Source organism: Pteronotus mesoamericanus, unplaced genomic scaffold (assembly GCF_021234165.1).
Source record: "Pteronotus mesoamericanus isolate MK-2021 breed Mesoamerican mustached bat unplaced genomic scaffold, CSHL_Meso_final contig_20, whole genome shotgun sequence".
In the NCBI taxonomy this organism is placed as follows: domain Eukaryota; kingdom Metazoa; phylum Chordata; class Mammalia; order Chiroptera; family Mormoopidae; genus Pteronotus; species Pteronotus mesoamericanus.
In genome coordinates, this window is record NW_026555085.1 from 22,669,887 (window position 1) to 22,814,065 (window position 144,179).

General features: G+C 36.2%; 1 protein-coding gene across 1 annotated transcript; it reads left to right on the forward strand.

Moving 5' to 3' along the window:
* The first annotated feature begins 16,452 nt into the window (after window positions 1–16,452).
* Window positions 16,453–99,201, forward strand: FAM83B (family with sequence similarity 83 member B). Its single transcript, XM_054568829.1, has 5 exons — window positions 16,453–16,493; window positions 37,375–37,878; window positions 89,235–89,399; window positions 90,146–90,270; window positions 96,918–99,201. Exons 2-5 carry the CDS (start codon window positions 37,435–37,437, stop codon window positions 99,199–99,201), a joined length of 3,018 nt encoding a protein of 1,005 aa, XP_054424804.1. The 5' UTR covers window positions 16,453–16,493; window positions 37,375–37,434.
* Window positions 99,202–144,179: the final 44,978 nt, after the last annotated feature.

The window sequence follows — 144,179 nt, forward strand, 5'->3', positions numbered from 1 at the left end:
TAAATTCTAAAGAAATATAAGGTGGGATTCATCTCAGCAGTTTGGTGTTTGCCTTCTGACTTCTGACTCTGTCTCTGGCTTTTAATCAGCACAAGGTCCAGGGGTGGGTCATTAGGCTTCTATCAGCACTGCCTGTACCACCTTCACTTGCCTCTAGAGGTAGCGTCTATTGTGATCAGGAGGGTGGGAACCCTGGGACTCCCTTGGGAGGTGATGTTCAGTCTTCTGGGAAAATTGTGTTTGTATTCCCCTGACCCTACATCCCCCTTCTTGTTTTGTCCCAGCTTATTTCCCATAATGTACAGTTTCTGGTGAACTAGCTATCCATTTGAAGGGAGGGGCCCATCTGTGTAAGATGGCCAGCTCTTTCCTGCTTGGTGCTGTTGGCAGCTCTGTGTGAGAGGCAAGGCTGGGTGGGGCCCTGATTACCTCCTGTCGCACTGATTTCTGATTTCCCTGCCTTGCTGGCCTCAGTGGAATAGGGCCTTGGGAAAAGAGTGTATTTTGTCTCCCTGAGAGAAGTTCAAAATAGGTTGTTTGGGAGATTCTCTTCATACCTTTCTCCTGTGGCTATGCACCCTGCAGGGGGTTCTTGAGCCTGTCCCGCCTGTTCTACCAATACTACAGGAGGTGGGGGCTGGGTAGTCCTTCCCTTCACAGAGGTTTGAATTCTGCTGGGGAAGGGGGTTCTGTCTGGCTGTAAGAAATCTCAGGCACTCATCTCTTGCCCATCTGATTCCCAGGCCACTGCTCTTGTAGTAGACACAGTCTCAAATTCTCCATTTTGCACAGCCCCCAGCTGGCTAGCCATGCTGGGCTGGGGCCAGAAATGACTGCTGTGCGATTTTCTGATCTCCCTGCCCACCTGTATTCAGTGTTAGCAAACTGCATTTTCAGTCTTGTCCCCTTGTTGGCAAGGCACACGGGGTCCCTGTCCAGCATGCTTCAAGCCCCCTTTTAAAAAGTCTTTCTGTAGTACACCTACTGCAGCACCAAGTCCCAGCCTAGCGTTCCGCCCTCACCACCTCTCCAAAAAGCCAGATGTCTCTCATGGGCCCAGCTGGTTGCAGCCTGCCTCCGCCCAACCCAGGTGCAGATAGAGTCCCTCTCTCTCTCTCCGGCACTTTCCCAGTTGGTGGTTGGTGCTGCAGCTATCGTTGATGAGTTGCTTGCTGTGTGCAACGTTGCACAATCTTCCAAGTCACTTCTGGCCTGGGCCTGTGGGCTCCCCACTTGGGACTGTCGCCCTCTGCCTTGAGAGGGGAGGGAGCCACAAAGCTGCAATTTCTGATCAATCTCTCTGCATCTGCAGACACCCAGCATGGGATATATTCCCTTCAACTTAAAAAATCTCCTTACTGCCCATTGTAAAGTGTCTTCTGTACTCCTTGGTGCAAAACTTCATATCAGCTAAGATTCCATTGATTTTTCAGTTTGTTGTTGTTGTTGTTGTTGTTGGAAGATCAGCAGAGAATCAAATTTGGGGGCTAGAACAAGTGGACTCAGTTTCCACCTACTTCGCCACCATCTTCACCCCAGTATTTACTTATTAATAACTGTCATACTGTGCTAGTGACTAAACAACACCGGAAAAAAGAATTTGCTTTCTTCCTGGTATTATTACACACCTTTTCTGTTGAAAGTTTAATATAATATCATAGTTTATTTAAAGGAACTCAATATTTATTGATTCTAATTTATAGTAATATTTTGCTTGAATAATTTTTCCACTAAACATGTAACAATGTTAACATTTATTTCATCATATTTAAATCAGAAATAATAATTATCTATCTCATAAAGTTACAGTGAAGCTAAATGATATAGGTAAAGCTATGAAAAATGTTCAATAAATGTTAGCTAACATTATTACCATTGTCATCAAATTATTATTATAAGTACACAGATATTTTATTTTAAAACAATACCCAACTAGTAGCAGGACAAGCACATATTGAAGCTCCATTGAATTAGTAGAGATAGAGTGACATAAAGGGCTGTAATACTGCTGAGCTTCAGAAGATAATGGGATTAAGTCCAGGAGAACCCCCATATTCTCTTCCATCTTTCTTCTTAATCTCTTCCCGTATGCATCAGTTTTTCCATCTTGGCATAATGGCATTCTCTGCTTCCCATCTTCAGGGTAGAATTGCATTACCACAGCCAGCAAGTTTACATGCTGTAATTCCAGCCACAATGCTATGGCTGGCTAGCTGACTCTCAAGATCTTTTCCAAACAGGTTATAAAATGCAAGCAGTCCAACCTGGTTCAATAATCTCCTCTTGAGTGTGTTGGGATCAACGGGTTGATACATTTTAAAAATGGTTCCATCTCACTCTCATGATGCTTAAGACAGTTTGCAGAGGAAAGAGGATTAGTGTGAGCACTGCAAACAAGACATATTTTGTCCTGTTCTTGTTTCTCATCACATATTTGTTTTTCTTTCCACATATCTAAGCACATATTCATGATTCAACTAACTGATGCATAACAACAAATACACTCAACTATTCCATAAATGGAGTAATCCTAACATAAAATTCATTACTTCACCCACAGGCATGCCATAGGGCATATATTGGGACATTTTTAGGAACGAAACTCAAACATTTAATACTAAAATCGACATATGAAAAGATGATCCATGTCACTAATCATCAGAGAAAAGCAAATTAAAACCTCAGTGAGATATCACTTCATAGTAGTCAGAATAGCTGTCACCAGTAAGTCCACAAATAACAAGTGGTGGTTAGAATGTGGAGAAAAGGGAACACTTTTTGCACTCTTGGTGGGAATGCAGATTGGTGCAGCCACTGTGGAAAGCAGTGTGGACATGCCTCAAAAAATTAAAAATGGGACAGCATCATGACCCAATAATTCCACTCCTGGGAATTTATCTGAAGAAACCTGAAACACTAATTCAAAAGAACATAAGCAGCCCTACATGCATTGCAGCATTATTTACAATTGGCAAGATATGGAAACAGCCCAAGTGTCCATCAGTAGATGAATGGATAAAACAACTATGGGATATTTACACATGGATTACTACTTGGCCATAAAAAAATGAAATCAACAGAGACAAGAGGGAAGGGGGGGCAGGGAAAGGGAAGGGAAGGGGAAAGTCAAGGAACATATAGCAAGGACTCATGGACAAAACCAAAGGGGAAGAGCTGAGGGAGGGAAGGTGGGAGGGGGCAAGGGAAAGAGGTGGGGGGAGGCAGAGACAAATGTATTTAAAAAGTAAATAAATTAATTAAAAAAAAAAAAAAGAAAATTTTACCCTTTACAACAGCATGGATGGACCTGGAGAACATTATGCCAAGGGAAGTAAACGAGTCAGGGAAGGACAAATACCAAATACCATATGATTTCCCTCTTATGTAGAATCTAATGAACAACTGAACTAACAAGCAAAATAGAGACAGACTCATAGAAAGAGAGCCAGCTGACAGCTCTTCTTGGGTGGGATATGGTGTGGAGAAATTAAGCAAAGGAAAAAGGACTCATGGACATGGACAACAGTGTAGTAATTTCAGGGGGTGGGAGTGCAAGGGGGATAAATGGTAATGGAAAAAATACAATAGAAAAAATGTTTTAAATATAATACAAAATAAAACTAAAAGAAAAATTTAATAAATCATTAATTGGATAGCCAAAGTTATTTCTAGATTCATGTTCGTCTAGATTCCAGAATTCAAACAATTTTCCTGTATGTGTATCTCCATTTCCACTGCTTTCCTCTGTATGAGGTGATGAAGCCACCTCATTCTATGCTTCAGAGGGACTTTCTCACTGTGTGTGGGGGAGATGGATCACTATTAGATTCACGGTGTTTGTTACCAGTTTTCTCTCCACTATCCAAAGAGACAATCCAGAGGGAGACTCTTATAATTGATCTTGTTTTAGTTATAGGAGCAATTATTCTATTTAAGAAAAATGGAGGTCTATCTATGGTCAGGCCTGTGTCATGCATTTATGTCTGAGGTCTGGCGTACACATGGAGGATAGGAACATGTTTTATGATCAGCAGCCCCATTGGAACCTCATCAGTGGAAAAAGAATGATTCCACAAAGGCAGAAGTTCTGATAAAATGTTGTCCCCTCCATTCCTATATTCCAACCATGGCTGCCCTTTATCCACGTTGTAACCAGTTATTAAATGTCTTCACCTAATGCACTATAATAATTCCAAGTGTCTCCAAATATATACTCAGTTCTTCTCTATAGGCAACAAATCGATGTCATCTCCAGATGATGTACCTAGTGACTGATGTATACTCTCCTGTGCTCAGCCTTGGATATGTGGGTTTCCATGATGTAGTTTACCACCCTAACACATTCTACAGTGAGGGGGTAGGCAGGAAAAAAAGATAACTGCAATAATCTACTATTTGTGAAAAGTAGAGAGAAGAAGAAATAATAGCTGATACTGAACATTAACAAAATCATGTTCCATAGGGAGGAATAATAAGGAACCCCTCCTTGGCCATGGAGTAAGTACTCAGTCACAGATCTACCACCTTTTGCTCGGAAGGCTAGGAGGATTGCCAGTGCCCATTTTCCTTAGGGGCCATGCCTGAGGTAGCATCAAGAAAGATTCCTTCTGTAGGACTGTAATTGCTTAATCCACCCAATTTCTATAAATATGGTTATAATGACCTGGGTGCTGAGTTGATGGGTGAGCAGTGAAAGATTTCTTCTGTTTTCCAGGCTGGAGGCTTCTCTGACAAACATCCTAAACTCCCCACTCTTCTACTTGTTAATTTATTTCTGAAATCTTGTCAGGATAATAAGCAACAGTAGCAATCTTGGATCAGGAGCACTCAATCTTAAATTCACTGGTATTTCTCCCACCGGTGAATTATATACCCTGCTGATTTCTTGAAGTCACTGCTGAAAGGCTTCCACTGAGCCCTAGGCCGGTGGTGGTGAGGATAAGCCCATCTCTGCCCTGTCCTGCTGTTTTCCAATAGATAGTGCTTTACATTGTCTACTACCTGAAGAGAGTATTTCCTCTGTCAGTCAGGGTACAAGCAAGCGAAGATATTTGGGAAATGAGTCTATGACTTAACCCACTCCTAAGTGCCAATTTTATGTTTCACCTCCCTGCTTTTGCTTGTTCTAATTTTTTTATCGAGCAAATACATTTTTTGTTTTATAATTAACGAAGCTGTGGTTTCATGGCTCTCAGCCACCTCAGGTTCCTGTGTTGTATTTCATTAACAAATCTAAATGTTCCCTTTCTGCTTGCAGATCACTGGATTGAGAATCAAAGCTTATCCCCATTCTTGCAGGATCTTACTAGAAGATGTTTAAAATGACCACTATTTACTAACACTCTCATCTTTTCCCTAGGTCCCCAAAAGTTTCATTTCAGAAGGATACGAGGTATACATTTCTGGATATATCAAACACTTCCAACTTTCCATCCAGAGACAGAGATCATTGCTGCTCACAGTGACTTCAGGACTCAGACAGTTTCCCATGTCAGGGCTCTGTTACCTATGGTATTCCTTTTCAAGACATATATATAAATATAGATATAGATATAGATATAGATATAGATATCTATATATGAGGACTCTGCGTTACAGGGCCCAAAAACCTAACTTAAATCAGATTAAGTTTAAAATGGGACCTGGGCTGATGATTTTATACTCGGTTGTATCCAGAATTCAATCATTTTAGGACTCTCCCCGAACACACACTGGTGACGGTTATTTTCCCTGACCAGTGGGCTTGATTTCCTCCTTCTTCAGGATCCCTCCATGCACTTAGTAAAGAAGGAGGCCAATATTCCCTCATTTCAGATGAACTGCCTCTGAGGAAAGATGACTTGTAAATTCTCAAATTGCTTTATGATATATCGATAGAGTTTTAAACTTTATAAAATAAGTTTATGTATCATTTAGAAATGCTACATATGTAAAAGAAAAAGTATCAGGATGGACAAAAGATTGGGAGAACTGATTATCTCTGTGAGCTTACAGGAGAATGAGCTGTGGTGGGGCCCACGGAAACTTCAGCAGTATTGGTGATATTATTTATTGTTATTTTTTTCTTATACATTTTAGTGTGGCCAAGATATTTTATAATTTAAAAAAACAATAATGTTATTTATGTTGAGATTTTGATTCCAGAGACAATCTCTAACAGGCCCTATTTGGATAACTTGAGCAGTCTCTTTCCTCTCTCCCTCCTTCTTCTTCCTCCTTCTCCTTCTTCTCCTCCTCGCCCCCCTCCCCCTTATCCTCCTCCTCCTTCTCCTTCTTCTTTTTTTGTAAATGTCTAAGTTATATGCTGACCACTTTGTGGCTGTGAGTAGAATGAGGAGATAATGTTGTTCTCCCCACCATCAAATGCAAAAGGAACATGGAAAATACAGTTAAAAAAATAAAAAAGAAAGTTAGCTGGGCAAAAACCACTGAGGGACATCTTAATAGGTTAATTTTCTCTAAGTAAAACTCATTCCTTCTCTAGTTCATTTTCAATCTGTTCAGGTATGGATTCCTACCAGTTTATACACTGCCAACTGAAATTATAACATTACCCATGCCCAATATACCTGGTAAACAATGGTGGGGGAAAACAAGAAGAATCTTCGATAAAATAAATCTCAGTTTTTTTCTTGTGCAATGTCATTCAAGGCCACTCCCAGGCCAGCGTGAGAAAGGCTGCTCGGTGTGTGGGTGGGTTTGTGTACCTAGTGGTGCTCAAATGTGGATAGGAGGGTGACCGAAGTGGAGAGCTCTCCCCACATTCCTTTTTCTTATGCTCATTGTGCCTAAGAATTTCACGCTGCCCTGAAACCTCCCAGACTATCATCTTCAGACTTCATTTTGGGGGTCTCAATTTGTCAAAAACAAACAAAACAAAACAAAAAAAATACATCCACAAGATACTGCCTGCTTGGTCATTCTCCAAACCTTATTTTACCATGAAAACTCTCATTGGTGATTATAAACTGTCACCCAGGCTTAAACATCCCCATTTTTCTCTGCTGATTGACCTCAGCCACAGACCACAAGTGCGTAACAATGGGATGAGGAAGGAGACTTTCTTACCGTGACCACCTCCTGCTCCTTCCTCCTGAAAATGTAGTGATGGGATGAGATTTGCAATGAAATGTGGAGATTCTGTTGTTCGGAACAAACATTTGAAGACTGCTTTAAAGACATGTGAGGGAGTGGGGGCCAGGTTTGATATACACCCAATATTTGGATTCAGTGGTTTTTAAATCAGTGTACCTATCTTAACCCACAGTACCTGGTACATATACTTACTGCAATTCCGATAATTTATGATTATTTTTTGTCTAGACCTCAAATATTTAAGTCATTGACCCAATTTTTCTTTATATGCTTGAAGATGAATGCAGAGCTGAAAAATATCGTGGGCTGAAACTAAAATTTTCAAGGTGCAAACCACACCCTCCCACATAGCTGTTATTTGCTAACATTTCCACTACTATTTCATTGTTAATATGAAATTTGTCATTAGGTAAGCAGTCAGCCTAAGTCTCAAGAGTTAACAGATAATAGCTGAATCATACATCACTGTGGCATGATGTAGACTATCACCTTCCTCCTCTGGAGTGGGAAAATCTTCCCTAGATCTCATCCTTTCCCGACTTGTCCCGTTCAGCATTCTCTGGGGGTCTGTTATTCTTAGCCTTTCACCTGATTCTAAACTAGGTCATTAGTTAAAATTCTTTAGAATGCTAACAAGTGACAGAAACCAGCGTATATTTATAAATGTGGGCATGGGAAATAATTTATGATGATGGATGCTCATTTCCAAGAGATCAAGGAAGGACAGAACTGGATTTAAGCCCACAGCAGAATCTGCATATAGGAATTGGAAAGCAATTAGGACTTGGTTTCATCTTTTCCCTCTACTTCACGCTGTCCCTCCATGTCCTTGTTCTCTTTGCAGACCAGTTTGCTTTACTCTCTGCATGACTACATATGGCTACTCCACAGGCTCCAGATACAAGCTAAAGTTGTCACTAAATTCCAAGAGAAAATCTGACTGGCTTAATTTAAGACAAATGCTTTCCCCTAGTCCATAGGTTATGTAAGGTGCAAACTTAATTTGGGTGGTTATTTTGAAATAGCAGATAATCTCTTTAGATCATGATCATTCAAAGTGAACCATGAACATGGAATTCTGCCACTTAGAGAGTAATACTGTGTTTTCTGTCTTAATTCATCTTAGAGCTTGTCTTGGCTTTGATGTTTGAAATAGGTATAGAATGTCTGCAGTAATGATAACCATAGTAATATTAGAGTTTTATACAATAATTGCAAGTTTTCTAAGCTCCCCAACATCTCTTTGAGGTTTGTCAGCATTACTATGATTATGCGAGATTTAAGGATATGGATATGGAGACAGAAGAATTTAAGATGCCGTGCTAAGGGGTCATGACAAATCCCGGAGTTGAATGCAAATCAACTGACTCAACAGCTGGGCTCAGTAAATTTAGGCAATGGTATTGGATTCCAATCTCTGCTCCACCTGGATTTCTATTTTCTTCTCTTCATTTCTCATTCCAGATACCCTAATGTCCCAATGGCTTTTCATAGTAGAATTATTAATTTAAAAACTTGTGTTCTCTATATAATAACAAATAACAACGTAATCTTTCTGCAGCAGTATCATATATGTTTTTTACATTTTTTGTTTTTTAAACATTCTCCCTTAATTCCTATTTTTCCATCTAATAATCATATTGATGGGATTTTACTTCGCCCATGTTTGTAAGCAGAGTTGGAGCCTTAGGAAACATCTGCCTAAATGAAGTTCAGTGTATTTAAGTCAAATTCTTATTTAACCCCCACTGGGGAAATATAGTTTAGGTTGGAATATGGAAGGCACCAAAAAGCAGAAAAGGATACTGTTCAAAAGTGTCTGCTTGTTTTTAAATATGAATTTCACTCAATAATTAAAGCAGTAGTTAAGAGATAAATTTTAATATTATAAGTTTGATGTTGAGGAATATAGAAGTCAGATCTTTGAAGCTCATAGTATCTTCCATTTATCCTTTTTAGCACTGTATCAACTCTCAGTTCTCAAAAGGAAAAAAGCTAATGTCAGCTACAGGAGTTGTTAAGAGACAAAAGAGAGACTATACAAGAATTATGTACAAGAGTTAAATAGAAGATGCTCTAAGTTATAATACTTTATGAATTCATTCATTTTGTTCATTCCCTCTTTCATTCTTAATATATTTATTGAGTTCCTATTATACATTAGAGATATAGGGGTGGACAGAAAGAAACAAATGCTTTCTCTCTGAGAACTAGTGAGTTCTCTTGGAACTACAGGGGTTGGGCTTGTGCATAAATAAACCTAAAATTATAATTATGGCAATTTTTAGGAAGAAAAAGTACGTGGAAGTTAGTAAACCTAGAACATATCTGATCTGAGAAGCCAGGAAGGCTTTCCTATGGAAGGAAGAGTAGTATTTAACTCTGAAGTAGGAGTTCCTAGTAGCTTTTTTTTCTTAAATGCACAAAGATGTTTATTGCAACATTGTGACTAGTAGAATAACATAATATGGATATAAAATTCTAATCAACAGAAGAATGATGCATATATAATAGAGTGTGTCCTCAGAAAGGGATATTATGCCCGCTTTAAAAGAATCCATTAGAGGTTTGTCTTTTGACTCCAAGTTATATTGAGCAAGGAAATGAACAAATATCAAAAAAAAAAAAAAAAAAAAGAAAGAAAAAAAGCACAGGGATAATTCTAGAGACTGGTTTCTTAAGGGAAAAAGAGGGAAAGCAGAGTGAGAGACCAATTTTCCAGGCAAAAGGACCAGCATTTGCGAATGCCCTGGGGAAGAGGAGAGCCACTTGAAACAGATGAACTAATGAGGCTGACAGAGCTAGAGTTCAGAAAATATGGGCAGAGGTGCAGGACAAGGGCAGGAGAAAAGGCCAGGTGAAGTAGAGAATTAGGCCAGACCATGCAAGAATAGGCCATGCTAAAGACATTGTTATTATCACTCAGGAAGTGATTTTTACCTTTGAACTATTGGGTTGGCCATAAAGCTCATTTTTTTTTCCATAAATGACTCTAGTAGCGCTTAGTTTTCTTTAATTTCATTCAAAACAATTTTGTTAGATTGTATTGTGACAACTGTTATATTGGCATGCATTTAAAAAAACAATCAAAATTGATGAATTTTTGAGTAGCTATTTTACTATTGATGCTGGAAGAAAATACATAACATTTTCAGCATTATTCTTTGTTATTTCAAGAAAAGTAATGTGCAACTGAAACACAGTAAAAGATTTGTGCACTGTATTGAGAAGGTGCTGTGACTGACCAAATGTGTCCAAAGTTGTTTGCGAAGTTCCTTGCTGAATGATGTTCCACAGTTGGGTAGAACAGTTGAAGTTGATGGCAATCAAATTGAGACATTAATTGGAACAATCAACATTATACCACATGGGATATAGCCAACATAGTCAAAATATCCAAATCAATAAATTTCTTGGTGAAAATGAAAAATGTGTCTTTTATTTTACAGACAAATCTAAACAGACTTTTTGGCCAACCCACTATTTGTTCATTTATCACTTAGCCATTGCATATCATCACTGAGCTGGTCCTACAGAGTACTGAGTATACAGTAGAAGCTAAGGCACTATGTCTGGTACAAAGGAATTACTCAATAAATCCTAGCTTTCTACTTTGCTATCCTGCTTCTCCCATGAAAGATATAATCTGGTTCTGTAGTTCTCAACTCTCAGACTCCTGTCCCTCTATGTTTCTGAACAAATAAGTTTAAGAAGGATAAAGTCCCAGCACTGGACTGGTGGCTCAGTTGGTCGGAGCACCATCCTGTCGGGATCCATTCCCGTGAGGGCACGTACCCAGGTTGCAGGTTTGATTCCCAGTTGGGGTACATATGGGAGACAACTGATCTCCCTCTCTCTCTCTCCACCCCCTCCACGTTCCCACTCTCTAACATATCCTTGGGTGAGGATTATTTAAAAAAAGGTTAATATCCCCTTATCAGAGCAAAACAAAATAAAATTTATTGATAACCCACAGACATTTTTTAAAAAGTAATGCCATGCCTAATTGTAATATAAATTTATAAAAATACTATTTGTTTTAGTATGTAAAAACATTCACAGACAACCTGACGAGAAAATGTTAAGTGGTCAGATGTTTAACTTGCAGTTGCCCAGGGAGACTGATGAGTTTTATTGTTAACTCTGATGTACTTCTGTTAGTGCCATGAGTTACAAAATAAAGAATAATCCCTAGAAAATGTCTAAATTAAGCAGAATACATTGCAATCAGATTCTTGGAATTTGGTTTATGTTAAAACTGTCCTCAAAATTTTGTATTTGTGTATAAAACAGAGAGAAATTCAAGTCTTAGGCAATTATAATGGATTTTTCACCCTCATTATATCTGGCAGGACCTGCTATTATTTGCATAAGACATGGGTAATTTTCCATTATGCAGGACACATTACAGGACATATGTCATTCCTCCAGGTCCTTCCCTACCAAATGCCAGTAGAGTTTGAGAAATGCCTCAATCATTTGTAGCATTTTCCAAATGTCTCCTATGGGCTGGGCTGGTATCCCTTCCACTGATAAGCACTGATCTGATTGGAAGACAAGGCACTGAGGAGGTTAAATTATGCCAGCAAACTTTAATAACAGCCCAGAAATATAATAAAAGGGATGTTACAAGGTCATGTATTTTTGGCAGAGAAGTAGTAAAGGGATCAAGGCTTATGCATTTTAAGGAGCTCACACTAGCCAAAGCTAGAATTAGACGATGCAGGAATAGAGATGAGTCTCGAGCGATGGCTATCCTGCAGAGAGGCAGAAGGGAGCAAGGAAGGCACCACAGGCTGGAGATCCACTGAGCGGAGGTGGGCAAAGGCATGAAATGCAAATAGACATCATGTGTCTGGGAGACAGCGATACAGAACTGCTGACACCTGTGAATTAGACCTTCCAGAAAAGGCAGTTAAGTTGGCAGTTTACTGTTACTTGCTTCTCTCTCTCTTTTTCTCTCATTCTCTCTCTTTTTCTCTTAATTACAAAATTAAGTGTTATGTCCCAGACCTCAGCTAACTTCTGTGAAACCCAGTCCAGATAATGACTGATTCTGAGAACACTTAGAATGATCACTATTAATATATTTTATCTAATTCATACAACATGAAATAGCAATGGATGTCTGTAATCGTGTTAATAATATTGGTGATAATGACTGTTACATACTGCCATGATAAAATATCTCTGAAGATGGCTATTCATGTTCATCCATAAGATGAAAATAATTTCTCAGAAATTAGGTAAAGTATTTTAAAAGATATTTAAACTAACACATGTTTCAGTAAATACTGGTAATAAAAACTAATGGATATATTTAAAATTGAATAATTACAATAATCAGTACTTTATATCAAATAGCTTTTTATTCGCATTACTTCACATTCCGTCTAGCCACCATTTGCATGACTATGCATTTTACCAATTACTACTGGCAAGATTTTTAGTTATTTATTTGTGTTACTAAAAATGTAAGCAACCTAATATTTTCAGGGATTTAATCTGCAGAAAAGGAAGAGAAGACGAAATGCACCCATGAGGGAGTAGAATATGAGTTTAGTTACTTAAAAATAAAGGACTGTGGTGTTCTGCCCTTTTACCATTGTATTTCTTTCATTTATCCCCTAAAATAGTTTATTACAATTTTCTAATCTTTTATAGATACTTATAAATTAAAAAAATAATTACACAGTACTACATCATAATTTTGAAAGAATGGAGGAAGCTCAAAGTAGTTTCCTATACTTCTAAAGAGATTTAGTGATAAAAAACAGAAAAACCACTATTAATCTGCATATATATGTAATTTGATTTCATTACATTTATTTCCACACTTTTTTTCTCAAATACTCATATATCTTTTTGAAGTTTCAGCTGTATTTAAGTTTTTCCATCTTCATGTACACATGAACACACACAGGCTAGTTAAAGACTCAGATAAATGAATCCTGGTTATATCTACTGTGCTTTATTAATCTTCCCATCCTCTGCCCCAACCAGTGCCTGACACAATACCTTTTCTACAGAATATTCTCAACAAATGTATGTTGAATTAATGATGCTTACATAATACTTTACATAACAATTTAAATATGGCAGATGCATGAAATGATTATAAAGTTCATTTCAATAATTTTCACAGTAGTCTTACATAAAATGTCATAAGACTATTAAGCTAACGTTATGATTCACCCAGTAGGTTCTGCCAACACTAACAGGAATTTTGCTTCTTAACTTCACCGAAGGACTTGGGGGAAATGTTAGACATGACATTCTTTCTGTATCAATGGCTTTATCTTCCTGGGAGCCATTGCCTTGAAGGGCTTAAAATACAAATATTTCAAAGCTCTTGAAGGGACTAGGAGCTTAGACTACAAATAGTGACTTTTATCTACAAATAATGACAGAGACCTTGTAACTAAAAGAAATAGCTTCTTATCACATTTCTAAGAATTTCTGAAGGAACATGTTTGTTAAAAGCAATATAAACAATGAGAAAAAAAACTGTTACCAAGAAGAGAATGTCTTTTTTTCCAAATGAACTGAAGTCACTTCCTTTCTTCTGCAATTTATATCCCTTTTATTTTTTATGCCTATTTTTGTGCTTACCTATATTAATCTCTATATTATTTTATTTCATATATATTTTTCTTCGCAATTAAATTACTTTGAAGGCAGGAAAAAAAATACCTTGTATTGCTTTTGAATCACCTTGTGTACTTGAACTCAATAGGGGAGCTAAATTGAGATTTATTGAATGTAATTTAACAAATCTACTATTTTGTTCTTGAACTGCAGACAATTTTGTAGTGTGGGCTAAAGATACAATGAAGATTGACTTGCTATTTTATCAATACATATTGCCTTGGGAACCTCTTAATCATGAGTACAATCTTCTCACCTAGTTACATTTTAAGTATTCATTTTAGTTCCTGTTTATAATATAAGCTATCTGTTGTGGGAAAAAAAAAAGTCAGATTGAGAATTCATTAGGCTCAGTTTCCATATAGAAAAACTGAGGTTTCTCTCTCCCTGCCCACACCATCTAGACCTTGTTCCTTATCCACTGTTCTTTCTATCCTCTATTATTTCTTCACCATCTTTGCCTGGGTTCCTATATTGAGGCCCCCGAAATCTTAAAAGTAACCTTTCACATGACCCTGTTCCTGCCTTTTTCTACTTTTCACACATATGACTATTGTACCCTTTCCTTCCTTCCACTGATAACTTCTAGCAGTTTATTTCTTATTTCTTTCCCTTTAACTTCCACATCCAATCTGACCCCAAATGATATTGATTTTCACTCTCATTGGCTCTCAGATTGGTCTCCCCCTTTCCATTTTCATTACTTCCATCCTTGTCACCCTTCTCGTCTCACAGCTGGGCCGAACAGCTCTGCCTGACTTCCGAGAATTTGAACTAAAGATCACCAACTGTTAAATGGGTCATGATATCACAACACCGATAGACCCAAGTCTACATTCTTCACTTTGTAGTCAGGGCTTTTCACAATCTGACCCCCAGTATAATTATAGTGGCCACTCATTGTGGTCTTACCATATAGCAAGTGGTATGATAAAGGTTTTACATAAACTATTTCAAATTCATATAACTGTCGTAACAATCCTAAGTGGTAAATAATACTGACCTCATTCTGTAGGTGAGAAAATGACTCAAAACTTTATTCCTAAACTTACCTTCCAACACAGCCATGCCACGCCCATGGCCAAATCTGTCAATTGATTCATATGGTCCTGGAACTTTCTTACAGCCCAGCCTTTACTCTGCATGTTGAACATATTGTCATATGTCAGTTTCAGACTCCTGTCAAGTCTGCTCATCTGTCAGGACCCAATTCAAATTCTAACAGTTCTTGAAGTTCTGTCACCGTACTCCAATGATCTAAGCAGTTAATCATTTCTTCCCCTTACCTTCCAAAGCACTTGAGTCCTTTCCACTTAAAGTTCCTCACACTGGCTTGTACTAATCAACTCCCTTTTTTGGTGCACATGTTCTCTCTCCTTCCCTTGCTTGTAGGTTCCTTACAGAGTCATGTCAATTTTATATATTTTCCTATCCCACTAGTGAATGAATTCTCCCTCTTCATTTGCATTTTCTTCTCTTTTACTTGCTTTGAATAGTTAAGACTGTAGTAGATATCCGTCTTTGTGATTTCCCTTATTTATGTATAAATGCATATTAATAAAATTAGATTTCCCATGGGCCCATTTTAATTTGTTGAGTCTAAATATTCTTGCTGTTTTTATAGGTGTATATTTATGAATGTAGTCTCAAAATGCTCATAAATATTGCTCCTTTAAGAAACATTCAGAATTATTTTTGAACACTGAAAAAGCATACCAACAAATAAAGTACCACAAAGAGAACTTGCATTGAGTGAGTCAGACAACAGCATGTCAAAAGTAAGATCAGAATTGCAAAAATATTAAAAGGCAAAGCATGGAAATTAGCAGGAACATAAAAATTTTTTAAAATATGTACAAAACAATTCCCTATATGCTGTTGAAGGAAAAAACAAAAACAAAAACAAAAAACAATAGGTCACAGATGCCCACAATCTGGAAGCTTAGTTTTGTATTGTTCTGGAAGTTGCTTTTACTGTCAGCCTTTGGCCTTTGCTCTGTTTCAAGAATATGCAATTTTCACTATCCCATCAACGTTTCCTCATTAGTCAAGACTTAATTCAAATCCCAATAGTTTAGCATTTCCCCAAGTGTTTCATTCAGAGCAAAATAGAAAAGTCATTTTTAAGGTCGGTTTCACTTTATGATAATTTACATATTATTCTGGAACCTTAAAATATGCTTTTTATTACCCTTTCATTACTTCAGTTGGAGGCTGCATTTTTACCATTTGCTGCTAATGGCTACATCTTAAAGACTATATGGGTATGCAATCACTAGAAACAATTAACTGATCTACTGAGATGTAGACAAATAAAAATAAATTTTATAACTTTTATTTATTCAAACCAAATCCTCACCTAGAGTGACCTGCTTATCACTCAGGCGTTTGTACTTAAAACAGCATTTTTTCATTCCAAGTCAGTTACCAGGGCGGTCCTAAGTCGGAACCGAATCTTTAATGATACTTGAAATTCTTTCAGATAAAAAAGTAAAATGCACAAGCACTTTTTCTTCCATATTTCCACTTCTAAGCCTGGAAACACTCAGGTGGTTGGGTAGGGGTCTGCATTGCTGGCTGCTGACTGGAATTGTCAACTGTGGGCTGGATCTGCCCCACTCTCTCAAGGGTGGTGCAACTCGGGCTCTCACCCTGCAGCCCCCAGGGCCTCCCGTCGGAGCATTCTGGAGCCAAGGAAGGGCGGGGAATGGGAACGTATCCCTACTCCGCGAGGTCTACCCCCTTCCCAGGTGAGCTCCATTATCCTCCTAGGTCTCTGCGGCCCTGGCCGAGATGTGGGGACTTGTAATTGTTGGGTAGATTCGAGGCCCGACAGCAAAAAAAGCTTATACTTTGCTTGTAGAGGGTTGGGATTTTGAGTTCAGACAGGTTCCGAGGCACTTTCTTGGCTGCACGGAGTTTGGTGTGACACGACTTCGGACTTGTTGTAACTGGTCCTCACACCCGCCCTCGCTCAGCTCTGCACCTAGCCCCGGGGGCGCGGGGCGCGGTGCGGGCCGGACTGAGCTTCGCTCCGCCGACCTGACGCTCGGCAGGTACCTCCTCTCCCCTCCCTCGCGCTCGCTGCTTCCTGGGCCGCAAACCGTCGGCGGCGGGCGCGGCTGCGCGCGGCTCCCGGCGCTCCTGGCGGTAAGTGGAGCTCCTGGCTTCCCTCCAGGCGTCGGCGTTGGGAGGCTGGGGGGCGAAAGGGGGCGGACGGCAGGGGCCCACGGAAGAGGGTCGGGACTGTTCCCATCTTGGGTCGGTGCCGCAGAGGGGAAGGGAAGGGACCCTTTCCCCTAGCGCGCGCGGGAACGAAGGTCGTGGGAGTGCAGCGTGTCCTGTTTCCCCTGCCTTGTCTACTTTTCTTTCCTTGTTGCGGACGTGAGAGGGAGTTGGGATGTTTGGGAAGAAGTTAGGTCTCAGCGAGCGTCGGTTTGGTTTCCCCTGGGACAGGCGCCGGCCACCGTAGACGCTGGATTCGTTTCCCCCGTCTTTTTAAGGGACTGCTGAGGATCTGGGAGAAGAATTGGTGGAGGAGGGCTGGGAAGCGCCTTGTGGAAGGAAGTGAAGGGTGGAAATGGAGAAGCTTGAGTATAGGGGGTGGAGGGTAGGAAGTACAGATAAAGGTAGGAGGCTTAGGCTGCAGAGCTGTGGGGTGTTCTTTAGATCTCGTGTGAGGGGCACGACTGGAAAAGGAAAAGTTTTTCTTGAGAAAAATCTCTTTTTTATTTGTATCCAGTCCCGCTTCTGCCTCCAGAAATGTGGAGGACCGTGCTTTCCAAACTTGAATTGGCCTAAGCAAGCCTGGGTCAGTGTCCTTCATTAGCTCGCCAGGTGGTTCTGGTATATACGGTATCTGATTTTGAGAACCGCTGTTCTAGGTTGTAGTGACCTTAGACATACATGTGACTAGAGGAGAGCGCTCCTGGAAAAGTACCTGGAAACTTTAGTCTTATTCTTTGTGACATGTTGGGAGAATTATTACCTATATAAAGTGAGTGAGGAGGCAGACCATGTGCATGTGTTAGTTGTTGAAATCATGGATCTGTAAAGAGACAATAATGCTTTAGGGTGTCCAAACTTTTGGCGTCTCTGGGTCACTGGAAGAAGGGTTGTCTTGGGCCATACATTAAATACACAAACACTAAAGAAAAGTGATGAGCCAAGAAAAAAAAAACAAAACAAAAAATGATTTTAAGTAAATTTACAATTTTGTGTTGGGCCTCATGTGGCTGGCGGGTTGGACACCTCTGTCGGCTATGGCAACGCAGGATAGCATGTTGACTATGCGTGGAGCGGTGAGGTTATAGGGTCTCTGACTTGAACGTGGGTATGAGAACCACGGAGGCCAGAACACTAAGAAAAAGCCATGCTGGTGGCAGGCAGTCTTGGCTAGGCTCTGATGTTCAACAGCTCATTTCCAGATTCCTACTTAATAGACATTTTGCCAGGTTACTTACTGACAGGCACCTCCCTTTTTTCTTTCTCATACCCAACAAATGGAAGGGCCCCAGGGAAATCCATGACTGAGGCTGAATCAGTCCTGACAAGCAATAGGATAATGATGGAAGAAACTTGTGAGGGAAAGCTGATCTTTTTGTTTTTTCAAACTAAAGAATGGCAATGGTGTGAAACAGGATGAAAGAGGAGTTTGGGGAGTGTCCTTTGTTTTGTTTGTTTTCTCCCAGTTTTCCTACAGTTCCCAGAGTGATAGAAGCCCCCACACATTCCAGTTCCAAATTCCACCCCCCTCTTTGCTTTTGGGCTCAGGTCACACGTGGTGTACACACCTATTAGGGGTGCTGACTGCACCCTGCAGAGCCTGCCTGAGGGGCTGGGTGGATCCTGCTTTACAGCTGGCACATTCTAGACCGCAGATGTTCAGAGTGTATTGTGGGAAGCATCACCAGTTGAACAGTTGCTGGAAGGGATTGGGCAGATGCAAACCGCACCTTGGGAGCTGACTCAGTGATGTCTCCTGTGATTACTCTCTGGAGATGATTACTTTAACTAAAACTGAATAAACTCTTTGGGATGGGTTAATATTATTGCTTTTATATCCCTTCCAGGTACCATTGCCCCTTATAGTTTATGGTGGAGGTTCTTACATTAAGTATTTTCTTGACCATCACTTACCCTCCAACAACTCAAATACCTGTTTCCCATTCAATTACATTATTCAATAATGAGTTTCCAGGGTGTTATATTGTACTTTAAATGCATAAAATCTTGTGATGAAAATTTGACCCCAGTAAAGCAGGTCTCTTCCATAACATAAATCTGGTTGGTGGAGACCTTTTGAAAAGACTCTACTTAGGCTAATTTAATAAATTATTTGTAAAATTACAAGTTGGACTTGTTTAGCAAGTTAGGCAAGTTTGCATGTCTGTCCCTCTGTAACTTACAAGATATCAGTGCTCCAGAGATGCTTCACAATTCCCAGAGTTTATTAAACACAAAGTTACTGTTAACTTTGAAATATACTTTTGTTCATTTAATTATTCCTAATCTGGAAATAGAATGTATTTTAGAATTTAGTTGGTTTAGAATTTATCATTTGAAAATCAGAACACATTCCCTCCTAGTCAACCCCCCATGGAAATATACTGTATTTTGCTATGTATAATGTGCATATTTTTGGCCAATATTTTGAGGGTAAAAATGAGGATGTGCATTATACATGGGGATAATGATAACATACCATGGGCATAATAATGGGTATAATAGTCTTGTGTATAATGTGCACAAAAACATGGGTGCGCATTATACATGGCAAAATACAGTAGTTCTAAATATTGGTTATTGATTTTAAGGATACTATTTTATACAGATAAGTTAAATTTTGTATAGATAACACCTAAGGTTCATCAAAAAGTAATTCCATCAACGCTTCTCTGAGAAAATGTGCTGGAGCCTTCAGGTGGACCCTCCTTCCTACGGAGGTGGTCCAGTGGGCATTGACACTGTTTTGAGGTATCTATCACAGCTCACAAGGGTGAGTAGCGTTCCCACAGCGATAGGCACTGCTAGTCCTTGGAGGCTGAGCACTGTGAGGTAGTGATACAGGAGCTGGGAAAGTGGGCAACTCCAGTGGAAAGGCTATATATGGGAGCACGTTGGCATGAGGCTTGGGGAGGAGGGTTTATTAAGGAGTTAGGAGGCTATACACAGAAGATAGGAGTATGGGATCAGGGAGGCAAAAGGTGTTTTCAGCAGTTATGATGCTGTGAGGAAGATAAGCCTGCGTTGGAGAGATGATCTAAATATAAGGAATTTTCTGCCCCGTTGGGCACATTTATGTTGGGAAGTTCTTCAATAGCATGATCATGAATGATAGGAGGAGCATTTTCCTCTGGGGATATCTAATTACTACCCAGTTTATATTTTGTTTTATTTTCACAAAGTCCTTAGAAGTGAGGCCAGATGTCCCCTAAAGGCACAATGACAGTTATCTTTTGAGCTATCTATCAAGTGATTCGTAGATTGTGCCCATCCCTTGGGAAGGTAAAATAGTAAAGGTAGTACTGGTCAGCCTCTTGAGTATGGCAGAGGGTCAGGTGTAGTCTCCATGTTACTGTCAGTGGCCCATTTGAAAGAATTTTTACAAAAGCTGTGCAGTCATGATAGCTAAAGGTTATAGCTGTGTTTGCAATCTATCCATCCATTCATTACATAGACATATTGGCAGTTGTGCATGAAGCAATGTGTTATACTCTCAGGATATGAAGATAACAAGATACTGTTTCTGAACCTCAGGAAGTTCACTGTTGGGTTCCCAGTTATCATTAAGTACAAACAGAAAGTAATGGATCAGGTTCATTCACTTTGTATTTTCTTCATATTCTCTGAAGAAAATCATCAGATATTGTATATGTTCATTAATTATTTGAAAAATTGAATATTAACATATCTGAGTTAGTTGTGATTTTGGACAAGTGCTCACATTCCATTGGCCTCTCAGGTTTTTAACTGCATGGGGAAGTGTTTGGACTACATGATTGCTAGCTTGTCACATTCTACTCTGAAATTCTCTGTGATCACTTCTCATTGAGGGTACCATGAAATAATGTTAACTAAGATCTCCCCAGAGTATCACTGGGAAACTAATTGTTTCCACTTCTGTTGTCAAATTTTTATTTCAAAGGGTTTTAGTTCTCTATTTGTCATCAGGTTGCTTCTTTGGTTTTATAAGAATTACTCACTTGGGTAAGAAAAGGCAGTTTTCAAAGCACTAAAAAGTGGCATCTTCCACCTCATTGACTATAATAGAATCACTCAACATGGAATGTATAAGTAATAATGGCTTTAATTCTTAATAGCACATATCTCCAAATAGTCTCATCTGACTCATTCAACAGCTGTTTCTTGCTTTTTTAAAAAATGTGTTTTTCTCAAATAAATTTAACTTTGCATTCTTTGTTAGTAAAGAATGAAATAAAGTGAGGTTGTTTTAGAGTAAGGAACTAGTGACAGTGTTCCCCAGTAGTTCATTTTTTCATCTCAATCCTTTCTTTCTTTTCTCATCTTGTCTTGTCCCTATATTCCTTTTGCCTGATCTTATCTTTTCAGAACCCTTTTTGTTCCTTCTTGTTCCTTGTCTTCCCTGTCCTTCCTTTCTGCTCAGTGCTTTTCTTCTCTCTTTCTTTGCCTTCGTCTCCCCTTCCCTTCTTAACTCATCTCTTCTGATTGTGTCTCTTGTGTTTTTTCTACCCCACCATTCATCTTTCTTTTTTCTTCTGTCCCGTTTTCTACTTCTATTTATTTGTCTTTTTTCCTCAGTTTACCTATTTACTTATGTTTTTTAAAAAAATTTCTATCTGTCATTTCTTTTATCAGTCTAGTTCTCTATTTTGGTACATTGTATGTGTCTAAATTATAAAAGTCAAATTATGTTATCAGATAGCAAACATATTACAAGGGGAATTGTATTCTCTAATAGTTAAGATATATAAGTAAAATCTCCAGTTATACTTTGAATGCTAAGTACAATGTATTTCTAGTATTTTATACATTTAAAGGAATGTGTTACTTGCCTTAATGATGGAGCATGTGTACGGAGATCATTGTATTAACACTAATGATTTACCTTTTTTGGAACAGCCAATGATTTCCATTTTCTATTATATTCAGTTCATTAGATAAATATTTTATAAACAACATCAAGATTTTTATTTTTCCATTTTCCAAAAACGTGTAAGTTTAACTCGCAATAAAATACTCAAATAAGAGTGCAAATAAGACTCTAAAAAGAAGGTTAATGATACTGTTAAAGCTGCTGAAAGTCCATATTGACATGTTGTTAGTCTCACAATGCAGTTCATTGAAACATTTGTTAATTGATGGATTAAAGCCTAAAGTTATCACAGGAAAGTTGCTTAGAGTATCAGTGTCTAACGCAGAACAATTCAAATGTCAAGAGAACTAAGTAGGGATCAGTCATAAAAATAATTGGACCTTTCTTTAAAAAATTAATCTCAGTAAGAATATAATACCAAAGAAAATTTAAATTATAGCAAAAGTCTCTTTTTCCTATGTGTAATGTCAAGCAAAAAGAAGATCCATTCAGTTTATCTACATTCAAAGTAATATAGAAAGTGCTTTACTGCAAAAGCACTTATTTGTGCAACACTAGACCAATTCTAGCACACTCATATCCAAAAGTATGATTTCACAGAGCAGTCACAGTGGAGCACACTCAAAGCCTTGACTCAGAGCCCTGCTATTGAGATGGGGTCCTCATACTTACCTGGCAGGGGAGACACCATGATCACGAGATGGGGTCCTCAAGCTGTTTTAAAGTCTGTTTGTTTGTTTTGTTTGTTTGTTTGTGCGTGTATTTTTATTTGAGAGAGAGAGACATCAATTTTTTTGCTCCACTTATTTATGCACTCATTGGGTGATTCTTGTCTGTGCCCTGGCCAGGGATAGAACCTGCAGCCCTGGTGTATCGTGACAGTGCTCTAACCAACCAAGGCCACGCTCTGTATTTGTTTATAGAGAAGATATACTCCCTTTTACTGGGTTAAATCTTATCTGTAGAAAAGTTAGCTCAAGAAATCTTAAAAGACCATAACATCTCTTCAAGGGTATTGGATCCAAAATACGATTCTCCTGAAAGCTGGGACAGGAGCCCTTGAGCATCCTAAGTAGGTGTGTTTATGTATCGCTCATAGTGTGAAGGACTTGATAAAATCTTTAGTATTTGAGTTGGGGAAACTAATTGTCTTTGATTTTAATATCACAACATAGTGATACCATTATTTGGGGAAGGTTATAAGTAGTTCAGTTTGTTTTGTATACACTTCATTTGAGTAATTTTCTTGATATGTATAAAAGATGGTTAAAACTGAAGCAAAGAGAAGATAGTTTTAGATAACATAATTAATGATAACACCTTCAAAAGTATGCCGAGGTCTTCCCACTTAAAAATGTATTTTGTAGGAATTGCTAAATACTAGCCACATTTTTGGGGGGCGGGAGCTAAGTTTAGAGACTACGAGATGAGTCCTGCTTTTGTCATCAGAACTCTGAACAGCAAAGGGGTGGGAAGAGCAAGATTCACACACCTGTACGCATGTACACACATGAGTAAATTGTGCAGAACAGAGAGTCACCAGTGATAATAATGATACCACGTGGCCATCCATCCCCTTCTCCTTCACACAGGCCTTAAGGACAAATGAAAGTGAAACAAAGGAGCTGACAGGTGTATTTTCTGGTTCAGGTGCAGTTTAGGCAACTGTAACTAGAGTGTTATAAACATCAGCTTTGTTTCAGTCACTATAGTCTCCCGTGTTTGAACCACCACTGTCAGAGAAATTAAGCACAATTGTGAAGAGAGATTACAGGTATCCGAGGTTTACATGTAATCTACAAAACCTAGAAGTCCATGTACACAAATCCAGCAGCTTTTTACACATTTAAAGATGTATTCATTTATAGCTTATTGGTTCATTTCAATGTGTGCTAGCGTTCTCTAAACAAGTGAGAGGAGCCAGTGAAGATTCTTTGAAGACAACAAAAGGCCTGAACTAGTGTGGGGTAGTTTTCCAATCAGATTTTTGGGGAGAATTTCTGGGGGAAAATAAAAGTGTATCACTTTATTTCAACTGTGATATAGCTATATAAGCAGGCTTGATTAAAAGTGAATCCTAGGGGAAAAGACTAATAAAGGATTGCTAGACAATGAGATTGTTTTGGATATTGGGATTATGTATGTGGCTCTTTACACAAATTAAAATTAAATCTTTTCTGGCTAAATATATTATTCACATTTAATTTTTTTGGCATTTTAATCAAGTAAATTTCTGCCCACTTGTACAATTTTCACATTATTACTGTTTTTAAATCTCTACTTTTAACAGTCCAAGATTGCTTTTTTGCCATTAAATATTTATAACATTTGACTTTTGATATCTGTTCCTAACATACCTAAGCAAAACACATTTTCTTAGGACATTTAATTTGCAAACTTTCACTTTTTCATAGATGAAGTACAGTTTTGTTAAATGTATTCAGAAAGCCACTTTAATAGTTCATATTTATTATGTTTTTTGTACATAAGCTGTCCCTCTGTAAAAGTGAATGTTTACCAAGATTGATTTTATTGTCTTTTCTTATGATAAGTATTTTATTTTATTTTTTAAATATATTTTATTGATTATGTTATTGCAGTTGTCCCAATTTTTCCCCCTTTATCCCCCTTTGGCTGGTACACCCTTCCCTCCAGCGATACCCCCTTAGTTTATGTCCATGGTTCGTGCATATGTTTTTTGGCTTTTCCAATCCTATACTTTTCTTAACATCCCCCTGTCTGTTTTGTACCTACCAATTATTCTTATTCTGTGTACCATCTCCCCCATTCTTAACCTTCCAAATGATCTCTATATCTATGATTCTGTCCCTGTTCTGGTTATTTGCTTATTTTCCTTTTTTAGATTCAGTTGGTAATAGTTATTAATTTGTTGCCCTTTTAATGTTCATAGTTTTGATCTTTTTCTTAAATAAGTTCCTTTAACATTTCATGTATTAACAGCTTGGTGGTGATGAACTCCTTTAGCTTTACCTCATCTGGGAAGATCTTTATCTGCCCTTCCATTCTAAATGATAGCTATGCTGGATAGAATAATCTAGGTTGTAGGTCCTTGGTTTTCATTCCTTTGAATACTTCTTGCTAGTCCCTTCTTGCCTGCAAAGTTTCTTTTGAGAAATCAGCTGACAGTCTTATGGGAACTCCTTTGAGGTAACTCTGCTTTTTCTTGTTGCTTTTAAGATACTTTCTTTATCTTTAACCTTTGGCATTTTAATTATGATGTGTCTTGGTGTAGTCCTCTTTGGGTCCAACTTGTTTGGGACTTTGTGCTTCCTGGACTTGTATGTCTATTTCCTTTCCAAATTAGGGAAGTTTCCTTTCATTATTTTTAAAATAAGCTTTCAATTTCTTGCTCTTCCTCATCTCTTTCTGGCATCCTCGTGTTGGTACATTTAAAGTTGTCCCAGAGGTTCCTAAGCCTATCCTCATTTTTTTTAATTCTTTTTCCTTTCTGCTGTTCTGATTGAATACCTTTTCCTTTCTTATGTTCCAAATCGTCAGCTTCATCCTCTCCATTGTTGGTTTCTTTTAGATTTTTCTTTATTTCATTTAGTGTAACCTTCATTTCTTCTCTTATGTTTTTGCTGTACTCAATGAGTTATTTGAGCATCCTGATCACCAGTGCTTTTAATTCTGCACCTTATGAGTTAGTTATCTCCATTTTGTTTAGTTCTTTTCCTGGGGTTTTGTTCTGTTCTTTCATTTGGTCCGTATTTCTTTGTCTCCTCAATTTGGCAGCCTCTCTGTATTTGTTTCTGTGTATTATGTAGAGCTGCTTTGACTCCCAGTCTTAGAAAAGGCACCTGTCTGGATGAATGTGGTCTCTTTAAATCCTTTGTTGTCGGACTTCCATACAGCTCGATCTTCTGACAGTTCTGATTGTTATCAGTTTTGAGATACAGTTGTAATTCTCTCTGTTGTTGTGTGAGGAGGCAAAGCATGTCTACCTATTCTTCCATCTTGACTGAAGTCCCTGACTTTGTTGTCTTAAATATATGAGTGCATATGACACATGTTCAACGGTTCATTTCATGGGCCTCCATTGCCTAAGTTGCTCTCATTTAAATATGTAAGTTCTTTGTTATAAATTATACTAAGGTTCAGAAGCAGGTTGAATGATCCTGAACCCCACTTCCTGTGGCAGAGAACTGTGGATAGTTTTTGTGAAGTGGGGAGGAGAGGCAGGCAAACAAGTGAGGGGGTGGAGGGATGGATGGATAGGTAGGTACAGGGCAGATAGGTAGACAGATAAATTGATTGACTGATTGGTAGATCCCTAGTTATTTCTCCTTTATGATTACCCAATGAAGAAAGAATGAAACATAGATCCAGATATACCTAAAATGCAAGACAATAGTCCTTATCTAAGACAGCTATGATACTCAAAATATGCAGTAACCAATATGACAGGGGCATTGATAGATTAAGAGTGTAACAGCATGGTTGCCTTTGAAGAGCTTCCATTCTAGTGAGGGGGATACAGGCAGTGGCAAGTAAACAAATACCTTTATTATTTTACATAATGATAAGTGCTATAAGTTAAATAAAGCCAGATGATAGAATTAAGCATGGCAAAGAGGGTAGGTTCTTTTAAAAATGAGTAGTCCAAAAGACCTCTGTAAGGAGGTGACATGGGAGTAAGTTGGGAATGAAAATAAGGAGTATTCCAGGCAGAGGTCCACTAATGCAAAGATCCTTTTATAGGAATTAACGTGGATATGTTAAATGTAAAGAAAGAAAACCTGTCAGATACCCAGGGAGGGTGTCCAGAAACCATGTGAATATATGAGTCTGGAACGTAGGGGAGCAGTCAAATCTGGAGGTTGACGATTCATCTGTGCATATATGTTATTTCCTGAAATAAGACTTGATGAGATTATCCTGGGGAGAGCATTGGCAGAGGATTATTCTTAAACAAATAGCCAAATATTTTTCCAGCAAAATAGGTTTATTCAGGTTCAACAGAGAATTGCAATTCAGGACATGCACTCTAATGGCAAACCAAGTGCAAGCCCAGAGGGGAGGAATCTCTTTAATAGACTTGGGAAGAACTGTTGTAAACAAAAAGTCCATTGGAGGAAACTGAAAATTAAAAGTATAGTGATATTTCATTGACTGAGCTGTTACTGGGCAAATAGTAAAATAGTATCACTTCCTATTGGAGATGCAAGAAAGGTACATGTCTTCATGTTGTGTCTTACAAGACACATGCATGGGAGTTCTCTCTTCTAGCCTCTGGAATCCTTTTTTTTTTTTTTTTAATCCTCACCCAAGGACATTTCTGTTATTGCTTTTAGAGACAAGGGAAGGAAGAGGGAGAGACATACACATCAATGTGAGAAAGAAACATTGATTTGTTGCCTTCTTGTATGCACCCCTACTGGGAAGAGGTCACCACTGTGGATTGTGGATCAAACCCACAACCTGTATGTGCCCTAACAGGGAATTGAACATGTGACCTTTTAATGGGAGGCTACTACAACCAACTGAGCCACACTGGCCAGGGCTCAAATCCATTTTTAAAAGAAATTTCTGTTTATTAATTTTCATAATAGAAATGAGTAAAGCTCCCAAGTCCAAGCCTGGACAACGGGAAAATAAGTAACTTTTAAGGCATTTGAAGGAACTTCATTCATATATGGAATCTAATGAACAAAACTGAGCTAACAAAGAAAATGGGGACAGACTTATAGACAGAGAACAGGATGACAGCTAGTGGGGAGGGAAGGTTAGGAAGTGGAGGGATTGATCAAAAAAGAAAAAGGACTCATGGACATGGACAACAGTGTGGTGATTCCTGGGGGAAAGGGGAATAAGGAACCTAAAAGGTAATGCAAAAAAAATAAAATAAAATGAAGATTAAAAAACAGTAAAAATCATTTCCCTTAGCACTCTAGCATTCTAAAAAAAAAAAAAAAAAAAAAATTACCCCGATCATGTTGCAAGTTTTACCTACTTTTTGAGTAGATACACATTTTTCTTTTTCTTAAAGATTTTATTTATTTATTTTTAGAGAGAGGGGAAGGGAGGAAGAAAGAGAGGGTGAGAACCATTGATGTGAGAAGAAACATTGATCAGTTGCTTCTTGCACAAGCCCCAGCAGGGGAGCTAACCCGCAGCTGAGGCATGTGCCCTGACCAGGAATTGAACCTGCGACCCTTTGCTTTGCAGAATGACACCCAATCAGCTGAGCCACTCCAGTCAAGGTGGTATACACATTTCTTGAAACCAAAATTTCAATTTGGATCTGGATGATTTATTTTAAAAATTTAAGTCTCGCGCAGCTCTGTTTTATCAGGCTGTGAAATACACACTTCTAAACTTCTCAGGGCTGCTCTGGAACACTTAGTTTACTCCAATTTCATCTTAATATTTAATATCTTTACTCATAATTCATTTAAACACCCACTTAAATTTTTCTGCTGAAATAAGTTCATATAATAATAGAACTGAAACCCAAAAACAAGAGACATGAGTCATGCTTTACAGCTTTTATCACCATTTTTGTTGAAAAAACACAAGAATTAGAACTTTATTAAAATTAATTCCAATGCACTCTTTTTAGAATAACTTTAACATGATTAAACATTTCAAATACAAGTTTTTGGGAGAATCCCCAAATGGCAATTAATAACATATCTATTCTTCTAACAAAGTGCTCATTTGAAATTAGTATTTTTATTTTTTGACAGAGATCTATGGATTTATCTAGTTACTTTTACTGTACTGAGTGGGTTTGTACTTACATATGGGTAGTATTTTGTATTATCAAAATTGTAACCTCCACTTTTGTAAACAAATATGCACTTCAATCTTGTAAAGTTCTGTATGGGTAGTCTCGTATTTTGAAAGCTGACACTTCAGCAGCTGGGTCTATAGTACTTTAATCAATTCTCATGTTGTTACATTGTTATTAAGACAGATAGTATTTACTTTTTCAATTTTATTTTATTTTTCCTTTTTATTGAACTTCTTGCAGTACCCTGGTTAATAAAATTATACAAATTTCAGGTGCACAGTTCTACAATACATCACCTGTACACTGCATTGTGTGTTCACTACCCCAAGTCAAGTCTCCTCCCATCACCATTTATCCTTGCATTTGCCCTCTTCTACCACCCTCTCCTCCCCTTTCCCTCAGGTAATCACCTTACTGTTTTCTGTGTCCATGAGTTTTTTCTTTCTTTTTGCTCGATCCCTCCACCCCTTCCATCCTGTGCCCCAAACCCCCTGACAACTGTTTTTTAACAATTGTGTTTGTGCATTAATAATTGTGCTAACAGTCGTTTTCCACCATCACAGTGAAGAAGGTAAAGCATGATGCATTAAATAATGCACAGGAAGTGGTAACCTGCAGGAATTGTTTTGGGAGGAATCAGCTGTCTCCTTATAACGACACCAGTCATATTGGATTGGGTCCCACTCTAATTGAATGTGTCCTTATTTTAATTTGATTACATCTACAGAGAAGACCCAATTTCCAGTCCCGGTCCCTGACAGTTAGAGATGGTACGGGGTTACTGAGACCTCATTAAATGCATGTAGTTATTTTTATCCTTTCCTTCATGGTCCCTTACCTATATAACTTTAATTTCTCAGTGTTCTGTACTTGCTCATGTGTTTCTCTGTAAGAATTACTAATATTAAACTATTTTATACACAGGGTTTTGAATGATCTATTATAGGTAGTCAAGGTAGTATATGAATGAAAAGAAAGGGAGATATTCTAAACTGAAAAATAAAAACTATTAGGGTACTTCTTTCTTTGAAAATTTTTCTTTTTGTCCAATGCAAAACTGTACATATTCATTGGTAAACCTCTGATAAATATGTTTTTTACCGAGTGTAAAAGAGCCATAAAACCACCAAAGACAACCAGTTATTTTTATGTATATGTTTTCCTTTTTGTTTTTGGATGAATTTCTTTAATTATAATGTTGTTCTTATCTACTTTGGTAGCCTGCTTGTTATTCACACAGCATCATAGCAAGCATTCTTCCATGCTGTTAAAAACACTAGAGGCGGCTTTTGGGTTTCTTGAGTTTTTTGTTTGTTTGTTTTGCCTTTGAAAATGGGTGGGTGTAATGTTTATTTAACATAAAAAAATGAAACTGAACTGTGAAGGGTGACTCAGGAGAACCTGGGAAGAGGGACTGTAGGCAGTGCCTTGTCCCACTAAAGTAAGAAACAAACTTTCCTAATCGCATTCGTACTTCTAAGCAAAGTGTTTAGGTATCACAAATCTTTTCAGCAGGCAAAGTAAATATCATCTTAGAAATTTGAAGCAAGGGGTGCACCAAAACTCAACTTATAACACATTATAAGATTCTGTCAAAAATATATGCTCTGCTTGAATACATATAGAAAAAGGATATTCAGTAAGGAAGCAAGAGAAAAAAATGAGCCTTTATTATAAATAAAACTCCTTCCTATCTTACCATGTTTTAGCAGTTTTCATGGCTAATATAAAGTTGAGGGCTTTTATCTCATTTAGTTCCTGTTACACACATTGATCAGAACCAAGATGCAGTGGAGCACTTTGGCACAGCACAGCTACAACCCCATCATTTGAGCTCCTGGAATGTGAATATCGTGACAGACTATGATTCAGGGGTAGTTTGGGTGTTGGTAAAAGAGTAGTTTGTTTTAATCTCACTTGCATTTTAATCCATGGATATACTATTACTCTGCAATTTGACTATTAAGTATATGTTCTTAGTAAAGGGTTTATTTTTTTTTCCTGAGAATTTCTTTTTTTCTAAAGTGAATACTCTTATATTTTGAAATTCATTAAATAAGGTAGTTTATATGTTGCTCTTTTTATACCCATATTGACTTTTTTTAATTGTTGTTCAAGTACAGTTGTCTCCATTTCCCCCAACGATTCTCTCTCACCCCACCCACCCCTTCCCACCCTCAATCCTACCCCTCTTTGGCTTTGTCCATGGGTCCTTTACACATGTTCCTGGATGACCCTTCCCCTTCTTTCTTCCATTATCCCTCTCCTGCCTCCTATCTGGTTACTGTCAGTTCATTCTTTATTTCAATGTCTCTGGTTCTATTTTGCTTGCTTGCTTGTTTTGTTGATTGGGTTCCACTTGTAGGTGAGATCATATGGTATTTGTCTTTCACCGACTACCTTATTTCACTTAGTGTAATGTTCTCCAGGTCCATCCGTGCTGTTGCGAAGGGTAGTAGCTCTTTCTTTCTGCTGCGTAGTATTCCATTATGCAAATGTACCATAGTTTTTGATCCACTCATTTATCAATGGGCATTAAGGTTGCTTCCAGCACTTGGCTATTGTAAATTGTGCTGCTATGAACATTGGGGTGCACAGTTTCTTTAGAATTGTTTTTTCGGGATTCTTTGGTATAAGAATCTGGGTATAATCTTAGTAGTGGAATTGCCAAGTCAAAAGGCAGTTCCATTTTTAGTTTTTTAAGGAAATTCCATTTTGTTTTCCACAGTAACTGCACCAGTCTGCATTCCCACCAACAATGCACTAGGGTTTCCTTTTCTCCAAAACTTCACCAGTACTTATTGTTTGTTTATGATGACCATTCTGATCAATGTGAAGTGGTCTATGAATTTCTCTATAGGAATTAGTGCTTCCAAATGGTAGTGAATGATAATGTTTTAATATCTTTAATATATATTGGAGGCTTTTATATTATATCTGAATGATAGTTTAGACTATAGTTGACAAATACATTGAATGAGAGCCAATATAAATAAACTCGAGAATTATTTTGGTGGAGAAGTGATATATCATCATCCATCTTCAATGAAAAGAAATTAAGGAAATTAAGAAATGTTTACGTATAAGGATATGGAATTTTCCTTTGATATTTATAAAATAAAATGAGTATTAAATTATTAAACTTTGGAAGAATGTAATCTGTGCCACTGAGCTATTGTTTTTATGTTATTATGAAAGCAACTTAGAATTTTTTAGTAAGTTTAGATGCCAAATTAGATATCAAATTGTCCTTGACAACTTGAGTACTCGAGTGAATTTTTCATTTAATAGTAGCTCTTCATTGTTTTAATTGTTATCTTAAATTTCTGGCAATCAAATTCAAAATGAACACAATCTTGGCAGCTGATGGGCACTTAGGTTGACTTAAATTTTGAAGAAGAAAGAGATACATGATTTTCAACTGTTATGGACCATGGATTATGATTTTATGAGACAGAGATGTTCCAAAACAATCCTTTATGAAATATTTTCTTATATTCTATAGGTAGATATTTTGATAGACATCATAAAATCAATTGATTTGAGACCTTTTGTTAGTATTTCAAAGACTGTAAAATGTTCTTTAATACAATTTATTCAAGATTAAAGTTATGTCAGAGAACTAGTTTTATATCATCACAAGCTGGAAAAAGTACTTGAAATAATTTAATGGCAAGTTAATTTTTTATTAAGTTCCTTTATTTTAAATTTTAAGGTTTAAAAATAAAGGCCACATTTATGTGTATTTGTATAAGCTTCATGGTGCTGCTGTAACAAAATAAAACAACAGAATTTTTAAAAAACCCAAAATTTATTCTCTTATAGTTCTAGAGCCTAGTACATGGTCCTGAACAAAGGTGTCATCAGGACCATGTCCTCTTTGAAGACTCTAGGAAAGAATCTGTTCCATGCCTTTCTCTTAGCTTTGATGTTGTCAACAATCCTTAGTGTTCCAATCTCTACCTCTCTGATCACTTAGATTTATCCCTATGTATTTGTCTGTGTCAACTCTCTCCTTATAAAGACAGTCATATTGGATTGGGTTCCTCTCTAATTGAATATGTCCTTATTTTAATTTGATTACATCTACAGAGAAGACCCGATTTCCAAATAAGATTACATTTACTGGTGCCCAGGATTTGTACTTGAACATACCTTGTTGGAGGACACAGTTCAACCCATAACAGTGTTCAATAGTTAAATAGAAACAGCCTAAGATAGAAGGTGGAAAAGGGACCTCAGAGGTATTAGCAACTATGATCCTTTTTGTATTTCTTTCAAAGTCTTGACTTTGCATCTTCTGCTTGCACGTTAATTAAGTACAGTAATTATAACTTCAGACTCTTTGTGATTTTAGAACCTTGTAATTTCTCTTTGAAACACTTTTATTGACTTATTAATTTCAGAAGTCTTTTCAGTGAATCTCAGATCAGAAGCCACAAACAAATTGACTAGGTTTGGCTGTTGATTTGTACTGCAGTTGCTGAAATAGTGAATGGCAATCTTTTTTGCATCTTAAAAAACATTTGCGATCAAACTTTTTTGTATCTTTATAGTAATTTTACTTCAACTATTTGTTTAAGTGTATAATAATAATAACAATAATAATAATAATGTTAAAAGCTAAGTACTTTAAGTGCTTTACCTCATTTAGTCCTAACAATGACTCAGTAAGGTGAAGGCTGCTGTTAATTCTTCTTTCTACACAAGACCAAACTGAGGCTTTTGGACGTAGGTTACCTTTCCAAGAGCTTCACCATAATTAGGCAAATTGGCTTTGAACCTGGCAGTCTGACCCTACAAATAAGCTATCACTCTCTATTCTGTTTATTGTTTTGTTTAAGGTACATAAGATTGGTCATCAGTATGATTTTTTAATTAAACTTTTCTATTTTGAGATTATCGTCAATTCACAGGCAGTTGAGAGAAATAATTCAGAGGGATTCTTTGCATCCTTTACTCATTTCCCCCTGCTAGTTACATAGGACAAAACTATAATATTATATCTCAACCAATACATTGACATAAATACTGTCAAGATACAGAACATTTCCATCACCACAAAAAAGTCGCTCCTGTTGCCCTTTTAGAGACATATTTACCTTCCCTCCTACACACCTTCCTTACAATGACTCATTGAGGTGAACCCTGACAACCACTAATCTGATCTCCATTTCTATATTTATGATTTCAAGAATATTATATAAATGGAATCATGCAGCATAAAATCTTTGGGGATTTTTTTTTCATTCAGCATAATTCTCTGGATATTCATCTACATTATAATGTGCACCAATAGTTTGTTCATGTTTTTGCTGATTAGTATTCCATAGTATGAGTCTACACGGTTTAATATTCACCTGTTGAAGGACATTTGAGTTACTTCCAGTCGGGGCTATTAGGAATAAAGCCACTATGAACATTAATAGACAGTTTTTATGTGTAGTTAAGTTTTCATTTTTCTGGGATAAATCCCAAGAGAGCAATTGTAGTATCCATAAGCCATTTGCATATTTAGTTTTATAAATGAAACTGCCAAACTGTTTTGAAATACAATTTTTTTACCTTGTTTCATAGTATTTATATTTACATATTTAACATTTGGGAATTATACTTTCCAAAAATGACAGTAAACATTCAATATCAAATGCAACTTGTAATGGTTACGAGGCATGGATGTGAGTCTGTTATTATACAAGGCTATTTTTCTGGAATGAGTCACTTAACTAGCAGATGAGCCTAGCAATTTGTTCAGCTTTTACATCATAGCAAGATTTTATTTTTCTCTACTCATCAACTTTGCCTATGTTAATATACATTCTGGGCATGTTTAATGGTTGTTAATAAAATAATGTGCTTTTATATTTATAAAGGCCTACCCATAATAATATTTTATCTGCAATTAAGCCCTTCAAATGTTCAGTGACTTGAATGCTTGAGAGTTCAGGATTAAGTCTGTGTCTAAATACAGGTGCTACTATATTGCAGTGCCCATTCATGCAAGTGCCATTACCTTGCTGTTCTACCTTAAAATTTCTTTGTAGATTGCTCCTTCACCAAAACAGCCCTTGTGATAAATGCATATCTCTAGATGGTGGTTAGAGTATTGCTTCTTCAGGAGAACAATATCAAGTGTATTTATTTCTTATCTTAACCCTTGTACGTATTATCTCAACTTTTGTGCTCAAGGCTATTGCATTTTTTCTGTCATGTGTTTTTTGACATTGTATCATTGTATCTGGCATTGCTGTTTGGTTAGTTCTATGGTATTTCACTTTTTTTCTCATTTTCAATTGTTTCTTTTGCGATTAACTTTCCAAGTATGTCTTTGTGGGTTTCTTTTGCTTTCATAGGTTCTCTTGATTTCTATGATTTCTCAGGTCATCTGTAGTTCAAGGAAGATTTTTTTAACAATAGCTAAGTGTATATTAGCACCGATGAAGCTCAGAAAACAATACAGTTTTTAAAAGTACTTTATGCATTTTAACTTCCAAATAGGTAATAGGTTTTTAATATCACATCTTATGGGAATTCAAATGTTAAATTTTAAACATTAAGAAATAAGTGCTAAGGAAACAAGATTTCTTTTTGAACAACCAGCAGTTAACTACCATTTCTTAACAACTACAAATAATAAGTGTGATTTTCATGTGATCACTGGATCCTTGTCCTGTCATGTGCTGAAATTACCAAATGAAAATGACATGTTACTAAACCTTAGGGAAGGATTCTTTAATCAAATGGATTGATTATGTTAAGTAGATGAAAGCCTTTTTTCTGTTACAAATGGTAACAAAGTATAACATGTAAAAGATAACTTTAATGAACATTGAAAAGGTCATTCAGTAGTAGTATGATACCGTGCATATGAAGTGAGCAAGGTGAAGTTTTCTCAGCCCTGGCACTCATGACATTTTGGGCCAGATAATTCCTTCATGTGAGTTCTGTCCCTTATGCTAAAGGATATTTAGCAGCGTCGCTGGCCTCTGCACACTACACACTACACGCCAGTAGCATACACATGTTCTCTCTTTATTATATCAGATTTAATCTTTAGGCTCTCTCTACTTTTAGACTGTCAGTGAAAATTCTGAGCGTACAGATGGGGACAGGATTGTCTCCATTAAAATACGAAAGTAGATTCTTTATTTTGCTCCTCAGTTCTGCTTAGCATATGCTGGATCTTTTCTGGTCCCTTCCTGCCCAGCAAAACTTGTTTCCCTATTGTCCATTCCTTTTCAACTTCTTTGTATGATTAGCGGCCCCTATTACATATTTAGAGCTAAGGAGTGAATAAATTGTAATGGTTCCTGGATTACCCTCCCAAATAGGATTTGGATTTTGGTAGGCTTTAGTCTGAAAAGGCTGAGTTAAGTGGAACATTTAAAATAAGGCCAGACCACTGACAAATACGTTTTTGGTTAAATTGGTCCTTTAGTACTTGTAGCACATCATGGAGTTTGTACTTTATTTGAACCCATATAGTGGAGATCATGATTTCAAAAGGCTGGAAAGTCGCTTATTTGAGATAAAGTCCAGTTCAGTATCCCACACAGTGAGTGATTGAATGAATAACATTGTGGGGCATTGTGAAGGATGGGTTGTAAGCTTGAATAGGCAGATTTTGATTCCTCAGAGAGATCCCTAATTATCTTAATGTCTTAAATTTCTTCACCTGTATGCTGTCAAGCCATCAGATTTCAGGAATTCTTTCTTTGTACCGTCTCTCAAATACAGTTGTCACTTCTTCACTGGGTATTTGAACGCTGAAAGACTCTCTTAGCTGCTTGTCTCTCCTCCATTCCCCTGATGCTGCCAGACTAATTGTTTTAAACACAAGTTTTGCTGAATCACAAATCTGTGTCCCTCTACACCTGGCTCCATTGTGTCTATTCAGCGTTATCTCGTACTCCTGCTGAAAGGAACCTGCTTTCTGGCAGACCAAGTTTTTTCGCAAGTCCCGAATGTACAAGCTCATACCTGTTTTGTGCTTTTGTTTGGTTTTCACTCTTGTGTGGGATGAAAATATTCATGCTGGCCACCTGATTATATTCTCACTCACCACCCCAGGTTCAGCTGAAGCCCTGCTCCTGCACAGGGATATCCATAACTCCTTTATTCTGTATTGATTTCTGCTTGCTTTTATCTGAAAGCATTGGCGGCAGGCAGTACTCATTTGGCCCTTGGCAATAAATGGCTTTGTTTAAAGTGGTAATAAGCAGTTTTGTTGTGTGCATTTTGCCTGTTTAGCTAATTAATAAATCCCGGTAAAGCAAGTGTTCTGTGCTTTTTATGTTTCATCACTATGTGATTTTATGCATAAAAGGTACTCAGTAAAGACTAATATCAGTGGCTGGCCAGGTACTGATTGCATTCTAATTCTATTTCTTAATATTTTAAAACCAAAATCAAATAAGCTTATAGAAACTAATACCACCATGTGTAGTACCAGATTAGAGTTAGGAAGGATAGACTTCCTGGATGTCAAAGAAGGAAAGTGTATTTCCTTAGGTGAGAAGCTGAAAGTAGAGGCCTTGGAAATGAGAAATCAACTACTAGTCTGTGAAAGGAAATCTTCATGTGGTAGTTTTTGAATTATGGTGCAATTAATGCCACTTTTGATATGCAATGTATGTCATTCTGATCTACAGGTAGTGGAAATGAGTAAATGTAAAAATAGTGGTAGTGGAAATGAGTAAATGTAAAAATAGTGGTTGACATGGATTATAAAACATTTGATTATAGAATTCTAACTGATCTTAATTTTCTTTCTTTTTTTTTTTTTCCAAACACCCAGATACTTCTCGTTGCTGCACAAATGGGCATTTGAAAGTGCTGCTGTCAAACACTTACAAGCATGGAGACTTCATCAATGCTCTCCTCGCTGAATGATGAGTGTAAATCAGACAATTACATTGAACCTCACTACAAGGAATGGTACCGGGTAGCCATTGATACACTGATTGAACATGGGTTAGAAGCATACCATGAATTTCTTGTCAAGGAACGAGTATCGGATTTTCTGGCTGAGGAAGAAATTAATTATATTTTGAAAAATGTCCAGAAAATTGCACAAAGTACAGTACATGGCACTGATAATTCCTGTGATGATACCTCATCCTCAGGGACTTACTGGCCCATTGAGTCTGACGTGGAAGCTCCAGATCTTGACTTAGGCTGGCCATATGTGATGCCCGGACTGTTAGGGGGTACCCACATAGACCTCCTCTTCCATCCACCAAGAGCACAACTACTTACAATTAAGGAAACTATTCGGAAGATGATAAAAGAAGCCAGAAAGGTAATACTATTTCTATTTCTAAACAGAAAATTGAAATGTGTGGAAAAGCATCAGAATAATATAACATGTATGTTAGAATAATCTCTACATGTATTGACCATGCCTAATATTTTCAAGAAATATACACATGGGTATATAGGAAGATTGTACCTTCCCTATCTTGCATATATTTGAGAGAGTTGTGAAGTCCCTGCTAATGGTGGAGATTTCATTCTCTTGATATATAGTATTGTACATACACCCAAGAGACCTTATGTCCATGAAGGCTAAGGTGTGGGGACTGTGAATGAAATGATTTGACATATTTATAAGTTCAGAGCACCTACATTTTCCTTAATGTCTGAAAGAAAATATGTTGTTGGTAAATCTGCTGAAATTTTCTTTGTTCTCAACAGGACTGAGCCTTAATTTTTGCTCTGGGTATAGTTTATACTTTAAATAAATCATAGATTTACGTTTTTATCTTGAGTTGTATGGAAACAATATAAAATGAGGCATAATAATATAAAATTATGAAGGAAGGTCCTGAGTTACTTGCCATTTTGGGGCCTCAGTGTTCTTTCTTAAATATTTAGGTAGGGTTATAAATCTCAGAAATATTATTTTAAAGCTCATATTAAATGGTAGAAATTTTTTTAATCAATTAAATAAAAATTATTGAGACTTATCTACGTACTCAGTGCCATGATAGGTGCTTTGGAGACTCTAACAAAATTGCCTAAGCTGTTTATGGAGCTCAACCTAGAGTTTTAAAATATATGAACAAAAAGCTATGATTTTTAACTATGAAGTGTCTAGTTATTAATTATGGATACTGTACAATATAGAAGTTTAAATCTAAAAGGAACCTTAGGATGTACACATACATGAAGCTGCTTTCTTTCATGTCAACAAGAAATGCTTGAAAAGCTTGCATTTATGGAATACAGAAATACAAGAGCCTTGAAATCTATAGCAATGTGGTAGATTGTAAGGCAAGTAACTGAAAAATCTCACAATCATATTAGCGAGACACAATGATCTGAGGCTAGTCAAATGTAGGCTTTACAAAAGTAAGGGTTTTTTCCCCCCAAACCTCTTTAGCTCAAATAACCTGACTTTTAGGCTGTGTTAACTCCTTTAGCAGGATTACATTAAAGAAAACACTAATCTATTTCAGTTGTTAAAAATTAGCTATAGAATCAGGCACATGGTTGATGTCCAAACTTTTATTGAATGAATTGAACTGTCAGTTCAATTTCCTGAATGGAACCATGAGTATTTTTAAAACTGGACTATCCTGTGCTCTGTGAACAAATTATACAATTGTATTTTGTAAAACAACAAAATAAAAGTGAGGAATATATACGAGTCCTTGTAAAGGTAAAATAACAAATACCAAGTACCAACATTTGCTAATTTCTGTTTGGAGACACAAGATATTTTTGAACCACTGTGTCATTAACTGAAAATTAAAAAAATGCATTAGTGAAGATGAATATTATTATTATAGTAAACATTAGTTATGAAATCATCAGCCTGTACCACAGCCAGTGTCCTATGGGGCATCACATTTCTGTGATGCAAAATGAAATTCAGGAGGTATCATCAGTTCTTGTGCTAGCACTAACTGGAAACTGAACGTTAGTCATGGCTATTTGTTATATTTTTCTTTTTAATGTGGCAGCTATTTATTTAGAGAGACTGTAAAAGTAATAATCTTTGCCTGTTCTTTGTCTGCTGGGAACCCCCACATGCATTAACAAGCTAAGGAACTTAAAGTCCATACTGTTAAAACAGTAGTGTCATATTATGCTTCTTACACAAAATCAAAGTGACATAAAATAAGAAAGAGAATTTTTTTACCTTTATTCAATTTGTGTATACATATCCAAGATGAATTCAAAGAAAGAGAGCTATTTGAGACTTGTAAATTGCATATGTTGCAATTGAATATAAATCATATCTAATAACAGGTGTTTTCTTTTTTCCCCAAAGCATTGAAGAATGTGTTAGTTTCTCTCCAGTTGCAATAAACATTGAGGTTGAATGAGCTGTATATATGCATTGAATATATATTTCTGAAGTATTTTGGAAATTTCTTCCTATGTCACTGTTTATTTAAAGATATTTGGCTCCAGAAATGAAAATGTTTTGCAAGATTTTATACTATTTAGCTAATACTAGTCAAAGCCCCTGAGAACTTTTAAAATAAGAATAAATATTATTATGAAATAAAAGCTTGTCAGACACTTTTTAAAGATTAAGTATGGTTTTCATGATTATCATTTACTCAGCAGATGAATCAGTTTCTTATAATCCTCAAAATCAGTGAAAGCTTATTAGTTATCAGGATAAACTTTCTGATTTTGAACTGTTTTCAGACACCAACTTCTCTTTGTTGGTAACTGTCAATGAATTGTCATGGAATTATAAACAAGATGATCTTTTTGTATTCCAGAAAGTGAATAATGTATATTTTAATAGGTAGAAGAAAGTTTTATGCCTCCAAATCTCTCAGGGATTTTTTTTTTTTTTTTTGTAATGATTATGAAACTCTATGGAAATATTAGGCCAAACAAGCAGGGCTAGAAACCATCAAAGAGAACCCAGAAAGCCACTCCGAAAAATTTAAATTAATTTTCATTTTTCTTGTGCAACTGAGATAAAGTACTTATGAATATAAATGTCATATTATTGAAAAGTGTTAAAATAATTAAAAGAATCCAAAAGCAATTTTTTTAATAGTTAAAACATCTGAAGTCTGGTCATAATCACCAAGTTTACCTTCAAGTCCCTGGCAAAAATAAATAAAAATTATACTATATCTTGTTTATCTTTACTGGAAATATTTTGTTTTTGAATTTCACTTAATTTATATGCATTTGATTTCTTGACCTTAAACAAATAGCTAAATATTTCTCCCTGCAAAAATAGTAGGTTTATTCAGGAACAAAACTGAATAGCAATTTGGGAGGTGTGGTCTAATGGCAAACCATGCACAAGTCCAGAGAAGAAAGCAGACAAACGTTTTTTATAGAAGAAAGGGGAGATTCAGAGGGGATGTTATAAACAGAGTCCACTGGAGGAAAATGAGAATTTTGAAACGTAGTGGCTTTTCACTGGCTGAATTATAAAGTATTTCATTGGCTGAATGGTTGCTGGGTGAGGAGAATATCCTCCTTCCTGCTGAAGTAGCTGTAAACAAACACCTTCCTGCTGGAGAGGGGGTTTGACAGAGAGAGGTAGCGCACAGAGCTCCCCCACAGGCCCCCCCAACTCCAGTTTAAGTGAGGTTCTGTTTCTTAATCTTCAAAGTTTATATCTTAAGTAATATAATCTTTAAATTATTCTGCTTCTTAAAGCAGAATATAATCTTCATATTAGAAATCCATAGATTTATTTATTTTAGAAATCCATTGATTTGTTTTAATTGATTCATTTTATTTTTGTCAGTTTTCACTTAGATGTTGTTTAGAGGGGTTTTTTTTTCCCTCGTCTTCTGCTTTTTTTTTGTTTTTGTTTTTTTGTCTTTTGTATGTTTGTTTATATTATTATTTGAGAATTTTCCTTTGGGGAAGTCCAAGCGCTGGTAACATCTTTCTTGTGCCCTACTAGAGCCATATTTTTTTTAAGGGCCCTTTTTCTACCCTTTTCTATTTTTCGCTACATAGTTGACATAAATACATTTGCGTTAACTTTGTAAAGTGTGATAGCATCTAGCAAGACTTTCCCAGGTAATTATTTTTGTCTCAAGAGGTGTTCCCAAGATAATATATGCATGTATTTCTAATTACTATGAATGCCTCTTATGAAAGTATCCTCTCTAATTATTTAAAAAAAGTCATCTTTCATTAAAGTAATTTTTCTTCTAGCCACTCAGTGGTAGATATCCATAAATTATTACTTGTGATAGTCTCAAATATGTAAATGTTTAACCAGAATGCTATTTGCCATTTCCTAATTCTAGGCTAGCTGCTTTTGTTAGATATGAATCTTACTCTTGTGAAATACCGAATCAAGAAGATATATAAGCAAAAGTCTAGTGAAAATTAGGGCAGAGTAATTCCTGAGGTGCTCTGTACTGCATCTCCTGAGTTCAGGTCTTGGTTCCTCCCTGAGTCACAGTTCCTGGGTGTGTCTTTTATGGCCTAGGGAGTTATTAGTAATACGGAGAAACATTAACTGCCAGCTCGTCCTGTGGCCGCCACTGGGAAGGTGAACAGATGACGGGGAGTTTCCAGGGATTTGACTGGCACTATAAAAGTAGTCCTGGACTAGATAGAGGTTTGATCACCAGGGCTCTACCACTAACTAAGTATGGAGTCAACAAGTTATAGTGTACCTTCCCAATATTTTCATTAATTTAGTAAGATATACGAAGCAAAGCCTTTTAGTGTTTTTTAAATCTAAAATCTAAATTTCCTATCTAGATCTCTAATAGCACTTATCAACTCAAGATTATTTCAGTATGTTATATGCCTTGCTGAATTAGTCCATTTATTAATAATTTTATTGTGTCATAGTGTGTCACTTCCGTCTGTATGACTTTGCCACTGTACCCTGCCAGTTAAATAATTATGTATTCATCAGTGCCTTTTTTAGACTGAGATCATCTCTTTCTTTATGTCTAATGTTCCCAATTTTTGTTAAGAGTTTCCTCTCTTCCCCCTCCCTTTTCCATCTCTCACTCTAAGTACTTTTATTCTCTGAAATTGAGTCAAAATTAGTTTCTTCCTGGAGATACCTTTTGCTTAGATTTAATGACATTACTGTCCTTTGATATTAATTTAAATACTTCTCTGACTATAATGCATTATTTGTTAATATGTGTGTATTTGTGTGTATATGAGAGACAGAGAAGCACAGAGAGAGAGAGAGAGAGAGAGAGAGAGAGAGATGTTGCAGGGAGCGACGTGTTTGTGGGGAGCACGGGGCATGGGCGATCCTGGATCTGAGGGTCACTGTCCCGCCAGCTGAGAAGGGAGTGGGGCTCTGAATCCCTCAGAGCCCAACCCGGGGTTGTCACCAATGGGGGCAATAAACACGAGTTATCGCAAACACTTCTCTGTTTGCCAGGAGAGGAGACATGGCTCTTCCCTCTAGGGGAGAGAAGGCCCTGAACCCCCGTGTCCAAAGGCTTTTATTGAGAACCAGTTGCGCAGGGGTATACAGCAAAGCTCATCAATCAATGTCAAAAGGCTATGTTTACAGAAAAAAAAATAGAGATCATGGATAACAATTGGAGGAACACAAGAGATCTGCCTCTGGTTAGGGTCTATGAATAATGTAAATCTCCTTCCCAGTATGAGCCGGTTATCATCCCTTCTGAGGGAAGAACAAAGCAGGCTTAGAGGAACTTACTTCTAGGCCTTATTGTCCAGGGAACGCCTGATCCAGTTTAGGGCTGTACCTGCCTTTAGCATTGTTTCAAGCCTGGGCCAGGTGGGTGGGGCAGAGCCACCAAGAGATAAGGGGACTTCTTTTAGATAGAATGAGGACTCCGGCCAGGTCCAAGCCAAGCCAAGGGGTGTGGGCCTCTTTGCCTTTTCTCTGTGTCCCCCAAGTCCTTGTCCCACTGTCCATACTGGCTGATGTCTGGTTAGGTCTTCTCTCTTGACCTACTATTTATTGTCAAAATGTGGTTTAAATAACTTGGAGCTTATGAAATATTACTTACTAAATACTTTTGATATAATTCAAAAAGTGGTAATGAATATTATTTAAGATCTACAGTAATTAATCTTTAACTTAAAAAAACATTTCTTGATAGAGGTGCTATTTTGTGCTTTGTTGATGCAAAAAATCTGAAGGGTGTGAAAAAATAAAAATAAAATTGTTTAAATGAGGTCTTCAACTTGGTTGCACACTAAAGTCATCTGTAATTTATGAGTTTCAGATACTTCATCAGTGTGTTGTCAGGTAAAAGCTAAAGATCACCCATGAGCCCTAGCTGGTATGGCTCAGTGGATTGAGTGTCATCCTGGGAACGAAAGAGTTGCTGGTTCGATTCCCAGTCAGGGCACATGCCTGGGTTGCAGATACCCAGCAGGGGGCATGTGAGATGCAACCACACATTGAGGTTTGTCTCCCTTTCTCCCTCCTTTCTCCTCTCTAAAAAGTAAATAAATAAAATCTTTAAAAAATAAGATTCTCTCTTAAAAAATATAATTAAAAATATAAAGATCACTCATGAATTTTATTTGTAACAGAATTTCACTTGAAAATTTACAACTTTGGAAAGAGTTTAGCATTAAAAATAAAAATTAAAATTACTATTAGGAACAATGCTTCCCTGTTAATATTAACCTATACTTTTATTAATTGTTGAAAAAAAAATTTAAAATTTGAGTTATTTTAGAGTACATATGACTTAATCTGTTTAAGGGAAATGTTTTTAAAACCATGTTCTCTGCTTTATTATTATTCTTTGATATTCCTTAATTATTTTTTTCCAAAATAAGCTGTGAGAAACAGTTCCCATAAGAACTGCATGTGGTGTATACCATGTTGCTATTAAACTCTGAGGGATTGTTACTGACTACCTGAAAAAATTTAGTTCTGTGAATTCTTAGACCTCTAAGTAGAATGCTTATTTTTATTATTTCTCTTTATTCGTTTTCCCTCCTGTCCCAAGATTAAAATAAAAACCAGCCATTTATTTAGTTACTTATTGAATTGTGAAATATTTTTCTGACAAGACACCTTTAGTTGTTTGTTGGAAGGCAAAGCTGATTGTCATCATGAAACATTATGTTCATAAAGTACTGTTTTCCTAATGTTTAAATAACACCTAAATTTTACAGGGATAGAATTTAGCACTTCTACAAACTCAGATGCCTTTAGGGAAAAGCCAGAAAAATAACCCTGCTGAGGAAAAGGGGGCAGGCAAATGATATTCCAGGAGGGAGTGAAAGAAACATGGAAGAAGAGAAGATAACTGGACTCTGTAGAAGGTCTTGTTTAAAATGTTACAAATAAAATGTAGCTTGCAGCTGAATGTCATAATAAGCTTAGGACCTCAGATATACATTGAGGCATCTTATCAAAAGTTAACTTTCATAAGAATAAGGACATAGAGCTTTCCTTCTCTGTTTTCCTTATGAGATATAAAATAGAATAAAGGTTAGCTATTGGAGCCTTTTTGAGATGATGAGGGCTGTAACGCCAGAATGTCATCTTGTACTTTAAGCATCTGCCTACTCTTCTTCAGTTGCCACAGATTCCTCGTGTGGTATATGCATTTACATAATTTATTCAGGTCTTTTAACTAATCACTTTTCAAACTGTGAAAGAAATTTGGTTTGCTTTTATCATCAGAAGTGGGATTAGCTTTGAATTTTATTTGATGAATTTGTATTATATAATCTAGTAAGGAGTACCAGGTAATAATTATTGAGCACTGTGTGTCATACATTGTGTTCAGAAATCTACACGCATTACCTTAAATTGACCTTCATACCCATCCTGTGAAATACATACTTTTGTTATTCATATTTTACAGAAGAATAATCTGCTTTCTCATTATAGGTATGGCTCTAGTCAGTGGTAATGATCCAAAATGATCATAATTAGAAAGTAATAATGACTGCATATCCATCAATGGAGGTATTGGAAGACCTAGTTGAGAGGGTCTAGGATTGAGAGCAGTTGGTGATGTGGAAGTGTTAGTTTCTAAAGGAGCCACGTACAAGGACATTACAGGGTTGCTATAAGAAGTCAGAAGTAACATACTTGGAACTGAGAAGAGGTTTTAATAAGTAGGTGAGGTGTAGTGCCTAGAATGCAGACTAGGTGAGGAGGCATGGAAAAGAAATGGGTTTTCTGAGTTTAAATGTAGGGAAAATTCAAAACAAGAGAAGCACAGGCAGACAGTGAAGTTATCATTTGGCCTCTGCTGGATTCAGCTGTGGAGAGCAGTCAGTGTTTGTCTAGCCTTATAGGTGAAAAGTAGGCCAGGCTATTCATTCACTCAGCAAATATTTATTTAATGCCGACTGTATGTCACATACTGTTCTAAAGTCTGGGACTGTATAAGAGAATAAAATACCAAGGAAGCCATACCTTTGAATGGAGCTTCTATACAAATTGGGAGAGAGACAATGAGCTTAATCAATGAGAATTGCTGTGGAGAAAAACAAAACAAACCATAAATATGGCTGGGTAGGAGGCTTGAGATTGGTAGTAGGGGTTAATTTTAGATATGGTTCTCTGAGTAGACCTCATCAAGAAAGTGATATTGGAGTCAAGATTTGAGGAAAGAGGGAGTGAGCCATGTTATCTACTTGTGGCCAGAGCAGACTGGACAGACTATATATATTCTGTATATATGTATATATTTATAAAGCTTTAGGGAAGGAACATGGCTTTCTGTTTGTTAGAGGAACAGTATGGATGACAACTGCTGGACCCAAGAAAGAAAGAGGAGATGAGTGGGTGAGTTTAGGGAGTTAACATGGAGGTCCTCAGGGGCCATTGTAAGAACCTTGGCTTATGCTCTGTGTCAAATGGGGAGCTGCTGGAGAAGTTTGAGCAAAAGAGAGTTTCAAAATGTTCCATTTTTCAAATATGCTGTGTTTTAAAAGGATACATCTGGCTGCAGTTTTGAAAATTAACTATAGGAGCTTAAGAATATCAGAGGCTACTAAAATAATTCAAGTGTGAGTTGATGGTGTCTTAAATGGTCAGGATATTAGCATAAATGGTTAGATTTTGGATATGTTTTAAAGGGCGTAAAATGTGGGATGTGAAATAAGTGGAAACAAACAGGATTACTCCAAATATTTTGACTTGAGCACTTGGAATGATGGCATTGTCATTGAAGGTGGTGCCAGAGTCATCAGGGGGGTGGATTAGGAAGTAGTCACAGAGGCCACGTGATAAAGGCTTTATCATTTCACCACAGCCATGGCAGGGTTGACCTGTGTAAGCCCAGCCACCAAGACCAACAGGGTCCACGTTAGAATCTAAACACAGAGTGACTGGACTTGGAGGCCAGTCCTGGTTGTGAGGGCGTGGGTGAGGGATGGCATTAAAAGTAGCTTCGATAAGATTCAGATACAAAGAAGTGGGTAAATACAGAGGGTGAGAGAAGAAGAAGACAGACTGGATGCTGACCCAGGACTTGATAAAACATTTTATTACCTCCTGAGAAGTAGAACCTCCCAACGGAAATCATTAAGCAATTCCCTTATTTTGGGTCTGGTGTGCAAAAGACAAAATGAGACACTGGAAAGGTATCACTTGGGTGATCACTTTTTTCATGGATCATTTTGGTTGAATAAATTTGGGGACATAGGAGATGTATGGTGGAGAGTTTGGCATTTTTAAAGAGGGGATGTGGGAGGAAAAGAAAGGTGGGGGTTGGTGGGCGAGGTAGGTTGAGATCAAAGTGCGAAGGTTCGTCAGTCCAACTTTGTGAAAATGGATGGTAGATAGGGGTGGGAAGTCATGAAATGTTTTTGAGTAAGTCTGTGGTGCCATCAAACCTGATATTGGACATACTAACATTTTGCTGGTTAGCTAAAACGTGGGACAAAATATAAAACAGGTTATAAGGGGTAGTGCTTACTAACAGACTAACAATAGCTTAGAGTTGACTAAAATTCAATATAAAGTACAATCTCTTCTCGAAGAGAATATACCATCAATTTCCCGCTAGAATTGAAAAAATATAACTGCATATTTATATCTGTATCTTAAGGAAGGTGATTTTGTGGGTCTTAATGCTGTTTTTAAATGTTTTAATCATCTGATTTTGTCATTAAAATTTTATTTCTGTACAAAAATTTTAACTAGATGTACATAATTTAATTCTATGTATACTTATTGAGTCCCCGCTATATACAAAGCACTCTGTTAGGTCATACAAGTGGGAAAAAAACACTTCAACTGGTTTATAGTCTAATATTTGGAAGGTGTGCTAAAAGATTTATGGGAGATACATAGATAAAATACTGTAGGTGTGATGTTTGTGTGACTGGCCTATGTATTATGAAGGATCTGGGGTTTTTTTCTTACACCCTTTTACTCTTTAGGTTTTTTAGGATTTTTGCTGTGGATTTTTTTTGTTTATCATTTCAATTGTAAAGTCAACTGGCTTTTTTTGTTGCTAATTTAAAGATAATATATGGTTTTTTTTTCTATGTTTGCTTTAAGACTTCCTTTTCATGAGGCTTTAATATGATGTAACTGTGTAAGTAATTACTTTACCATTTTTTTCTTTTTGTTCCTAAACATAGCAGAGCTTCTTGAATCTGTAACTTAAAGTCTATCTGCTCTCTTGAAAATATCTCAGTAAGCTTTTTTCTTTTTTCCATATTGCTGCTGCCTTATTCTAGAGTATCTCTTCTCCTAGGAATTCTAATTACATATATAATATAAATGTTTGTTTAGTTTTTAATTAAATTTATTGGGGTGACATTGGTTAATTAAATCACATAGATTTCAAGTGCACTTTCTGTGATACAGGATCTGTATATCGCATTGTGTGCCCATCACCCACAGTCAGATTGTCTTCCGTCGTCATATATTTGTCCTTTATTTAAACACAACTCATATTTCATATTAATTTTTGTGCTTTCCATAATTTTCTTACTGTAATTAATTTTGGATATTTTCTATATCGCTATATTTAAGTCATTAAATCTTTTTTTTTTTAAGATTTTATTTTATCTTTTTAGAGAGAAGGGAAGGAAAGGAGAAAGAGGGAGAGAAACATCTATGTGTGAGAGAAACATCAGTCAGTTGCCTCTCGCAGGCCCCTAGTCAGAGACCTGGCCCGCAACCCAGGCATGTGCCCTGACCGGGAATCAAACCGGCAACCTTTCAGTTCACAGGGCAGGACTCAACCCACTGCTCAGTCACAGCCAGCTCAAGTCATTAATTCTTTCTTCATTTGAGTATTATTTATTATTAAACTTATCTGTTGTAGTCTAAATTTGGGGGTTGGTATTTTTCAGTTATATAAATCTTTAATGCCTCAATAGCAGTTATTTTAAAGGCTGTTTCTGATAACACCAGTATCTGGGTCACCGATAGGTCTCTTTCTGTTGTCTGTTGTTTTTCTCATGGTGTTCGGTCATTTGGTCTGTCCTCTCAGAGTTTTGGAATTTTTGATTGAATGACAGATATTTAGTGTAAAAAGTTGCAGAGGTAATCTCTTTTGGAGAGGGTTTAGTTTTTCCCTCCCTGTGGGTTGACAGTTAAAGTAAGGGTAGATCACCTTATTCCAGACAGGGATTCAGATATTATGAGGCCGAGATTTAGTCTTTCGGACTAGTGGTCTATCTCCAGTTTTCACTTACTTCTAGGGTAACTCTACTGGGATTTCTTTTAAACATTGAAAGTTTTTACAGGATCCTCTTTTGGAATAATCTGAACTCCAACTTTTATCTTCCCAATATTATTAAAAGCTTTTTTAAGCTTTTAACTCTTACATCAACTTTTTCTGTTTTGGTTTCTCCTGCTGTTGCTCAGTGACAGTTTAAGACTTGGCAAATGTGTTAAGGTTAGTAACTGCATAGAATCTTGAGATCCCTTTATTGTGATTCCCTTTTCTCTGTGATTAGAGGCCCTCAAGCCCTTTTTTGCCTTGGTGGTACTGGATTCCAGTTTTTGTTTTCTTTGTCTCTCTGAGATTGCTGAAAGCACTTTACCACAGTTTACTGTTTAGCCTTCTTGCTCTGTGAATTGGCAAATCAGAAAAAAAAAAGTTAGGTGAAAAAGTGTCAGGAAAAGCTTGGCTTACCTCATTGCTTCTCCTTTATGACAACTTGGCCCCACAAATCCTGGCTGCCTTAATTTTTGTTTTCCAACTTCCACGGTTTCCAGTAGGAGGGTCGGTCTAATACAAACTATCCCAGTCTTATATTAGAGGAGTCCCTTTTATTTTATTTTTAATGAATTAGTATGATTAAATATCACAAAATCTGCATGTGAATTTAAGGAAAAAATATACATGTTAGGTATATATTAAAGGAGTTTTAAGTAAAGAGAAATAAGTTGTCACTATTTTAATGTTTAGAGAAAATTGTTTAAAATTTATATCTAGTACTAAAATATAAATATTGCTCATTCTGTGAATCAGTTAAAGGCTATTTTTATTTTCCTCTTATTTTGAGCATTTCCAGCATATTTATGGATCGAAGTCATCTTGGATTTTATTTTTCTTTCTCATGCCTTACTTATCTAACACATCATGAATCTCACTATTTCAATAATTATTCTAATACAGTTTTGTCTATCTAAGCTATAAAGATAAATTTCTTTTTAAAATACTACTTAAAGTAGTACATATCTAAGAATATGTTTATATGTTCTATTTGTATTATATTTGTGTGTTATATTCTATCTATAAAAGGATAGCTGTCCATGTATGCATATGAAGATTTATGTACAGACTTTTCAGTTCATCACATTTAAAATCTTAGAAGGAGACCTTCAAGTCCCTGAAACACACAATTTTAACTCAATGAGAAATGTAATTGGGTTTGAGGACTCCTAGGTTTAAAGCCTTAAAAAAAAAAAAAATTAACTCTGTATATCTTTTTAATATAGCATTAGAATTATCTAAATATTGTATGCAGACAAATATATTTTAGTTTGTAAAGTTTATATGTAAACTTTATATATATGTGTGTGTGTACATATATAACTTTTATATTTTAACTATTTCTATTAAGCTTAGATTTTTAAAACAGAACTATATATAATGCCATAATCTACTCAAAACATACAGATGAAAATGAACAGCTTTGAATGAAACCAAATACAAGAATTTGATAGCATTATATTCTTCACATTTATATTCTAGAAAACATAGGTTTGGGGAAGCATAATGTTAATTTTTTAAGTATATATTCATTTCATCTTTTTTCAAAATTATTTGTCACATTTAAAAAACTAAATGTATTCATTGAGCCAAATACACGAACATTTTTTACCCTAAGTTACATTTCAAATAGTTTATTTCAGTTAACAATCGAATTTGAAAATGATTCAGCTCATTCCAAACAAACAAACAAACAACAACAAAAAAATTGTCATGACAGCTACCTTTTTATTTTTTATAAAGTAATATGGATTCTGATTCAATCTGCAGAACTTTTTAGGATTTTTTTTACATAGTTTCACAGGAGCAGAATCCCTGGAGCTGAGTCACAGATTTCCCAGAGCTTAGTTCCACATTACTGGGTAGTCCAACACTGCCTTATTTCTAAGGCTGAGACCAAAGAAATTGAGAAAGCCCAAACAAGCATGTGAAAATAGCACTTCAGGAAATGCGACCCAAAGAATGCACTCATCCATTTACATGTGAAATTCTCTCCTCAGTCCCAGAAGTAGAAAAAGTCCAAAATTTTTTTTTCTCATCACTACTGAAGAAACTGCTATATACATTGCCATAAGCTGTGTAACAATATTCAACTTATGTAATCATATTATTGAGAAAAAACAGTGATAAGAACAATGTTTAAAATTACACGTTTATCATAGGGCTTAACATTTTAAACTGACAGAATATCTTTATTCTCAAATGCTAACTCTTCCCTGGATAATCCCTGATACTTCCCTCCTGACTGAGGATTTTCCAGGTGATATCTTTTTAACTTCCCGCTTTTCTTCCTCAAGAGCCTAATTTCAGCTACCCCATCTTCCAATAGATTTTTCAGATGGAAAAAACACAGAACAAAACAAAACTGATCCTGACACCCCTGCAGCCCCCTACAATTCTATTGCTTTGATTTTTACACTTTAAATTTATAGTCATTTCCCTTCTGCTTTCCAATAGACCCTCTAGAGTGTTGCTTGCCTCTATCCCACTATTATTTCTTGCTACGATTCTTTATCTCTTCTTAGCCTTTATGCTTCTTCAAGAATATTCTCATCACGTGTCCGTACTTCTTAATTTCTCTTTCCTCCCAAACCTACAGTCTGGATTTTTCTTCCACTCTTCTTCTGTCCTGGTGCCCAATAGTTCACTGTTGTCCACAGGATTGCGACATGTTAACAACAGACTCATAACCCACAGTTTCTTCCACTTTGTGTAGCGTTCTTCTTTAATTCTCTTACCATTGGTTTCTGCGTGTTTCTCTCCATTCTTTTCCTGTGCTTATATTGTTTCTTAATGTCCTTTCATAACTCTCTTTGATCTCCTGCAAGTGAGTGCTTAAAAGCTTATTTATTCTTGGGTCTCTTCTCTTTCCACATTTTATTCCTTAGTGCTGCTTTCTACTTCCACAATTTCAGCTATTACTGCTGTTTACGACTCTAGTCTTACAAACATTGGCCTTTAATTCTGACAGTCCAGTGTCTTTACCTGTATGGCCCAGTGGACTTTCAAATGCAGTATGTCTGAAATAGTAGCAAGAAGTTTATGAAGATCACTAAACTTTTTGTCCTGTCTTGTCGCTCTGTTAAAGGCATCATCCTTTCTTAGACACCAGGACCATTATCTCGGATTCACATAGGATTCATCCCTCTCTCCTCCTGTACCTTCAGCTTTGTCACCAAGCAGAGTTTGGACTTCTGCTACATCTCCCTCCTCCTCATTTTCTCCATTGCTACTGCCACTGTTCTGTTCTCTACTTTCCAGGTTAATCGCATCAGTCCCCTTAACTCATCCTGCGACATAATAACTCTGCTTTCTCCAGTGTGCCTGTAGTCACAGTCACTTGCCAGGTGATCAATGAGCTTGTTGTTCTTTTCTAATTATATACCTTTATATCTTTGCATTCCATAAATGTGACAGAAGTAGTGACCAAATCTAGCATCTGCCTTTCTAGATTTGGCATGCTGTTATTTTCTACCTTTAAATCTTTGCTTTTGCCCTTCCCTCTTCCAGGAATATTCATTCTTCTCTATCTCTGTCTACTAATAATATGTATATTTTTGGGCGCCAGATTTTAATGTTACATATACTAATTTTAAAATATGTCCGTAACTCTTCAAAGGTCCTTCTTCCAAAAGGTGGCCTTAATTAGTGAATTCCCTTCCTGTTGTGGATCTAGTGGCTTCCTTGTAATAAATAGACCATGGCGGAAGTGATGGTGTGAGCAGGCTGTAACAGATGTCTTTCTTCCCCCTTGCTCTCTTTTCATTACTTGTTCCGGGGGAAACGAGCTGCTGTGCCATGGGTTTACTCAGCAGTTTATATGGAGGCCCATGAGGCGAGGAACTATTTGGTCCATGGGTTGGCCAAAAAGTCTGTATGGTTTTTTTCCCCATAAAAGACACATTTTTTATTTACACCAATAACTTTATTGACTTGGCTATTTTGAGTATGTTGGCTATCTCCCACTATTGGCTTCTAGTGGGTAGAGGCCGGAGGTGCTGGTAAACATTTTCCAGTGCACTGAATAGTCCTTTTTGTTAAGTTTTTCTTTAAGTGCAAACTGGTATGACAGCTGTCACAATACAGTCTAACAAAATTGTTTCGAATGACGTTAAAGACAACTAAGTACTACTAGAGCCATCATATGGAAAAAACTCGACAAACTTTTTGGCCAACCCAATAAAATCTTCCACCGATAGTTATATAACTGAACCATTTTGGAAGCAGATACTACTTGCCAGCCAACTTCGGGTCACTGCAGCCTTCAGTCAGAACTACCCAGCTAAGCCACTCTCAAACACTTCAGTCACATAAGTTTGAGATAATAAATATTTGTTGTTTTAAGTCACTAAAATTTGGGGATAATTTGCTATACGGCAACAGATAACTAATGCAGGAAGCCCGATCTCTACTAATGAAGTGAGATTACTCTTGAGAATTGTCTTGATTTATGCCACTGACACATTCTTTGGCACAGTCTATTTGTATTGTAATTGCTAATATATTTTTTAATTTGGTGTTTTATGGCAAATTTTTACAAGTCTAAACTTTTTAATAAACTGTGTAAATACATAAGAGGTTAAAATATGAACCAAACCTCTAATATCAGTTCAGTAACTTAACACTTTCTATCAAAGACTTCTAGCCCTGGCCAGTATGGCTCAGTTGGTTGGAGTGTTGTCCCAGACACCAAAAAGGTTGCGGGTTTGATTCTCGGTCAGGGCACATACCTAGGTTGCTAGTTCAATCACCAGTCAGGGCATGTGCAGGAGGTAACTTATTAATGTTTCTGTCTCACATCAATGTTTCTCTCTCTTTCCCTCACTTCTTCTCCTTCTAAAATCAATAAATGTATCCTCAGGTGAGGATTTAACAAAAAAAAAAGTTCTAGATATGAATATTTACTATCCTCTGGTGGGTTTTAAAAGACATTCTCAGCATCTTGTCTTACATTTCCAATTATGATATATATTCAACAGCCATAAACCAATTAAGATACCATAATTCTACTGAATCAAGTTACATACAGAGCCAATTTCTATATTAAATCTAAGGCCTAATATGTGAACAAAGTGATGTAGATGGGAAGTTATTCTTTTTATTACAACCTTCTAAACTTTAGCACTAATGGTTCTCCACCGATAATATTTGCATGCAGAGAAATATAAAAGGTATCTTCAAAGAATACTTTATAATGCACATATGTATATGTGTGAGGTCTCAGTGTTTAATTACTATAGTCCTCCTATTTCTCCATTTTGGAAGTGATTTGACATTCTAATTACTTTAAGTGTTATAAGCACTAAAATATAATTGGTTTCTTGTCACCTTATTTTAACCTGAATTGGTATGTTTCATGGTGGTCAGAGAACAGTACTCTTTGATTATTCTAAGAATGAAGCTATTCTTTTTTCATTTGGATGTTTACACTCTTCTATAAAGGGTTAATTTAATGATGAGGGAGAAGAGTTCCATTTAGGCTGGTATTTAACTGTATCTTTGCACTTTAATTATATAAATGCTATAGGACATGTAGTCAGTAGCTTCCACTGACTGTGGTGTAGTAGCCATTGATTTAAGTGGCTCTCTGTATTGTTCCATATCTAAATTCAAGAAGCAATGGATTGGCCAAGTATTTACAGAGTTCCAAGTCCTAGGAGAATTTTTCTCTTCTTTTCTTTTCTTTTTTTCTCTCTTTCCTTCCTTTCTTCCTTCCTTCCTTCCTTATTTCCTTCCTTCCTTCCTTCCTAGAATAGTGATCAAATGATAAATGCAGGCTATTTAGATTCTGATGAATATCTTGATTTTTTATTTTGTTTTATTTTTTAATTTAATCTTTATTATATTTTTTCCATTACCATTGAGTCCCCTGTCACCCCCTCCCCTCCAGCAATCACGACACTGCTGTCCATGTCCATGAGTCCTTTTCCCTTTTTGCTCAGTCCTCTCACTCCCTAACCTCCACCCCCAGCTGTCATCTGCTCTCCATCTATGCGTCTGCCCCCATTTTCCATGTTAGTTCAGTTTGTTCATTAGATTCCACATATGAGTGGAGTTGTATGGTATCTTTCTTTCTCTGACTGGCTTATTTCACTTAGCATAACGTTCTCCAGGTCCGTCCATACTGTAGCAAATGGTAAAATTTTCTTCCTTTTTTATGGCCGAGTAGTACTCCATTGCATAAATGTCCCATAGTTGTTTAAAGATGACAGTCTCATAGATAAATTGGAGAAATATAGTTTACTTTCTGTGACTTAACATATGTGGTGTGGTGTCTGTCAGTAAAAAAACACACCTGTGCCCAAAAATGTACAAGTACAATCTAGTTTACCCAGGTGTGTTATCGTTAAGAGAACATGCTTAAAGAGATTTTAATTAAGAATATGTGTTATCTTAGAGATCCTAAGGAATAGACCTCTACATGAGTTAGTCCTCAACCCTCTGATGTTTGACTTAACATTTTTGTTTTTGACTGAAATAAAATACACAGCCTGTTCCCTGAGTTTTCAGGAGATAACATATTAGAAAGGGTAACAGGCCCTTGGAGTTTAGGAATTCTAATTGAGAATGGCTTTGTTTGGCCATTAGGAATAAGCAGGGACAAATATCATATCTTACCTTGTAGAGAGAAACTTCAAGATATACAGATGTATACGGTTTCTTAGGTCGGTCCTTATGAGCATGGACTCCGGACCCAGGCTGCCTCACTTTGAATCTCACCTCCACTGCTTAGCTTTTCCTGTGTACTTAGTATAATGCTGCGGGCCCAGTCGGGAATTTTATTTGAGCCTTGAAAACACTCTGGGGTGTATTTTATTTTACTGTTTTTCAGATAAAGAAACTGAATTCAAATTAAATAATTTGACCATAATTTGACCAAGTTTAACAATTCATACATGGTAGATCTAAGACTGGAACCTAAGGCTCTAGCTTACTGTCAGGGTGTTTACAAACACTATATTGTTGTGAACTCAGTCATTCGGAAGGGAAGTAGGAGGACAACAATCACTTTTAACATCCAAAATCTGAATCAGTAAGAATAAGCATTACAAAGAGGTACTGAAAAAGTGATCACTGTTGAGCTGGCGAGATCTCATTTTGGTTAGACTGGAACAGATATATTCTTGGGAAGGTAAAGGGATAGATTCAGTACCATGACAAGGTCCCTTCAGCCTATCATTTTAGCTTTGTGTAAAATTCTATTATACTTTGTTGTACTTTATTAAGAACTGTACATTTCTTTTTAAAATATGTCTTTTTTTAGCCATATGTAGATATGACAATGTGTTTTTCTGCTTTGACTTTCACAAGCAGTATGTGTTCAAACGCAGTTGCATCAGAAAGTTTTAACACACTCACATACCAATGCCTCATATATTCTGAAAATAAACACATGAGGCGCATGTTTGTAGTTTTTTACTTTGTGTTGTTTCTGTTGAAAGCGGCTTCAACAAAATTAGGGAAAAAAATGAGTCCTGAAACCAATAACCAATAGCATGTTATAGGTTAAAAAAGATTGTTGGTTAAAATACCTTTCAATTGATAAAATACCTTATCAATTAAAGTAAACACCTAGTATGCTGCCTTTCCAGATCTGGCTGTGTGTTTATAGTATCCATCTGGAATGATGCAGAGAACCAAGAAATAAACCAGGACCAGGGCAGCCAAAATAGGTATGACAAATAAGTACGGTCTTTTGGTGAAACAGGCCTCCTATTTCACCCCAGAGCCCATTTATTCTTATTTTTTATACAATTCAAATAGTCTCCCTGATCTTCTTTCCCAAGGCAGATCAGATTCCAAATATTAAGTTAGAATACAAGGAGCCATACTGAGGAAAAATGGAAGTGATGGCTTGGCATTCTGATAGCACAAGGAAACAGAAGTATACAAAAGTGCACCATAAGCATACAAAGTAGTGTTTGCTACTGTCAACAACCTTTAAATTTTTATCTTAGATAACATTTAATTAATACTAGATGTAAATTATATTCAGTAATGCTCGAGGAGTCAGGGAAGATATTCTATATTTAAGAATATTTTCCATTTAAACTTGATAAAATAAAAACAAAAATATTTTGGTGCTTACAGTCACATTTCTACAACTATCAGAAAAACTTATGTAGTTAGAGTTTATGTATATTAATCAGAGTCCTTGGAAGGAACTTCTTTAATAAAAATCAACTTGTTAGAAATTAAACATAATTGAGTATTATAGTCAAATCTAGATTCTTAGAGGTCATATGAAAACAATAGGAATGCAAAATAGTATGAAAATACATTTGACACCATCATGACAGTAGTTAGCTTGAAGTTGCCTGTGTATTTCCTTCTCTGAGGCTTCTTTGTTGTTATTATTGCTTTTGTTGTTATTTTCCTTTTCAGCATTACTTCATTCCTTCTTATGTCCTTTCTCTGAGATCTTTCAGGCTACTTACAGCCTTCCAACAGACTTGGGACAGATTTACCAGCAAATACTGCTCTACTGGTGTGGCAGTAACCCACCATATGATCTCATGGAAACAGCAGCATCTGGATAGTATGGAAACCACTGATGGGAAACAGCTATGGGTACCATGATTAATCCGAAATAACATTTACAATCTCCTTGCTGATAATGAAAACCTTGCCTTCCTTGTTGGTTGTACATTCTGAGTAGTTTAAATGTTATAGATAGGAAAGCCCTTACATGATGTTAAAATGACATTTACTTACCTATTACTGTATTTTCTATGAATAGAATATAAGCACAGAATGCTAAGAAAATGTCCTTGGAACTTTTAATAGAAATCCTAGTAACAATTTCCATCTGAAAAACTGCAGATCTCTGGAAAAAGACAAAAGAACACACAAAACCCAACTGCTAGGTTAGCTGTCAAATTCAGGTCACAGTGTTTAAGGTTTTGTTCAGTAGATTTATATTCTGTGACTTCGTAGTCACTCTTTTTTTTTTCCCTTGACTTGTAGGATAATGTGACAGTAACAAAGCCACACAATATCACTAAGCTGTCTACCAGAAGAATTAAGTAGCTCACATGCCAGTTCACAGCCAGCAATGCTTTTGGCAAGCAGGTAGAGATTAGACATATATAGAATATAGAAATGGTGCCTGTAGCATTTTATCTATCTTAAGGTTTAAAGAATTTCAGTGTTATTATTATCACATAATCAAACAAGACAATCAATTATTTGGGACAAAGAGAAAACTTGAATAAGGAAAATATCTGAATTACACATTTTTACTTAGCATTACTAGTGCCAGGGAGATGGAATCCCCTCCTCTACCCTCCCTGAGTTCTTGTGTCTAGGCTACTAATAAAATTGGCACAAGGAATAACAGGAGAAAACCCCAAATTTTATTATGCATATGCAGGAAAATTAAAAGAAGAATTCTCTATAACAGAAGTGGAACAGGCCAGTTTTATGTCCTTCGCATAAAGAAACAATAAATTTATGGAGATTTGAAAGACAAAGGAGACTAGATTTTTAGTGTACTTTCTAAGGCATCTTAAGTGAAATGTAGGTTTAGGGCAGTAAATTAGTAAAAGTACCAAGGGTTTGTTTACAGAGGTGTCTGAGCTCTGGATTCTCCATCTCTGACGAGGCTGTCTCTTCGTTATCTGATACTCCTTAGCCCCTTTATAGCAAGGAGGACACCTTCCAAATTACACTTCTGCATTTAGAGAGACAGAGGGGAGTTAGACAGCTCTTCTGGCTGCTTCTTAAGTGATTTTAGTTCAAAATAATCATTATGTTATTGTGGGTTATTTAGGGATAGCCTACCCTGGGTCCTGACTTCAGACATTCCAAAAATCATGAGTATTACATATATACCTTAGTTCTATATAACTAACACATTTCTTATTTCCTTCCTCTACTCAGATTGACCTTTCTTAGAGTGGATAACATTATTTTCTTTCTCCCTCTTTGGATGTTTAAAATTTTTTGCTTATGTAGGTTTTCCAAGTATGCAACGTAATATATCCCCTGTTAATTAATGCCTGCGATAAACAAGCTTCTGGCATATTTGAAACTGCCTATCACTGCTGTCTGATATTCTCCTAGGACAAAAAAGAATTCTCTGTATACCCCGAAGCAGTGCAGGAATGAATGGATTCCTTGGGAGACTCATCATTAGCTCTGTTTGGTGTGAAGGAAGACTCGGGTGTTCTCTACCCTTTGCAGAGACTCAGACATGGCAGTGCTGATCTTTGGAGATTGTTTGTTACTTAGTGAAAATTGGGACAAAGGCCTGGAAGAATGAAGGTTGCCTATCACCAGTTCATAATTACTGCCTTCTGAATATTTCCACCTGAGTGTTTCATATATGCCAAACGTAGTGTTTCCTCAACCAAACTCCTTATCTTGACCTGTTCTTCCAAATGAAATATTGCATTTATATTTTCTGACTAGGATAATGGTATCGCCATCTTACTACGCGTTCAAAATGATAACCTTGAGATCATTTTGTTTAACTTCTTCCTCTCCCACATACCTTCCCATACCCGCATCCAAATCTGAATGAAGACGTCCTGAATCTATCACAATATACAGCAAATTGGCTTTCTCTGTTGTCATCTGCTCTCCTGCAGGCTGGCATGGCCTCTTGCCTGGACTGTTTGGGAACCTTTTATCTCTCAGTTCTCCCGCAGTGTCCTTTCCTGCTGATTTCTTTTTAATCTTCAAGTTTTAATTAACATGTCTTCGCTGCTAAACATTTCCTGAACTTCCCAAGTTAGTTCAGTAACACCTTCCATGCTTCCATGCACATCTTTGTGACAATCGTGCTGCGACGCAAGTCTTTGTTTATACCCTTGTTTTTCCAACCAGACCTTGAAGTCCTTGAGAGAGCAACTTTCTTACACATGTTCAGATTCTAGCACCTAGTAAATTCCTAGCATTCTTTAAAATAAAAATGAGAAATAAGAAATGTGAGTTGCAACTGGTCATGAAATCCAAATTGGTGTTTATAATGGATAAAGTAGAAATTAAGAAGGCCTTATTATTATAGTTTAAACAGACATTACATGCAGCATTTGCATCAGTGAGAGAATAGGATTATGGTTTTCCCAAACATTTATTTCCCTTTTAATCATTTTAAAAATCACCATCAAGGATAATTTTGTATTGAGACTTTAGGGTGTAGTGGAAAGTGCAGCAACTCTCTACGTGGTTCAAAATAGAAATTTTGTGTTTTGCCATACCTAATAATCTCAGTGCCCTCTTTATTTGGTTCTTCTGTCATCAGTGCTTTGCTCAAAAGCTAGTGGAAATTGCCAATTTGAATGCTATTCAAATATTCTCACATTTTGGTGACTGAAGACAAGTTGAGCTATGGGCAGGGGAGGGTGGACAAATGACCTAGAGTGCACCTTATACGCAGGACGAAATTAGACAATTCAGCGTAAAACAAACAAACTAAAACTTGACGTATGAAACAGGTAAAATAGTTTATCCCATGATACATGATTACAAAATGAAGTGTCACATTTATAATTGATGAAGATTTTGTGATTCTATATATGACGTTATCAATGGAGTAATTATTATAGCATACTTAATGGTGGGGCTTTCAGCTTTTAGTATCTTCATGTAAATACAAGGCACAGCTAGGAAGCAAAAACAAGGAACTTAATCTATCTTTAGATCATTGCATTCTGTGATGGGAAGAGAGTGTGGTGCCTGCAGCCTCATCCCTCCCGTGGCAGCATTATCAGAATCTCTGGGAGCACTCTGCAGCAAGAATCACCATGTGAAAAGAAAGCCTGTGTTTGACTGTTATGTGGTGTTCTTAATGAATATTGAGGCAGAGAAAATGAGAGCAGTATTGAAAAAAGAGGTCAGCTGTTGATACGATTGATTTCTGTTTCATATTTCAGAAATGCCAAAAATATAATCTTTTATATTTTTACATACTTAAAAAGCATTTATAAAATAATAATTTTGATGCCACAGATTCTGTCTTTGCTGTTAATTAAATGATGCCTGAGGGAAGAAAAAGGGTCACTTCAATGACAACATATACTTATAGATGTAACCAATATACATAGCAAATATGGGGAAGGATTGAGGGTGGGAGGTGGGGGTGGGTGGGGCAGGGGAAAGTGGTGTTGGGAAAATGAAGACAAATGTGTTTGAACAATAAAAAAAATTTTTTAAATTAAAAAAATATACATAGCAAATAAAATGCTTGACTTACAAAGGCCAAAATGACTGTGATTGCCTCACAAAAGTTCCTTTAGTAAGAAAGTGAAAGATTCACGCAAATTGGGGGGAAAAATTAGAGATGCCAAAACCAATGGGCATGCTAGACCACCTCATACAATGTAGTAAGAATGGCTGGGAAATGTGAGTGCAGGACCCCAGGAGCTATATTCACATATGCAACCACTAAGATCAGTATACTCAACTTTCAAAGCAACCCTATGTTTCAGACTTTAAAGGGCAACTATAGGTCAAAATTTAAATGTGTTCCATAGAACATGACTGACTGTTCTTTGACATAGTCAGCTTTGCTCAGTTGCTGGCCACAGAAGCTATGGTTGACATGTAGAAAAAACTGGGAATCTGTATATCTAGCCAAACCAAGATACTTACGTAGTCTAAAAACAAAGAGCCTGAAGATTAAATATGACAAAGGCCTCAGAATATAATTCATATTGATCATGCTTTTTAGGCTATTATCCTTAAGTTCTTTTGTTTTCCTCTCTATACATTTAGCACTTTCTTCCTAGACCAGAAACACCCCTGGGACTGGGGAAGTTGGTAAATACCTAGATCAATATAGAATCTCAGTAAGTGAAATAGTATCAGGTTTACAGTGTTGCTCACCACTGTAAAAACATGTGTATTGTTATCTTGAAATAAGTGTGGTCAAAGTCTGTTATAGTAAGGCAAGGGGGTGATTGTCTTATCTCCTAAAATCATTGTAAGGAATTTCCTGCCATGTGAAAAAATATATAACATCACACATATACTCACAATATAAAAAATTAATAAAATAACCTATGTAGGTTCTTATAAAAATAGCATTGTTTCCTTTATTCATTCCTTTGACATTGAAACATACAAGAAACAGCAGTTGCTGGTTGAAGTTATATTGTTGAGGTACTAAATTCTACCTTGGAATGACTTTGAAGAGAAATCAGTATTTTCCATTTAAATAATTTGTATTAACCAGATTTTTAAAGAAGTGCCGCACTTTCACAAGTCAGCATTGTTTAGTGACCGACGTGTCATATGTTAGGACAGTAGCTAATTTGACAGACTACATTTCCTTCCCTGAGTCCCTCCCTAATCTCTTTTTTCTAGTCTTTAGAGTTTAGCTGGTCTTCTCATCCATGGGTCTTTCCTGTTAGGGGACGATGAGACTGACTTTATTTTCATCATAATATGGAAATTTGCCATCTTTTATCTGAATCAGTTTGAGCACAGTTGTTTCTTTTTTTATGTAACTCATGGCAAAGAGATTGCATTATTGTGTCAAACATTGTTTAGTACATCTCTGTTTGTTTCTGACATTGACATCAAACTATGTGTGCTATGAGCTAATAACTTTGTTCCATGATGCTGACTCAAGAAATGGGAGACTGTGTCCCCAAGTGCTCCCATGTTCTATTTCAGAGGCATTTGTAACTCTATAGATTGTGAATTCAAGTTTAGTCATTCTGGATTATGTATTTATTATTTTGATTCTACAGACTTTCAGAGGTAGAAACTTCACAAGGCTAGTATCAGCTATGTGGAATTTTTCTATATTTGCGCCTATGTGAGTAGGAATTGGCGAGGTCTCTCATGATTTCGGTCTTCAACTCTAGTGTGATCATAGTCTTTTTGAGAATTCTAATCAGTTTGTCTTGGTTATTGGGGAGGCTATACATGTCCTTATTATAGTTAGCTTGTGTGTGTGCTATAAACCGATGGATGTTGGTGCCAATTTAACACCAGCAAGAATCCTCACTTTGAGGTGCAGTGAAGAAAGAAACTTTATTCACTGCAAACAGTGATATGGCATGGCTGTAAAGTCAGCATGGTGGTGGAACAGCTCTTGGGCTAAACTCCTCTCTGGCCCAACAGCTCTGCTCCACAATGATGTGCTTTGCTCTCCCCCATCCCGCACTGGTCTGCTGCTCTCTATTCCCACCAGACATCTTTGTTTCATCTCTAGCCAGGTAAAGTCAGTCTTCAGTGGAGAGTGTGCACTCTTAGCTAGAGGGGAGCTGACTTATATGGAAAGCTCCTGATTGATCTGTCCTCATGCAAATAGGGGTGTCAAATCCTTGCAGATTGATTAGCCCAAGTGTTGATTGGTCAGAATAGAGCTGCTCTGATTCGTCAGTGTACACAGCTCTGATTGGAAAGGGGAAAGCCTCAATCCTATGGGTTAAATTAGGATTCCAAACCTTTACAAGGGCTGGTTCAGATAACACAGGCAGACAGGCAGGCAGGCAGTTCAGCGCAGAGGCAGGCAAATTAGTGCTAAGGCAGGCATTTTAGCGTTGAGTTTCTTTATAAGGTGCAGGTTGCATGAGAGGCCCCTGTACAGAAAGATGCCAGGCTCTGTCTTTTTTATTCAAGGATGATTAGCCACTAGGAGCTCTTCTTAGTAGGTGTCTTTGCACCCCAGGGTTCACAGTAGATAAGAAAGACTGAAGAATTCTAGGCAAACCCCCCTTATTTGGTATGTCAGATTGGCCTTTTTATTTTATTTCTAGTATTATACTAGTGATGTCTAAAATCTTACATATACATACCCTATAATTCACAGAAATAAGTCTCATTAAGACATAATTTTTTCAAGGAGCGATGGTTACTGTATTTGCTTTCTCTACTCACAAGAATCTTAAAGCACTCTTTAACTTCAGCCTTTAGGATAAAACAAAATGATTTGTCCTGAGTGACTGAACCCTAATATGTAAGGTGAAATTTATATAGTTTCATTTCATAAATATTTAAAGAAATATATTTTGGTAATAAAATAGAACTAATCATAATAATATTAATACAACACAAAAGGTAGACAATAAAAGACAATAAAAATAACCTGAACTAATTTTGGTATAGATTTTTTCTATGCATATATTCTATATATTTTAATAAGTGGGTTTATATCCTACATACTGCTTTGAACCTCGTTTGTTTTCAGCACTTTTTCCCCATTATATAGATGCACCATAACTGTAATATGCTATTTATTGAATATTTAGGTTGCTTACATATGTATGTAATTATAGAGAGTACAGTGTTGAATGTACAAGTACATATATCTCTACATTTCAGTAACGTTTCTCCTTGAGATAAGTCCAGAGAATTAGTCTGGTTGGGTAAAGGGTATGGTTTGCTCACCTATTAACTGTAAAGAACATTACCAGTTGTCATCTAAGAAAGTTGTCTCAATTTATACTCCTGCTGAGATATCATGTCAGTACCTATTTTCTCTCACCACTTGCTAACATTGAGTCAGAACACTTATTGTTTTGATTCATTGATAGATAAAACATGATAGTTCATTGACTCATTGACTTTACTTTATTGACTCATTGATAGATAAAACATGATAGTTTAATTTGTAATCCTGTCTGGTATTGAGGTCTTGTATATCTTCTCATATGTTTACTGGTCATATCTTTTGGATTTAATTATTTTTCTATTGGGATATTTGTCTTTATTTTCTTATTTTCTAACTCTGTAAATGTAATACATTGTTATTAATTGTTCTAAAATCATCTTTATTAAAAAAACATCTTGAGTATGTTTTTTTATGCATTCTTTTTTCCTTTTTTTCCCCTCCTTTTTTCCCCACTAGTATGCTTTTTTTTTTTTTAATATACTAAGGCATACTATTCTCTTCTATTTTATAGTAATAGTAATGCACTTTTTACTCTTTACTCTGATTTTTCTGTATACTCACATTTCATTTTCCTGGCAAAGAACAGAATCATTGTTCTGTATGCTTACAGGTCATGCTTATACTGAGTAGGTTCTAACATCACTTTCAGCTCTTCTTCGCTGAGGAATTAGCATCAACCCCTACTCAGTGTGACTAGGTGAAGAGTTCTTTGTTAGGCTGAATTTTGTCCTGTACGTCCATAATTATTGCCCCATCCTATTTGGCCAAGATATTTGCTTCTCATTTTAAGGCTCCTATAATTAATCACAAATGGTTTAAAGTCTTCATTTATGTATTGTTCAGTGTTCAATTGTTAGGTCATTGTTTTTTAAAAAATTATAGGTGAAGACTATTTCACTGTCTTCTAAAATGCTCTATACAGAGTAGTTGGTCTTCTAAGATATTTAATGGTATTAGGGAATGATGATCAGTAAATATGTTGATGCCTGAGCAGCAAACTTATTCAAAAGCAGTGAGAAGAATTATCCTCCAAATGTCCGAAAGTGTGCTGTTCAATGAATTTACAGATATTACCATTTCTACCAAAAGTACAATTGTCCAAAGATTAAGTGTTGTCCTAACCTAGATTATTGCATTTCCACTCTTCTCTAAGATAATTTAAGGTAAACATCCCTCTCCTATACCCTTCCCCTTCCTCCAACCTCAGTTTGATACCTCTCACAGGATCTGACAGAGAATGAGTGCTCAGTACATTATTTTTTAAATTAAAAAAAAAAAAAGATAGATATGACTCTACCTCTGCACTTTCCAGCCATTAGTGTTTGTTACATGGGCAGGCTAGAGAGACTCTGAGTGTTAAGACATTACACTAAGAGATTCAGAGACTTAAGTCAGCAGATGAAGTTACCATTAGACCTGTGAGGCCAAGAAATAGTAAGAACCAGAGTCTATCTCTGGTTTCATGGAACTTGGAGAAGACAAAGTCGGCAGAATGGCAGCTGGAGGCAAAAACTAACTTGGTGGAGAAGCCAAAGAGTAAGAGAAGTAAAGAAAAAAAAAAGAAAAAGGATGCAGTAAGAGAAATAAAGAGGGAAAAAAGAGGGACTGAGAGAGGGGGGAAAGAAAAGAGAGAGCAGGAGAGAGAAGAGGGGATTAATTACACATAAAGGAAAAGAATGAAGTTCTGGCAAAGCATGGAAATAATTTCCAAAGGCTGCAGCCCTGGTGGAAGGCAGAACTAGAGGAAGCAGATGTGAGGAGTAGCTGCAGGCAATCTGCTAATGCCTTGCTGCACTGTAAAGTCTTCTCTGCTTCCACTCAAGGTAAGAGGGAGATGTGGAGAAAAGCCCTCAGTGTAAGCACGGAGCAGTTACTTGCTGCAGTGAAAATGCAAGGCTGTGGAGCAGATTGAAATCACTATCGACTCCATCTGTGCCTCTCATGGTGCCTTTTATGCAGACCAGGTGCCAGGAACCTACTTTTCAAGTAACAGGTTCCCTCTCATGCTCCAATGTGAAGCTACCAGTGTATGTGTGATTGTGCTGAGAGGTCTATATTAAGAATCTGAAACTTTTATTTCAACTGAACATCATGTTCTATCTTGATGGAAAAACTACATTCCATTTAAAAGAAATTTTGTTGATTTTACCTTTTTTATTTTTTAATTTAATTTTATTTTTTATTGAATTTATTGGGGTGATGTTGCTTAATAAAATATGTTTCACGTGTACATCATCTGTACACTGTATTGTGTCTTCACCACCCTAAGTCAAGTCCCCTTCCATCGCCATTTATCCTCCATTTACCCTCTTCCACCTCCCCACATCCCCCTTTCCCTCTGGTAATCACCATACTCTTGTCTGTGTCTATGAGGCTATGAGGGTGTTGTTTTGTTTGTGTTTTTTTTGCTTGCTTGTTTGTTTTTTTAATCCCTTTACTTTTTCACCCAGCCCACAATCCCCTTCCCCTCTGACAACTGTCAGTCTGTTCTCTGTATCTATGAATCTGTTTCTATTTTGTTTGTTAGTTTATTTTGTTACTTAGAGTCCATAATAGGTGAACTCCTACGGTACTTGTGTTTCTCCTGACTGGCTTATTTCACATAGCATAATGCTCTCTAGGTCCATCCATGCTGTTGCAAAGGGTAAGATTTCCTTTTTTTTGGCTGAGTAGAATTCCATGGTGTAAATGTCTCATAGCTGTTTTATTCACTCATTTACTGATGGACACTTGGGCTGCTTCCATATCTTAGCTATTGTAATAACACTGCAATGAACATAGGGGTACATATATCCTTTTGAAGTAGTGTTTTGGGTTTCTTTGGATGTATTCCCAGAAGTGGGTTTACTGGGTCATGAGGCAGTTCCATTTTTAATTTTTTGAAGTATCTCCATACTGCTTTCCACAGTGGCTATACCAGTCTGCATTCCTACCAACTGTGAATGAGGGTTCCCTTTTCTCTCAGAGGTGCCCAACCTTTTGGTGTCTCTGCACCACACTGGAAGAATTGTCTTGGGCCACACAGTAAATACGTTGTGAAATGTAATCACACACACACAAAAAAATCTCGTAATGTTTTAAGTAAATTTACAATTTTGTGTTGGGCCACATTCACAACCATCCTGGGCTGCAGGCCATAGGTTGGACACCCCTGTTACATCTGCACCAGCGCTTGTTTGTTGATTTATTGATGAAAGCCACACTGACAGGTTTGAGGTGACATTTCATTGTGGTTTTAATTTCCAGTTCTCTGATGATTAGTGACATTGAGCATCTTGTCGTATGTCTCTTGACCATCTGTATGTCATCTTCAGAGGATTGTCTATTCAGGTCCTTTGCCCATTTTTTAATTGGATTGTTTGTTTGTTTGGTATTGAGTTGTATAAGTTTCTTAACAAATTTTGGATATTAAACCCTTATTGGATGTATCCTTGGTGAATATATTCTTCCATTCAATGGGTTGTTTCTTCACCTTTTTATTTTGATTAGTTCTATTTGTTAATTTTTTCTTTTGTTTCCCTTGCTTAAGGCAGTTATTAGAAAAAAATATTGCTATGAGAAGTGTCCAAGATTTTACTGCTTATGTTTTCTTCTAGGATATTTATGATTTGGGGTCTAACATTTAAGTGTTTAATCCATTTTATTTTATTCTTGTGTGTGGTGAAAGAAAGTGGTCTAGTTTTATTTTTGCACTTATCTGTCCAGTTTTCCCACCAACATTTACTGAATAGACTTTCTTTGCCCCATCATATGTTTTTGTCTCCTTTGTCAAATATTAATTGAACTTAAAGCTGTGGGTTTATTTATGGGCATTCTATTCTGTTTCTTGATATATGTGTCTGTTCTTGTGCCAGAGAGAGAGAGTCATTGATGTGAGAGAAAACATTAATCGGTTGCCTCCCATAATGCACCCCAGCTGGGATCAAACCTGCAGTCTAGGTATGTGCTCTGACTTGGAATGGAGCCCACAGCCTTTTGTACAGGAAGATGCTCCAACCAACTGAACCACCCAGCCAGGGCAGTCTTATCATATTTTTAATTAAAATAAGGAAGACTACCCTATTATCATTTTTCCTATCATTGTTTTATTCAATCAAATGGTATTTGAGAATGTGTTATTTTTCTTAGGTAGTATGATTTTATTTACATATCTCAATTGTCAAAATGTTATCATGGAAAACAACTGAAACAACTCCAAAGCATTGTTAAATGTAGCTAAAATATGAAAGTAAAAAATTTTACTATAAGTAACATTTCTGAGTAATGTTAGTAGTCATTCTCATAAAGCCAGTGCTGTATCACTTCAGTTCCTTACTCTTGCTCATTTGATCTTTCCTTTCAACTTTTGTACGTAATATCTCATTAGCTTGCAACATAAGGAGCCTCTTGATATCATGAGACAGAGGAGGTAGAGAAAGAGGTACAAGAGAAAGGCTTGATACTATTTTCATAGGGAATGTTTTATGAAGTTTTTTTCCCTACAGAATGTAGAATTTCAAAGTTTAAAGGCACCTCAGAGGTCAGAATTGATCAAATTCATGTCTTTGCTCAATGAATGAATGTTTTCCCTTCTGTGCAGGATTCTGGTTAAAAACTGTAGGGCTGACCAGTTTTCAGAGACTGTTTTAGGATTTAAAGGAGCCTCAATTTCTAATGCTAACACATTTTTTATAATGGCTTCAAAATCGACCTAATGCCAAAAATATACATTAAGCTTGAGTAAGTTGCCATTGATTTTTGTCAAAGGAACTACATTAAATAGATGTGATAAAGAACCCACTATGAAAGAAAATCCACTCAAGGGATTAAAAAAATATCATTCTTTATTTAAGCCTCTCCTTTACCAAAATTTAGAGAAAAAAAATAAATGGACTTGATGCTTGTGAAATACAAGGCAATTGTTGCTACCTCATTAGTACCAGCTCTCTTCCTTGATTTCATGAGAAAAAAGAAAACCCTATCAAATGATCGCAAACATTCTGTGTAAAAGATATTCTACTGACAGATTCTATATTTAGTGATTTCATTCATTTTCAAACTTCTTATTTCCTTATACTTTTCTTTTTCCCTCTGTATCCTTTTTAGAAACTAATTTTCTTTAATGATCTATTCTATTTACACTGTTGGTATTCTGACTCTTTCATAGGTAAGGTTCTTCCATTCTTAGAAATATTCCTAATGTATAGTTCTACACCAAGGAAAAAGACCTTAAATCTGTCTTATTTAAATAGTCTGTGAATTTTAACATGGGTGAACATATAATTTGTTCTCATTACTTGATTTTTCATTTTAAAATTAATGAGATGGATTTTTCAAACAACCACTTTTCAGTTGTACTTTTTAGGAAAAAAAATCTAATCATAATTTTCATGTCTGATATCATTTATGTGTATATTGGAAATTGTCCTTAATGAGTTTAGATGCATTTGAAATACAGCCTCTCAGACTAAGATTCTCCCAGGGTGGCTTCAAAATGGCTCTAAACAGAATGCAGAGACAAAATAGAATTGACTTGTCATAACCCAGTGACAATATCATGAAGATTGTCAGAACTTTGAGATAGAAGATTCAGATCATAGGGAATGATGTTTCAAGAATGGGTCTGCACCAAACTACTTTTTGTGTCTCATTATCAATGAAGTATTAATCATTCATCTGGAATCAAGGTAGATTCTGCAAAAAGACATGGCTACCGTGTCCTGGAAGGCTCTCAGGTATACACATTCTCAGGCAGGAGACTGAAGTCATATGGTATAGGAATAGAATACTCAACCAGAAGAAAATTAGCTGTAGTCTGAGTTACATCGCTCACTGTATAAACTTAAATAAATATCTTAGTTTCCATGATCTTCAGCTTTCAGTTGCTGATGTTGGTGGAGTATAATACTGCATATTGGTGTACATGCATAAAATATTTCTAAGAACCAGAAGGCCGGTGATAAAGTTGTAACAACAGTCCATGTGCTCCAACACGCCTCCTTTCCAGAATTCTAAAGTTTCAAATAAAAAATACCATGAAAGATTTCTGAGAAAGTGCTTTATATAGTTAATCACTAGAATTTTGAGGAATTCAAAAGAAGAAATGTAAATATTTGCTTGTTTACTACTTAAAAATAACTCCACCATGCTTTGGAGAAACAACAATAAATAATTTAATTAATTTTATTGAATTATATTAGTAAGTTAAATGGGAATGACGGAGTCACAGAATGACCTAGGTACCTCCACTCTTATGTACATTATTACTCTCTTGACAGGAATAAATAAGCAACAAGGCTAAATGAAATAAATGCTGGGGTAAAAGTATAAATAAGCTTTAGGTGGGACTTAAATTAGGATGCAGTTAATTTAGACTTGGAGAATTGGCAAAAGGCTTTGTGAAAGGGGCCTGTGTGTAGGCTCGCCTAGAAAGATAAATTGGATTTTCATAGAGAAAGAAGATGAGGATTTTAGGTAAAAGGGACTGTGAGGATGATATGAAGGACAGTGAAATTACATGGCCTTCAAAGCTGGACTCATAGAATATGTAGTATGTATGAAACTAAGAAGAAAAGTTATTTAGGCTCTGATAGACATTAAATGTCATTGTAAAAAATTTACGCTAGATTCTATGAATTTTTTAAAGTAGTCTGAAAGATAGAGTGGAAATTTATGAAACTGGAGGCCAGGAACTTTCTTCTGAGTCCCAGACCCTGAAAACCAGCAGCAGGTAATGGATTTCCACAGCGCTGTCATCAATGGCTGAAACACACCAAAGCCAGACTCAAACTCCCATCTGCCTATGTGTCATTGATAACACCCACCACCCATTCACCCAATCCAGGAATACGGAAGTTATCCAAAGTACATTTTCCTCATATACCCATCATCAAACTGACTGTCACGTTTTATTTTTGCCACCTATTTCCTAAGTTTTTTTGAAATCTGGCCTCCTCTTTATCCCTTAGCACATTATTTTCTATTCTCACTCCTACCAGATCTATTTTTCCCCTTCTCTGCCCTTCTTCCCATTTTCAGAGGCTGTTGCAATAGAACTGCATCACCTAGCCTTTCTTGCTGCCCTTCTTCCTGGCCAGGGAGGTTTCCAATGAGAGGCATCAGCAAGAGAGTGAACACAGGAAGAAGTTCATTTTCTGTGTATTTGTTTTTCCCTTGCTTTAAGTGCCAGGGTTCTGTCTCCCTTGCTGGTCCCATTAACCATGCTCACACTTCTGCAAACAGTCTTTTAATAAATTTCTCAGCATTAACAGCTCATGAGGAAATTCTTTTTCCTTCCAGAATACAGAAGGATATGATCCCCTTTGCCAATTAGGTTTCTGGGTTTCTGTAGCAGATTTCCAGGTGGTCTTTCTGTGTCCAGGCTATATTCTTCACTCTGCTTTGGAGAACTAGTTTTTCTAAACGTGATGGTATGATAGTTTTTATAATAGGAGTAGACATTCTATAATGATAAATATACAGCATATAATATCATATAAATATGACATCTCTCAGTTAAAAATATATATACACATATACCTACCCTGGCTGGGTTTCTCAGTAGGTTAGAGCATCATCTTAATACACCAAGGTTGCAGGTTTGATTTCCAGTCACGGCAGATACAAGAAATCAACCACTGAATGCATAAATAATGTGGAACAACAAATCTCTCTCTCTCTCTGTCTCTCAAATGAAAGGAAAATGCCATTGCCCTGGCTGAAATATTATTGCTATTTTTCTTAGTCTGTTTTTTTTTCAAATTTTTCCTCTGGGTGTAAAGGTAACAAGACAGACAGATAAACAGTATGTATGTTTATAATAGAGAAATACTTTGTAAAATTTTTTACATCATAGGAATGTTGCTGACCACTTGTTCATTTATTTTTTGATTCAGATGCTAGAACGGAAAGAAATACTTCTAAATTTCACTTACGAAGTTTGAGTTTAATGTAAAAACCAGGGAAAACATAAAGTCTAAAAAAAACAGTAAGATGATCTTTTACCTGGATAATTAGCAGATCTGCAGATGTGGCTTTAGAAGTCTTTTCTAAATGCCCACAATTATAATTTAATTTAAAACTAAATATATCATTGAAAATGTTCATTAAACAAAAAAGAAAGTGAAAGGTAAAAAAAAGAAAATGTTACATTTTATCAGATATTTTAATCACAAGAGTATTTTGCATAACCCTTTTCTACAGTCCTCTCTAGGACAAATTACTTTGGATCCTAATCATTTAACAGACATGGTTGCATTTGGTCAGCTCAATTATAAAAGCTTGGATTAGCTTTCCTATTGAACTACTTTACATTTCTGTGATTTGGATAATTTTTTCTTCTGCTGTGATTATCTGAATGTTTTAAGCCCAGTCTACTGTAATTTTCCCATTTGACCTATTCATTCTAACTGTGAAGACTGAAGAAACCTAAATGAATTACAGGCATATTTTTAAATTGTTTTCAAAAATATTTTACTTGCCCAAATTGAAACCCCAACTTGAATTTTGTTAGAATGGAAGTACTTTTTTCATATTATTTGTGCCCTTATATATAAAAGATGACATTATTTGGCCTTTGGAAATACTTTGAGTTTAAATGAGTTTTATAATGCCATTTTTAAAATTTGGTATAGTGACCAAATTGAATGTATTACTTACTCTAAGAAAATTTTTGTAGAGTCTTTCTTCTAATTTTTATCCTCATCTCATTCTCTTTCTTTTCTTTAACCATTAACTTCCCTTTTCCCTACATGTTCAGCTTAACTTGATACTTGAGGATATATCTATATGGAACATATTTCATTTCTCAAATAATATTTACAAAGAATAGCAAACAACTGATGTATAAAGACATAGAATGTCTTTAATTTTACAGATAAATTAGGTTTAATATAATAAAAAGAGTTTGTCTAAATGTGGTTATTTCAGCTTTAATAAAAGCAATCTCAATTTTAATAAAACCTCTGTTTTCAGATGTACAATATGTAATAATCAGAAATAGACTTTTTACTCAGAATACTGATTAGTTCCTTCCTGTGAACCTACTTTAGGAAAGTACTGTATTTTGCTGTGTATAATGCACCACCACATTTTTGTGCACATTGTGCACAGGATTATTATACCCATGGTATGTAATTGTTATACACATGTATAATAGACATCCTTATTTACCCTTAAAAATTTGGGCAAAAAAATGCACATTATGCATGACAAAATACGGTAAATAAATTCTATAATTTTCCAATAGAGAAAATGAAGAATTAAATGAGATTTTATCATAATATTGAAGACCAGAAAATAAAATAGCTGCTACTAAAATATGAAATCTGTGTCTTACTACTGTAGCATCACTGGAAACATTTGTTGTTTAGTTCTTGTAATATCATTTATCTGTATAAAATGATTATCATTAGGTGTTTAAAAACTTAAGGAACTTGAAGTGTGTGGGGGAAGGGATTATTCAGGAAATAGTTTAAGTAATGTGGCTAAAATGTATCCATTTAGCTTGATATTTCACTGAAAATTATTTCCTGTATCTCTAAGCTTTTAGAATAATGCACCCTACCACCAAAGGTATGCTGTCTTTTAACTTTCAGGGATCAAAGTGAAAAGTTAGGCACAACTTACAGAAGCAATTGGTGTGAAAATTTTCCAAAAGAGAAAAAAAGGAGTAATAGAGTTAAATCAACAGGAAATTAAATATGTGTGATATGACTATAGGGTAAAGACTTAGGAACAAGTCACAATAAATACCAAATGCTATTGTAATACTTTACGATTTAATGTAACTCCTTTATATTTAGGTTTCTTAATTAAACAGAAATTACTATTGAATAAATAGAATTTGTGGTATTTTTGCAGTGAAGTATATTTGATTTTTATGTCAGGTTATTTAACCATTTATAGTTGACATTAAAATGAATTATTTACTTTCAAGTAAAGAATGCAGGCTCTTAAAGCAGAAATAGAAAGTTTTGTTCAGTTTTGTTGTATTTGTTGTTTTAATTGTTTTGGAATATTTGGTTGAGGCCAACATATAAATAAAAATACTAATGGGTTGAGAAATATGAAACACTTCACCCATCTTTTCTTTAAGTTAGGAATTGTAATGTTTTGCTCAAATATAATGAAATGTTTATTCTTCAGGCTATGTCATCACCAACATTTTTGTTAATAGTAGCAACTACTTAATGACTTCTTGCCATGTGTTTATAATGCTTATCATTCTTTACCATGTGCCACTCACTGAGAGCTGGATATATATTATCTCAATTTTCCCCAAAATTCTATTAATTAGGTATTATTTACTTGATTTTATAGATGAGGAATTTGAGGCTTAAAGAGGTGAATTTCCCTCTCTTAGCTCACCCAGCTAGAAAATGGCAGATCCCAGATTCAAATAGATATGGGACAGACATTTGTAGAAGACGAGGAAATGCTAAAAAAAGTGATTTAGAAAGAATGAGGACAAAAATAAAAGGGAAAAATAGCAACAATATTAATATATATGAATTCATATATATGAATTTATATATGAATACATATGAATTAATAGCAACAATAGTAATATATATGACTTAAAAACTAAAAATAGAAAAAAGAAGAGAAAGTAATAAGATAGATGGAATGAAAGTCTAGAAAGATTCTTGAGCATTTGTTTTGTTATAGAAGTTTTCAAACACATAAAAGAAGAGAGAATAATATAGTGAATCCTCATATACCACCATCCTGTTTCAATTATTATCAATTTGTGGTCAATTTTGTTTCTTCCATATCCCCAGTTAAGTTCAAGAAAATCACATGCATCGGATCATTTCTTCTGTAATTGTTTCAATATGATTCTCTGAAAATTAAGGTTGTTTTTTTTTTAAACAAATTATCAAACCTAGGAAAATAATATTACTAAATAGCCAGTTAATGTGGAAATTTTCTTAGCTGTTACATAAATCTCTTTTTACAGTTGTTGAACATTGCTGAAAAATACCTCTAAAATGTGCTAAAATATCAACTTCAAGATTACATTCTTTTTAACCTTGAATGGAGTCTTACCATAACACTGCAAAACTCTTTTAATTCTCCATAAACTTCATATTGTATTGCTTAGAGTCGCTGATCTGAATCTTCTTCATTCCCATCCAAGCCTACAGCCTGAGCCCTCACTAACCGTATATCCACAGAAAAAACTGGACCTTCAATGATGAAAAGTATGTTAAGGGCATCCAGCGACAATCAGCTAATTTGTTTTCCTTTCTTCCTCTCACCATGCCTTACCCATCACCAAAGTATTTCTTCCAGTTACCATCCATTCTTTTCTTCCCATCTTAGCACATCTGTGTGACATAATTAATTATAAGGCAGACTCTTCCTTGTGTGCTCATTCAGTTCCTTTCTGAACACAGAGATATGTCATCAACTGAATCACCTCTTTCCCATTGTATTCTGTTAGTGTCCCCCAAACTGTCCATGTATGCTTAAAAATGCTCAAGTCGTTTTTAAAAAACAAAAACAAAAAGACCCTGGATGGATGGACGGATAAATGAATGGAAAAAACAAAGAACACAACTTTTTAGCACATTGTTTAGTAAATTGTTTTGGGCTTTCTTATATATAAAAATAAAATACTACTTTTGAATTTTAAATTTTTTAAAATAGTGGTCCAATAATTAATAATAATAAATTAATTATTAAATAATTATTATTATTTAATTAAATAATAATTACTTATTATTAATTATTGCACCATTATAATAATAATAATAATGGAGAATTGCATTCTCCATGTAATTTATGTCTCTGACACCTAACAGTTCCTGACTAGCCCCTCTTGTTGTCCTTCAAGCATTCAAGCCATTGAGTCTTGTCCAGTTATTTACCACTTTACCCCTAGACCTTGCTTTTATCCCTACTGCGACCATCCACTTTGGGATCCTACATATTTATGCTACATTAGGACTGAAACTGACTAACTCCTCTACCTCCTTGTAGATGTTTCAACTTTTAATTTATCCCATATATACTAAAGTGTTAATTCTTGGTCATAATGTTATAACAGCAAGTGTCACATTGGTGCTTAGTTCTATAAAACAATCACATAAAGCTATGTGCTCCTTGAGAACAGGCACCATGTAGCCACTGCATTTCAATAAGAATTTATTGAACATCTTATATATTCCCATTATACCTACAATGGAAGGTAGGTATAAAAGAGAAAACATGCTCAATTTATGTGGAATTATTTATAGAGAGATCTAATTAACCCAACAATTATAACACACATTCAAAAAGATCAAATGTTTTCATCTAACATAGAGGTTTTACTTAGTTTTTAAAAAAACATTTTTATTAGGTTACTTGAAAAATGTTTCATTCTTAATAATTTCCTTCCCAATTGCTTCTCCCAAACTTAAAATAATTTTTAAAACTTACTGAATACTCATGGTTAGGGAAAATTTAAAAGTGAAGAAAAATTTTAAAGTGTAATAGCATTCTCTCCTTTGTTATATTTTTAGCTGCTTTTCATAATTTCGAGTAGTTTTGCTCAAAATTGTGAGCAAAAAATTATGGTTAGTTAAATTAGTGATTTAAAATCACACTCGCTATTATGTTCTCCATAATAGGTTTTCTTTTAAATATTACCAGTGAAAATATGCCATTGTACATAGAATTTTAATGCAAACTTGAAAGATTGATATCATGCTATTAAGAAATTAAATATGAGGACTTAAAGACAGCAGAGGAGTGAATGGAAGTCACACTGACCTACCTCCTCCCAAGATCAATCTGGAATTACGACTAAACTGTGTAGAAATCACCTGGAACAAACAACTGAACAATAGTGAGAGAGGAGCCTTATAACTTCAGACAGACAGAATAATGAGCTTTAGCACAACCGGACAGGTAAGGAGTGTGGTAGAGACTCGAGATGGTGAGCTGGGTGCCCATGGGTGGCAGCACCAGAAGGATATTGAAAGGACCAGTTGGATCCCCCTGAGATGAATGGGGTCTAAACCATGAGCAGGGATCTCCAGCCTACAGCACCAGAGCCCCAAAAGTACACAGATAACAGCCAGCTATGAAAAGCAGAAGGGTTGCTCTCTGCCAGAGACAGGTGGCTAGAGATGCAAAGAGCTGTTTAAAGGGCCAAAGCATATTCATTTGCAGCCACATACCCTGGGTTCCGGCAAAGGTAGGGGCAGAGTGAGCTAGAGACACCTGAGGACAGACTGAGGGAAGGAGGTTTTGGGGAGAGAACTGTGGGAATAGCCTGAGGGATCCCAGTGCTGACTCCTCCCCCATACTGCAGCAGCCATCTTGATCAGGTAGATCACTCCCCTGAGTGACAGAAGTGTGAGAGTACAAAATAGCCCCGCTACCAGGAGGGACTCTTCCCTGGCCCGGTAGTGCTTAAGCCTGACTATTGAGTACAGAGTGTCAGCCACAGATAGTAGATCCCTGGCTAAATGGGGCGCAGAGTGATCTAGGGACACTTGAGGAGAGTCTGGAGATGGAGGCTTTTGGGGGAGAATGGAGAGAGTACCTGGCAGGATCCCAGTGCTGACTCCTCCTCAATACAGCAGCAGCCATCTGGCTCAGCAGACCACTCCCTCTGAGTGGCAACAGCTTAAGAGGACACAATAGACCTACCCCCAGAAGGGACTCTGCCCCTCCCTGTGGTGCCTAAGCCTGACGCTGAATGCAGAGTGACTAGATTAACAACTAAAGGAGACAGCCACAGATACTAGATGCCTGGAAGGCTCGAAGACTGCCTAAGGTCAGACGGGATCAACATATGAAATCATCAGAGGCAGATCCAGAAAGAAAAAACAGCAGTCTCCTACCATAGAAGTTCATACCAGAAAGTCAGGAAATCAAAACAGATCAATTTAAGAAGCAGAAACAAAAAAGAAGAGTCTCACAAATAATGGGAAGACAAAGAAACACCCCCCCTCCACATTGAAGGGAAAGGAGCAGTCCCCAGAAAGAGAACTAAATGAAATAAAGGCAAGTAAACTATCAGATATTGAGTTCCAAACAACGGTTCTAAGGAAACTCATGAGCTCAGTGAGCTCAGAGAGAACTACCAAAAACTACAGGAAAGTACAAGGAACTTACTGCAAACTATATCAGCATGAAAAAGGACCTAGAAACTATCAGTAAGAGGAGATGAAGAATACAGTTCCTGAATTGAAGTACACAGTAGAAGGAATCAACAGCAGGCTAGATGAAGCAGAGGATCGAATCAGTGAGCTGAAAGATAACGTAGGAAAAACCTCCCAGGAAGAGAAAGAAAATGAAAAAAGACTCAAAAAGAATGAAGAGGCATTTAGGGAAATACCGGACAATGTGAAACATAATATCTGCATAATAGAAATACCAGAAGGAAAAGAGGATGAGGAAGGGATAGAGAGACTGTTTGAAAAAGTAATGATGGAAAACTTCCCTAATGAGAGGAGAGTAAAAGTCACACAAGTCCAAGAAGCACAGAAGGTCCCATTCAAGAGGAAACCTTGAGGCCCACTTCAAGACACATCATAATTACAATGGCAAATAACAAAGACAAAGAGAGAATCCTAAATGAAGCAAGAGAGAAAGAGGTACTAACATATAAGGGAGCCCCAGTATGGCTAGCAGCTGACTTCTCAACAGAAACACAAGCCAGAAGGGAATGGCAAGAAATATTCCAAGTAAGGAAAAGCAAAAGCACTAAGATCCTCAATAAAATATTGGCAGACCACATCCATCAATACATTAAAAAGATCATCCACCATGATCAAGTGGGATTCATCCCAGGGATGCAAGGGTAGTTCTATATTTACAAATCAATAAATGTAATAGATCACATAAACAGAAGGAAAGACAAAAATCACATGATCATATCAATAGATGCAGAAAAAGCTTTTGATTAGGTCCGCATCCATTTATGATAAAAACACTCAGCAAAGGAGGAATAAAGGGGGCATACTTCAACATAATAAAGGCCATATGTGAAAAACCTATAGCCAACATCATACTCAACAGGCAAAAACTAAAAGCTTTCCCACTAAGATAAGGAACAGGACAAGGATATCTGCTTTCACTACTTCTATTCAACATAATATTGGCAGTCTTAGCCACAGCAATCAGACAAGAAAAACAAATGAAAGACATCCAAATTGGAAAGGAGGAAGTGAAACTGTCATTGTTTGCAGATGACATGATATTGTACATAGAAAATCCTATAGACTCCACCAAAAAACTACTCGACCTAACAAGTGGATTTGGCAAAACAGTGGGATACAAAGTCAATATTCAGAAGTTGAAGGCATTTTTAGACACCAGCAATGAAATATCAGAAAGATAAATCAGGGAAAAAATCCCATTTGCTATACCAACAAAAAAAATAAAGTACCTAGGAATAAACGTAAGGAGGTAAAAGACCTGTACTCCGAAAACTACACAGCACTGAAGAAAGTAATTAAGGAAAACACAAATAAATGGAAGCATATATGTATGTGTTCATGGATTTGGAAGAATTAACATCATAAAAATGTCCGTACTACCCAAAGCAATCTATAGATTCAATACAATCCCTATTAAAATACCAATGACATATTTCACAGATATAGAACAAACATTTCAAAAACTTATATGGAACCATAAAAGACCCTAAATAGCAGCAATTTTGAGAAAGGGGAACATAGTAGGAGGGATCACAATACCTGACCTCAAACTATATTATAAGGCCACTGTAATCAAAACAGTCTGGTACTGTTAGAAGAACAAACACATAGATCAATGGAACAGAATAGAGAGCCCAGAAGTAAACCCATGTCTCTATGGTCCATTAATATTTGACAAAGGGGGCAGAAGCTTAAAATGCAGTAAAAATAGCCTCTTCAATAAATGGTGTTCAGGGAGCTGGACAGCTACATGCAAAAAATTGAAATTCGACCACCAATTTGGACCATACACAAAAATAAACTCAAGATGGATAAAAGACTTAAATAAAAGTCACAACATCATAGAAGTCCTAGACGAGAACATAGGCAGGAAACTCTCAGATATTCCACACAGCAATATTTTCACTGATATGTTCCCTAGGGCAAGGAACATAAAGGAAAGAATAAACAAATGAAATTTCATCAAGATAAGAAGCTTCTTCATGGCTAAAGAAAATATCAGCAAAATGAAATAGGGAACCAACCATATGGGAAAATATATTTGCCAATGACATGTCAGACAGAGGTTTGATCTCTAAAATATATAAAGAACTCACACAACTCCACTCCAGGAAGACAAACAATCCAATTAAAAAATGGACCAAGGACCTAAACAGACATTCCTCCAAGGAGGACATACACAGGGCCCAGAGATATATGAAAGGATGCTCAGCATCACTAGCCATCAGAGAAATGCAAATTGAAACCACAATGAATTGCCACTTCACACTGGTCAGAATCGCCATCATAAACAAATCAACAAACAACAGGTGCTGGTGAGGTTGTGGAGAAAGGGAACCCTAGTACACTGTTGGTGGGAATGCAGACTGGTGCAGGCACTGTGGAAAACAGTTTGGAAATTCCTCAAAAAAACAAAAAATGGAACTGTCGTTTGACCCAGCAATTCCCCTGCTGGGACTATACCCTAAGAACTCCAAAACATCAATTCAAAAGAACCTATGCACCCCAATGTGCATAGCAGCACAATTTACAATAGCCAAGTGGTGGAAGCAACCTAAGTGCCCATCAGTAAATGACTGGATCACAAAACTGTTGTATATTTACACAATGGGACACTACACAGCAGAAAGAAAGAAAGAAAGAACTATTACCCTTTGTGACAGCATGGATGGAACTGGAGAGCATAATGTTAAGCAAAATAAGGCAGGGCGTGAAAGACGAATACCATATGATCTCACCTATAAGTGGAACCTAATCAGTAAAACAAACACAAAAAAATATAACCAGCAACATTGAAAGAAAAAACAAATTGGCTGTAACAAGAGGGAAGGAAGGAGGTGGGTAACAGGGAAAAGAAGGGGAAGGGTCAAGTCAAGGAACATGTGTAAAAGACCCATGGACAAAGCCAAAGTGAGGAAGGGTGGAGGGTGTGTGGTGGGGGTGGGTGGGGCAGGGGAAAGTGGTTGCAGGAAAATGGAGACAGATGTATTTGAACAATAAAAAAAAATTTAAGAAAAAAATTAAATATGAAATATTTATTTTAAAGAATGGCTTTTGGTCTAAAGCAAGTCTCTGTGTCAGCAATTTGCCTTATATATTCACCCCAGCCTTCTCCCTAACCCTGGGTAAAAATTATAGCCATAAATACATTTATTTCAGTTTTTAGTCTGAATTTTGATCCCAAACCTCTGAATACATTTATGTAAATTTAAATCAAATATAAACTTTTTTAAAATATTAGTAGTGAGTATAAATATTCATTGTATTTTTTTAGCTTCTCTTTATGTTTGACATTTTTAATGATAAATATAAAGAATGAAGTAAAAAATTCATACACAAATATTACATTTTGGTACACACTAAGCTCTTTTCCTAGTGAGGTAATGCTAGTACATACCTATACTACTTTATACTTGTAAACCTTGATGTATTAGTGTATTATATAGCATGAACTTCATGTTTTGAAAATTATGAATGCTTCATAGTTTCCTAGTAGTTTATTATTACTTTTAAAAAATATATAAATTTAACTTTCTCCTCTTTTAACAAATGTTGCCAGAATTTGACTAAAGTGTGACCCTAATCCTTCTGTAGCAGCAGAATAGACTAGTATTTGTAGTGCTGTATTAACAGAACATGAACCTTTATTTTAAAAAGCATCCCTTTAAAAGACACCGAGAGTTGGGTTTTGCACAATGTTAGGGGTATTGTAACTGTCTGTTGATTGAGCAGAATCGGCTTTAGCACTCACTCCTTGCCTCCCTCCCAGCCTCTTATGGTCAGTCTGTCCAGAGCTCCTTCTTAGGCTCTGGAGGTGGACTGTTTCTGTGGCCATTCAGGCTGGGAAGTCCTGAGCTTGTTTTTCCACTGCCAAAGTCCCTACCTCCAAATATCATCACATTGAGTGTTAGGGTTTCAACATTTGAATTTTGAGATTACACAAACATTTCCTGTGTAAAGTGCTGTATAATTACGTCCAATCAGATAATACAATGAAAAAACGGGAAATAATTTATGCAATTTCCCTTCTGAGTTGTCAAACACATTAATTCTACAACTATATATAGTAGCCGTAAGAGAGCCCAAACATTTCGTTTTACATCTCTTAATTGGCTTTTATTACAACACCCAATTTTGTTTTTCACTTTCACCAAGTCGTTTTTGGTGTGATTTTTACAAGCTAAGTACAATGTATGTTTTAATCTAATTGTTGGATAATTGGGATTAAAACATAGAATTTTAGAACTTGGTACATGCAAGATCTCCTCTGTGTTATTTAATATGTAATAGAAGTCAGTAAGGCTGAGATTTCTTTTGGTGACTTCCCCAAGATTATATATAACAGACCAAACCAGTTGATATATTGACATAGCGACTAGTCTATGCTAATAGATACTTAACTATCTGCAGAAATTAAGGAATTTATAAGGTAAATATTTAACTTGCTAAATAATAGTAAATATATAAAATTATAGCAGATATATATATTATAAAATGTCACACAAAATAGATACTTGTACTTAGGCTGCAGAAGGATAAGGGGCAAAAGCACTTATTTGTAATAGCAACCTTTTACTTTTATTTCCTGAAATCCGTTTAGCACATTGCTTTTGAAAGCCTTTACAGACTCAGAAATATGTTTCCCAAGTAATCATTTCCCTTGATTTACTCGATTCTTAAAGTTTCCTAGTTTTGTTGAATTTTATTATACAGTTATTATAGAGCTCCATTTTATTTTTTAATTTGAAATCCTTTTTAGCTTTTCTTCTGTTAGAAAAAGTAAATCCTCCTGTATCTGTGTAGTCAATTACCAAGGAAGTCTGAATCCTTTCAAATAGTGCTTAATATTTTGAAGAGGAAAGGTATAATATTCAGTTTTTCAATTTTGAGGGTGATAATGACTATTCACTGGCTACAGAACACTAACCCAAGGTATACTTATATATTTCTGAGTATGTAGGTCATATAGAAGCATATTACTAATAGCTTTAGATACTAATAAGTTACGAAGGGATAAACAATACAAGGTTCAAAATTAAAATATTGTGGGCAATGAAGCATATTTCTAAGGAAATGCATGTATTTAATATCAGTGTTGTGATGAACATTTTCTATCAAAACTATCATTGATTTCTCAGTTCTTTACTTTTCATCTTTTTTATAACTAGTTTCTACCTTGTATCATTTTTAGTGTTTCAGTGTATTCATAAATATGAACATTACAATAAAAATAATAAATAAATGAGGGCTTTATAATCTTTATCAGTCAATATGACTCAATAGAATTTGGATATTTTTAACATGAAATATTATTATGAGACACATTTTCCCAAGATACTATTTTTGACCAGATATTTTCTTTTATAAGGTTTAAATTGCTCTCTCAATGAAATCTAAGCATGTGTCATAGTTTCAAGATCCTTTATAATCTAACTAAATTTATTCCATATTTATAAGCATAAGTTCATGTTTAGGTTAGTCCAATAAATGTATTAAAATATTACTATTATTTTCAATGTTAGTCTTCCTTTTTGGATGGCTAAAAATCATCTTTATTCATTATTTAAGGCTTTTCCACAAAACCCTGTTAGTTTGTTTCACTCTACCATATACCCACCCATAGCACCCATATATGTATAAAGCAGTTTTTTTCTGAATTATTATAGCATATTACTTAACAAGTGATTAGGTATTTTTCTGCATGTTCTTAAATTGTGTCATGAACATGAACTTATCATAAATGTATTGTCAGTATTAATATTATTTTAATTCAGTGTGACCTCCACTGTCTTGGTCACTTCAGGAGAATTGACTGCTTTGAGAGAGATAAGTGAAAACCATCATGCTTGAGTCAGATTCTCCGAAACTCCTAAAACATGTGAAGTTTCACTCAAATCTTAAAAACAATTTGTAATATCTTTCTAAAAATTTCTGTCTCATGCTGGTGATGGCTGTTTATTTATTTACTTTTTCAATTTATAAAGCTAGAAAAAACAGGGATTGATGGAGAAGCAAGAGAAGGATTTAAATGGTATACAATGTCTTGGTAGTTTCTTGAATACCATTTAACATAACTGGTTTCTGTACTGACTTATAAAATCAGTTGATGTACCTTTTGAAAAGCCTTATCCTAATCAGGTATATATTTCTTTAATTATATATAGCCATTGTGGTCATTTCTAAGAGTGTGATTTAGATAACTGAGAATATAATACCTTCTGATCAGGTTTGGCATACATCATTTATAATTATTTATTCCTTTCCAGAAAAGTGACCCACCGTTCATTTAAAAAGAAACACTACATTTTATTTTACCTCTCTTGGTACAACTGAGTTCTCTGTAGACTTTATATTATTTTTCAGCATATCAAGTGATGGTGCCGTTATCAGAAGCTGATAATGCCTTAAAGAATACTATGTTGCATAATAATGTTTCCTTATTTTACAAATTCAATTCAAGTTAAAAAAAAATAATTGGTGCCAGACTGCTGCAGACACATATTTCTAAGAGTGATTTTGTAAAATTTGTATATAATATGGACATTTTTTTCATCTCAGCATCCATACATCATCACACCACTCAACACAGAGTAAACTCAATAATTATGAATGTGATTTGAAGGGTTTTCACATTTTTGTGGTTATAATGGATACTCACAAGACATGAGTGGGGCTGTTATCAGTAGCTTCTTCCTTCTTCTGGCACCTCATACCATTTATAAATAAGAGGATAATGAGAAGCCACTAGACATGATCAAAGTTGTTCTTCATAGAGAAAATCTAATTCAAGTATGTTTCACAGGTAGTTTGAAGAATGCCATCAACTTGTATAATTTATGCATGGTTCAGTTTTTGTTTTATGTCTTATTAGAGTAAAATGATTTAATGTATTATCCATGATTTTGCTCATCTTCTAACATACAGCAGGTCTTGGCACAAATAATGCCTCTTTTTTATTACAAAATCTTTCATTAAAAAATCATGAGCATGTAATTCTGTAACATAACAGTATCACACTCAAGCATACCATATGACATTTTAGGTGAAATGTTCAATTAAAACTATAAATTTTATTACACCCATATGATCACCCTACCAACCACACCGAAGCAGACATTACTTCTGCCAGACCCTCCTTTATCACAGTGTAGGCATTACATTATCCTGGCTGTTGTTGCCATGTGTCTATTTCCAGGTCATTCCATTTCCTCTCATTTCTTGATGATTTTTATTCTCAATTACTCTTTCTAATGCCATTCTTGTCTCAGTTCCTGGCAATTTCAATATACATGTAAGATATCCTTCTAAAGACCAGTTCATTGGCCTTCTCTCTGCCCATGATTTTGTCCTACATTTCTTACCCATTTAATCCCAATCATATTTTTTATAATATCAGAGCCTATAACTGCACATCTTATACCCCCTATTTCATATATCCCCATCTGATTACCACTTGTATTTCTGACTTATTCTTTCTGGTATCTGCTAATATCCAATATTACTTTAAGTTTGTGCTTTGGAATTTTTCAAAAGTAGGAAGAATAGTAAAGAGAATTCTCATGTACCATCAACCAGCTTCAACAATGATCAATTCATTGCCAATTTTGTTTCATCTATTTTAATGTGAGGTAAATGTAAGGAAACGTTTCATTCACATATATATATATATATGATGACATCTTATTTTCTTTATTATTACATAACAGGAAGCATAAACATTAACAATTCCTTAATATCTAACCATCCTTTAGGCTCAGCAAGAACTCAGATTCATTAACCCTACACTCCTTTCACACCTCTCTTATTGATGATATCCTCTTTTTCTCTCTTTATCTCCACTTTACATACCCCTTGATTCCTCTTCCTTCTCCCACTTTGTTACTCTCCTGGCCAGAACTGCATCCTTGGTTAAATAAAACTCTTTGCCTGTTCCATGCCTGTACCCTTGCTGCTGAACAAAGTTGAGAGTAACTCACAACCACATTTATTGGTCTCATTTTAAATTTTTATCCTGTGAGTAAGCTGCTATGGTGCTGCCCTGAAATCATACTATATATCTATAGTTTATTCCCTTTCCCACCACCCTAGATGAATCCTTAATGCCCCTCTGTTCATACCTTTAACATGCCTTCTGTAACTCACCATCTTTTCAGTTGAAGACCTTGCTTTCCAGTTCACTGAAAAAATGGAAGCATTCAGACTTGAACTTCCATAGTACCATCACCCCCATCAGCTTGTCTACCGGCATCTGCACACTTACACTTGGCCTTCTAGCTTGATTGTACCAATGGTCTGTTATGGGTCTTTATTCTCTGTGCTCTAATTACTTTACTTCTTTTGCTAGGTATTATCTTTTATTGCCTACTCAAAACATTGTTCCAGAAATTCTCTTCTTCCTTATCCCACCATCTCTTGCATCATTAAGTTTCATTCTTCACTAGAGCCTTTCACTGGCATACAGACATGCTGTTAATTCTCTCACCTAAAACAAAAGAAAAAAAATACAACTTCTCTTGACCCAGCTTTACCTACCTCTCCATTTTTCTGATTTTCATTGTAGCCAAATTACTCAAAAATAGTTATCTGTTCCTGCTACTCCCATTCCCTCCTATTCCTCTTTTAATAAGCCTTTTGCTTTTACCACTCCACTAAAATTATACTTGTGGAACTCATTAATAACCTATATGTTACTAAACCCAGTGAATTTTTACAGTAATCCTCGTTTTTTGGCCTACCAGTAGGGTTTGACACCCTTGAGCACACACTCCTTCTTGATACACTATCTTAACTTGACTTCCAAGATTACTACCTTCTCTTTGTTTTCTGTCTCCTTTGCTGTACCTCTTCTTGTCCCAGGGCTGTCTTTGGTCTTTACTATTTATCCAGTCTCTTTGGTGACTTGTAATTAATTGCCATTCTACACCATGGACACCCAGCTGATATCTCTGGCCTATACTTCTCTACTCAGCACTCCACTTGGATATCTAGGCACCTCAAACTTAACTTGCCTTTTTAATATTCTACCTAAAATTTATGCAGCTGAACTCTTCACTATTTCAGTTAAGGACAACTCGGTTCTTCAGGTTGGTGAGGCTAAAAGTTTAAGAATCACCCTCTATTTCTCCTTTTTTCTCTCACATCCCATGAATAATATATCCAGAAGTCCTTTTGGCTCTGAGATGTCTAGTATCTGACCCTTTTTCTTTATCACTGATGGGAACTAGGACCAGGACCAGCACTTCCCACTTGAGTTGCTCCAATAGTTCTAAAGGGCCTCCCTGTTTCCACCATGGCTTTGACCCTTAAAGCCTGTTAGTCTATTGTTAACACAGTCGCTAGAGCAATACTTTTCAAATCTAAGTCAGATCATTTTATTTTCTCAATGTGAAAGCCATAGCAGCTTACAATTTAATTCAGAAAAGAAAAAGCTGAAGGTTCAATAATGCCTCCACAGAATTGTGATTACGCTCTCCTTTTCTCATTTCATTTTTCCTATCCCCCTACTATTTCTTGAATGTGCCTGGCATGCTCCTGGCAAAGGGCCTTTGCACTGCTTGTTTCCTCTGCCTAGAACGTAATTCCTCAAGATACCCACGTTCATGACTTCCTCAGTTCCTTCTCTGTTGTTGCTCAAAGGACACTTGCTCAGAGACCTGAAACCCTCAAACCCCTCCTCAGTTTCCAGGGGCCCATGGTCCCCCTTATCCTGCAATATTTTTCCTGATAAAATTATCATCTTATAGCTTATCATATAATTTATCTATTTATTATGTCAGTTGCTTATGGTGTCTTCCCCCACTGGAACATAAGTTGCACAAAGGGCAGGCATTTGGTCGTTCCTGTCTGACACATAGTGGGTGGTCAATAAAATGATTTTTCCCTTTTGAGATTATTTCACTCCCATTACTCCTCAGAGTCAGTCATGGTTCTTTTCCAAACAATTAACTTGGACTTTCTCTATTTTAGGGGCCTGTTCTTTGTATATTCCTCTCTGCTTTTACCTTCTTAGTTGTGTTGCAAATTTTTTTTAATTTTAGGTACATATTTTTAGTTTTCTGGTCTTCAAGTCAAATCTTTTTATACACTTTCTCCTCTTGGCCCTTTCTTAGTTATATTTTTATTTCTAGAAGGTATGTTTTCTCTGTCCCAGGCCACCAAGACTTTTATTCTAGTTCCAGAAGTCTTGCTTTTCCTTGAAAATGTTTCTCATGTAAATTTGTAGTACTGATTGCCACTGCCACCTACCTGTCCCCTCCACCTACCCTGTAGGCAACCTGGTAACCCTTTATTCAGATTTTCCCGTCATCTGACATTGTACTGAAATACAGGTTCCTTTGACTTAATGCTTGTGTGAAATTAGTGTTTCATATCTGTATATAGTCATTTGTTTATTTTCAAAATACTTTTATTTTCTACTTCAGAAAACACAAATATTTGTGTATACATTTATGTGTATTTATTTAGTTTCCTATTTTATCCAATTTTTATTGAAAGCACCAAGTTCTAGATCTTTCCCTATTGGGTATCTAAAATTTTCTGATATTCTTACCTTTAATAGGTCATTGCCTTAGTGATGGATATGTTTACAGATGTGGACATTTTCAAAGAAATAGTGGAGGCATCAACTCGAGGGGTGTCCGTATACATTCTGCTCGATGAATCCAAATTTAATCATTTCCTAAGTATGACTGAAAAACAGGGTTGTCAAGTTCAACGTCTCAGGGTAAGAGTTCCATGTTTTTTTGCTCAGGTATTGTTTTTATAGATTGTGCACTATTTTTGTCTCAGTTGAATTTAAGACATGTTAAACTATGATACTACAAAAGTAAAATTAAAAAATGTACGTGTGTGTATACATACACACATATATAAAATTTAAGGTAGAATAATGATTGATCGCAAAAGGTTTCCTTTTGTACTTTTTCAGATGTAACTGAAAACACATCCGCATGACAAATTTATCTGGTGCCTTTCTTGACAGTGAGACACTTGAGCTTCTGAGTTTACTTTGGCTACCAGTCATAATGCATCTGTTTTGCATGTGCAACCTTGAAACCATTGACTTGAGTGATTTTTTTCATTCAGCAGATATTGCTTATCACAATCATTTGGTATAGGGATTTCAGTTACATTTGACCTTTTAAAGTCTGATGCATTTTAATTTTAGTTTCTTTGACATGATGAATCTATAACCTGAAAGGATCTTGCAATAGGATCCTAAGTGATTTATAAAATATCCTGTGTAAATGTAAAATAATATCTCCATATTTTAAATTACTGTTTTCCTAGAGTATTTCTTTTTTGGGTGATGTTTTAAAATTTGTTTTTCACTATTTTTTGGTTATGTGTTTAAAAATTATTTCAAGTATACATTTTAGTACTAAGGTTTTTTTATTAACATGTATTTTACTTTTTAAAATATTTTCCTTCTAGCCTTAATTTTTATGTTTTATTTATGTATAATTCTAGAATATTCGAGTGCGGACAGTAAAAGGCCAAGAATATCTTTCAAAAACAGGAGCCAAATTTTATGGGAAATTGGAACAGAAATTTTTGTTAATTGACTGCCAGAAAGTTATGTATGGTTCTTACAGGTAAGATTATTATGTTTACCTCTCAAATTAATAATCATTTATAGAACTTACTAGTTTTACATTTTAGTGTAATCTGCGTAGTTCTTGTTTTTGATGAAGTTACAGTTGACATACAACATATATATTAGTCTCAGGTATAATGGTTTAATATTTGTATATAATGCTAAATGAACACCACAATAAGTAGTTAATATTCATCACCATATATAGTTACAAAAAAACTTTTTTTCCTTGTGATACAGACTTTCAAGATTGCTTTTTTAGCAACTTTTAAATATACAATATAGTATGATTAACTGCAGCCACCACACTGTACATTACATACACTACATCTCCAGCACTTATTTATTTATAACTGAAACTTTGTACCTTTTGACATTTTACCCATTTCATTCATCCCATATCCCTCCCTCCTCCTCTGGCAACTACCAGTCTGTGCTCTGTATCTATAAATTTATCTTTTTGGTTTTTTTTTTCATTGTTGTTCTGCATATAAGGAAGATCATACCATGTTTGACTGTCTCTGACTTATTTCACTTAGCAAAATGAGTTCAAGTCCATCCATATTATTGCAAATGGCAAGATTTCATTCTTCTTTTTATGGGCACTTGGGTTGCTTCCATATCTTGACTATTATAAATAGACACTGCAGTGAACATAGGGATACTGATATCATTCTTAGTGGGGTTTTTTTGTTTTCTTCAGATAAATATCCAGGAGGGGAATTTAGTAGGTCATAAGGCAGTTCCATTTTTAATTTTTTGAGGAACCTCCATATTGTTTCCACAGTGGCTGCACCAACCTGCATTCCCACCAACGGTGCACAAGGGTTTCCTGTTCATCACATTGGCCCAACAGTCCCTATTTCTTGACTTTTTCATAATACCCTAGTGTGTGTTTACCTACAGCGTTATCAATCATTTACTCTCTCCTAGCTTAGCTCTTTTGCATATTTTAACCCTGTCCCTATAACTTATCTTCAAGGCTGTTGTTTTCATCTATATTTTATAAATGTTGAAAATTGAAGTTCCAATAGTTTAAGAGATTTGTCTAAAACCCCACAGCTAAGGGCCACAGACAACCCAGGCCTGGCAGCACAGTCCAGATCTTGCTGGCTCCAGAGTGTAAGTGCTGCCCTAATATTCTGTTATAAATTTCCGCCACCAGTCCTGAATGGGATACACAGTGAGGCTACATCAACAGGCTGATGAAAGCACCAGCAAGCATATGTGCGCTGCTAGGTCACCAGGGCACAGTGGATGCATCATTAAAGACTGTGGGAGGAAGCCCAGAAAGCTGTAGATATAAACAGGGCAGTGTGAGAGGAAACCTTAGGAACTTACAAAGTCTACAAGAAGGAGGCACCATGTAAAATGGAAGGCTGTGGGCAAGTTACTAAACTTGATTGCACCTTAGCTTGCTCCTCTGTGAAGTAAGGGTAATCGTAGAACTACCTCGTTATTGATGTGAGAATTAGAGTTATGCATCCAAAACCTCTAATGTTAACTATTATTTTAGGCCCTGTTTTTTTTTTTTTAACTGTTGTCTGCTAACTTTCCCTTTTCTAAGGGATCCTTTTCTGAAAATGTAGTTTGGAGTTCTAAAGGAAAACATACTAAGAATAAAAGTTACTGCTAGTGCTTAAAATTAATGAATCCTTTTAAAGACTCATTATATGTGTATATGTTAGTTCAGATTACTTTTAGATGGATTTTAATTGAAATTTTAATTAAAATTGAGAGTTCACTTGACTTATAGAATGGTGTCTGCTAGTTAATGTCATCTCAGTGAATGCCTAGGACCACAGATTGTAAAAATTCATCAAAACTTTTTATCTAACAACTCAACTATTTTATGATTTCATGTATGGTTTAAATATATTTCTTTAAGAAATAATGATTGTCAGCTCTTGTCATTTTTGTTTTCTCTCACTAATTATCATGAACCTCTCCTATTAACAATATTTTAACAGGATCTAGTGGAACAGTGATGAACCAGTCTTCATAGAAACTGGCTAAAATTTAATTTCCATTTGGTTAAAACCATCCTTTGTCTCTCACATTCTGTAATTGTAATTGTTTTCCTCATAAGCAAGTCCAAAATGCCTTCTTCTTCATTTCAAAATTCTTTTCCATAAAATGTCTTCATATTTTAAGCTCTCAGCATTTCTAGGCAGGCTTGGTGTCTGTACTCACCATAGTCACAATTGTGTGACAGCTCACTCGTCATCATGATGGTTTTATCAACAAAACATAAGCATTTTGCCATATCCCAACACTACACTAACACTGACAAGATAAAACAATCATATACTTTTCATCAGTGTGTGTAAATCATATTTTGTATTGGATACCCTCATTTCAAGGTGTCATATGAAAATCTGGAAGATATTTAACATTTTCCACAAATTTGATTGACAGAATTTCATAAGCTTTTTTCTTTAAGTATTATGATACTAATAAGAGTTACTTTCAAAAGATACATTTCACTGAAGTTATTGGCTCTAAAGTGCCATCTTTGCTCAGACTTGAAGATCATCACATTTAGAAATCCATGCTGCAACTAGTCACTATTTTCACTCCATGGACTTCACTTTATTACTCCCAACCAGAAACTCAGAGTTCTTGAACCACTTTTTAATATGTGAATCGACAACTACATTCCCAACTTCATGATGAATGTATAACAGTCTGTTTTGGAGGGGATAGCGTAGTAAGTTATGATACAGAGAGAGCTGTCAGAGGGGAAGAGGGTTGAGAGGCTGGGCAACAAAGCAGAAGGCATTAGGCAGTACAAATTAGTAGTTGCAGAATAGCCACAGATGCAGTTTGCAATGCAGGGAATATAGTCAATAACGTTAATATAATTGAGTATGGGACCCAGTAGGTACCTGGAGCAGCTGAGGGGACCACTTTATAGAGTGCATGGTTTACCGGCCATTTCCTGTATATATGAAACTTGGTGCAGAATGGTGTTGCATATAAGCTGTGGTTGAAAAATAATATAAAATAATTTTTTATATTTATCCAAGTAAATATATGTGCATATTTTTTAAAAACCAAGTATTACTAAAAGATAACACAATACAAAACATATCTTAAACATACCTTAAACTCCATCTCAATATGCTCCTAATTCCTTACCTCCAGATACAATTATTTAATTTTTTAGCTAGTTCTTTGTATGTCATTCTCTTAAATCATGTGATTATACTGCTGTTTCTTGATTTATCACTTTTAGATATGATATTTTGACTTTATATTATGGTAATTGAGGAGTTATATTTTGTAACCACTCATATCTAATTGCTCTACTGGTCCCCATTCACCCAATACATTTTTATTACAATTTTTTTGTTAAATGATAAGAATGGGATTACATTACTGAAATTGTATCAAAATTGATCATTAATGAGCAATGGAGTGATTTATGATTGTTTCTTTCTTCATAACAAAGTTAATAATGACCATTTTATTTTGGTTTTATTCATTGTCTTTGTTTTCTATTTAATTATTGTTATCTTTTTTTCCCAGTTGTCTACTGATTTCTTAGTACATAAAAACTTTTCCAAATGCTAAGGTACTACCAAAAATCTGTGATATCCAGTCTGGACTAGCAGGTCTTTAACTTGGAGCACAGCTGGGATCCTGGTATTTCCTATATTCCTGGGTAATTTGAACTACAGTTTGTAAAATCCCATTTTTAATCCCATTTTTTAAATTCATTTTTGTTTCCAAGTCTTGATTTTCCTCCCAAGTTTGATCAGAAACATTTCTATCAGTGTGGGATTTTTTAAACCCCCAAATTTATAATTTTAGATGATTTATGGTTTAACAAGGGATGAAACTCTTAAATTGTATCCCTTTTGCTCCAAATTTGGAAGGCATTGCCCTGCATTCAAATTGTTATTTAAGAAGTCTCAAACAATTGTTATTGCAGTTTTCTTCATGTAACTTTATTTTTTTTTTTCCTTTCTGGAAGTGTCTAGGATTTCCGTTTTATTCCATGCTATTCACAAATTTATTATGATGCTTTTGCATCTAGGCCCTCTTTTTTCTTGTTGTTCTGGCACTCCAAATTCTTGCACCTTTCACTTCTGAAAAGTTTTCTTATTTATTCTTTGGTAATTTCTTCTACTCAATTATTTCTGTTGTCTCCCTCTGGAATTCTTATGAACCAGATTTCTGCTTCCACTGTATTTTTTTTTTCCATACAATTTTCCATCCAGGAGTGGGGGACATTACACTAACGGGGGGATTTCTCAATTACATCTTTCAAGACTTCTATTATATCTTTCTTTTTAAATTTTGCTATATATTTTGAATGTCTGCTACTTGAAATATTTCTATAGCATTCTGTTCATGTTTTATAGTTATAATCTTCCCTCTTATTTCTTTGAAGATATTAATTGCGTGTGTGTATCTATATGTATTCTTATTTGTGTATTTTCTGTTTCCTCTGGGTGCCTTTTTTATGTGTGTTTGGTTTGCTTTCAGTTTTGCATCTAAGCTTTTAAGCTTTGTAAGCGACCTTCTAAGTTTTCTTGTATGTAATGTCTACCAATCTCCTGCAATGTCTTTATATTTAAGAATAAGGGAGTATAGAACTCACTAGAAATTTTGTGTGAAATGCTTATCAACAGATAGTTCACAGAATAGTGACTGGCTGGGATCCTGGAAATTATACAGGAAGATCCCTTAATGTTGGCCTAAGTAGTTCTTTTATTTCTGGGAATGCTCAGTGTTTCAAGAGAATAATCTCTAAATTAAATATTTCCAATTGAATGTCTTTCTATTATCTGAAATTCTACTACAATATTATTTTTGGGTTTACCAAAGCATAGAATCTTTCCCAATTGCTACACATTCACCACTATCTTCTCAGGTTCCTAAGTTTCATACCTACAGGTAATTCTTATTTCATAACCTACGCATATCCTTTATGATGTGCAGATATTCTTATTCTTTCTTTTTGTTACTGGCTCAATAATTTTACTCATTATTTCAATTTCTGCTCTGGTGTTGTCTCTTATCACCTTATTCTAACTACTTTACTCATCATAGTAAACTAAATTCCTCATCTTTCAAGTCTATAATACAAGTAGCTGTGAAGAAAAAATAATTCTTCAAACATATATTTTTTATTAGAACTTATTCAAACTTGGAATCAGATTCTATGCAAACTTTGCTTTCAGTGTTCATCCATCTCTTATATTGTGTTTGTAATTCAGTTAAATATAAGCTGATTTTAGTTTTCTATAATACATGGCCATTTTGCTTCCTTTTTCTATGTTTCTTCTTCCACACAAATTGTCCTCCCAGACCTTTCCTGTCTTAACTTCAAGGTTATCTAGTTTCTATCAAAATATTGCTAAAATCTCACTTCTTGAGGGATTTTCTTACATTCGATAGCTGATTATTCATACCTTTATGTGCTGTTTCCAACATATTTTGTACTCATGTCTTCATGAGCCGGATTAAAAACTTCTCAAATAATTCACTTTTGTACCATATCTTTTAAGTCAGGCTGGTGGCCAACATATCTATAAATACAAAGCACCTAGTAAATGTCCTGCTCATACCATCCATTCAGTAAGTATTCTAAATAAAATTAAACATATCAGAATAATTAAGTTGCAGACTGCTGTTGATAATATATTATGTATTTTAAATTATTACTCTGCATATTTTTTTAAAACATTTTCATCTGCCTTCATTATTGTCTCCCCTCTATAAACAATAAATTCCTGTTATTACATTACATAACATATTAGTGATTTATTTCTTTTTCAGCCCAGTGGCTTTGTATGTTTAACTATTCAGATTTTTGAACATCATATTTAAAATCTTACATGAAATTTCAAGATAACTATTGGCTCTACACTCTGGAAAAGGGATTAGAAGTTCCACAAAGAACTGTAAAGCAGTTATAAATTCATTTTCCTAGAAACTCTACCTGCGTTAAAAGATCTTAATTGGCATTCTGACTGGCATGGTTTGTGAGGATTAAATTCACCAATCCTGTATACTCTGAGTACACTGTTTAATGACTGAGGCTGCTGCCCACAAATCCTCTCTCTGTTTACAACCCTCAGAATCCTAAATTACATTTACTAAGCCACAGAGAGAAAAATATATGTATTAGTAAAGACCTATCTTGCATTGTAACATGTTAGAATTATAAGGAATTGTAGCAACTCTGCTATTTATTTCCTCATTTTGGATAGGAGGAAACAGAGTCCCAACGTCATGTGACTAGAGAGCTCCGCAAAGGCCAGGTCTCTCAACCTTTCCTGGAATGTAAGCTTGCCCAAACCCTGCCAGGATGCATTTTTTTCCCCTACAAATTCTTACTAGGCAGAGATGCAAAATGCAAAGTGGCTTTTCCTGGGACTTCTCATAAGCAGTGTAAGAAATTGTGGTGGATTTAAACCCAAGACCTGAGTTGATTTGTTATTTAAAGTATGAATATGGAAGTGGGCAACATATCCATATTACAGGCATGTAGTGATTGGAGGTGTTCTCAATTATGGTAGTCAAGGAAAAAAGAAAAACTCTTGTCAACATGAAATGACACATTTCTCTTAGTAGAACTATATATCTTTTAACTCAACAAATGTAAAATTTTCCTATTTTTATTTTTTGCAGCTATATGTGGTCATTTGAAAAAGCTCACCTCAGCATGGTTCAGATAATCACAGGACATCTTGTTGAGTCCTTTGATGAAGAATTTAGAACTCTCTATGCCAGATCATGTGTCCCCAGTTCATTCGCTCAGGAAGAATCAGCCCGGGTGAAGCATAGCAAGGCTCTGTGGGAGAATGGCACTTACCAGCGTTCAGTCTCTTCATTAGCTTCTGTTTCTAGCCAAAGAAACATTCTTGGTAGACAAGACAACGCTCATAAACTAGATTCTAGTTACTTCAAAAGAGGGATATATACCCGGAATGACCATGACAAATATAGCATAAGAAATCATGGATATAAACCTCATTTTGTTCCAAATTTTAATGGTCCAAATGCAATCCGTCAGTGTCAGCCCAGTCAGAATGAAAATTGGAAGAGGCATAGTTATGCTGGGGAACAGCCAGAAACAGCATCATACCTGTTGCTGAATAGGACTGTGAATCGAACCATCAGTCCTCCTGGTAATTGGAAAAAGTCTTCAGATAGTTTGGCATCTTCATCACGCGGAGGCTATGCAAGCCACCAGAACGCACCTCCCCAAAGTTTTGGCAATTGGCTTGCCCAGAGGAAGACAACACATTTTGCAGAAAGGAATTCAAATGTGCGGAGGTCTTTTAATGGGACAGATAATCATGTTCGCTTTCTGCAACAACGAATGCCAACCCTTGAGAATACCACGAAGTCATTCTTGCGTAACTGGAGAATTGAATCCTACTTGAATGATCATTCAGAAGCTTCACCTGATTCTAATGGATCGGCTCTAGGTGACCGGCTTGAGAGCTATGATAGTTCTGAAAATTTGAAAGCCAATGCCCTTTATACCCATTCACGGCTTCGCCCCTCTCTTGTGTTTAAACCAACCTTACCTGAGCAGCAGGAAGTTAATAGTTGTGCAACTGGCTCCTCAAATTCAACTATCATTGGTTCCCAGGGAAGTGACACACCTAAAGAGATCCCAGACACCCCTACGAGTGTAGAGCATTCGACAGACAAACCCTTGCCAGAATCAAGCTCCAAGCCACCATCAGAGTCAGAGATGCCAAAAATGCACACCTCGCAGGTTCCCGAAAACCACTCTGCAGTCTTAAGCCAAGCTACGAGTGGCCAGAGGACAGAGTCAAACAACTATCTATATACAAATCTGTGTGTAAATAAGCAGACAGAAAATCTAAAGAATCAACCAAATGAGAATATGCTTAAAAGACGAAGTTTCCCATTCTTTGACTACTCAAAAGCCAATTTAGATCATGGAAACAGTAAGCACTATGTATATAGCACACTTACCAGGAATCGAATTAGACAACCAGAAAAACCCAAAGAGGATTTGCTGAAAAGTTCTAAAAGCATGCACAATGTGACCAATAGCATAGAAGAGCAGGAGGAGGTGGTCAAGAGAGACCCTTCGAGCGGCACAGCTACCAAGTCAATTTCCATTGCTGCTTTGCTCGATGTGAATAAAGAGGAACCTAACAAAGAACTCACTTCAAAGAAAGAAGTTAAGGGTTCCCCCAGCTTTTTGAAAAAGGGATCTCAGAAGTTAAGGTCCTTACTTAGCCTTACCCCAGAAAAGAAAGAAACTCTATCCAAAAGTAAAACATCCCCCTTTTACAGAATGTGTAGTAGTTCTGACACTTTAGCTTCTGAGGCTGAAGATCAAAACCCAAGAAAATCAGAACCGAAAGTTGATTCATCGCCTAGAAGAAAGCGTACTTCCTCAACAAACTCTCAAGGCAGCATCCACAAGAGTAAGGAAGATATAACAGTCAGCTCATCTCAGGGGATAAGTTCTGCATCCAATGAAAGTAATGAAATGATACCTTCACCAGGTCCAGTTGAAAAGAAGTTCTTGGAAAGGGCAGGGGACGCGTCTGCCCCGAGATTTAACACGGAACAGATACAATACCGAGATTCGAAGGAGATTAATGCTGTTGGTTCTCTAAGAAAACCAGCTTCTTCAAGGCCAAAGCCCAGTGAGCTTGTAAGGACTCAGTCAACTGACCGGCGCATTTATAGTCGTTTTGAGCCGTTTTGTAAGATTGAGAATTCTATTCAGCCAACCAGCACCATGCCAAATGCCAGTATACACCGCCCAGAAATAAAATCCACAACGGTGGGCAATAGTTACGGCAGGTCCAGCCCAATGCTGAATTACAACACTAACGTTTACCACACGTATCAGCCAAATGAAAACAAGTTTCGAGGATTTATGCAGAAGTTTGGAAACTTCATACACAAAAATAAATGAGATACCGTAATTGCAAGTAGATATTAAAATTCAAAGTGAATGTGGCTATAAATATTTGTCCAAAGAACATTGTGGACTGTTTTTGTAACATGTCAATAGATTTCGGAAGGGGCAGATTTTGGGTATGATGTGTATTTTTACCAACATACTATGTACAGTAAAGTTATTGTTCTGTGTGATAACGTTAATTGTCCTTAATTATACTAATAGAATGGCTCTATAAACACATTTTTAAATGGCAGTGGTAAAAAGTGGAATTAAATTGTTTTTATCAGACTGAAGATCTTAAGACTTGAAAAGAACTTTAATGGCAAGATGGTATGTGAATTTTAACCATTTATTCCAAAGTTTTTCCTTTATTTAAAGTCTTTTATAAAAGGATCCTAATACTATCAGTGGCCCTTTATAACACATCTTTATACTGTTTTCATAACTTCAGGTTATGAGAAAATAAGACAAAGCCTTTTGGTTTTAAACGGCCTTTAAATTTTATAGGATAACGTGTTATATTTTATTAATGTTTTATCGCTTTTCCTGTGGAACATATATAACAGGTTGGGCAGCACAGTAAATTTTAAACCACGTATCTCAACATATATTTTTTTCAAATTTTGCCTGAGGGTGTTTGCAAAGTATGGGCCTCCTGCAGTACAGGGACATCGCAGGGGCTTGTCTTCCTTCGCCCCTAAGAACCATCCCGGGCGTGCTCCTTTCCACTGTTGCCAGGGAGCCTGTGCTCACTCGCCCAGTAGCTGCTGGCCTTGGCTGTTTCTTCCTTCAAACTTATAACAAGCCATCAGGAATTGAAAAACGCGAATTATTCATATCCTTTTTCTAACATAAAAAATTTTAGAAATACATTTTTATCTTAAGATTGGTGTGACAATGCTTTGGTGTTCTGATTGCAAAAGTCTTTGTGTGTGTTTTTTTTTTTTTGTTGGTTTTTTTTTTTAATGCTGTGCCAAATACAGTGTGACTGGGCTGTGTTTTCATAAGAGTGCTGTGGTGAATATGAGAAGTGGTGCTCTAGTCTATTCTTCCATGACCATGGCACCTAGTTGAAGAGTTTAACTGCTCCTATATCTTGAGTTGATGATGATACTCAGATCATAAGCTACCCTTTGCCTTTCTTAGAGTAATGAAATAAAAGCTCCATATCCATTACAGAAACTTTAACTTGGCTTTACTTCATCCACAAAGAACAGAATTCTAGAAACATGCATCATTTGAGAAGTGGGAAGGGTTTCTACAACACTTTAAATTTCACGCCTTCTAAGTTGCTGTATGAGGTAGTAGTGTTTTAAAAATGCAAGATTAGTCAAATATTAATATCTATGTTATTAAATAATTAAAATAATGGCATTAACATATCTGTCATTCAAATAATTTTCCATGAAACCATGATAAGAAATATGATGGGGAAAACATGACAGTTGGGAAAAGAAAACATATATTGAGTACTTACCCTAGACAAGTTTTGAACCTGAACCTAAAGTAATCTCAGCGGCATTTTGTGGGTACCAGTGCCCTCATTATTTATAGTTAATGATTGAGGTGATAATTGAGACATTGAAATTCAGAAACACCATGCCCCAAGTCACATAACTAATAAGTAATGATACTAAGGTGTCTATAACATCCTGGCACACTACTTTACCTCCCAAATGTGCTCATCTTCTGCCTCGCCCAAACTGTTAGGAATTAAATGAGAAAAACGTTTATATACCCTGACTCAACAGCAATCAACCAAAAAAAAGTTTAGTTGAATTCCACCAGACAACAAAGATACATGGGGCTTAAAATAATCATAGTAGGTAGGATTAAGGAATTAAATTGAGACTGATTTCTGAATGTAACCTAGCAGGACAGTTTTAATTGCTAAGCAGTCTTTTTGATCCCCTTCCAGTTGACCTGTGACAATGAGAGGAAAAGAAGAGGAACCATTAGTGAGCTATAACCTGCTTCTGTCCTAGAGAAAAAAAAAACCCATTAGGGTAGGAAGCAAGGCAGTGAATGGAATTCAAAGCTAAATACATCTAGTTGAATATTCATGATAACTCTGTGAAGTACATACGTACCTTCCCCCCGCACACACCCCCTAAATGAGAAAACTAAGTCTCAAAGAATTTAGGTAAGTTTCCAACAGTTACACAACTCTACATTGGTAGAACTGGAGTTTAAACACAAAAGCCTGTATTTTTTTTTTTAAAGACAATTTATTTTTTAGGGAGAGGGGAAGGGAGAGAGGGTCAGGAAGAGAAACACCAATGTTTGGTTGCTTCTCGCAAGCCCCTCACCAGGGACCTGGCCTGCAACTCAGGCATGTGCCCTGACTGAGAATTGGACAGGCCACCCTTTGCTTCATAGTCCGGTGCTCAGTCCACTGAGCCACACCAGCCAGAGCAAAAGCCTATATTTTTAATGCTATACTACACCATAGCTTACTGGCTTCTTATTTCTTTGTGCTTGAGGAACCTCATTTGAAAGTAGTCACTCTCTTTTGCTCTCCCTTTACAAATTGCAAAAATATAACAATATTGGAGAGCAACAGCATTTTATAAACACAAATACAGAATATAATATTCAGTTTCACATCATTCACAAAAAATAGGTGTTAAAATTCTCATTATAACCTAGGGAATTCTCAAGTTCTACAACATAGGATTTTTTTATTTTGGTAAACTGAGTGTAATAGATCAAAAGTTCTACACACTTTGTAATAAATTAATAGCATAATTAAACTTAGAGGGGAGAGTCATTTTTCACAGAAAAGGTAACCAGGGATATTTACCAATAAATAAATAAATAAGCCTTTGAAATGTGTATTTCCTTGTAATAAAAAGAATTCAGTTGCAATAAAAAAGCTGTTTTTAATTGTTAGTGGGTTGATTTTAGAGTCATCTGGAAATTGCAAGTTTTTTATAGATAGTGTCAGGTTATTTTAAAATGTTAGAAGTTAGTGAAAAAATTTTAACTTTGCTCTTAGAAAACCTGACTTCCATCATTCTGGACTATAGCCCTTATTATGCATCTAATAAAGGCAGAACCCACAGTTAAACAAACCAGATGGACTTTAATGTAACACCCATTCTTTGTTACTGTTCGATGGGGCATCTTTCAGAGATAAGGGAATAATGGGCTAATTGTTATTAGGCAGCTCTGAAAACACAAATCCTGAAAATTTAGAGCAACGTAATTTTAAAGCCAAAATTACAAAAAGACTGAAATGTAAATCAAGTTTAACAACAAGCAAGAGCTTGGAGTTTTGTACAGCAACTACCATCATTTCTGGAAACAGCTGTAATAGTTTGTGAGTTCCTCCTCTCCCTAGTGAAATTGGGAAGTATTAGATGCTTTATTTTATCTACTTGATGGGCAGTTTAGGCTTTCGCACAGCAGATTTATTCTTTGCCTTTTTTCTTTATTTTCCTTTTTTTCAGAAATATCTGTATGTCAGAATCTCTACATAGAGTAAATTTTCAAAGTTTCTGTGGCTCAGAAACTGCTCAAGGTTAAGACTGAACAAGCACACAATACTCCAAATAATTACTCAGAGTTTGAGTTTTAAACACACACTCCAAACTTCACGGATGTGTTTCAAGCAATATAATTTCTTTTTTCCCCAAATTAATATTGGTGGAAAGATAACATCATGTAAGAGTCCTTTCACATTAAATAAGGTAATTTTTATTCTCTACATAGTACATTACTTTAAATGTAAGCAGAAACTCAAGAAAATAGGCGTGATTTCAAAGTTCTTGGCAGATAGCTTCAGAACAGTTAAGTGCCTGTATCCTGAACACATCAGTGCTTCTCTATCATAACAGTTGGGTTCAGCCACGATTCTGATGTGGTGTGTTATGGTGTGAGTATGTGTTGGTGGTCTCACTTGGGCCAGCAAATACCCTGTTCAATCAAGATGACATTTGGTGTGATCTAGATAAGCAGGAAGAAGGTTGAACTCTGACTGTATTCAACCTGAACTTTCTCAAGATCATCTGGTTATTCAACTATTATTTCACAGATATTTGTCTTTTATGAATATCTGTTGATTCTTAATGTGCCTATATGATAAGGAATATAAAGGAGAATCATTATTTCATGTTAACTATGTGTGGTGCTTTTTTTTAAGTTTATCATAATATTTAGTTTGGTTTTATAATATTTAAAATTAAAAAAGATGAAATTATAAACCAAATAGTCAATTTTTAATAGACAATGTTAGCAAAGAAATATTCTTCCAAATTAACTTTTGTTTTTAAATCCAATAAATGAATATTAAATAATTTTGTACAAATACCAACATATTGTAAGGTGTTTATTTATTATCTTCATACCATGGATTTTCACATAAGCTTATACTTTCAATTAGTTGTTATATTATGAATTTAGATTTTATACATTTTTAAATGTCTCCATAATTTTTAAAAGGTTTTTATATACTTCTTTTTACAGAGAGAAGTAGGGAGGAAAAATGAGAAGGAAAGAAACATTGATGAAAGAAGGAAACGTTGTTCAGTTGCCTTTCACATATGCCCTAACCAGGGACCAAATCCATAGCCCAGGCATGTGCCCTGAACAGGAATCTAAGTGGCAACCTTTTGCTTTGCATAACAATGCCTAACCAACAGAGTCATACCAGTGAGGGCATATTTCTCCATATTGCCTCCAAGGACAAATTTTGAAACCATACCTTAAACACTTTTAGATTTATTTTGATTAGCAATTTTATATAATAATTTATCCAAATTTGATATTGTGACTATTTTTTCCTTAACTATTATATGCACTCATTCTCTTTATTTCTATTTTGTCTGCAATAGAGTAATTTTAAATAGCCAGTGACTGAAAAATAGGGAATTTATTTCATTTTAAAAATAGTTACTGACTTGTATGACATTTAGTCTGAGTAAAAGATTCAAAAGGAACTTTTATATTAGATCAATTAGTGACATTAAATAAGCTAAAGTCTGAAAGTAACTTAAAACTTAAAAATGTGTTTTCCTTAGGAAAAAAATAATTTATATCACAGATTAAGATACAGTTGAAATACTGTTTTGGAAATAAAATAGTGTCTTTGTAAAGGCAAGTGTTTTTAAGTAGGTAAATATAATTTTAAGTAAAAACAGTTTTTATTTTTTTATTTACCATAAATGCTGATGGTTAAGAAAATCCTGGTTCAATGGAATAGCAAGGGAAATAGACAAGGATTTACTTTTTTGTGGCCATCATAAAGGAAACTTGTGAATAGGCTCAGTTAATATGAGCAGTCAAAGATCATCCTGAGGTAATTGGGTTAGATAAACAGGGAAGGGCATTAAAAGGAGTAAGTGTGTGTCCTGCCTGGAGAAAAGAATCATGTGAGCTGAAAGCAGTAGGAAACAGAAGCAAGCAATATATACAAGAAAACTCTTGAGTTAAAAGTATAACAACAAATTGGATATTTTTCTCATAATAAACGGTTTCAACAATATGGCTCGTTTATTTAACACTCATACTTGGAACCTACTTTGTTGAATTTATGTAAGTTATAGTAGGCTTTTGAGTAAGTTAAAAAAAAAAATGTCTTGAATAATCAGAGGCTTTACAAGTTTCATGTGTTTTAAGACTAGCCCGAACTAACAGCAAAAATGTATATGCTGTGATGCAAGATGGCAGAGAAGTAAGTGGAAGCTACACCAACCTCCTCCCAGGGCCAATCTGGAATTACAACTAAATTGTAGAGAAATCATCTTGAATAACCAACCTATCACTTGCTGGAGAGAAGCTTTACAACCAAGGACAGACAGAAGAAACCACTTCACCACAAAATGTGACAAATAGGGAGTGTGGAGGATGTGTGAGAGGGCTGGCTGGGCTCCCCTGGGTGGCAGCTGAAGTTACAAAGGGATATTTCAAGGGCTGTGGGGTTCCCCCGAGAGTGTGGGGTCTAAGCCCCAAGCTCGGCACCCCAGCCTACAGCAACAGAGCCAGGAAAGAAACCCAGATTACATCCAGCTGTGAAAAGTAGTAGCATTTCTGTCTGCCAGGGAAAGATGGCTGGGGATGCATAGAACCTATTAAAGGGCCAACACACAAAATTTCATTTGCAGCACTTACCTGGGGCTCCAGCAAAAGGAGGGAAGAATGGACTAGATGCATGAGTATCATCTGGGGTTGGTGGCTCTGGGAAAAGAACTGAAGGAACGGACACTAGGAGTCTTGTGCTGAGTCATTCCCCATAGAGCAGTAGCCACCTTTCTTAGGCAGAGCACTCCCCTCCAAGTGGCATCATCTTGAGGGGAAGCAAAAGCCCTGTCTTCAGGAATTACTCTGCCCCACCCTGGGGCACTTAAGCCAGGCTGCTGAGTACAGCTTGAGGCTTATATCATTGATTAAGTTTAATAACTATGGTAGATATCTGGGACCTCTGAGACTTGAGCTGGCTTTCCTTCAGACCTTTTGCTGATAAAAGCTGGCCTTGGTGCTCAGCCTGGTTCATTCTGCACACAAACAGCCCCCACAGAGGGAATCACATGCTGTGGATCACTGACAGCTCCGAACAGATTGCACAGGGCCAGTCGCAAGAAGTATCTGACAAAGGTCTGCCCTGGAGTTTGCAAATCTACCTAGTGCATAGAAACAAATACAAAGAGGCAGCCAAAATGAGAAAAAAAATAAAAAACAGGCCCCAAAAGAACAAAAGAATTCTCTAGAAGAACTACATGAAATAGAGGCAAGCAATTTATCAGAGTTTAGAGTAATAATCATTAGAATACTCAACAGCATGAAAAATAGAAACTATAAAAAAGAACCAGTCAGAAATAAAGAATGTAATATCTGAAATGAATAATACACTGGAAGGAATAAACAGTAGGTTAGGTGAAGCAGAGGACTGAATCAGTGATTTGGAAGATAAGGCAGAAAAAAACAGAGCAGCAAAAAAAAAAAAAAAAAAAAAAAAGAATTTAAAAAAAATGAGGAGAGCTTAAGAAACATTTTGGACAACATGAAGCATAACAACATCCACATCATGGGAATATCAGAAGGAGAAGAGAGTGAGCAAGGGATTGAGAACCTGTTTGAAAAAATGACCAAAAACTCCCCTAATCTGGTGATGGTAAGAACACACAAATCTATGAAGCTCATAGAGTCCCAAACAAGTTGGGCCCAAAGAGGCCTACACTGAGACACATCACCATTAAAGTGACAAGGCTTAAGACAAGGAGAGAATCCTAAAAGCTGCAGGAGAAAATCTGGTAGTTACACAGGAACACCAATTAGACTGTCATCTGATTTCTCAACAGAAACATTTCAGGCCAGAAGGGAGTGGCATGAAATATTCAAGGTGATGAAAAGCAAGCACCTACAACCAAGGCTACTTTACCCAGCAAGATTATCATTTAAATTCAAAGAAGAAATAAGAACCTTCTCTGACAAGAAAAAACTAAAGGAGTTTGTAAACACCAAACCAAAACTGCAAAAAATGTTAAAGGGCTTGCTTTAAGAAAGAGAAGAAAATGATGAAGAAAGAAAAAATAGGAAAATAGTCTAACAATAACATGGCATAAATATGTACCTATCAATAATCACCTTAAATGTAAATGACTTAAATGTTCCAACCAAAATACATAGGGTAGCTGAATGGATAAGGAAACAAGGTTCATATATATGCTGCCTCCAAGAGACATCTCTGATTGAAAGATACACACAGATTAAAAGTAAAGAGATGAAAAAAGATATTTCATGCACATGGAAAAGAAAAAAAAAGCTGGGGTAGCAATATTTATATCCAACAAAATAGACTTTAAAGCCAAGGCTATAGTAAAAGACAAAGAAGGGCACTACATAATAATTAAGGGAACAATCCAACAAGAGGATATAATGCTAGTAAACATTTACACACCCAATATAGGAGCACCTAATTATGCAAAGCAAATCTTGATAGATATAAAGGGAGAGATGGACAAAAATATAGTCATAGTCTGGGATTTTAACACCCCATTGACTTCAGCTGATAAATCTTCCAGATGAAAATCAACAAAGAGACAGTGGCCTTAAATGACACACTAGATCAAATGGATCTAATGGATATCTTCAGAGCACTTCACCCCAAGAATATACATACCTTTCAAGTGCACATGGAACATTTTCTAGGATAGACCACATGTTAGAATCGCTAAACATGTCTCAATAAATTTAAGAAGATTAAAATCATATCAAGCATCTTCTATGAAACTAGAAATCAATCACAAGGACACTGAAAACGCACAAAGATATGGAAGTTAAATAACATGTTATTAATCAATGAATGGGTCAACAACGAGATCAAGGCAAAAATCAAAAGATACTGTTAAACAAATGAAAATAAGAACACAACAATCCAAAATCTGTGAGACACAGGGTAAGCAATCCAAAGATGGTAATTCATAGCGTTATAGGCCTATCTCAAAAAGACAAGAAAATGCTCAAATAAACTATCTAACTTTACACTTACAGGAACTTGAAAAAGAACAGCAAACAAAACCCAAAACAAAAAGCAGTAACTGAAGCGGTAATCAAAACATTTTCTGCAAACAAAAGCCCTGGACTGGATGACTTCACAGGTAAATTTTACCAAACATTCAAAGAAAAACAAACACTTTTCCTCCTCAAACTATTACAAAAAATTCATGAGAAGGGAAGGCTCCCATGCTGGCAATTTAACAAGGCCGGCATTATCCTAATTCCAAAACCCAATAAAGACACTACAAAAAAGAAAATTTTATGCCAATATTCCTGATGAACATAGATTCTAAAACGCTTAACAAAATATTACCAAACCGAATACAGCAATACATCAAAAAGATCATACACTATGATCAAGTGTGATTCATTCTGGGAACACAAGGTTGGTACAACATTTGCAAATCAATAAATGTGATTCACCACATAAGCAAAATGAAGGATAAAAACCACATAATCATATCAATAGATGCAGAAAAAGAATTTGGTATAATCCAGCACTCATTTATGATAAAAACTCTCAGCAAAGTGCAAATACAGGGAACATACCTAAATGTAATAAAAGCCATATATGACAAACCCACAGCCAGCATCATACTCAATGGGCAAAAACTACAAGTGTTTCCCTTTGATAAGGAACAAGACAGTGATGTCTGCTATCACCTCTCTTATTCAACATAGTACTGGAAGTCCTAGCCACAGCAACCAGGAAAGAAGAAGAAATAAAAGGTATCCAGATTGGAAATGAAGAGGTAAAACCATCTTTATTTGCAGATGATATGATACTGTACCTAGAGAACCCGAAAGATTTCACCAAGAAACTTCTAGAACTGATAAATGAATTCAGCGAAGTATTAGGATACAAAATTAATACCCAGAAATCAGTTGCATTTTTATATGCCAATAATGAACTAACAGAAAGAGAAGTTAAGAAAACAATCCCATTCAAAATTGCTTCAAAAACAATAAAGTACCTCAGATTAACCTAACTAAGGATGTAAAATACCTGTACATGCAAAATTATAAGAAATTCAAGAAAATACAAATAAGTAGAAGCACATACCATGTTAATGGATAGGAAGAATTAACATCATTAAAATGTCCATACAACTCAAAGCAATCTATAGATTCAATGCAATTCCTATCAAGATTCTGATGTTGTATTTCACAGATTTAGAACAAATATTTCAAAAATTTTTATGGAACCACAAAAGGTGCCACATAGCAACAGCGATCCTGAGAAAAACAAAGTTGGAAGAATCACACTAGCTAATATCAAATGATACTACAAGGCAACAGTAATCAAAACAGCATGGTACTTGCATAAATACAGGCACATAGATCAAAGGAACAGAATAGAGCAGCCAGAAATAAACCCACACCTTTATAGTCAATCAATATTTGACAGAGGAGGCAAGCACATACAATGGGCTAAAGACAGTTTATTCAATAAATTGTTTTGGGAAAATTGGACAGATACGTGCAGAAAAATGAAGCTAGGCCATCTTATACCACGCACAAGAATAAATTCAAAGTGGATCAAAGACTTAAATGTTAGACCTGAAAACATAAAAATTGTAGAAGAAAACACATGCAGCAAAACCTCAGACATTGCTTGTAGCAATACTTTATCAGATATATCTCCCCAGGCAAGGAAAACAAAAGAAAAAATAAACAAATGGGACTACATAAAACTAAAAAGTTTTTGCCTAGCAAAAGAAAATATCAACAAAATAAAAAGACCACCCACAGAATGGGAGAGCGTATTCACCGATACATCTAATAAAGGGTTAATATCCAAAATTACATAGTACTTAGAAAACTCAACACCAAAAAAAGCAAACAACACAATTTAAAAAATGGGCCAAGGACCCGAGTAGACACTTCTTCAAAGTGGACATGGCCAATAGACATATGAAATGATGCTCATCACTAATCATCAGAGAAATGCAAATTAAAACTACAATGAGATAACATCCCACACTGTCAGAATGGCTATCATCAATAAATCAACAAACCACAAGTGCTGGTGAGGATGTGGAGAGAGGGCATCCCTTTTGCACCCTTGGTGGGAATCCAGACTTGTGCAGCCACTGCAGAAATCAGTATGGAGATGCCTCAACAAATTAAAAATGGATCTGCCTTTTGACCCAATCCTACTTCTGGGAATATATCCAATGGAACTCCAAACACTAATTTGAGAGAACATAACCACCCCTATGTTCATTGCAGCATTATTTGCAATCACTGAGGTATGGAAGCAGCCTGAGTGTCCTTCAATAGATGAGTAGATAGAATAATTATGGGACATTTACACAATGGAATACTACTCGGACATAAAAAAAGAAACAGAGAAAGAAAACTTACCCTTTGTAACAGCAGGGATGGACCTGGAGAACATTATGCTAGTGAAATAAGCCATCCAGAAAAACACAAATATCATATGATTTCATTCATATGTGGAATCTAATGAACAAACTGAACTAACAAGCAAAACAGAGACTGACTCATAGATGGAAGGCATGACAGCTAGTGTGGGGGTAGTTTAGAGGGTGGAGAGATTGACAAAAAATGAAAAAGGACTCATGGGCATGGACAACAGTGTGATGACTGTGGGGGTGGGTGGGAAGAGGGTATTAGGGGACTAAATGGTAATGGAAAAAAAATTAGCTTTCAGAAAAAAACATGTGTATGCTATTTGTCCACACTGTGCTTTGATGTACTCCTAGTGCCTAGCAAATGTGCACGTAGAGATGCCTGGTAAATACTCTGTGTGAATCTAGTCATTTCCTTGACTGAAATTGGAAAATATATATTCTTTTAATATCCAAGCATAAAAATATGCATTTTATAACTATTTGAATAGCTATTTTTTACAAAAGGCATGATGAATGGGTTAATGAAGCAGGGGTTTCTAGTTTAAATTTCAGCCACATTTACCCTAGAATTTGGACATCATTATCGGTCCAGCAGCACTGATCTTCTGAGAATTTTTTTTTTTTTTTTTTTAGAAAAGAAAACCCCTTATGAAGAATTCATTCTAAGGGAAACAGAGTTCGGCCATTCTAATTGAGTTCGAAGGCTACTGGCACTCTAGGGAAGGAAGGTTTGATTTGTGTCAGTCATTTAGAATGTCAACCAACATAGGCCAAATATATGAGGCTGGAAGGGAAAAATGGCTGCCCTAAAGTACCCTGGATGGTGCTTAGAAAGAGCAAGGCAGGCGTCAGGGGCTCTTCCACAGCCAGGCTTGCCAGGGCCTTCAGTACACAGACTCCGGTTGTCTATAGCAACCTCTCTGCTCACATTGAAAGGTTGTAGCAATAATAGCAAAATCTTTGCTGGACAACAATTAGGCACATAGACCACTTTTGATGTGGAAGGCAATTGGCGGTATTGCACAATGGGTCAAAGCAGGAAATAATAGATGCCATGAAGTAGCCAAGAGGGTAAATCCATTTAGGGACTCATAGAACATATACAGGAGAAAGTAGGAGGTGCTAAAATTCCATCACAACATATTTAGATGGGAACTTACTGTTCCCTTATTCTTACTGAGTTAGAATGGCCTAGGAAATACGAGTCATATCTGCAACATCCACAGGAAAACACAAAATATTTGTGACAAAATTTAGAAAATTAATTTGACAGAATGGTCTCCACCATTTCACTTTCCTTAGAAAGAGATAAATGAAGGTGGGAGAGGGGAGCAACAAGCCCCAAAATAAAACAAAAATAAGAAATTTGAATCAGGGATTTATTTTAGAAAAGAAATTTCAGGGCATATCCTGATACTAGCACATTGTGTCTCTAAATTTCTTTTTGCTAGCTATAAAAATAAAGATTGTTAACCATCTTTATGGGTCTCAATCAACATGCAGATTTAATTAGATTTAACAGACTACATTTTAAAAATAATGTTCTTTTTTTATTTTTGTATTTTACAAACTGCCAAAATTATATTTTAGTTAACTGCTAAGGCTAAATTAGTTACAAACTCATTAAAATACAATAAGCATTCTAGTTAATGAGGGTCTACCATAAAGCTCAGAAGTAGATGTATTTCTGTAAATGAGGGGTCTAAAATACTTTGATTTCTTATTTTTCTTCCCCAAGCAGAATATAATATTGCTCTTTTAAAATTCTATTATATATTTTGCCAATTCAGATATAAATATTTATTGAACTTTGCAAAATATTTTATAAGTGTGTTTTATGTGATTCAAGATTTAAAAATATCTGTTATATCAAGTGCATTCACAGTGCTTGGCACAGAGATGGGGTCTGTAAGTGCTAAATTCATGTGATCTCCAGAGAAAATACATGAGGGATATATTTTGCATTCTAAAGATTTTATTTATTTTTAGAGAGAGGAGAAGGGAGGGAGAAAGAAAGGGAGAGAAACATCAGTGTGTTGCTGCCTCTCACGTATCCCCTATTGGAGACCTGGCCAGCAACCTGGGCATGTGCCCTGAGTGAGAATTGAACTGGAAACCCTTTGGTTCGCAGTCCAGCGTTCAATCCACTGAGCTATACCAGCCAGGGTTGCATTCTAATACTGATAATGTGGAAGACTTTGTTTTAAAAAAAATTAAATAAAAATAGGTGAAAGAATGGAGAGCAAGTAAAAAGCTAAATGCTACTTCTATCTTCTGACAAACCACTTTTTGAAGCTGAACTTCTTTTTGCTTGTGTTCCTTCATATTTAATGAAAATTACATTTTGTACTTCGTAGGAGTAAGTGTATATTAAAGACATCTACCTTATCATTTGAGACCCCTTGAAAAAAGGGCACACGGCAAATATTAGCACAGCAGAATTACCATCTTTTAGGCATTGCATTGAATTTTTTTTTTTTAACTTGGCTAAAGGCAGTAATAACTTAAACCCTGAGTTCTCTCCAGTGAACTCAAAGTTTGACGAAGAGGTTGCTTTCCAGATGCTGGGAATTAAAACTGTAAGTATGTTAGGGTAAAATATATTTTTAAATGTCAACTAGCTTTAAATATTTTTGTGTTAAAACCAGAGGTCAGAGATTGGCCAGAAAAGGGTGAGTTGGAGAGCGTGCAGACACAGGTTCCAGTACAAACTCCCGATGAGGTGCATGGAGTGACAGCTGTTCCATCAGCCAGAAATGATAGAATCTCATGGACTCTTCTTGGAATACTAAAAACAATGGTTTCAGAGATTGTAGGATTTCTTAATGTTTAATGAACCTGAGAGTTAGCTTTAAGTTGTCTTTACCTCATGTTTGAGATTCTGAGAGACCATCTATCCCAAGAGTGGCGCACCTTAGTTTGGTAAATGACAAAAGGTGTGTTTAATGTATGGTGACCAGGCCTGATATTTATACACCCTAAATTATAGATTTTAGATTAGATACAAACTTTTCTACATCAGGCTCCATACTGACTCATCTAAATGTATGCAAGTTTTTTCTTTCATATTAATATATAATCAGCAAAAACTGTAGGCCCTTTTTTTTCAACCATTTAACATATTTTCTTTTCTACACCTGGATATTTTGTCTTATATCTCCCTATGTCAGAGCAATAAATAAATAGGATGAGTTGGGATTTTAGTTCAGTATGTAGACTATTAAGTTACCCAGCTACATCAAACACTGTTTCTCACATTATTGAAATTACATAAACACATAAGTACACATACAAAATAGAGACTTTAACAGAAAGTATAAGTTAATATATTCATCTTTATCAGGACTTTTTGTTCTTTTTTTTTTCCTTGTTCTCCTCCCACATAGTCAGAATTAATAATTATTACAATAACATTATATAGAGTTTTTTAGATTCGGATACAAAATGTCCTTTAATCCTTGTAACAATTCTGAGCCACATAAGCTTATTTGCATTTAACAGATAAAGAAAATTAAGTTCATAGAAGTAATGTGATATATTCAAGACCACATGAAGACATTGACCTAATTCTTTTTTTGTTCTATGGTTCTTTCTTTTAAGATTATATTTATTTATTTTTAGAGGGAGAGAAATATTTATTTTTAGAGGGAGAGTGTGCCAGAGAAACATTGATCAGCTGCCTCTTGCACATCCCTAACCCGAGACCTTACCTGAAACCCAGGCATGTGCTCTGCCAGGGAATCAAACTGGACACCTTCCGGTTTGCAAGATAACACCCAACCCACTGAGCCACACCTGTGAGGGCAAGCCTTTTGGTTCTTAAATGTAGTACTACAAATGAATATCTGTGAAATCATCCAAAAATTGTTGTCACTTTCTAGATGTGTAGACCTGTTAATATCAAGAACTTTGTGGTACTCAGTTTTTCATTACCTAATACATTTATTTGATCAGTTTATTTATTTATTTATTTTTGTAGGGGGGTTTTTTTTTTGGCCATTTTATTTATTTTTATTTTTTACATTTTTAAAATATTTTATTTTTAAATCAGGTTTATTCTATTACAGTTGTCTCAATTTTTCCCCCTTTGCTCCCTCCACTCATCCCACCCCACCCCCCACTCCCACAGTCAATTCCCACTCTGTTGTCCATGTCCATGCATCATTCATACCTGTTCTCTGTCTAGTCCCTTCTCCTTCTTTCCAACATTGTCCTCATTCCCCATTCTCTCTGGTCACTTTAGTCTGCTCTATGTTTCCATGCCTGTGGTTTATTTTTTTCGCCAGTTTATTATGTTGAATAGATTCCACTTATAGGCAAGATCATATAGTATTTGTCTTTCACTGACTGGCTTATTTCACTTAGCATAATATTTTCCAGTTCCATCCATGCTGTCGCAAAAGGTAGGAGTTCCTTCTTTCTTTTTCTTTTTAATGCAGATTGATTTTATTTATTTTCTTTAATGTCAAAATGCATTATACAACATTAAAAAATTTAAATCCATTATAAAGTCTCAGCTTATATTAAAACAACATGACACCAGCACAGAAATAATCATGTAGATCAATGAAATAAAAAGAGAATTCCAGAAACAAATGTATATCTCTAACAATGTAATATATAATTAAATTGATATTTCAAATCAGTGGCAGGAAATAAGGCTTATTCAACAAATATGGTGCATGGGCGACTATTACGTGAAATAAAACAAGTATAGGGCCCTATTTCACACATGATACAAAAAATATTCAGGTGAGTTAAAAATCAATATGTAAAAAGAATCTAAGGAGTTTTAGGAGAAAATACAAAATAATATTTTTCTTACCCTGAAGGAAAATATTTAAACCCAGAAGCCCTAAAGGAAAATTTTAACTGTACGACTATATTAAACATTTAAGACTATATAGTAAATATACATATAAAAACAGTTAAAGGACAAGTAATAGAATAGGAAAGTATTTGCAACACATCTAAAGAGGGTTAACAGTTTTTCTAGGGGGGAAGATATTCTACAAACAATTAATTGAAAAATGGATAAAGAATACCAAAAAGTCATTTAAAGTTTTTTAAAGAAGTAATAGAAATAGGCAAGAAATATACAAAAACACGTTTAGTTACAATAAATAATAAAGTAAAAATTAAAATAACATCATTGTCACAATCAGATTATAAATATTAAAAATATTGGTAATATCAAGTATTGGTGACTGTAAAAGGAAATAGGCATTCATAGACTCTTTTTCTTCATCTTCTTAAAGCAGTCCCTTTAGCATATTTTGCAGTGCTCGTTTGGTGGAGATGTATTCTTTTAGCCTTCTTTTGTTAGAGAAACTCCTTATTTTGCCTTCCATTTTAATTGAGATCCTTGCTGGGTAGAGCAGCCTTGGTTGCAGGCCTTTGCTTTTCATGACTTGGAATATTTCTTGCCATTCCCTTCTGGCTTGTAGTGTTTCTGTTGAGAAGTTGGCTGCTAGCTGTAACGGGGCTCCCTTGTATGTTGGTACCTGTTTCTCCCTTGCTTCCTTTACGGTTCTCTGTCTTTGATATTTGCCATTTTAATGACAATGTGTCTTGGAGTGGGTCTCACTGGGTTCCTCTTGAATGGGACCTTCTATGTTTCCTGGACTTGTGTGACTTTTTCTCTCCTCCGATTAGGGAAGTTTTCCATCATTACTTTATCAAACAAGTTCCCGATCTCTTCCTCCTCTTCTTCTGGAATCCCTATTGTACAGATATTATTACATTTCAGGTTGTCCTGCATTTCCCTAAATACTTCTTCCTTCTTTTTTAGTCTTTTTTCATTTTTTTGTTCTTTCTGGGAGCTTTTCTTCTACCTTATCCTTCAGCTCCTGATTTGATCCTCTGCTTCATCTAGCCTGCTTTTGATTCCTTCTACGGTGTTCTTCAATTCAGAAATTGTATTCTTCATTTCCTCTGGTCTCTTATTGATAGCTCCTATGTCCTTTTTCATGCTGATATAGTTTGAAATAAGTTCCTTGTAGTTTCCCTGTGGTTTTTTGTAATTCCAACTGAGCTCACTGAGCTAATTGAGCTTCCTTAGAACCATTTTTTTGAACTCTATGTCTGATAGTGGACTTACCTCTATTTCATTTAGTTCTCTTTCTGGGGACTCCTCCTTTCCCTTCGACTGGGGGATGTTTCTTTGTCTTCCCATTGTTTGTGAGAGTCTTCTTTTTGCTTCTGCTTCTTAAATTGATCTGTCTTGATTTCCTGACTTTGTAGTATGAACTTCTATGGTAGAGACTAGAGACTGCTGTTTTTTCTCTCTGGATCTGCCTCTGATGATGTCAGATGTTGATCCCCTCTGACCTATGCAGTCTTTGAGACATCCAGGAATCTAGTGTCTGTAGCTGTCTCCTTCAGTTGTAAATCTAGTCATTCTGCACTCAGGAGGCTGGCTCAGACACCACAGGGCAGGGCAGAATTCCCCCTGGGGGTGGGGCTATTGTGCCTTCTCAAGCTGTTGCTACTCAGGGGAGTGGTCTGCCTGAGCAAGATGGCTGCTGCAGTATTGGGAAGGAGTCAGCACTGGGATCCCTCAGGCTATTCCCACAGTTCTGTCCCCAAAGTCCCCTCCCCAGTCTCTCTTCAGGTGTCTGTAACGTACTCTGCCCTGCCTTTGCCATAGACCAGGGTAAGTGGCTGCAAATAAGTATGTATGTGTTGGCCCTTTAAAGGACTCTGCATCTCCAGAGACTCTTTGCATTTCTGGCAGAGAGCAATCCCACTGCTTTTCACAGCTGGCTGTTATTTGTGTACTTTTTGGGCTCTTGTGCTGTAGGCTGGAGATCCCCACTTATGGTTTAGACCCTGCTCATCTCAGGGGGAATCCAACTGGCCATTTTAATATCATTCTGGTGCTGCCACCTGTGGGCACCCTGTCCGCTTTCTTGTGTCTCTACTACGTTCCTTACCAGTTAGGTTGTACTAAAACTGATTCTTCTGTCTGTCTGAGGTTATAAGGCTCCTCCCTTGCTACTATTCAGTTGTTTGTTCCAGTTGATTTCTCCACAATTTAGTTTTAATTTCAGGTTTGTCCTGGGAGGAGGTCAGTGACTTTCACTCACTCCTCCACCATCTTGATTCTCCTATTTGATCATTTTAAATAGATTTGAGACAGTGTCACTGCATGGGAAGTGACAATAAAGAAGGCAGTTCAGTGGGACTAGGGTATTCAACTTCATCATTAAGCTGAATGCTGCAATACAAAAAGTATTTTGTCTGTCTACATAGCACTATCTCAGGAGACCCTAGTTTGTGCCATGAAAATAAGATTGAGAATAACCTTGGTAAATTTTTTAAAAGAGTATTTTAAAACACAGAATGGCATTCATTTTTTAAAAAATCAGAAATACAGGCTGCACAAGTATAAACTAAAGAATGGCTTTCATTGCCTGGAGAGTCTATGAAACTGGATATTTCCTTGAGGTTGCAAAGCCAAAGAATAGTCAATGTAATTAATACTAGAAAGGCCAGTAAAATGAGAACATGGATGTTCACACTCGGAGTGGAACATAGGGAAGAGGGTATGTTCAGGAGGATTCTCTTTTTATACTATGGTCAAGTAGAGACTTAACCATTAGAACTCTATGCAAAAAAAATACCATTAATTTATATTCTATTTAGATTAAATATAAATAATGAATTATAAGATATACTTTAATACAGGGGTCCCCAACCCACAGGCCACTAGTGAAACTTGCCTGAGCTCTGCTTCCTGTGCCCCCGCCTCCCTAGCATCTCCCATGAAACTGGTCCCCAGTGCCAAAAAGGTTGGGGACTGTTGCTTTAATACATCTTATTATATGGAGCTAGGTTAAAAAAAAAACTGAAATAAAAATTGAAAGGTCATCAAGATTGATGATTCTGTGTTTTGTTAACTATGGAAAGGGAAAACTAAGAACTCACCGGCTTGCGGGTGTTGTTTTTATATAAAGCATCCTTAAAGGACAAATATTTTCTTATTGAAGTCCAGTTAATAAATTGAAACTTTATCAGCATGAATTATCCATTTAAAAATGTCTGCCCCAAGGGTCAAGAGAGTCATAGTAGGGACATCTGAATGATAAATCAGCACTACTTATGACAGTATTTACTGAGAGCTTATGCATTGTTTCAAGTGATCCTCACAAAAATTTTATGGGTTAAGTTTTACTGTTATTCCCATTTACCCAATGAGGAAATTGAAGCTTACAGATTTCCCTTAATAGCTTCAAAGGATATAAGGAAAGAGTAAATGGTAGAATCAGAATTCAAATGAAGACAATTAGTTTTCAAAGCCCATAAAAGAAAAAAAAACATGTTTAGAACTGGTTCATCTTTCATGGAATTAATTGACTGTGGTTCAAAACACACTGTATGCCCATTAGTGTCTTAAGCACAAAGTTCGGACCAGATTTATTATCACAGATTCAAATAAAGAATCATGTTTATCTATTCACCTCAGCAAAATTAATTTGAGGCACTTAGAATACAAAATATTATGGTTCCTAGAACAGCACTCAGCATGTACTGAATGTTCCATAAGTATTAGAGATGGAAAAAGAGAGGAACATTCTTGGCTGCTGTGATTGTACCTAGAAGGAAAATAATGCTGAAAAATATGTTCAGATTGGACACTCTCCAATGCTCCTAACATTCTATCTTGTATCTTCCTTGCCTTGGGAGTTGCAAGTTCTTTTCAGGTCTAATCCTGCTACTCTCTGAAGTTCCCTTTCTCCTTATCTATTTTTTCCTAAAATAAGTAAATTTTCCTCCCCACTTCATGTTTATCTAATTTTTGTCTTTGCCAAAAAGTCAAAGCAAATCAGACATTCACAGTAAACAGATTTTCATTAGTTTAAAACAGGAAATTTTATGGTCCATTATAGCATCTCTGTGTATGTCCAACAAATGCATACATCTATCCTTATAATGTGCATTTTCATGATTAAGTGTTTCATTCAATTAAAGTCAGTGATTTTTCATTAATCCCTTATATTAAGAAATGAAAATACTTTTTAAGATTCAGCACCTGCCTTCAAAGAGTTTACAATATGATGAATCCGGCATATTCATCATATGTAACTCATATGTTGAATATGACTCAAGTAAATAAATAGCAATAATAAAACACCAGAAGTTCAACCAGAGTCAGGTAAACGAAATACTAAGATGACTCAGAAGATGAAAGAAACATAGCCAGGGAAGATTCACAAACTCTACTTACTACATATATGAAAACAGTTTAATTTTGAAGCAATCTTTGTCTAGAAAATTAGTTAAAGGCACTAAAAGTAAAAAGACAGTTTTGGAATATCTTATTTGCTTTAATCTTCTTATTTAAAGACTAACTTTTTGAGCAGTTTTAAGTTTATTAGCAAAATTAAGAGGAGTGCACAGAGATTTTTCTTATATTCCTTCTCCCTGCACTTGCATATTCTCATTATCGACATCATTCACCAGAATGGCAGCATTTCTTTTGGTTCCTTCTTAGGATTCCATCTCCCTGTTTACATTGCACATGTGTTCTTGTATACTGTATACTTTATGCATTAGATCCCTTAGCATATTAATCAGAGTTGTTTTATATGCTCTGCCTGGTAATTCCAACATTCCTGCCATGTCTAGTAAGGATGCTTACTCAATCTTTTGTGGCGGGGGGTGGGGGGGAGGGTTTTTGTTTGTTTGTTTGTTTTGCCTTCTGGTATGCATTGTGGTTTGTTTTTTGTTTTGTTTTGTTTTTTGATAGGGAACATGATTAACTGGGAAAAAAAAACTATTGTAAATAGGCCTTTAGTGACGTGGTGTTGAGGTGAAGGGTGGCGGAAGGAGAGAAAGCATTCTGTAGTCCTATGATTAAGTCTCAGACTTTTAGAGAGTTTTAGAGAACTTGTTTAGCGAACAAATGTTTCTCAATTTTTTCTGCCCGTCCCAACTACCACCATCTAGAACTGGATGGCTAGAGTGGGCTGTACTGGGTTATTTCCCTTATTTAGTTTTTTTAAGGCTTTGATAATACTTCAGCCAATCAGATTCTGGTTAACTAGTGTCTTCTGAGGGCAGGCCTTATTAAGACAGAGTACTTTGGTGTACTTCAAAATGGTTTCTTTTCTATTCTCCCTGTGGGAATCTGGCTGACTTGCTCCAGGTAATTCCCAGCAGGTGGGGCTCCCCATTTGACCATGCCCTACTGGAGTTTTCACTCTTACGGTTGTTCACACTGAGACTCTAGCAACTCTTCACTTTCAGCTGGTGGTCCTACTCCTGGAGCTTGTTCCCAAGACCAGGAGTTTCTGCTTGTGGCCGCTGCTCAGTAAGCCTTGATTCCCATCGTTCATGTGTGTGTCTCCAATTCTCAGGGCACTGGTTTTCCCAGTGTTTCTTTCCCATCTCTCAGATTTCAGTTACTGATTTTTCAGTGTGTACAGCTTTTTACCTGTTGTTACTATTGAGTGACAACTTTTAAGCTCCTTAGAAATGGAAATGGAAATAGGAAGTCCAGACTTCATTTTTAACAAGCATTTCACCCTTTGTAATTTTCTAATACTTATGTACTTTTTTTTTTTTACTTAGAATTTAAAAAAACCTACTTCTTTTACTTCTCCACTAAGGTAAGCAATAGTTCTACAAAAGCAGTGCTCTTCCAAGATGTGCCATTTACTTTAAAGCCAAGGCACAAAAACAGATATTCTAAGATCCAACATACTACTCACTGGAAGATGAAGCCTTCCAGAAATGGACAGCATGTCACAAATACAGATTGTTTCCATCCATCCAAAGATCCTAAGCAACAATGAGGATAGCATGCGATAATACCATTATGTCATTGTTAATTCATAAATCAATGTAGCATCACAATACCATTACTTTGTCATTTAGCAGTCTTTGCAGAGATAATCTATGCAGTCTATGAAGCTCTGAAAATATTAAAAAACAGTGTTCCTTAATCCTTCACATCTCTAATTTTATGCTCTAATATATTAAAAGCATCCTTGAAAATTAGCATTCTATGTTACTGGGGTGAAGAAAACAGACTATAATCATTTGAAATCATTAGATCCAAAATTTAACAGTTGTTAAAATACAACTAAAATATTATAAATGTATTTTTAACATTTATATTGAAGGCTGACCTTAAAATGAATATTGGACAACAGTGTGGTGATTGTGGGAAAGGGGGAGGTTACAAGGGGGATAAATGGTAATGGAATAAATACAATAGAAAAATTTTTAAAAATGAATGTTGGATATTAAAATGTTGCTCTTAGATAATGATTTTCATGATGGAATTGTTTTTCATTTATTTAATGGATTGAATCCTTTGCTACCATTTCTGGCTTCTGAAACCAGGAAGGGATTATGTTTTTCTCTTTACTGGCAATTAAGTGAATGTATAATTTGAATAATCACTTGTAATTATCTCTTGGGCATGGTCCCATATCTTTCATCCAATTCCAAAAGCCTAGCATATGTGCTGTGCTTTTGAAGTCAGGTTAGAAGTAGAAGTGTTTATAATATGGGGCTTGGCAATCATTCCACTTGAAATAGGACCAGAACTGTACTGCACCACGCAGATGTCAGCAAAGCTAAATGCTCTCCTTATAAATTGAGCAGCATACCATTTTACAGAAGTGGTAGCAGTCACCTTCCACCAAACCTATCTGCAGTGGTCAAGGCAGAAAAGATGACTACAGAGTCATTAAAATGTGATTACTTCCTGTGTGTGAGATTCACTAAATTCCATGAACAACTAGAACTGTAGCCACAGCATATAGTTGTTAAGGTAGGAATTCTTGAATCAATCAGATCTGGATTTTTTCTCAGTTTCACCCCCTATTTTTAGGGGAGGCCAGGGTAAGTTACTGAATTCTCTGATCTTTAGCTTCATTATTTGTAAATGGGGTCAGCAAAGTTTTTCAATTAAGGGTCAGACAGTAAATATTTTTGGCATTGCCAGCCACAGAGTCTCTGTTGCAAGTATTTTCTTCTGCCTTGTAGAGTAAACTCTCCCATAGACAGAATGTAAATGAATGGATGTAACCATGTTCTAGTAAGGCTTCATTTATGAATATGTAATTTAAATTTCACATAATTTCTCTGTCAAAAAGTATTATTCTTTCTCTGCTTCAGCCACTTTAAAATGGAATTTAAAAACTATTCGCAGTTGATAGGCCACACAAAAATAGGTGGCAGCCCACAGCCATCAGCCATAGAAAACAAACCTTGATCTATAAAATGGGCATAATTCTATTAGGTCCCTTATGGAGTTCTGATCAATAACGGAGACACTGAAGGTAAAGTTCTTAGCATTATTTTGATCTTCACAATTTCTATTCAAATACATGTGGTTTTTATAGACCAGTCATCCTGAGACTTAATATGTATTTTTCAAACATGGTGTTATTCAGAATGGTTTTGTGTACCTCTTCAGGAAGTGTCTTAAGAGACTGGATTAGACCCTCCTACTTGCTGAGAATTTAGCAGCATGAGCCAGCAGGAAGGAGAAACATGAAAGCAGTAGATGAAATCAAATGACTTAGCTTTGTAGCCAGCCCTTCAGTGCCACAGGACTTGGGTAGTTCTAGCATTTAGATAGTCCAGCAGCAATGCTGAAGAAAATCCAATTTAGTGGGTTGAACAAGATAGCGGGGGTCACTCCCATCAAGAAGCGTTCATGTCAGTAAGTCATCAATACAAATTTTCCTCATTATGAATACATTCAGAATTAGTCAACTGAGCTGGGATTTACAGTAAGGATTCAGTCCAGTGCAGTTAACATGCTCAACTCAAAAAGGCAATATTAGACAAAGAGACAGAGACTGACATTAGCTGTGACTTCACGTATATATAGTTACCAGTGCTCAGTATGGCACCCTGCCTTCCCAGGCCACAGCAATAAAGCTCATTCTACTGGTGAAGAATATTGGGTTGATTGATTCAGGAGAGATGCTAGGATTTTTCCATTAAACATGTATAGGTCAAGCAGCTCGCTCTCATTTGCACCTATAATACCTCATTTAATCTCTACTCAATGGTCAACAGTATGTATTACTCCCATTTTATAAAAATATTTAAGTGGTGGAGTCCAACATGGTCTAGTTGGACATAAAGACCCTTCTCTTTATTAGCATTGAGGAGAGTTTAAATTTTTCTCCCAAATGCCCATGTTGGCTCCCTCCACCTTGAAGTTTTAATAACCTAGCAGAAAGTTGGCTAGCCGACCGAGCTGCTTCAAAGGAAGGACCCAGGGTCTCCAGGTAGCTGCAGTGCTGGTATTCAGCCTCGCCTGGATTTTCTCATTTTATCACATGCCATTTCCCTGCTTAGGAAACTTTCATAGCTGTATATTCCATGGAATGTCACTTGCCATCTCCCACATCTCTATAAATATGTAAAACACTGTAGCCAGAGGCAGCTTTATTAGAAAGATAATGAAGCATTGGCTCGGTGACCTCTCCATAGAAGATGCGAAGAGGCGCTGGGAGTGTGGTGTGCTTCCCATCATGGGTAACACCTTCTACCCCATGACGGTGGCCCTGATGCTGAGGATAGGCCAATAGGCTACCAGATGTTTCTCCAATAATTAGATCTGTGCGGGATAGACCTTGTTAAGCATTGGACCCATCTTTGACTTAAAGAAACAGGACTTGATTCAGAGTCGGCTTCATTGCTCACCACTCAGAGACCACCATAATCTGGCCTCCTGGCTTGCCATGCTCTGCCCACCCACGGCCTGGTGAGGGCTGGAAGGGGGAGGGAGGACATAGGCAAGCTGGACAAGCAACTGTCATTGCAGTTCTCTTACGACTTCCTCTAGGCAAGCACTTTCCAAACAGATGTGGTATTATCTCAGTTTAAAAAAAAGTAACATAGAAATGTTTGAATCAATGGTTTTTAAAAACACACCCAACTCTCCATCAGCCATGCTAGAAAAGAAGCTAAAAATTACTTTTCTGTTCTCTTTTTAAGAAAATTATATTATAAAGCCTTTGCCATTGGAAGAAACAAAGAACACTCACCAAAAATTATAAAAAGTAAAGTGTTGACAGGCGTATCAGGTTGCTAATATTAATGTAGTACTTGATGGTTTAATTATTTTTAATTCTTTGAGATTTTTTTCATTCCAAATAAATATGCACTCTTATGTTTTTATTCATACTTGTATAATATTTTGCTTAAAGAGGACTCCCCAAATTCAATATACTACAGACACCACAAAACCTGAGTCCAAGGGCCAGGTCCTTCTTTTGCATGCAGTGCTGCCCAGTACAAGCCCACTTGTCTGACAAACAGAGAGCATACCTGCCCTATTGAAAGTTCCTTAATATTTAGACTATAAATCTTTCTTTCTCACTCTATGCATTGTTACTGGTATGTTTGTGCCAGTTACCTATGTTTTTCTTGCTTTGGTCATAAATGACTTGAAAATGGGCAATTTGAACTTGCACATGGAAAACATTTTAGTAGCTATGGCCTTAGGCAAATTATAAAATCTCTCAATATCTCATTTAAAAAGTTTTTTCTACTGGTTGTGTTGAGCAGTAAATGGAATTATGCAAATAAAAGGCCTGGAGTAGTTTCTGGATTTCAGGAAATTTTTAGAAAGTGTTAGCTAAATATTTATCAACATTATTTTTATGGAACCTATCTATGAAAGGCAGGGACTAGTTTTGGTGTCTCACTCTTTGGATGTATACATTGGTGACAAAATCTTCATCATGGGGTAAGTTAATAGATGGAAACAATAAGAGGAACAATGAATATAAGTTGCAGATGGGTTTAATGAAAATAGGGTGTGCTCGTAGAGCACTGGGCGGCACTGATGAGACCCATTAACCGGCTCTGAAGGCAACACCTCCCTTTTTCCAAATAAATCTGATACAGTAGCAACTTCGTGGAATGTTTATCCTTCCTAGGTGACTACTTTGACATGGTTCCTACAAATACAGTCCTATATGTATATGGATGTATGAGGTTTATTGTGTCTAAAAGTAAATCAGACTCATAACACTTACAGATCAACTCAGTTCTGCTCAGCTCCCTTGGTTAAAAGGCAGGAGCTGGTATTCATTCTGCCAAGCATATTTTAATGCATAAAAGAACACAATAAAGACTGGAAGGCTGACAAGCATCGTGTAAGAATAAATGCAAGTTATTTTGATTTCCTGGGAAGAAAACTACTTTATAAATTCAAGGCAGACTTATATCTAACTTCCTTCCTGATGCTTTGTTAAAAGTGACTTTGAAATACCATAAAAGAACAAAAAAGCCCAGGCATGTACTGTATTCAAAGGGAGGCATATTCAATTATATTTTGTTCAAAATTACAGGTCTGGATTCATAGTTAATGATTTAAAAAAATTCTTTTCAAATGATTAAATAAATTCCCACACTTGCATTAATACAAAATGAACAACTATCTTACAATTGGTGATGCTGTGTATATCATTTGTTTGAATTTTTTTTGTAAGGCTTAATTAATTGTTAGAAATAATTTCAGCAGGTTGAATTAATATAGCCCTCTCATTTAGATGTAATATACCTTTTAGCAGTTACATATTTTGCCACACAATTTTTCCAGAAAATTAAAATTGTATAGACATAGTTTTGATATTTCAAATGGCATAGATGAAAGTACACATACCAAAAACAAAACAAACAAAAGCAAAAACAGTATTTCACTACTAAAAACACTGAGAACATTTTACTCATTGGGAAATTTTACATTTATTTTTACAAAAAGCAATTTAATTTCCAAAAAGAGGGACAATTGTTTCTTTGAAATATAGAATAATTAAAATTATAATACACCACTTAAAGTTATGTTTATAATTTTTCTCAGAACATAGTTTTCACTCAGTGTTCATAATGAAGTCTTTAAGAATCAATCAGGAAAACTATCCCACCTATGGTAATTTTCTAAATTTAATATATCTGCCATTTGCAAGTTGTTATGACTCAACAGAGATTTTCAGGTGATGCTCGTATAACTAAATGTTTAGGAACATTTATACAACTATAATAACTAAAAATTTTGAGCTATCCCCCTGCCCCATAATTTCCTCTTTTCTCCCATATTTTATTTTTCAGCTTTATTGAGGTATAATTGACAAATAGCATAGTAAGGTATTTAAGGCATACAATGAGATAATTTGATATATTAATACACTTTGAAAAGATCCCCCCATCCAATTAATTAATACACCCATCACCGCATTTATTTATGTTTTGTGTGTGAGAGCACACTTATGATCTCATGTCTTTTGCCTCCTTGGTTAAATTTATTCCTAAGTATCTTATTCTTTTTGTTGCTATTGCCAATGGGATTGTTTTCTTAATTTCTCTCTCTGACAGTTTGTTCGTGTGCAGAACTCAACTCATTCTTGCATAGTGTTGATTGCAGGGTGACTAGCAACTGGACTCTCAGGCAGCAACTGGGAAAGCATGCAGTTAATCTCCTATCTGGTGGAAACTGGGAGATGGATGTTTTTGTCTTATTTTCTCTGTACTGGGTCCAGGTGTATGGGGGAGAGGTGGGAAGGTGGGCAGGTTATCTGGGGGTCTATCTCTCAGGTGGCAGCCACAAAAGCTGGGATGCAGTATTTGCGTGCATGCTCTTTCCAGGTGACTTGGTTTTATCATCAGAGCAGTCTGAAGGTGAAAGTGGGGAGAGTTGTCCACTGACCTCCCTGTTCACTGGAGAGGATGGCAGCCACCCCAGATGTTTGCTAAATCAGAGCCCTGGCCCTCAGGCAGCTGCTTTTAAGGTACGTAGATGACCCCCTTTCTGGAGAAGACTGGGAATTTTTTTCCTGCTCCCCCAACCCCGTGCTGAGTCCCAGAAGGATGCCTGCGGGAGTGTGTGGTGCACCCTGCAAGTACCACTTATTTGTTTGTTGCAGTCCTGTGTGATTTGGGAAATAAAACCCGGTTGGTTATCAGAGCCAGGAATCTGGGGAACCATCCCCGAGGCAACAGCTATTAAAGCTGGGATGCAGTTTCTACATGCTCTTTCCAGGGAGCTACTGGCAACTTTGGAGAGGCAGGGAGAGGTGGCCCTTAGCTTCCCTGATCTCTGGGAAGGATAGTAGCCAGCCCCAAATGCGTTCTTTTATGCATTACAATATGCCGGGCATGACCTGGCCTTCCCCAGAAGCATTTAAAGTATGCAGGTAAACCTCTTTCTGGGCAGGACCTGGGTGTGGGCTGTTTTGGATTTGCCTGTTCCCAAGCTCTGAGCCCTGAGGGTACAACTGTGGGGCACGTGCTTGGACACCTATTAAGAACTGCTTCTTTATTTGCTGCAGTCTTATGTGTCTCATGGGCACACACCTCATTGGCCTTCAAAGCTAGGTGTTCTGGGAGCCCATCCAGTGGGAGTCTTAAAAGTTGGAACACTAGACATAGAATCCAAACACTTTGCTCCTTGCAGAGAATCTGAGAGTTGGGGGTCCCCTACCAATTGTGTGTACGGTGCTGAGACCTGGTAGGGTTTATAGCCAGGGTGTGTCTCAGCCTTTCCTATCCTTTTGAATGTGGTTCTTTTCTCATTTGTTTGATGTGTAGGAGTTGCTCAGCTAGTTTCTGATGTCCTTCAGAGGAACTGGCTCTGTGTGCCTGAGAAAGACAGGTGCTCAGGAGCCTCCTGTGTTTCATCTTGGTCGAGTCTCTTTCTCTTATGTTTTATTTGACAACAAAGTATATCTACTTGCCCTGTAGAGATTTACATCCGCATTACATCACTTATTTTACTGGCATTGTTCCAATAGTGCTGGAAAATAATTACAAAACAGGCATAATCTTCTAAGAAATAGATACATGAAAATGATTTCAACAAATATGTTAAAAACCCTCTTTTGCATGAAATGTGTTCCACAACATTTGGCTGTTTCTTCTATTGGATCTGTTGTCTAGAAACTGCTCTCTTTAAAACCATACTTACGAAAAACTAAAAAGTCAACATGATTTTGGTAAGGATAACAATATATTATCCTTAAAGGGAAGGTTGTACTGAGTGGCATTAAATATAGAGGCAAAATGTTTGTTCTGAACCCCTGCTACTGTGGTTACAAGTGAAGATCCTGTCAAAACAGCCACTGCAAGTTTAGGTCCATGAAAGTCGCATCCCATGGTCAGCTAAGAAAAGTATATAGTCTCTCAATGCTGCCAACATGCTGTTCTCAGGCATCTCAGACTGACCTCCTGGAGCCCAAGGTAGTGGCCCCAACCCTGCAATCCAGCATGAGGTGGGAGACGGAGCTGGTGGGAGTCAGGTCAGGACTGTGCTGAGCAGGTGTCTTTACCGGAAGCATGATTCAGTGGGCTCAGGGCACTAGACTGCAAACATAGCCCCTTCTGCCTGGCCAGATTTCCCCAGTTTCTGTATTTCCATTTCGATCTCAGTTCCTACTTTCACAACACATTTCCCTCCCAGGCTTAGCCCTGACCTCACTGATCTTTGACGCTGCCCAAGCACCGTGTCCTGTCCCCTATATATGTCACTTCTGGTTGCGGGGAGAGGCAGATAAAAACAAGGCCAGTCAACCAGATGCCCAGCAGGGTCATTTGCCTAGAAGTAAGTAATTTTATGTTTGGAATTTGACTTGCTGTGCTGTAGTTCCCAAATCAAGCCTGGGAGTACGGACCTGGTTTAGCATCGGTTCCCTTTCAGCTCTTTGCATGCTGCAATTGTATTTTTGAGCACCTGCTAAGGAAGGGTCAGCTGTCAGCCTTATATTAGAGCTAGTCAATCCCTTAACCTTCTCTTCTTACTGAGATCCCAACAGGCATGAGTGATATCCACCTGAGTTAAGCACATGACCTATATTGATGATAGATTATCAGAATGACCATGGCAACTACTTGGCCCTCCCATCTTCACTTTTCTGTGAAGCCAATGGAAAAGATCATAAATTAATCTCAAAATTCTTTCTGAGCCCAATGTAGACTCATAATTCTTCTTAACTAACCACTATTGCTAACTACTACCAATATATTAGAAGAGAAAAACATCTTAACAACCAATTTTCTTTTTTTCCAGTTAAACTTTATTTTTTTATTGTATTTTTCCATTACCATTTACTCCCCTTATAACTCCTTCTCCTGCGATCCCCACCTTGCTGTCCACGTCCATGAGTCCTTTTCCCTTTTTGTTCAGTCCCTCCTCCCCCTAATATCCACCCCCCACTTGGCTGTCAGCCTGCTCTCTATGAATCTGTCCCTATTTTCCTTGTTAGTTCAGTTTGTTCATTAGATTCCACATATAAGTGAAACCATATCGTATTTGCCTTTCTCTAACTGGCTTTTTCACTTAGCATAATGTTCTCCAGGTCCATCTATACTAATTGCAAAGGCTAAAATTTTCTTTTTTACAGCCAAGTGGTATTCTACTGTATAAATGTCCCATAGTTTTCCACATGAAGTGCATTATATCCAAAGAACTTTTTAACGAATTTATAGACCCTTCTTATCATGTCTTGAAAAATGACATAGGAATTAGAGAAGATGGGAAAAAATAGAAGAATAGACTTTTAATGAAAGTTTTGCCATTTTAGGCAATTAAATGATTAAAAGTCCCCCAGTATGAGTCAGAACATTAATCCTCTTTTAAGATCTGTCAAGATTAAGGGTGATCCTGTTCTCTGAGCTTGATATTTATATGATTCTTTTAAGAGCTTTAAGAGAGGGGTATGTTGCCCCAGCCTGGTGGTTCAGTTTGTTGGAGTGTCCTCCCATACACCAAAAGGTTGCAGATTTGATCCCCAGTCGGGCACATATGGGAGGCAACTGATTGATGTTCCTCTCTTCCCCCTTCTCTCTTTCCTCCTCTCCCCCTCACTCTCTCCTCCTCTCCCTCTGACTCTCCCTTCCTCTCTTTCCAAAATCAAGAAACATATCCTCAGGTGAGGATTTAAAGAAAGAGAGAGAGAAAGGTAGAGAGAGAGAAAGAGAAATGTCAGGAAAATTAGAGATACATAGAGTCAAAAGGGATATTCTGTCCTTTTATTCTCTAATAAATATGATTGATGCTAAACAATATGAAACTATCTTAGTGGTGCTTCCAACTTTGCCCTGAATTGAGTTTTGTTACTTGTCCAGTAAATTCTGAACCTGGGGCTCATGGTGTTCTTGCAGTAATTAAGGATGGGAACACAGAAAATTGCTTGGACTTTGTACCTGTTGCAAAGTGTGACCTGTGGGGCTGGCAGAGTCTCTCTCTAAAGTGCAAATTTCTCCTAACATCTTCCATCACCTTCACTTAGCAGATTTTGTGGATCCTTGGTGCTTTTCAGTTGTTACCTCTTTGATTTAAATTACTTAAGAGCAAGCTATTTTCAAATTCCTAATAAAAATATGATAAACCAAGAAAATACAACCTATATTTAAAAACAGAGGATTTATGAGTAGAAATGTAGACTTACATAATTATTTCCATTTTTTTATATGCTGCCTATGTTTTGAAAAGGCAGCATATAAAATAATGGAAATAATTATGTAAGACAAAATTATTTGTTTAAAAACAAAATTCACAGTTTGCAATTCCTTTGTAATCTATAAGAAAAAAAAAGACCATGACAAGACAGAGGTCTCAGGACTTAACAGAGATTTTTATGAGTGTCTCGCATGACAATGTCTTTCTCAATAGTTATTTGTCCTTCCAAGTTCCCTTTCTTCTTATTGGCTTCCTTCTCATCCTTCATGAGTTCTCGTTTAAGCAAAGTCCCAAAGCTTGTACAGAAGACTTCCATGATGCATGGCTTATGGCGAAGTTTAGGATATTGAGCCCTTGGGGGCCAGGCAGGTAGAGTAAGGCATTGTAGGGCATTAGGTGTTGCTCAACGTCAAGTGGAGGGCAGTGTGGTCAACTGGAGAAAGTTTTTCACCTACTAGTGAATCAAAATGGGGAAAAAGAAATCTGTGGCAAAAATTTGGCTTTAGGGCCACCAGATTGCCACCAATGGTAGTCACTGGAATAGTATTTAAATTTTTGTAAGCTTTGATTTGAATTTTCATTCTCCTAATTATTAGCTCTGAGGAGTTACCCATGAACAAATCTCTTATTTTCCCAAGTTGCACAGAAACACTTTTTTTTTTGACACATCTGACTCTCTACCAGATTGTTAAATAATTTTGTATGTGTGTGAGAGAGAGAGGAGAGGGAGAGGGAGAGAAAGCACATTATGAAGCATCAAGTTATATAAAGATGAAATATCATTTAGTCAAAAAAACACGTGCAGGTGTTTAATATACTTATATTACTGCAATTAATGATGCTATCATAGAACATGAGAACATCTGGAAGATGTAGTTCTTATCCTCAGGGAAATAACCTGTTTGAAGAAATAAAACCACTATACAGAAGTCATCTACAAAAATGCAAGTAAATATTATTATTTTAAATGCAACTGGTGTGCTGCATTTTGCACTGGGTTAGAAAACAAATTATGTTTATTTTCATATTCAAATCACCAGAACTCTATGAAGAAATGCTTCTGGCTCCAGGGTTTGGCCCAGTCCTTCCAGCAGCTCTTTTATTCATGCCCACCACCCCTTGTGCTGGCTCACCCATTCACGCTAGGTAAGCGGCTCGGCAGGCAGGCTCCCAGCCTCCGTCTCAGTGCATGGGTCTCAGCCAACACCACGCCTAAGCCACAGGTCTCTGTCAAGACGAAACATACTAGTGATTTACTTGCTTTATTTTGAGGTAATAACTGGAGAGTGAATTCCGGTGAAACTTAAAATTTAGGATTTGATATTTCTATCCCAAGAAAGAGAAACTGCCAACAACTTTTAAATAGCTTTTCTCTTCGATAAAAATAAAATGAAATTCTACATTCTTAAATCTCCCAATAATGATCAAGTACTGAGAAATTCAAGATTTGGGGAGTAATGTATACCAGAAAAATAATTTTGGAGGAAGTTGGGCCTGCAGATCAGTGGGTGCCCAGCCGATTTGCTAAGAAACCCTTTAGGTGGTATGACAATTTCTGCCTGCAGGTTTGGAATTTTGTAGCATTTCTCTGAATTTGGTATCATAGAGTGAAGCACACATGGAGCAGGGAAGAAAAACAAAAACAAAACAGTGTCTTTGAAAAAATGCAGAATTGATGTTTGCCTTACACCCTTAGTAATTGCCTGCATATAAATTTCAGAGACCGTCTATTTGAAATACCAGTTTTGCTTGAACCGTACTTAGGTCTAATTATTTTTTGCTGTAAACCTTCATTTCACTCCAAATGATGACCAAAAAAAAAAAAAAAGTTCTAATACAGTGGGCTTGAATCTTGCAGTAGTCCTTAACTTTGAATACAGGGAATTTCAAACAGAAGAACCCCTCCCTTTGGATGACCCACAGTTTCCCAGAGGTAGGGCACAAGTCTGTAATTTGGGTGTGGCTTTGAATAATCTTCACTTTGTCGAAGCCACTCATTCTGCTGCAGTGAGCCTGAATGAATAGGGCTGAAAAAGTGACTGTTGCTAAAATAAATGGCATTTTCTCCCGGTGTGGTGCCGCAGAGTCATACCGAGATAATGGTTTAGGGCTGATTCTGCCAGAGGGCTGCCTCTGTAATTCGTTCTGCAAGTCTGCCTATAGATGCAACAAGCATGCAGCCTGTACAATACATCCTAAATTTGGGAATGAAGTAGAATAAATCGTTATGTCATTTAATATCTAGATCTAAAGAATATATGCTGACACTGAATTCAAAGTCACTTTAAAATCAGAAGTCTCCTCTGAATATAATTCATCATGCATACCAGAACACTGTTTTTCTTTATGTGGGCTGCCCAAGGAATACGGGACTGGGGGGAGCCAAAAAATATTAATAGTTAACTGTTTCCAGGTTTTCCTGTTACTGTCTTCAAAATTAAAGAAGATTTACTTTGAGGATTGAATCTATAACTCCTCCGGTGAATCAGTAACACTAAGCATCTCCTGAATACTTAATTGATACCTTATTTAATGGATTCTACTGAGAATTACCAACATCACCTAAATTTATATTTTGAATGCAGACTTTGAAAAAAAGTAATAATTTTCTGCTTTGAAATGGTTACGATTGCTTCCAAGAGAAGTTTCTCTAAGCAAAGTATCACGGTATTAAATTAAGGAAGCAATTTAAAGGGCCAGCAGGCATATTATGTGACATGATATTTTTGTCCCTTCTCAATAATCCTGCATTTTTTCTGTCTTCGTTGTCCCCAGTGAGCCAGGGTGGTGACAGCCTCTCGGTTCTATGCTCCCTGCTTTAGGTGAGGTAGGTTGTCACTTTTCCTGTATGATATGATTACTGAGGAACTGGCAATATCTTCCAGTCTGTCACCAGTGTCTGATCCCATAAGCCATTACTGGGCATTAGCCCTTCCGAAACGTAGCCTTTTCTTATAAAGGAATTTCCAAGTCCTGGAGAAGAAGCCCCTAATCACTGGCATCCTCATTTAGCACGTATTGATAATTGAGAAGGTTAAGAGAGATTTTCAGAGTTCAGAGATCATCTCTTTGAGGACAAAAATAGGCAAGGCACCATAGCTTGCTGAGCAGGAGTGTTAGGAGTTGAATTATGTCCCTTCTGGAAAAACATTTGTTGAAATACTAACATATGTTTTAGGATGTGACCTTGTTTGAGAATGGAGTCCTTACAGAGATAAGTTAAAATGAAATCATCAGGGTGAGAGCTCTAATCCAATGTGACTGGTGTACTTCAGAGAAGGAGAAATTTCACACAGAGACTGGCACGCACGGAAGGAAGAGGTGGGGACACAGGGAGAAGGCCAAACAAAGGGGGATGCAGGGACCGGAGCTCATGGCCAAGGAACACCCAGGATTGTTGGCCTCCACCAAATGTTAGGACAGGAAAGAGGATTCTCCCCTACAGGCTTCAAGAGGATCATAGATCTGCTAACACCTTGATTTGGACTTCCGGCCTTCAGGTCTGTGATACAATACATTTTTGTTCCTTCAAGGCTCCAAGTTATTGGTGTGTTGTTACAGTAGCCCTAGAAAATTAGTAGAATGAGGAAAAATTATCAGACATGAAATAAAAGGGAAGGATTCTGAGAAATAAAGTATTTGTCAGGTGATTCATTGTTGAAATAGCTTTTGTCACCGTCCATCAAAGTATTACTTCCTTACTACAGATGTTTTAGAAAATACCAAAACTAGTTAAAATTTAAAATGAATCCATTAATGACCATGTTTGATATTTCTACAAATTTCCTTTTAGTTTCTGGTTTATTCGCAGGTATATTTTTAGGTGGAAAACAAACCATAGACATCGTTACGCTGCACTTTATTTTTCCCTTTATTTAATTGTGGACACCAGTGCAGACGTCCGCATTTTCCCCCCTTTGCCCTCCTCCGCCCAGCCCTCACCCCCTGCCCGCTGCCCGCTACCGCACTGCCGCGTGTCTGCGGGTTATGCCTGCATGCTCTTTGGCTAAGCCCTTCACCTTCTTTCATCCAGTCCCCCACTAGCACGTCCCCATAAAAATGTCTTCGTGAACATCAATTTGAATGCTTACCTAGTAGTCTATAATGTGTGTGAACTATAACGCAATTTAACTGTTATTCTATCAGTACACACTTTTTTTATTCCGTTATAAATTTGGTGTAAAACAACATCCTTATTTAAGTGTATTTAATTTATTTAATATACTTATTTAAAGAGATAGCCACATATCTAGATCAGATGGTTAAAACTTTAAAGGTATTTCACAAGCATTGGCAAATAGGTCATTCCAATAATCATTAGCACTATATTGTAGGGGATAATTCCCTCAAAATGGAATTATCTTCTGGAGGATGGGCCCCTTGTAGTACAGGTTTCCCCTGCTAGATGAGTGTTCGGGACCATCTGCACCTTTGCACCAGCTGGCGGTGTTATGAGAGGCTGAATTCAGCTTTAGTGATTTTTTTTCGAAGACTTTTTCAACATATTTGCCCACTTCATGATGGGTGATTTACAAGTGCACCTGCCCACATAATACTGAGTGTTCAGCAGTTTTGACCAAAGAAGTAGCCTGAATTCCATGCCTCACCCTTCCTATTCACCTAATCTTGCCCTAAATGACTTTCTTTTGTTTCCCCAGATGAAAAAAGTCCATAAAGGGAAATATTTTACCAATGGGGAAGAGTTGTCACAAAAAAAGGCAGAAGTACTGAAAGGCATCAAAACTGACAAGTTCAAAAACTGTTTTGAGTGGTGGAAAAAAGTCTCAGTAGGTGTACTCCATCAAATGGAGAGTATTTTGAAGGTGCCTGAAGTTTAAAGATGTAAGAATAAACACAAATTTTTTTTTATAAAGTCCAGTTTTATTTGGGTTCCCCCTTATATGACAATATTTATTTTACAACAACCTTGCTATCATTAAATATTCTCATTAAAATTCATTTTTTTATGAATTTGGCAAATGTAAAAATTTCTCAGTTTTAAATTTATATTTTATTTACTATTGAGGTTCTATTTTTATTTTTATTCATGTTTATTTTTGTCACTTAAATTCCCAGTGAGTGCATATTTCTAATTATCTAATGGGACCTTAATATTTTTCTTATAGATTTGTATGATTTTTTTTGTCATGTTTATTACAAGTGTTACCCTTGGATTGCTTCCTTTAACTTTATTCAATATATTCATTTTTTTATGTAGTGAAGTTTTATATATTTTTAAAAAGTCAAATCGAAAGCTGATTTTATTGGTAATTTCTTCACATGGTTTTAAACAAAGAGAGCTGTTTCAGGATTACCCTGAGATGCTTGACTAAGTACATTCTCTGGACAACGACCCCCTATCAAATACTCAACAGCTTATTTTTTTTATTTAGATATAATCATCATATAACATTTTATTAGTTTCAGATATAAAACATACTAATTAGATATTTGTATATATTGTGAAATGGTCACTACAATAAGTCTAGTAAAGATCCATTACTACACACAGATACAATTTTTTCCCTCGGGATGGACACTTTTAAGATTTATTCTCTTAGCAACTTTCAAGTACATAATACTGTATTGTTAACTGTAGTTTTCATGTTGTACATCTCTATGACATTTATTTTATAACAGGGAGTTTTTACTTTTTATCCCCTTTCATATCCCCTTATTTCCTCCCACATCTGGTAACCACCAATCATATTCTCTGTATTCATGAGCTCAAATTTTTTATTTTTGTTTTTATTTAGATTACGTATATGTGATATCATATTATTGACTACCTTTCTATGTCTGACTTATTTCACTATCAGTATGCCCTCATGTTCCATTCATGCTGTTGCAAATGACATGATTTTCTTCCTTTTTATGGCTAAATGGTGTCCCATTGTGTGTGTGTGTGTGTGTGTGTGTGTGTGTGTGTGTGTGTGAGAGAGAAAGAGAGAGAGAGAGAGAGAGTCATACATCTTCTTTATCCACTCACTCATCAGTAGACACTTAGGTTGCTTCCATGTCTTGTCTATTGTAAATAATGCTGTAATGAACATGGGGTTGCACATATCTTTTCAAGTGAATGTTGTTATTTTCTTTGAATAAATACCTAAAAGTTGAATTACTAAATCATGTGGTAGTTCAGTTAGTAATTTCTTGAGGAAACTCCACACGCTTTCCTCAGTGGCTGTGCCAAGTTCCATTCCCAACAACAGTGCACAAGGGTTCCTTTCTCCACATCCTTACCAACCCTGCTTATTTCTTATGTGTTTTCTTTTTAATAATAGCCATTCTTTAATAATAGCCATTTTAACAGTTGTGAGGTAACATCTCGTGTTCTTTGGAAAAATGTATCTTCATATCTCTGCCCATTTTTTTAAATCAGATTTTTTTCTTTTGAGTTGTATGAGTTGTTATATATTTTAGATGTTAAACCTTTATCAAATATATAATTTGCAGATATTTTCTCCCATTTAGTAGGTTGCCTTTCATTTTGTTAATGGTTTCCTTTGCTGTGCAGAAGCTTTTTAGTTTGATATAGTCCCACTTTTACAGCATATTTTAAAAATATATAACAGAATTAAAAATAGAAAAGCCATTCTGGGCCTGATGGACCCCTCTGGGCCTGATGCTGTGAATCCCTCTGGGCCTGATGCTGTGAATATCGGAAGGTTCAGTAACTGGACCAGAAATGAATCACTGGAAGGTGGCAGATGATCAAATCAGATTAAATCAAAAGCAATATACAAAAAACTCATGATGAGGGAGTAGATATGGAGCATGGGGTAGGGGGAGAGGGGGCGGAGAGTGAGAAGGAGGTATTCCAAGCTTGGATGAGATGCCTGTGTTGAAGAAGAAAGGACTATGAGTCAACAGATAAGAGTCAAGAGTCCTGGGGGTGAGGCCGCCCCAGAAAGCGTGGAACTCTCCACTCCCTACCTCCAGCTAAAAGCCAGCTAGAGGTCTTCATGGTCAAGTAGAAGCAGTGACACTTGGTATATAGGCCAGATGTACATGGTGATTCCTTCAGCAGCTGGAGACACCCAGGAGGAAACCAGAAACTCTGACCAGAAAATTAGCTCCTTATTAATTTCTTCCTACATCATCCTGCCTCTCACCAGTATGCAGAGTAAAAAGAGCACACAAGAGAAAACTTCCAGACATGTAAGAAAGACAATCCCATAAAAAGGAGGTATGAGTCTCCAGGAAGAGAACTAACACCTAATGAAATGGTATGAGTTGAGTACAAAGAACAATACTCTAGGATAGGTTATTATTCTTAAAGTGATGAAGAGAAAATTTAGTCCACAAAAAAAAGAGCCAAGAAGAAACCTTGGACATATGAAATTTGTTAAAATAAATAAAATTCATCAGATAGAATAGATACCAGAATGGACATGAATGGAGGATGTTTAGTGAAGAATGTATTCTTTCTGTTCCTAACCTCTGAAAGACATTATCGAAAATTGGCATAATTTTTCCTTAACTGTTTAGTAGACTCTACCAGTGAATCCTTCTGGGACTGATTTTGTGAATATTGGAAGGTTATTAATTATTAATTCTCTTTATTTAATAAATATAGGTCTATTCAAATTATCAGCTTTCTCTTGTATGGGTTTTGTCATGTTGTATCTCACAAGAAATTTGTTCAATTCATCTGACATGTCAAATTCGTAAGCACAGACTTGTTCATAGTGTTTCTTTATTATCCTTTTACTGTATGTAGGATTTGTAGAGTTGCTGCCTGTTTTATATATGAGTAATTTGTGTCCCATTTCTTTTCTTTTCTCTCTCTCTCTTTTTTTTTTTACTTAGCCTGGCTAGCGACTTACCAATTTTATTGATCTTCTCAAAGAACCTGCTCTGGTTTTCATTGATTTCCTATTTTCAATTTCATTAATTTCTGCTATAATTATTATTCCTTTTTATGTAAGTTGGATTGATTTGCTTTAAATTTTCTAGGTTTCTAAGGCAGAAACTTAGATGATTCATTTTAGAGATCTCTTTGTTCCTAATATGTGCATATAATGTTTTAAATTTCCCTGTAAGCATTACTTTTGCTACATCCCACAAATTTTGGTAAGCTGTGTTTTAGTTTTCATTTACTGTAAAATATTTTAAAATTTCTCTTGAAATTCTTCATTGATCCATGTTTTATTTAGAAGTGCGTTGTTTCATCTTGGAGTATTTGGGATTTTCCAGTTATTTTTTTGTTATCAATTTTTAATTTAGTTCCATAGTGGTCTAAAGCAGATGTTGCATAATTTATATTCTTCAAAAAAAATTTAAGATATGTTTTACAGCCCAGAATATGGTCTATATTAGTGAGTGTTCCATGTGAACTTGAGAATAATACATATTCTGCTGTTGTTTGATAAAGTAGTCTGTAGATATCAATTATAGTCAGTTGATCAGTGGTGCCATTGTGGTCAACTATGTCCTTATTGGTTTTCTACCTATTGAATCTCTCTTTCTGAGAGAGGGGTATTGAAGTCTCCAACTACTATAGTGAAATTGGAAAGTCAGTGATTGTCAACACCAGAAGGAATAAGCAGAGATAAGGATTGAATCTTTATGGGCACTTTATTCAGATGCCAGCGATCTGAGAAAATGGTGGGTTATGTACCCTAAAAACCATCTTAACATCTCATCTCAAGCCAACTTCTTTTATAAGGAGAAGAAAAAGGTAGGTAAGGGGTTTGGAATTTAGGAAAAAAGTTAATCAGTAAAAGTTGCAGTCTGGCAATTTTCCTAGCATCCCTTCATCTGCTGACCAGTGATTCTTTATCTGCGTCTGGACGTTCTCTCCCTGGAGCACAATGGCTCAGATACCATCTTGATCACTTGCAGTCCTTCTGCAGTCAGGGGAGAGAGAGTCACGCGTTCCAGTGACTCAACAGCTTTCTACATGCATTAATCACTAAGCCTAATCACTATAAACTGAAGCTAAAAACTTTTAACTCTTGTGTTCCCCCATCAATAATAGACTTATTTGTTTATCTGTATAGTTCCATCAGTTTTTGCCATGTGTAGTTTCATGCTATGTTGTGAGTGCATGTACATTAAGATTTGTCAGATTTATTGGAGAATTGACCGCTTTATCACTATGTACTACCCTTTATCCATTATGACTTTCCTTACTTTGAAGTCTGCTCCTTCTGAAATTAATGTAGCTGCTCCTCATTTCTTTAGATTAGTATTAGTATGGTATATTTTTCTCCATACATTTACTTCTAATCTATATGTGTCTTTTTATTTAAACAGTGTTTCTAGTAGACAACATATAGTTTGTTTGTGTATTTAATCAGTTTTGACCATATCTGTCTTTTAACTGATGTATTCATCATTGATATTCAAAGTGGTTATTGACATAGTTGGTTAATATCTATCATATTGTTACTGTTTTCTGTTTGTTGTCTTTATTTTTTCCCCCTAATTTTGTCTTCCAGTTTTTTCATCACTCTCATGATTTTAGCTTAGGAACTTATATATGTATCAATTTTTCTCTTCTTTCTTTGAATATCAGTTATCTGTCTTTTAAAACTTTTTGTAGTAGTTGCCTTAGAGTTTTCAACATTCATTTACCACTAACCCCAGTCCAGTATCAAATAACACTACACTGAGTTATTCATTTTACTTATATCCAAGTATATGTGTATATATAGTATATGAATAAGCATACATAATCAAATACATTTTGTTATTATTATTTTGAAGAACTTTTAGCCTTTAGATCAATGAAGAATGAGTTTTTTCATCTTTACCGATTGCATTTATTAATATTCTTTATATAGCTCCTGGTTCATCATCTTTATCATTTTTCTTTTCTCTTAAGAATTTCTTTTAACAAGCGTTGCATGGCAGGCCTACTAGCAACATATTTCCTCACATTTTATTTGAGAAAGTATTTATTTCTCCTTTAGTTTTGAAGGATAATTTTGCAAAGTACAGAATTCTAGGTTTCTTTTGTTTTCTCTGAATTCCTTAAATAGGTCACTTCGCTCTCTTATTGCATACATGATTTCTGAGGAGATATCAATGTAATTCTTATCTTTGTTCCTCTGTAAATATGTTTTTTTTCCCCTTCTGGATTTTTCAGGATTTTTATTTATCTTTAATTTTCTCTAAATTGAAAATGACATGCTGAGGCATAGTTTTGTTGAAACTTATTCTGCCTGGTGTTCTCAGTGCTTCCCAGATCTGTGGTTTGATTTCTAACATTAATTTGGGCAAATTCCCAGTAATTACTTTTTATTGATTCAAATATTTTCTTTCTCTCTTCCTCCTTTGGTATCCTCGTTATGCTTATTTTACACTTTGTAGTTGCCCCACAGTCCTTGGATATTCCATTGTGCTTTTTCATTTTTTTTTCTTTCAGTTTTCTAGGATTCTATCGATATATCCTATAGCTCAGAGACTTATTCCTTAGCCACATCCAGTCTGCTAATAAACCTATCATAAGCATTCTTTACTTCTGTTACAGTGTTTTGTAACTCCAGCATTTTTTTGGTTCTTTCTTAGCATTTCCATCTCATTGTTTAACATTGTTCATTTGTTCTTGTATGCTGTGTACTTTGTTCATTAGAACCTTTAGCATATGAATCATAATTGTTTTAAATTATTGATTGATAACCTTATGTCTGGTTCTGATGGTTGCTCTATCTCTTTAAACTGTTGTTTTGCTTTGCTTTTGATATACTTTGTGGGGTTGGGTTTTTTTTTTCCCTCTTTTTGATAGAGTACATGAGGTACTAGGTAAAAAGAACGTTGCTCTTCAGTAAGTGGTGTTGAGGTGCAGGCGAAGGGTTCTATAGAACTAGCCCTATGATCAGGTCCCAGCCTTTTAGTGAGCGTATATCTCTGGAATGTGAACTTTATGTTTCTCAGTTTTTAACTCTCACCAGGTGAGATGGGATGGCTAGGGTATACTGGAGTTGTTTATTTCCATATTTCCACTTGTAAGTCTTAGCTGGCTAGGGCTGGGCATTTTCCTTATCCAGATAAGTTATGCTTTGATAACCCAACAGGTTAGGCATTTGTTATCTAGTCTTCCATGATAATATAAAAACAGAGTGCTCTGTATATTTCAAGTTGATCCCTCTTTACTGCTGGAAGCCTGAGGGGATTTTTCTTGGTATTTACTCTGGGAATCTGTTTGCGTTACTGGAAGTAAATCTTAGAATATTGCGGTATCCCTCCCATGATTGGTTTCCCCTGGATGCTTTAAAGCTTAGAGTTGTCCACAGTGAGCCTCTAACTATTAATCAGTTATAGTTTCGATTTTCCTACCCCAGCACGGGTTCCCAAGGTCTCTGCTCTGGTCCCTGTGTTTGCCTGTCTGTCTCTCCAAATTTGGGAGAAGCAGTTTGTCCTATGTCCTCTCCTGTTTTATGAATCCAAGAAGAGTTACTGATTTTTCAGTCTGTTCAGCATTTACTTATTTTTAGGATGGATTGGTGACTTCCAGGTTCCTTACATGAGGAGATGAAAACACATTTATGGTCATGCTTACTATTTCTTAACTTTTGTACTAGAATTGACACATTTATGCACCACCATTAAAATATTAGGGGATTCTGACTTTGACTATATTTAATTTTACTGGTGAGTTTTCCACATTCATATGTTTTTGCTTTGTTTATTAGTATCTTTTCAGACAGAACTCTCTTAGCATTGCTTGTAATGCAGATTTGTTGGTGACATATTCCCTTAGCTCTTATTTGTTTGGGAAGGTATCTCCCCTGCATTTCTGAAGGACTGTTTTCTGAAAAACTGTATTAAGAGTACAAAATTCAGCCCTTGATCCAGTGTATTCACAGGATTCTGTAGGTACCAGCAACACAAATACTGGTGCATGTGTGTGTGTGTGTGTGTGTGTGTGTGTGTGTGTAAAAATTGGATGTGCATATATATTATATATATTATAAAATATATAAATATATACATAGAGTTGATTCTGGTTATTTATGGTACTGATGTTAAATTTTATGTCAACTGAAAATACATTTTAATTACACAGGTTACTTTACCAGTGTCCTTATAAAACAAGTTAGTCTCATCACTGTTGAAAACATGCTATTCCACATGACCCTTTTCCTTGGTAACAATAGTTACCAAGTATTTTTTAATTGTCTTGCCTGCCAGTGTAATAGTTCTCATGCAGTTATCACCTTTTGAAATGTGTGATCCAGCCAGCACAGCTGAGAGGGTTTAACATTTTTCTGACTCTGGGTAATATGATCATAAATTTCTTTGGCTTTCAGCCTCACGCAGTGCTGACCACTATGCTTTTTCTTAATCCTTAATTATCTCACGGATCCACAAATTTAATCATATTTCCATCTTTTCTATAGTTTCATCATATACTATAGATGTTACTTTGGTACTTTCCAGAGCATCCTTATATAAAAAACAGCAAATGTATTCTTCTTTTTTCTGGACACACTATATTGTTGATTCATTAACACCAAACTTATAGCTAATGGCACTATAGCTCTTGCCTGAACAAAGCTTATCTAACAAAGCATATCACAGCCTTCTCATGCTTAGGAACACTCAATACCACTTCAGCCTCATGGTTAAAGTCATTTTAAACAACTAATCACCACCAGAAAGTACAAAAATGCAGAAAAAAAGACACTTATACAGACTGAAAAGATGCTTGTTTATAGTAAGAAAGCTGAAATAAGAAACAGGGTTGCCTTTTTTAACCTCATCTGGAAATAGTGTTGAGCTACTCAGAAGGTTCAGCATTCTGCAATTCTGTGTGAATAATGACAGAAGCTTAGGGAGTGTTGATTTTGGGGTTGCATATAAATTTTAGGGAATAGGCAAATTCACAAAAGTGAAATCCACAAATAATGAAGATTGATTATGTGTTTGGAATGATGACAGATAGTTAAATAGATGATAGAGAGATAGGTGGATGGATGGATGGATACATAGGTAGATAGATTTAGATAGGTAGATAAATAGACGATAAATACATAGATAGATATAGAAAGGATATTCATTTGAACTCATGGACTCAAAGGAAGAGTTGAACAATGAGGTCTAATAAATGACATGAAACAGCACAGGGAATCCAGTTAGGGAAGGAACTGCACAAAGTCTCATCAAGATGTCACCATAAACATGAATCAGATCTGTTTATTTTCAGTGCCATTCTTTTTTGTTTTGTTTTGTTTAAACTGTTGATCTATTAGAGGTAACACCAATTTTTGCCCCATTTGCCCCCCTCCACCCAGCGTTTGCCTCCCCACCCCTGGCCTTCAGTACATTGTTGTCTGTGTCCATGGGCCTTGCATATATGCATATATGTTCTTTGGCTGATATCTTCCAGGACCTCCTCACCCCTTAACCCCCTGCTCTGAGATCTGCTAATCATTTCCATGCATCCATACCCCTGGTCCTATTTTGTTTATCAGTTTATTGTGCTCATTAGATTCCACATATAAGTGAGATCATACCAGTATTTGTCTTTTTCTGACTGGCTTATTACACTTAGCATAATACCCTCTAGGTCCATCCATCCTGTCACAAATGGTAAAAGTGCCTTCTCTTTTACTGCTGCATAGTACTCCACTGGGTAAATGGACCACATATATTTTATCCACTCATCTATTGATGCACTTGGGCTGTTTCCAGATCTTGGCTATTGTAAATAACACTGCTATGCACATAGG

Excerpts from the sequence above, each read along its gene's own strand:
- FAM83B (XM_054568829.1), top strand. The coding sequence starts at position 37,435 with ATGGAGACTTCATCAATGCTCTCCTCGCTGAATGATGAGTGTAAATCA. Across the intron at positions 89,400-90,145 it reads GTCAAGTTCAACGTCTCAGG|AATATTCGAGTGCGGACAGT; the intron begins GTAAGAGTTCCA and ends GTATAATTCTAG. Across the intron at positions 90,271-96,917 it reads GTTATGTATGGTTCTTACAG|CTATATGTGGTCATTTGAAA; the intron begins GTAAGATTATTA and ends TATTTTTTGCAG.